General features: G+C 32.3%; 7 protein-coding genes across 10 annotated transcripts in view; 3 read left to right on the top strand and 4 right to left on the bottom strand.

The window, feature by feature from the left end:
- Positions 1–15,601, top strand: part of LOC139489894 (indoleamine 2,3-dioxygenase 2-like) — a 17,518-nt gene extending 1,917 nt beyond the window's left edge. The window contains exons 2-15 of the mRNA XM_071276740.1: positions 1,873–1,968; positions 2,514–2,633; positions 3,440–3,578; positions 5,033–5,039; positions 5,701–5,715; positions 6,328–6,427; positions 7,578–7,695; positions 7,985–8,036; positions 9,168–9,237; positions 10,474–10,549; positions 11,366–11,464; positions 11,730–11,826; positions 12,200–12,279; positions 13,797–15,601. Coding sequence (XP_071132841.1) covers positions 1,873–1,968; positions 2,514–2,633; positions 3,440–3,578; positions 5,033–5,039; positions 5,701–5,715; positions 6,328–6,427; positions 7,578–7,695; positions 7,985–8,036; positions 9,168–9,237; positions 10,474–10,549; positions 11,366–11,464; positions 11,730–11,826; positions 12,200–12,279; positions 13,797–13,864 — 1,137 coding nt within the window. The 3' untranslated portion in view covers positions 13,865–15,601. The remainder of the gene's footprint in view (positions 1–1,872; positions 1,969–2,513; positions 2,634–3,439; positions 3,579–5,032; positions 5,040–5,700; positions 5,716–6,327; positions 6,428–7,577; positions 7,696–7,984; positions 8,037–9,167; positions 9,238–10,473; positions 10,550–11,365; positions 11,465–11,729; positions 11,827–12,199; positions 12,280–13,796) is intronic.
- A 3,794-nt stretch (positions 15,602–19,395) lies between these two features.
- On the bottom strand, positions 19,396–38,501 carry LOC139487977 (coilin-like). Its single transcript, XM_071273267.1, has 7 exons — positions 38,216–38,501; positions 27,356–28,523; positions 26,420–26,563; positions 24,492–24,539; positions 23,840–23,912; positions 22,883–22,956; positions 19,396–19,586 (listed from the first exon to the last, which is right to left on the bottom strand). The coding sequence occupies exons 1-7, from the start codon at positions 38,470–38,472 to the stop codon at positions 19,539–19,541; spliced, it is 1,812 nt and encodes a 603-aa protein (XP_071129368.1). The 5' UTR covers positions 38,473–38,501; the 3' UTR covers positions 19,396–19,538.
- On the top strand, positions 38,441–61,295 carry LOC139487978 (RNA polymerase I-specific transcription initiation factor RRN3-like). 4 transcript variants are annotated; one of them, XM_071273270.1, is made up of 18 exons: positions 38,484–38,549; positions 41,052–41,305; positions 42,088–42,221; positions 44,214–44,342; positions 45,713–45,769; positions 46,227–46,316; positions 46,943–47,078; positions 48,640–48,775; positions 50,561–50,729; positions 51,253–51,330; positions 51,747–51,897; positions 53,004–53,134; positions 53,862–53,992; positions 55,585–55,760; positions 56,546–56,654; positions 57,307–57,450; positions 57,893–57,965; positions 59,345–61,295. In XM_071273270.1, the coding sequence occupies exons 4-18, from the start codon at positions 44,277–44,279 to the stop codon at positions 59,492–59,494; spliced, it is 1,797 nt and encodes a 598-aa protein (XP_071129371.1). In that variant the 5' UTR covers positions 38,484–38,549; positions 41,052–41,305; positions 42,088–42,221; positions 44,214–44,276; the 3' UTR covers positions 59,495–61,295. The 4 variants fall into 4 exon arrangements, with proteins under 4 accessions (XP_071129369.1, XP_071129370.1, XP_071129371.1 ...); XM_071273269.1 differs by lacking the exon at positions 42,088–42,221 and having other exon boundaries at positions 38,483–38,549; XM_071273271.1 differs by lacking the exon at positions 42,088–42,221 and having other exon boundaries at positions 38,502–38,549; positions 41,062–41,305.
- A 7,053-nt stretch (positions 61,296–68,348) lies between these two features.
- On the bottom strand, positions 68,349–72,334 carry LOC139487974 (uncharacterized). Its single transcript, XM_071273264.1, has 3 exons — positions 72,244–72,334; positions 71,086–71,356; positions 68,349–70,363 (listed from the first exon to the last, which is right to left on the bottom strand). Exons 2-3 carry the CDS (start codon positions 71,354–71,356, stop codon positions 68,400–68,402), a joined length of 2,235 nt encoding a protein of 744 aa, XP_071129365.1. The 5' UTR covers positions 72,244–72,334; the 3' UTR covers positions 68,349–68,399.
- Positions 72,335–76,046: 3,712 nt separating this feature from the next.
- On the top strand, positions 76,047–78,940 carry LOC139487981 (cyclic GMP-AMP synthase-like). The gene is made up of 2 exons (XM_071273274.1): positions 76,047–76,306; positions 77,285–78,940. The coding sequence occupies exon 2, from the start codon at positions 77,290–77,292 to the stop codon at positions 78,205–78,207; it is 918 nt and encodes a 305-aa protein (XP_071129375.1). The 5' UTR covers positions 76,047–76,306; positions 77,285–77,289; the 3' UTR covers positions 78,208–78,940.
- Positions 78,941–84,570: 5,630 nt separating this feature from the next.
- Positions 84,571–91,951, bottom strand: LOC139487976 (uncharacterized). The gene is made up of 3 exons (XM_071273266.1): positions 91,674–91,951; positions 89,316–89,562; positions 84,571–88,161 (listed from the first exon to the last, which is right to left on the bottom strand). The coding sequence occupies exons 2-3, from the start codon at positions 89,560–89,562 to the stop codon at positions 86,207–86,209; spliced, it is 2,202 nt and encodes a 733-aa protein (XP_071129367.1). The 5' UTR covers positions 91,674–91,951; the 3' UTR covers positions 84,571–86,206.
- Positions 91,952–133,464: 41,513 nt separating this feature from the next.
- LOC139487975 (uncharacterized) lies at positions 133,465–140,683 on the bottom strand. Its single transcript, XM_071273265.1, has 3 exons — positions 140,458–140,683; positions 137,960–138,236; positions 133,465–135,625 (listed from the first exon to the last, which is right to left on the bottom strand). The coding sequence occupies exons 2-3, from the start codon at positions 138,234–138,236 to the stop codon at positions 133,677–133,679; spliced, it is 2,226 nt and encodes a 741-aa protein (XP_071129366.1). The 5' UTR covers positions 140,458–140,683; the 3' UTR covers positions 133,465–133,676.
- Between the last annotated feature and the right edge of the window lie 3,496 nt (positions 140,684–144,179).

Raw genomic sequence — 144,179 nt, forward strand, 5'->3', positions numbered from 1 at the left:
TTGAAATTTATACAATAAAAAAGTCAAACTGAACATCAGTTAAGATGCTTGAAACATTCTAAAAATTTGTTAAACATGACATAGGTTATATGGCTTATTACAACAGAGAGTTCAAATGTATGTTTAACATATATTCTAAAGAAATGATGAAGAACGTCTTCATAGAACGAAATCTTTATCTAAACTACATGTAGGAATACAATAACGTCGCTAAGTAGCGACGTCGAATATACAGTTACGTAATTACCGCGGTAAACGACGTTAAGACGTTTACCAATTAAACGAAAATGTCTATAATAAAAGAATGTAAAAGTATTTTACAACAGTATGCTTTAAATACAAATGATAATGTGCGATATGAAAACCAGCTGATAAAGGTAGCGCTGTTGTCATCATGGACAAATGTGACTACATTCAAGAGGCAGAACGCCCACTCTCTGATGAGAGATTTTATAAGTAATTAGACTCTGACCCCACCCCTCAGTTCAACAAAGAGATCACCACAAACCTGAAAACATGTGTGAACAGGGACATATTGATGAAGACACATGTATTTAACCTCCCTCTATACTAACGTCCCCCATGACAATGGTATTGAAGCCTGTAGGGAAGTCTGGAACTCTCGTAACACCTTACATCCACCAACTGAATGTCTCATCCAGCTTCTAACTTTAGTATTAAAATGCGATAACTTCACATTCAGTAGTGAACACTTCCTCCAAGTTAATGGAACAGCAATGGGAACAAAGATGGCCCCGTCTTACTCCAATATATTTACGGGGAAATTAGAACAGAGAATTCTCAATTCTTCTCTTCATCAATCCCTCTCTTGGTTCTGATTTATCGACGATATTGACATGAAGTGGGACAATATTGAACAAGAACTAAATTTGTTCATTCATCATGCCAACGATGCCCTGATCCCTCAATAAAATTCACATATGAAATGTCTGGCTCTAAGATCACATTTCTTGACACTACAATGCAATTGAGGGATGGAAACATCTTTACAGATCTGTATTGCAAGCCCACAGACATTTCAGATTTCAGAAAATAAAACAATTTTTTTTTTTCAAATATTTTTTTCTTTAGGGGATTAATATTCAACAGCAGAGTGTATTGCTCAAAAGCAAATACTTTTTTTAAGTTCATTAGACCACATTCATTCTGTGTCAGAAACCTATTCTATGTCAACTATTTAATCACAATCCAAATTCAAGCTTGAATGTTGTGTCCATACTTGCCCCAACTGTCCAGGGTTTGACCTTTGCTGTAGTATAAAGCTGCGCCCTGTGGATCAGCTGGTTCTAGGTTGCATTTCGTGTGCCATAAAAATATGATAGCTCGATGTCTGTGACGTAAGATGTCCAACAGTGACGTTATTTGATGTATGACATCATGCCAACATGACCATTACATTTGGGACACATTGATTAAAAACATAGCACTGTTTTATCTTTGGTCTTTTTTTTTTAAAAGATACAGCAATAAGGAAAAGTTTGTAAAAATTTAAGCATGGACATGCGTGTCCCTCAGGCACAATGGGTGTGGACACATTTGTCCCTCCGGCAGCAAGAGGGTTAAAAGAAGTTGTCCTGAATTTCTCAATTAATATTAACTTAATTTTAATTGAGAAATTCAGTACAACTACTTTTAATGTTAATCTTTAATCTTATAAGTATAAAGTTATTGAGCTTCAATTGAGTTAAAATATGACCATCTGACATATATCATATGAAATCTTAGTTTTTGTTCCAGGTTGCTGTGTTCCTTCAAACTGCCCTCTAATACATTTGGTTGCACTAAAGATTATATACACTTTAAATTTCCTTGGTTTGTAGTAAAAACAAAATCTTTTGTTTGTTCTTTCAGCGTACCTTACCAGACTATTTTGGACAATGGAATTATCTAGCAGAAAATCTGACAAGTTTGATACTTCAGAAACAGTTAAGGGAAGAAGTAGACAAGGTGTGGAACTATAAAACATGTACAATTTTAAAATGTTTCATTCATATGCAATTACTTGTTTTATTTTCAAAAAACACTGTTCTTTGAGTTTGTGTAGATCAGGGTTACACAGTGCCTTTAATACTTCATTAGATTTTTACTGAAATTTGAAAAAAAAAAAATTTGTTTGACTTTTCATATAAATGAAAGATCCTATGATATATATATATATATGAATATAATATAAGAATAATATATAATATAAAAAGAAAGTTTTTCATCAAATCTATTCAAAATGTGAAAACATTGTTAAATCAAGGGGAGATAACCCAGAAAATATTTTTTACAAAAGTATGTACAGCAAATTTACTTACTTTTGTTTAGCACAGAAACTTTGGTATTGCCTTTTTCTGTTTTTGGACACTTTTAATGTTTGATATGAAGTTGGTCAGTTAATTTAGGCAATCTAGTTATATACATATCTTTTATATTGTTGCAAAAGCCCCCAAAAAATGCAGTAAAATTTTGAAAAGATATCTAAACTCTTTACTTCAACTGTATTTTAGATGCCAGTTTTGGATCACAATAAGTTGAAAGGCTACAGACAGTTAAGATTGGCACACCTTCAGTTATCTATGATATCATCTGCTTATATATGGCAGGAGGGAGACAAAGGAGTTCCTAAGGTTTGTATTACATGTATATAATAGACAACTTTCGAGTTCGATGCATTTCCGTCAAAAACTCTGGTTTTAGTGAACGTCATTTGTGCGTTTAGGGGCGTTGTCACTTCCGTTTCAATGTTGAGCGAGTGGTTGGAAAACTATAATTCTATATTGTACGAATTATACAGCAAATTTAATTCTCAAAATTGACAATCAGCACTGCTGTCATTAGGGAATTGTCATTAAGTACCTACAGAACAACCATTATTTCTAGTTTATCCTGCACAACGACGATCACTAAGACGCTTGATGAACGTAAATAGTGCAGGGATACAGGCGATCCCCTCTATCTGGTAAATGACGTCATAAAGGCGTGCATAATTGATGAGTTTTTGCCGGTGACGGATGAACTCGAAAGTGGTCTATTAGATTATATTTGGCAGGATGGAGACAAAGGAGTTCCTAAGGTTTGTATTATACATCAGGTTATATATTTACAGGATGGAGACAAAGGAGTTCCTAAGGTTTGTATGATATAATTAGATTATATAAGGCAAGATTGAGACAATTTACTACGGATCTTATAGATACAAAAAAACATGTAGGAGGAAGATTTCTTAGTATGCAGAAGTGCTATATCAGGTTAAATGATGAGATTTTCTTGAAAATGTCCAACTTTCTTTTTTTTAAATATATTTCTCTTGGAGATATATCTGATTACATATAAAAAGCGAACAGTGAAATATAATTGATACCTTCGGTTAAAAAATATCATCTTGTGAATTGAAATTCATAAATGTCCTGAGAAAATATGCTAACTTTTGCAGGTATTACCAGAATGTGTTGCAGTGCCATGGTATAAAGTATCAGAAAATATTGATATCAAACCTGTTGTTTGTCATCCAGATATGGTACTGTGTAACTGGACACTTTTAGACCCACATAAGTATGTAACATTAGCTAGTTGTTAATAGTACATGTACTCCATGACATTGTTCATTTCATAGTATGAGGCTGCAAATATTTATTTAGTATTTGATTTAGTATCCAAAAACCTTTTTTAGGCAAAAGTTTTGGTCTACATTTAGTTACATGTACTTGAACTTTTGACGTATTAACATCAAAATCAAGGTTTTTTCCTTTAACATGTTTAAAAATATATGACCACATATTCAAGTAAGGTTATATTCCCATCTGCAGTATCTGATTTAGCAACTGGAAATCAACTTTTTATCAAATTCAGTCTATTATAGCTATATATATACAGTAACTTGGACTTTTCTTTACCATGATGATCCCTGAAACTTTAGGGATATCAATATTATATTGCAATTTCGATACAAAGTATTTGAGTTAGCATCAGGGAACTAAAATTGACTGAAGGATTGACTGATCAATGGACTGTTAACTACTATATGTACTGTGCTACTTGGTAGTCTGATGTAGAATTAAACTTAAGAAATAATCATGGGGGCTTGAATATATCGTGATTTTACCACGGGTTGGCCCTTTATGACAAATATTTAACCCTGAGTGATAGCGAGGGGTAAAATATCGGCATAAAGGGACAACCCATGGTAAAATACCGATATATTCAAGCCCCCATGAAATATTTCCATTCTTATAGGACAAATACGGCAATTGTTTATGATTGAAGCGCTCTAGGTGAAGGAATTATTTGCCGTTCCCATAAATAAACGCACTTTTAAATTGACTTAAAAGAACGGAGCAAACTGATAATGTGACATGCTTTAACTATTTACAATAATGTATTCAGATGATTGTAAATGATAACTTTACTTATTTGTCTTAAATGTATACAAACAATGGCTTATATAACACATTTTTACATCGTTTTTTTGCGTTTCCTTGTTGTGATGATTTTCGGTTTCACAAGAGTGTATTTTCCCGTAAAATGCTTATATTATACTGTGAAAGTACTTTTATTCGTGGGGTACCAATTTTTGTGGTTTTCGTGGATGACTTTATCCACGAATTTAAGTGTCCAACGAAATAAAACAAAAGTTGTCCAAATCAAGACATTGAAAGATCCCCATCGGTAGGTTTGACTACTGATATGATCTAGAGAATATATTGAATAATGCCAAATCTGAGAATACTTTAATAGCAGTTACAGAACTATAACCGCATGCAGGATCATACCCATTTAATCTTTAATAACCTTAACTGTACAACTTTTGATCTTTTAATTCTCATAAAAAATATTTTTGATGGATGAAAGTCAGATTTCCGGTAATGATATGCTAGTATGATAAAGTTTTCATTTTATATCCTCATAGTTCTCGTACTATAGAAAATAATCATTTCATGCTGGGCTTGATTTTGATAAGAATTATTTGACATTTCAAGATACGTTTATAGCATTATTTTGTTTATACATGTATTACTGTTTTCTTTAGGTGTCATGTTTATGGCCTAATTAACACCTTTGGTGGTCTTTAATCTGTTGATCACTTTATCATTGGTTAATTATTGTTTATATTACTACAATTTACACGGGTCAATGTTTACTTTGCAATTTCCTTCAATCCAGACAATTTGTAACCTTCTTTTCTAAAGGCTTTAATTTTTCAACTTTTTTTTTTAGAAAACATAAATCCACGAATTTAAAAATCCACGAACATGTAAATATTACTCAAACCACGAAAATTGATACCCACGAATTAAAGTACTTTCACAGTAACGTCATCATTCTGTGACGTCGAGTAGCTCATTCATAAAAAAGCATATGACATGGGAGTACGATGGGAACAGCCCAAGCAAATATTTTCATATTTTACCATGGGTGTGTACTCAAAGCATTTGAAGGACGTCATGTTAGAATTTTTTATATATCTTGACATAAAAAATTCCTCAAGAAAAATATCAAGGTAAAAGTTTGTGAATACTAGATATTACCAAACATATATTCAACTTCATCATACAGATACAGTTGAGTCTATCAAATTCTGTCAAAAATTTGATGAGTATTTATAAATATAAACAATTTCTGAATTTAAAAAAAAAATCCTCTTGCATTGAATGTAAAGAAAATAAAACAAATAAGAGTTTTTTGTTTTATTTTCAGACCAAGAACATTAGAGTAAGTAAACTATATACTCTGTATAACACAACACCACGTTTGATGATATATGTATATTTCTATGTGTCAATGTTCTTATATTTGCACTAACACTGTTTTGATATGTGAGGATACTTTGCATGATTTTTTTCACCACCAAATAAGATATGTTTGTATGCTTTTACCATAAGTGGTAAATTGAATCACATTCCAATAACAACTTCAAAGGTTTAGATCACAATTTCAATTCAAAATATTTGCAATTATTATTAGTCTCATTCACAAGTAGCTATCAGTGTATAATTTTTTAAACTTGGCTTTAATTATGTTTGTTCTTGATTGTCTAGAACTAAGCCAAGGTCAAATCAAGAAAGTTTATTCATATACAAAACCTATGTTAATTTATACTGATGTAGAGTCTAGCATATATAACCTTTTGATCACAGCAACAAGACTATCTGTTGAAATCCACATATCTTTTGGTTTGTCTTGTTTGGTTGCTGTCTCATTGACATTTATGTCTCGTATTGCTGTGATTACGTTTTAATTTATCTCACCACTTTTGTTTTCATTTTTATTATTTGGTTTATTGTTTATATTCCCAAACTTATTTTTATTTTATTCTAAAAATAGAAACCTACGATGCTTGTATACTTTTCCTGGAGGCATGGATTCTAATTGGTTTTTCATGGTAACAGCTCGTATGGAATTTGATTTTGCTCCTGCACCAAAGGTGATCTTTTTCTATGCTAATTCAATAGGCTCTGTTCAATAAGAATACCAGTTAGCCAAACAATGAATCTTGTTGCTGATCAACTGGTTAAAAAGTTTACACCATAGTTGGAAAGCAATTAAGTGTAGTGTTACAAATATTAAAAAATAAATAAATGATTCAAAAAATTTATAACAATGTGAATTTTATTAATAAACCAACCGGACACTTTCAGTGCAAAATTGTCTGATGTTACTATGGTGTATATGAAAATTGGCATATTTGTCCAAATATTTCCATTCTTCACACACAGCTTTCATATAAAATAGAAATGAGAATCAGCTTTACACAAAAAGATATTCTACGCATATCAAAATGTTTGTAAGATACATTTGTAGCAAAATATCTACTAGGTTTCAGTTGTTAATCCTATCTGAATATATATAACTAGACCTCAAAATGAAGCTCTTTTGGCAGATTTTGCAGGGTTACACTAGATTCAAGAAGTTTTAATGGAAATATGTTAGGCTAAATTCCAAACTATCAATACTGAAATCTGTCAAACTAATGTTATATAGTTATGGTAGATTTATAAAACTTTTAATTTTCCAAATTAAGGAGGATAATCTTAACTTCTCTTTCATAATATGAATATGAAAATGTCTGCATAATCACAAAAAGTAATTTGCCCTTTTCAGAATCTAGAGGACTATGGGTATTCTCATTGTTTGTACACCAAAATGAAAATAACATTACTTCATTGGTTGAATTTCTATTGTTTATCACGTTTTAAACCAATCACAACATTTTGGTGTACGCTTTTGGAAATATAACCCAGAATGCTTTAGATTCTAAAACGGCAAATTCACTCTAATCAAAATATAAGCTTCATATATTAATATGATTATTTAGTTGTAAGTTAAAAGTGAGTGTAAAGAAAATGCAAGAAGATGTGGTTAATAATAAAGAAAGCCAACAATACAAATAACTGAAAAGAATCGCGATTCCAATATGCAATTTAACAATCTTTTAACTTGAGGTATAATGATGCATGAACTTTTTCAGTCAATCTCACTTCATATTTTTTGTTTATTTATTTTTAACTCTCTCTGCCAACAATAAATAAAATATTTAGCTTACGATGAACATGCTTTGTGTATTTATTTTTCAGTATATAATTGATGCTATTAAAGCTTCAGATACAGAAGACACAGAAGCATTGATACAAAATTTGATATTAATCAAACAAGTTATTTTACATATGAAAGAAACACTCAAGAGCATGCACGGTATACAATTTTTTTCTAGAAATCAATTTACTAAGGACTCTGAAAGGTCTACAGATATAAATGAAGAAAAAAATACTTGAATTTGATATTCATAATTAAAGAATGTCAGGAAACTAGAAAATTACATCTATGAACAATTGTATAGTAAAGGGTAACCTTATGATCAAATTTAAATTATTGTGATAAATTAGAATACTGCAAATCTTTAAATACTTTGAAAGTTGATAGCATTTCTCATTTTACTAATGAAATAATTTTATATTTAAATATAGTTATTTTATTGATCCAGAATTGGTGTCTGCAGAAGTTTTCTATGACACACTACGTCCATTTCTTTCTGGGTAAGTTCAGTTTGATATTTGTAACCATTTGCTTTGTGACCAACTTAAGCACTTACTGTGATTTTTTATTTTATAAAAATGAAACATATAGTTCACAACTGCATTTTAATTTGAGATTGTGTGCGTAATTCATATGAACATGATGAACCAACAAAGTTTTAGCAACAGTTTATATTTGATAATTGACATCTGTTTTACCTGCATTGTCAAAGGCAAGTCTAGTAAATGCTTTCTGTCTGTCCATCTGTTTAAAAAAACCTGGGTAGGAAACTTTTGTCAAATTTTACAACTCTAATAATGTACAAGGTGCTCGTTAAAGTTAAGTTAAATTTAAAGTAGAGACTAACATATTGGTAAATTTCACCAAAAACAACTTTTCAGAGATTTATTACCTTAAATTTTAATATTTTAACTCTCAGCCTTCTCTCGAAATTTAATTTTACAGCAGCAGTCAGTCATCATTCCTACATTTAATGCTTTTAAACTTTTAATGATTGTGATTTGCAGAGGCAAATAAGCATTGAAAGAATATTATTATTATAAATAATTATATTTTTATTTGATGATGCTGCTTGTTGCTATTTAAAGTCATATGAAACCTAAAATTAACAAAAATTGATGCATATGTCTTTTATAACAAAATGGATAGTTGTCATTATTAATGAAACAATTTTTATAATTAATCATTTACTGCGAGTTTTGTGTTTCCAATCCAATGTCGGTACACTAAATAATTATGATTGACATACTTCGGTATGCCTGCTACAGATCATTCTAACAACAAAAATAGGCGTGTTATACAACATTGTGTAGAAAATTCAATTTACATTTACAACATAACAAGTTTTAGTGGGGTTGACAACTGAGAAATAGGCATATAACGGAATTTTGCAACCATCTGCCATTTTTCAAAAATATGAGTTAAGTACCTTGTGTTATATTAAGGTTTATATGGAAAAAATTCTGAGACTAGTGCCTGTGGTGTCAGAACAAAAGTTTGCATGAACAATAAAAAACCGAACTGATGCAATTACTTACAACTTGCTTTTTCAGCTTAATATAGATATTGATATTTTAGACTAAATAAAAATCATCTAGTTTAGGATTTAAATTCTGTCTATCTTTTTATAGATGGGGAGGAGAAGGATCCCCATTTCCTGAAGGCTTGATTTATGAAGGTATATCTGAAGAACCTATACAGGTAATCATGTTTCTAGTTGTTATTTCTGCATTTAACTTGCCATTCTGGTTAGTAATTGTTTCATAAGATTTTTTTTTTCATTGTCAACATTCTTAACTTAGTAGGTTTGTCTACTTTGTATATATAACTGCTTTCTCAACTTTGATGAACAGTTTTGATTACATATATTTTATTAAATTTATTATTGCTGGATATATTATTCGATGCTTTCAAACTAAAACTAAAAGAAAACATGTATTTACTAGTGAACTATTGCCACTGAGTATCCCAATTTTAAGAGACCAATAGAAATTCACTGATACAATAAGGCAGTACTTGCATAAATAAGACAAATGTCAATATATAAATTGTGTGGTGTGTGTCTTGTTGTTTTTTGGTGTCCACTGTAGCCATTTGAGGGGGGATGAATAATATTAGTTACGTAGTGTGCTAGTGACCTAATACGGTATATATGGGGTCAGTAAATTCCATATGGGGTGAAAGCGAAGCTCGAATCCCCATATGGAATTTACTGACCCCATATATACCGTATTAGGTCACCACCACATTATCTTACCGACTATCTTAACGTGTGAAATTTAGACCTATCAAAATGACCAAGTCCTCAATACTGTTAGCATTAAGAAACTACTTCCATTGATCCTATAAAAACAGATACCAACAATAACAACTCGTGAGGGTTAAATGTGTTATATGAATTTATTTCAATCTTAATCATCAATTTCTTCGTCTGTTGAAACCTTTACGATTTTTTTTCTCAGTACCGTTTTGTTTTTATAAAGGGACGTAACACCACTACTAACCGTGTATGAAATAAGCCCCGCCTCCCTACTACCTTATATGGAATATAAAGGGACGTAACTCCACTACTAACCGTGTATGAGATAAGCCCCGCCTCCCTACTAACCTAATATCAAATATACACGGTCTCCACGAGGGCGCTTTTAACCAATCACATTCCTAGAAATGTATAGGAGGTAAGATAAATGATTATACAAAAACAAATCTTATTTAAAATTTAATTCTATTCATAACTAAAGGCAGATATGGGTATACATCAATGAGATATAAACACAATTTCATAAAAATCAAAAGACATCTAGAGCGACAGTTGTGTCAATATTTGGCACAATTACAAAAAACATACCTTACTTCCTATATTGTTGGACATTCTACTGCAAGAAGATTATAGTATATGCCCTGGTTTAATCAGTACAATGTATATATATATTACAGATGTCTGGAGGCAGTGCTGCACAGAGTTCAACATTACAGTGTTTAGATGCAGCATTTGGTGTACAACATGAAACAAGTAATAAATGTGATAGTTTTCTCTCTTTGACTCATCTGATCTTTTCCACTAGTCAGTTTTCTCTTTAAAACTTGATAACTCATCTATGAAATATTACATGATCTATTTGATTTAATGAATGTAAAATTCACAAGAAGTGGATTTAGCAGGGTTAATACACATATGTGGTGCTTTTTAAATACGAACCAAAAACTCTTCATAAGGTTATTAGAATAAATGGAGAAGATGTCCATGGGACACAGATGATGCCTCCATATGCATATATAAAACGTTATAGAGTGAAAAAACTAGAGACCTGCAAAAGTGATTCCTCCCTAATTCTAACTTGATCTGTGTTTAATGATAATGATTAGTATGAAAATTTCATAACATTTGGATTAGGCAAACTAAAGTTGGAGAACTGAAAATAAAAAAAAAAATTTCCATATACAAAGTGATTTACTTGACCTATTTAAATAATAAGAAATGTAGCTTAATATGGAATGTTTTATGAATACTGATTATGATATATGAAAGATAAATATTTTTGATTGATGGCTCATCAAGAACTTAATTTATTCGATCTGATATTGGATTGGAATTAAGAAGGGTGCATTGGCATTGGTTATAGAAACTTTTGCTTAATATAGAGAACCTTTTATTTTGTTTGATTGGAACAGACTTACAAAGATCTAAATAAGTTTGTGTTTTTGGATTTCCATTTGATAGTTGTAAGCTAAGAGTGTAAGACACTCAGTATACAGACAATTTTTCAGGGAAATGGTGATTTATGTCAATCAGTTGTTTATTAAATTCAATATTTTTTTGTTATCATAGGTATACAGAAATTTCTTTTGAAGATGAGGGACCACATGCCAAGTGCTCACAAAAAGTTTATAGAAACCATATCTGAAAAATCTAGTATCAGAAGTTATGGTATGTGTTTACCATTTATACGTTCTCAATCTGAAAAAAAAAATTGCTCAAGAATTAGATAATCATTCACAAAAAAGAAACAAGACAAAAATATTTAGGTTTATTAGCATGTGTAATTAAATGAAGACATTGAAGTATTTAATGAAGTTAAAATATATCTGCAATGAATGAATCTGTTTGAGTTGTTTATACAGCAATGAATGCAAAATATCACTTTACAATCATTTCAAAATGAAAATAAAAAAAATGTTTTCTTTTTTTTCAGTTCAGAAATCAGATGATAAAGGGCTCAAACAATGTTTTAATCAAGTACTGGAGGCAATGATTGATTTCAGAAGCTATCATCTACAAGTGGTTACAAAGTATGTAGTTCTTGTCCTAAGTTATTATGATTAATTCCTATTATTATAGAAAAAAAAAGTTATGCATTTTATTAGCTTTGAATATTGTATTTCTAATCTAAGTCAAATAGAAAAGAAGGGAGACAATTAGTGCATAGAAAAGGCTGATGACAAGTTACTTTTCTCCCTCACTTTTTCAACCAATCATTTTTAAAAGTCAAAACTTATAAGACAACGAAATTCATCATTACTGTTGTTTGATGTCATATTTTACTTTTTTTCTCCCTTCCTTCCCCAAAAAGCATAATTTAAAAAACTGAATGAATGACTATCACATTTGCATAATTCTATGTGAAACACTTTTTGTATGCTAATTGTGTAATTGTTATTTTAGGTATGTTGTTATTATGTCAAACAGACAAACAAGGAACCAGGATTATGAGTCTTTATCTAAAAAGGGAACAGGAGGTACTAGTAAGTATTTCATATGGTTAATTTTGCAGCTTCACATAAAACTGACAATAATTTGCTCAGGATGATTTTCTTTCAAGTACTTTTATTCTGGAAGACTCCTGTGATGTCATTATAAACACGTTAAACTAGCACTGCCAGCAAATGCTCTCAAAAAGTGCACATTTATTCAGAGAAATTATTAGCTGATTCCTTATTAGATTTATTTCCCTTTTTAAATGATTTTTACCATTTTTTGTGCCGTTTTGCCTTATTTCTTAAAAGTAATAATAGATAGATAGAAACTTAAATTTGCAAAATTGTTGGAGTTATTGCCCTTTAATGACATTTTTTTACCACTTTCTCGTATTTGTCTGACATGATGAAATGAAAACAGATAAAAAGACAATTTTAATAAAAAAAATTGTCAGGGAGGTAATTTCTACTAATAAGTCAAATTTTGCCTTCTTTTGGCAAGAGTTTTCAATAAAGGAAAAGGTACGATAAGGCCTCCCTATTTTCTCATTTTCTAAATTTTGCTTTGGCAAGCTACTTATTACGTTAAAGTATTTCCTTAGGTTTGAAATTTGTTTGAATGAACTTCAAAACCATTAATTTCAGAAAATGGGAGAGGTAAGGGGGTAAAAGGGCATCAAAAACACAAAAAAGAAGTAAAAATACCGATTTTGACCATTGTTTCTTAAAATTTAATAGCGTGCGCCTACCTGACCCAGACAGCAAAAACAGTTCTCATGACATTGGAATAAAAAAAATCCTGGGTCACTTTGGTGCAGGCACTAAAAAAATAACAATTTGTTGTAAAATCACCTGCAAAATCAATAATAATTATAATATTTGAATAACAGAAAGTAAACCCCCCTCACCTCACCCAGTTGCAAAAAATCAGTGGTTTTAAAGTTCATCACTATCAAACTTCAAACATCAGGGAATGTTTTAACATAATAAGTAGCTTTCCAATACAGAATTTGAAAAAAGAGAAAATAGGGAGGCCAATAACAGGCCTTATTGTACCTTGTCCTTTGTGATATTCACACAGAAATTGGCATTATAAGTGTATGTAATCTTTATAACAAAGGACATTTACGGGGGAAAAAAAATGATGGAAATGTCAATGAGACAGCAATCAAACAACAAAATCAGTCTCCTTAGTCAACAAGAGATGACCAAAATCTACCAAAGTCTTCAGACAGACACACAAACTAAATTGTGAATACTACAACCTATTCCATCTTATTGCAAATGAAATCAACTTTTCCTTGGAAAACTACCTGTTCATTTTGGGTATTGACATTGCTGTTAACAGAATGTAGAATTGCTGTCTTGCTTTTTCAAAATACAATGTAAATGTTGTAGGCTTGACAAAAATACAGCCTTTAATCTTTTTAAAAATGATCCTGCATGTTTAAAATGTTATTTTGTATGCTAGTCATATTTTCATATCTATAAATTCTGGTGTTTGATATCTGTCATTTCTGGAAGACAATCATCTATATCCTTATCATATGATATATTTTTTTTAGGTTTACTTCCATTCTTAAAGAGTATAAGACAGTCAACAACAGAAAAGCTGGTTGAACAAGGAAATTAAGGGCATGCGATACAGTTTTAATCCCGCATTTAAATTTGGATGAAAATTTGCATGTAGGCTATTTTTTACATGATTAAATCAAATATGTAATTGAAAATATATCTTCATATGCTACTTTTTGAGTAAATTGAGGTTCAAATTTCAGATATTTCCTAAAAATATGGATTGGTGGACATATTTCTTCTTTCGATCGAAATACATAACTATTTTGTTTTAAAAGATAAACAGGATCTGTTTTTTGTTAAATTATTTGTAATGCATGTGTTAAATGAATATTGCATAAATTTGTACGTTTTATTTTACAAATAACTCAAATTTATCAAATGATCATGAATGTAGGAAAAAACATCATTTTTTGCTGTATATTAATCAAATTTAAAAAAATTGCACTATTTACGTTTTCATGAAAATTGGTACACATAATCTTCTTACATAATTAAACCAAATGTCATTTTAAAAAAGAGGGATCCATGAAGTTGTTTTCAAGTTAAATCAGTTTGAATGATTAAAATCAGCCAAAAACTACATCTTTTCCTGATAAGTCACTGTTTGACGAAAATAACAATTTACGTTGCAACTGCATTACCTAATTTGTAATTGTATTGTATGCCCTTAAATGTTAATTCTTATAATTGTATGATCGCAGTTTAAGTGACACATGGTTAAAACATTTGAGCGGCATTAATTAGACCAAGGACAAATGTTCAAACTTTTATATTTTGATTCAACAGAACATTATCAGTATTTTGGAAATGATTAAAGGGACCAACATGAGAATAAATTAATTTATTAAATTGATACAGTCAAACCAGCTTCAAAGATCATCTTTTTTAAGTGAAAACATGTCATGTCAGGCTCTAAATATCCTGCTTTTGCAATACCAATACATTTTGAACCTCATTTAAAGTTCAATTTGTCTTGTAATGTCAGTATTCTCTGGTCATAACAGTGACTTTTATATAGATTCCACTGTAGTGATTGTTTATGTAAGGGGCAATAGTTTAAAAAGAATGTTTTACTATTTCTTTACATTTGATAATTAAATGTTTTTTCTTTTATGAAATGTATTTTTAAATGAACAAAGAAATGTAGTGTACTTATTCATGTTCTTTTATACAAAGGATAAAAGATGCATGCTTTCATTATCATTGGAAGAGAACTAACATTTTGATATTTCTGCCAAATAAAATTAATTTTACCTTGTATGTATATTTTTATTAAATATAACATGCTTTTATTTACATTGCTGAGGGATTCTGGGAAGATGTTTGATCTTTTAATTGATCGATTGTTTTTTGTTGTCCAGTGGAAAATATTTTATGTATGTTCATGACACATGGCTATATATATATACATCACCATCAAGTCAAATGTGAGAGCAATTTTGGTCTAATTTATAAATGCTGCAAAGCCAAATAGACATCTATTCAGGCTTTAGAAAAGGTTTTACTTCTGTATGTGAGAAGTCCTTGGATGACTATCAAATACAATGATTAGTGCAGCTGCTGATGTTAAAGAACTTTAATTTAATCATGAACTGCAAACAATCATTTTACAATGTATTATTTTTTATATGTACATGACTTTTTTTTAATCTATTCTAATGATATATTGAACTATATTTTTGATGATTAACTATTTGTAAATGTCTGTTTTTGTCTGTCTTGTATAAGAGTACCTCAGGGAAGATTGTTTTTACTATCTGTTTAATCTCTTGAAATAAAGAATTTATCATCATCTTTAGTTATTCATCTAATGTTGACCTTATTTATGGTTCAAGTTAAGTTTTAATGGTAAGTATGAAAATAAGAAGATGTGGTATGATTGCTAATGAGACAACTCTCCATAAGTGACAGCAACGACATGTAGAAGAAACTGCAAGCTACTGCTCACTAATGATACTCCACCCACATATATCGGTAAACAGGTGTAGGTGACTTGTGTAAACCCTGGAACCAAATTTCAGAAATCCTTGTATTACAGGTTCTGAGAAAAATGTGACAAAAAATATTCAACTTGGCTATCATGTGTAAAATGATATCAGTGTTGGGTAAACAAGAGTTGTTGAGTGATGAATCTGAAAACGCATCACACTTTATAGGTGTCTTATATAAACCCTGAAACCAAATTTCAGAAATCCTTGTATTACAGGTTCTGAGAAAAATATGACAAAAAATATTCAACTTGGCTATCATGTGTAAAATGATATCAATGTTGGGTAAACAAGAGTTGTTGAGTGATGAATCTGAAAACGCATCACACTTTATAGGTGTCTTATATAAACCCTGAAACCAAATTTCAGAAATCCTTGTATTACAGGTTCTGAGAAAAATATGACAAAAAATATTCAACTTGGCTATCATGTGTAAAATGATATCAGTGTTGGGTAAACAAGAGTTGTTGAGTGATGAATCTGAAAAAGCATCACACTTTATAGGTGTCTTATATAAACCCTGAAACCAAATTTCAGAAATCCTTGTATTACAGGTTCTGAGAAAAATATGACAAAAAATATTCAACTTGGCTATCATGTGTAAAATGATATCAGTGTTGGGTAAACAAGAGTTGTTGAGTGATGAATCTGAAAACGCATCACACTTTATAGGTGTCTTATATATACCCTGAAACCAAATTTCAGAAATCCTTGTATTACAGGTTCTGAGAAAAATATGACAAAAAATATTCAACTTGGCTATCATGTGTAAAATGATATCAGTGTTGGGTAAACAAGAGTTGTTGAGTGATGAATCTGAAAACGCATCACACTTTATAGGTGTCTTATATAAACCCTGCAAGGCCGTAACTAGGCATCTTATTTTAGTGAGGCAAAATAATGATTGAGCCGAGCGAAGCGAGGCGAAAAAATATTTTTGGAGGGTATGAAATGAATGGTGCAAAATCCTGCATTCTAGGCATTTTTAGAGAGTTTTTTTTTTATATAAATTTTTCATATTCTAAGACTTTTACTAACACCAAATTTTTAAAAACTTTATTTAAATTTATATGTAAGAGAATCATCCAAATATCACTGATTTGAGTCTGCTGCTAGAACATAGAACAAACATCGATTCAGTAGAGTTTGCCAAATTTTTCTATGGCCGGTTCAGTCAACTCGTTTCAGAATCATAACTTGGTCTGCTGATATCCTTATCGCGATGAACATGGCAAGCCCGCACAATCTCTCGCCACTCATACATGCTCTTTCCCAAGTTTTCAGTCGTTTCAGGGCAGTCTGTGTTTCTAAAGGTAGCACATTATCATCAACACAATGATCAATGTCTTCTTCCAATTCCTTCCATCAGCAATTCGGTAGCAGCATCGGTAGAAACAATTTTGTTCGCAAAAGGGAATTAAGCTTTCATGTAAGCACCATCATACAGTTGCAGTTACAAAAAATTAAACTCGCTTTTATGCTGACAAAGAGTAGACAAACTAGGGATAGAATGAGATAAGATAAATGTATATGATTCTATCTATGGAGTGTATATGATATGGGTACAGGGGAATTGGAATGGAGTTTTTGACGTTTACATGTAGGTCCATAATTTCAAATTATTTCTGGAAATAGTTGGTGGTATTTAAGTTCCATAATCAATGAATTTAGGGGTATGGGGTGTCCGATTCCGAAACCCAGAATATAAAGAAACGAAATTCCGTAGTCCTGAATAAGTAAAGACAAAATCCTGTGTTAAAGGTTCTACCATTCATCAATAATATCAAATTGGAATATGGGATATTCTTTCAATTTTTAAGGTTAAAGAAACATGGATAGAAACTAATCCATGCATGTTTCATATTATTTATATTTTATTTATCTGTAAAGAGAAAGATTAAAGTTCGTGAAATGAATACACAGGCAGGACTGCCCCCTTGCGATGACTTGATATGTCAAAAGTTGGTTAAACGGAGAAATGAATACGCAGACAGGACTGTCCCCTTCCGAAGACCAGTACTTGATTTATCAGTCTACTTATCGTTTTTGGATTGTTCTAATGAAGTTATATGCAATACTCAGACTCTGTTCACAAAAAAAATAGTTTACTAGAATTATTCCTTCTTTACCTTCGGTGTCGCTTTTCCTTTTCTGCAAGAGCCCGTGTTTAACTAGAGATCCATGATGACTATCGTCACTAGGTTAATGTTATCGAGAAATATCACCCGTTGAGATGCTGAGTTATATCCAGGAAGAATAGTTTAAAAGGAATGATGACAAGTTATATAGAAATTAAGGTTGAGACAGAACAACAAATGACTATTATATTGATACAGGTATAACAAAAACAATCAGTGTGGAAATTTTAGTGAGGCAATTGCCTCACTTGCCTCAAGGGTAGTTACGGCCTTGCACTGAAACCAAATTTCAGAAATCCTTGTATTACAGGTTCTGAGAAAAATATGACAAAAAATATTCAACTTGGTTATCATTTGTAAAATGATATCAGTGTTGGGTAAACAAGAGTTGTTGAGTGATGAATAAGAAAACACATCACACGTTAATGGGGATTTATATAAACCCTGAAACCAAATTTTAGAAATCCTTGTATTGTAGTTCCAGAGAAAGATGCAACGACGAAAAATATTCATGATGGATGGATGGATAGACTCACAGATGGAAGGCAAAACAGTATACCCACACTTCCCACTTTTATAAAGCAGGAGTATAATTAACTATAGGTCCCTGCACCATTTTTAACAATGAGCAAATCACATATCACACAGCAAGCTATAAAAGGTCATGAAATGACAAATGAAAAATAATTCAAGAGAAAATTACCTCCTTATCGAAATTTCAAGCAGATGTCAACTATATTTGTTGTATGGAAATATTGTATGGTGTACATGTCTGTCTGGCAGGATTTCCCTGACCTTATTTCCTTTTTATGGTTTATTCCTTTAAGACAGGATTTTGTAGTAAGGTCTGTTTCTCAGATAATATAAGCAATAGGTTAATTTTATTTGGTGTATTGAATGATTGCATGTTGTAAATGTCCAAGTGGCTAGGGTCCTCCATCTACCTCATTTACATGGATGATTGAAAATAAAAGCTTATTTGATACTTATAGCTAAACTTTTATTTTAAAGACTAACATAAATTTAACAATGATCAAAAAGCAGATGAGATATATCAGTGTATGCACTCTTGATTGACATAACTTGCAATTGGTGGGAATTAACTCTTTAAAACAATTCAATATAATTTAATTTTGAATGTAACACGTCTTCTGATTGGCTGACGTTATTTTGTTATGAGCCCATAGACATAATTTAGTCATGTGACCGTGACGTCATCAACATTTTTTCATGGTTTTCTACTGTTTAAAATGGAATTTAGAATTAAATTATAAGCTATGTGCGTTATTCAGTGTGCACCAAATTTTTAATGTTATTTCTTCATAGACAGAAAAAATATTACAGTCATTCCTTAAATAATCTAAGGGTCATTTTTATTAAGAAATGACATGAAAGGCACCATGTGATGCAAAGCCTATGTTATATGTTCCTCCATTTTCTAAAATGTATAATATTCACTATCATTGCACATCATTATTTTATTGACTTTTTAAAAAAAAGATTTCATCACATTTTCTGTATGAAAGATGAACACATAACTTTAAAAGTAGATGCATTGTTTCAATGATTATGAATTCTTCCTGTTTTTCAACAATCTTCATCATTAGGATAACAGTTTTGGTTCTATCAATGATTCTAGTGGTAGGAAAACCTGAAAAAGAAAAAAAGTCTTGGTACAAAATATAAACTCTGAGAATAATTTCTAAAATGAATTTTAGCATTTTTGACATTTTCAGATACACAAATGTACCAAGTAAAGTGTCCATGACTAATATGACTAATAAGCCCTACAATAATTGACACAAAAAATACTTAAATTCTTTATTATTTTTGTCATCAAATGTGCATAAAATCTACATCAGTATGTTCAGCAATTACAAAGATAAAAAAATAAAAATAACAAATGATAAAATTAACATATATCTGCATAGTAGGTACACTGTCTTGTCAATTCTAGGATGCAGAGATCCAGTTTGCCCATAAAATGGTGAAAACAGGGTAAACATTAGATTTTTTGCTGGTGATAGACGAAATGATATGAATAAACTTATTATCTCCCTTTATCACTAAAAATCCCAGTGTCAAAATAATTTCATTGCCAAGAACTACAGAAATTAATATAAAATGAATTTTAATAGAAATTAAATTTGATTTCAATTATTAGACTGTAATGTAAAATGATGGTATGCTGACACATCACAACTCATCACTGTCAAGATGTTCATCAATATGAAGAAAAAGAATTATAAAAAAAATAAAGAATTGGCAAATAGGAAGTAGGTGACTGATAGATTGGAAAAGGCTCAATCTTTGGCAAATAGGAAGTAGGTGACTGATAGATTGGAACAGGCTCAATCTTTGGCAAATAGGAAGTAGGTGACTGATAGATTGGAAAAGGATCAATCTTTGGCAAATAGGAAGTAGGTGACTGATAGATTGGAACAGGCTCAATCTTTGGCAAATAGGAAGTAGGTGACTGATAGATTGGAACAGGCTCAATCTTTGGCAAATAGGAAGTAGGTGACTGATAGATTGGAACAGGCTCAATCTTTGGCAAATAGGAAGTAGGTGACTGATAGATTGGAAGATTGAGCCTTTGGCAAATAGGAAGTAGGTGACTGATAGATTGGAACAGGCTCAATCTTTGGCAAATAGGAAGTAGGTGACTGATAGATTGGAACAGGCTCAATCTTTGGCAAATAGGAAGTAGGTGACTGATAGATTGGAAAAGGATCAATCTTTGGCAAATAGGAAGTAGGTGACTGATAGATTGGAAGATTGAGCCTTTGGCAAATAGGAAGTAGGTGACTGATAGATTGGAACAGGCTCAATCTTTGGCAAATAGGAAGTAGGTGACTGATAGATTGAAACAGGCTCAATCTTTGGCAAATAGGAAGTAGGTGACTGATAGATTGGAACAGGATCAATCTTTGGCAAATAGGAAGTAGGTGACTGATAGATTGGAAAAGGATCAATCTTTGGCAAATAGGAAGTAGGTGACTGATAGATTGGAACAGGCTCAATCTTTGGCAAATAGGAAGTAGGTGACTGATAGATTGGAAGATTGAGCCTTTGGCAAATAGGAAGTAGGTGACTGATAGATTGGAGAAGGATCAATCTTTGGCAAATAGGAAGTAGGTGACTGATAGATTGGAAAAGGATCAATCTTTGGCAAATAGGAAGTAGGTGACTGATAGATTGGAACAGGCTCAATCTTTGGCAAATAGGAAGTAGGTGACTGATAGATTGGAACAGGATCAATCTTTGGCAAATAGGAAGTAGGTGACTGATAGATTGGAAAAGGATCAATCTTTGGCAAATAGGAAGTAGGTGACTGATAGATTGGAACAGGCTCAATCTTTGGCAAATAGGAAGTAGGTGACTGATAGATTGGAAGATTGAGCCTTTGGCAAATAGGAAGTAGGTGACTGATAGATTGGAGAAGGATCAATCTTTGGCAAATAGGAAGTAGGTGACTGATAGATTGGAAAAGGATCAATCTTTGGCAAATAGGAAGTAGGTGACTGATAGATTGGAACAGGCTCAATCTTTGGCAAATAGGAAGTAGGTGACTGATAGATTGGAACAGGCTCAATCTTTGGCAAATAGGAAGTAGGTGACTGATAGATTGGAACAGGCTCAATCTTTGGCAAATAGGAAGTAGGTGACTGATAGATTGGAAAAGGCTCAATCTTTGGCAAATAGGAAGTAGGTGACTGATAGATTGGAAAAGGCTCAATCTTTGGCAAATAGGAAGTAGGTGACTGATAGATTGGAAAAGGCTCAATCTTTGGCAAATAGGAAGTAGGTGACTGATAGATTGGAACAGGCTCAATCTTTGGCAAATAGGAAGTAGGTGACTGATAGATTGGAAGATTGAGCCTTTGGCAAATAGGAAGTAGGTGACTGATAGATTGGAGAAGGATCAATCTTTGGCAAATAGGAAGTAGGTGACTGATAGATTGGAACAGGCTCAATCTTTGGCAAATAGGAAGTAGGTGACTGATAGATTGGAAAAGGATCAATCTTTACAACACATTACTGTCACAATGATGCCAAAAATGAAGTAACTCTGACAAGTATTGAGAAAAGTTAAGGATATATTTCTTCTGATTATAATAATCAGCTTCATGAAATATTTAAAACTGAATATTTTTTTCCTGTCTGTGCAGAAGTTATATATCCAAATTTATATTCATGTTTAATATATTGTAAACATAAAGATAATTATTATAAGATGAAACTTATGAGAAGAAAAAAATGTTTTGAAAGGGGACATAACTCTGATGTGAAGTTGGTAACAAAATATTAGACATTTACATGTTGTAGGTTTCATGGTGTATGATTTATGTGAATATAATTTCACTTGACAATTTCAGAAAATAAGTGACGGTTAATATAAAATCATTCTGAAGGCAAGAAAATTAAGTTATTCTATTTTTTTAAAACAGCATTTTCATAGGAGAATTTGATAGGTTTACACCTGTTTTCAAAAAAAAACATAAATCATTTTAAAAAACTTTATCTATACTGTAAGTTCTTTTATTTTCATGAATACAAATTTTTATGGATTTAGGATAGATAGCATTTTCATGGGTATTTGATGTCATGGTTTTGCCAAAGTCTGCTTACAAGCTTATTGTGTTATTTCTGTGTCAAAGATACTGAAAGCAAGAATTTCTAGGACCTAATTTCATTGTTAGCAGTCATCATAATGACAAAAATAACTATTGTAAGTGAAGCATGAATATCATGAATTCACAGCATAAAAAATAACAATAACTCATTGTATCAGGGCTTGTCTAATTGTAGAAAACTGTACAGCATTGAGCAATTGAATGCACTTTTTCAAATTTCTCTTACACACTAACTACATTTTTAGTGTATATAACATAGTATATATATTTATTTGTATTGGCCATTTTTTTTTTTAAAGAACAGGTATACCTTTATATCTGTTTCTGTTTCAATTTTTTCTTCATCTTCAAAGACTACTTCAAATTTTCCATTCACATTCAGTTCTGCAATGAAAATGAACTACTTTGCTTTTTCCATATTTTCTTATAATATTGATTAACTTAAGTGTTAGATAAACTAGTCTCAGCTGTGAATTTGGTAGTTGAAAATTTCTTTTGAAGCAATTATTCTTGACACACAAATGCAAGCTGTTGCTTAAAAAAAAAATTCAAGGTTTGTGCCTCTTTTGAGGAATATGTATAATATCTAAATTAGAATGCATCTGTAATGTTCACTTAGACATACAGTAATTTTTCTTTTGCTCTGCAACAAATTGTCACATTAGGTTGGGACACTGTGATTACACCAGACAAACCAAAACCATGACTGCATATTGTATATTTTGTTACATGAATTTCATAAGATGTTCAGAGTCAGGAATATAGATGGTCTACAATATAAGTCAATATAATATTTAATTGTCTTTTGATAATTTTGTGTTGGTGTTAGATTTGTAGTAAACCCTATTGAATTTATTCTCAATCTTTCTATATTCTAGGTGTTACTGTTTTGTTGGGTTCCAATAGAAGATGGTAAATTATGAATTAAAGCTAAATATCTGATTTGTTTACTATGTTTTTTGAGTTGCCCATTGATGTGTTAACCACAATCTGTTTCTGCAAGTTTTTTATTTTCATATTACAGCATTTCTTTATATCTTTAAGTGCTCTTCAGAAATATTCTAAATTAATTATTAATTTTTTCTTTAAAATAAAATCAATAATCTAAACTTATTACCGGTACACAACAAACAAATATGAAATTATTACACAAGAAGATAAATTTTGCCCTCAGCTTCTGATGCCAAAAGGATAATTTGGCTTGCTCTCAAGGGTGCCAAAAGAATCATTTCAGTATGAAAGGGTTAAAACAATACACATAACATACTTGACTTTCCTTCTTGTTGATTTTCTAACTCTACAGTTTTTGTTGCTGGGATGTAACTGACAACTATGGCCTCCTGAAAAAAGGTTGCTCTTTTATTAATATTATATTAATCATCTAACATATTTCTATCATGTTCCTAAAACTGATATTCTTTTAAATTTTATAAGCAAACATGTAAAATAACCATTAGTTGTGCGTTGATACGCCTGTTCCTAGTTTTAATAGTGGTGAGTGGAGTGTTTTTGGAATATCTTGATATTTTTTGTCCTTCAGAGAAAAAAGTGTTTTTGAGACAGGTATTTAAAGTCTCTTCAAATCTTTTTTACAGTCCTGTATTTTTAGACCTTGAGTCTTGACATATTGTAAAGATTCTTGTTTCTTGTTCAAGGATGCGTATTGACAAAGATAGATATCTTTGTTTTTTTCTTCTTTTTACAAATGTTTTATTGATTAATATCTCTTAATCCAAATAATACTACAGTCATGACAAATAAAAGTTATATTTTGACCTTGCTTTGATGAGACAGATCTTCAGAGAAGAAGTCACATTTATATATTTGGATTTTCCAATTTAACATCTATTCATTATTCATGAAACTTGAAACTATATTTTACTGCATTAACAATTAATATTGAAAATATGAAAACATACCTTATAATCAGAAACTTCGGGTGTATATGTCTCCGACAATTCAATAACCTGTTGAAGATATAAGACAAATCATATAATAGAAGGAAAATCATATAACAAACAAAAATAGGTTTCTGTCTCATACACTAATACCAAAATCACCTTTTTTTTAATATAAACTCATAAACCATGTTCACAGAACTTATTTTGTGAATGTACAAATCAATTTTTTTATCTCATACTACAAATAATTTCTCAGCCAGGACTATGTTTCATGACTTACTGTAATCATGTTAATGATTGATTTATAACAGCTTAAGTAGCCTCACAAGGGACAAAACTTTTAAATATTTTAAATATATTTGTAAGGGCTATTGCAGAATAAAAATACATGGGGGAAGGGGGGTTGAAGGCACTTGAATTATTTTTGTATGGAGGCAGAATACGAAGTTCAAACTGTGTGGTTATGAATGCAAAGTAAAATGCAATTGTATGAGTGATGGCTGTAAAAAAGTGCAGAAAATACTTGATACTTTTAAGTACTGTGGATTCATTAATGTTCGTGGGTACCAATTTTCGTGGATTAAGGAAAACTTGCATATTCGTGGATATTTAATTTCGTGGTTTTGCTGAAGTCGGCATATAAACCTTTAGATCATTAGTCATTCGTTGAACATTGAATTTCGTGGTTTACCTGTACCCACGAAATCAACGAAAATTGGTATCCAACGAATAATAATTAATCCACAGTACCATGTTTAAGATATATCTCCCTTACAACCTAGAAATGAAGGTATATCATGAAGTGAGCAAAGACCCCGCCACATTCTGTATGTATGTGCATGTCCCAAGTCAGGAGCCTGTAATCCTAGTTGTCGTTTGTTTATGCATGTTATGTGTTACATATTTGTTTTTCATTCATATTTTGTACATTAATTAGGCTCTTAGTTTTCTCGTTTGAATTGTTTTACATTGTCATTTCGGAGCCTTTTATAGCTGACTATGAGGTATGGGCTTTGCTTATTGTTGAAGGCCATACGTTGACCTATAGTTGTTAATTTCTGTATCATTTGGTCTTTGTGGAGAGCTGTCTCATTAGCAATCATACCACATTTTCTTTTTTATATATAAAGTCAAGAAACAATTTTCATGAATAAAAGAAACCCATTCTGTTCCCCATCTGCTTTTCATTATAATTCCCTGGAAAAGTACTTTTACTAAATACAATAAATATCTTGACTTTATTACATTTTGGCACTGTACAAACTTACAAAGTCATGTTTTTCTTTGACATATTGACATCTTTACACTAAATCCATTTTATGTTGGGATTCCTGGATGTGTACATATTGTACTTTATTTCTTTTTTTTTGTTAGGGATGTACAAATACCATACCACATTCCGTCCATGTTTTTGTTAATGTTTTTTCTGCTTTGTATCGATCTGACGAGTTCAGCTCTTTTAAACTGATTTTATAGTTTGTTCTTATGTTGTGCTATAACACCACTGTCCTAGGTCCAAAAGGGGGTTGAGTGCTGTTTAAACATGTTTAAACCCACCACATTCCTTGTGTGCCAGTCCAATTTCCAGAGCCTCAAAGACAGTGGTTGTCCTTGGTTCATGTGACTGTCATATTTCTTTTTGTTTATTATTTTGTTATAAATAAGCCTGTTAGTATTCTTAATTGAATTGTTTAATATTTTTTATGTCTGAGTCTTTTGTAGCTGATATGACTAAATGATATGGGTTTTTCTCATTGTTGAAGGTCATATGGTTGCCTATAATTGCATACATCTACTTTATTTGAACTTTGTCGGATAGTTATCTTAAGGTCAATCATACCACATCTCCGTATTTTTATATTTACTTAATAATTTAAATATCTTGACAATAGAAAATGCCATGCTTTCATTCAAAAACACTAGCCCATGCTTGTTTTTAAACTAACTTTATATGCCAGTCTATCTCCAGGTCTTGGTGGACCAATCAAATCTGGAAACTTGCTGTAATCTACTGGCACTGCTTCATAAATTGCTGATGTCTCTTTTTCAGGATACTCATTACTTTGCTCATTTTTATCAAATGATGTATTCTGCAGAAAAAAAATGTTTAAGATAGGCAATCTTAAAATGTAAATTGTTATACTCACTGTACTGACTTGAACTTAACATTTTTGTGTCGTATACAAGTTATGTAAGTATTGGCAAAATTTATCAAATTAAATTAGTTCAAGAAAGTTAGTGCCTGACATCACCAATTTTTTTCTCTCTCAGTTTTGCTTTGTAAATTACCAACAAGCTTTGCTGAGCCAGAATTTTTATGTGTTAATTCACAAGGTAGCAGTCACTAGAAAGACATGTCACTCTATTGAGATACATTATTCTAACTCTGAGATACATTATTCTAACTCTGAGATGATCAGTCATTGCTCTTACTCATAAATAGTGTATGATTAGCATTGAAGCAAGAAATAAAAATTTAAGTCTTTGGTTTGACCCTGTCTGGGTTCTAACTAACGACCTCCGATACTTGCAGCAAACATGCTACCACAAGACTACTGAGGTGGTATATCATCATGAGAATCTAATAAATGTATTTCAATGCAAAACTTAACAAAATCGGTATAAACACACTGACAGATGGGCAGTTTCGTTTTCAAAATATTTAAGTAAAGTTAATAAACAAGATAAGTTTAATCAAACAGTTATTTACTTCTTAAGAAAATATGTATTTAATAGTGTATATTAAGCCAACAGTTGAACATTACAACCATGACAACTGATGATTTCAGTCCGATTTATAGAAGACATCCACTTTAATTTTAAAGCTATCTTTCTATCAATAATAAATTTATCTACAATTGTGTTCATAAGTTGTTTATTACCTGTAAAATAACTGACACATTTGTCAGTTTTGTATTCAATTGATCTTCTTTAGTCAGCTCTGTATACTGGTTTGAATTTTGCTGTTGTTTTCGCCGATTTCTTGAATACACAGCAACTCCGTTTGATAAATAACTTGTTGATAATACTGATGGTTGGTCTGCAATCTTTTCGCTAACTTTTTTGGGACTTTCTGTCTCTACTGCATGACCACTTCTATTTACTGATTTATTCCAGTCTGTTGTTCTATCACAGATAATCTGGTGGTCTGTTTTGGACTGTCTTGAATATGAATTGTTATGTGTAGTATCAGTTTCAGTCTGATGCATTTTTTCCGTAGTATTACCATAATCATATGAATAATTTATTGAGGAATTATGTTTCCCACTCGTATTAGTGTTAGCGTCTTTATCACTATCATTACTGTCAGACGTAAATTTTTTGTGTTTTCCATTTGCTTTTGAATTTATTGGTTCACTATTAAAGGTTTTTCCTGTGTTCCAATTCCAAGCATTTTTAACAACATTATTGTCAGAGCGCAGTGTTTGAGGAGGAGTCTCTGCTACACTTTTTCTTTTCCTTTTTCTTACCCTTTTTCTTTTCTCTTTCTTTTCACTTCCCTTTCCATGTTCCCCTAATAAAATTGTATTTTCCATTTTGTTTTCATCTGCAACACTGGTACTACTCAGCTTAGTTTGAGCAGGATCTGAATCTGGAAATCTTTCAACATGTTCAATGCCAATGTTTTCTTGTGACAAACTGGGTTTCAATGACAGGTCAAGCTCACATGAATTACCTGCTTTTTTCTTACCAACAGGCTCATCAAAGCTGACATCTACTATTTTTTCTTCACTACAAAATTTCCTTTTTCTTTTCTTTTCTATTTGTTGTTCAGTTTGTATGTCATCAACAGTTTCATGTTTATCTTTATGCTTCTTTTTCTTGTGTTTTTGTTTTGGTGGTGATGTTTCCATGGGAACAATACTACTAGAAGTAGTTGCAATTTGCATATCCTTCTCATTTGAATATGTGTCCTTGTTTTCTGCATAATCAGATGTGATTTTATCTTCACTTTTTTCTTTATCATGTTTATGTTTTTTCTTTTTATCAGATTTGACAATAATGTCCACATCTTGTTCATTCAATAGTAAAATAGTTTGGTTTTCAAAGCTGAAATATAAACCATGACAGATTGTGATAAAAAATTTAGTACATTTCTTCAATATTGTCCATGTTGTCCAAGGAATCTGATATTTAACTGTTTACATGACATGTATATATATACTAATGTAACCTTAAGGTGGTACCCAACACCTTCACTAAAACTAATTTGGCTCGTTTAATTTTCATAAAAAGTATTTACTTTGACCCTTTGACAAAAATATAAAAATTTCAAAAAATTTGAACCAACCATTTTATCAGAAAAATTACACTGGTTATATAGCAGTTTGACAAACACTAATTTTGATCATTGAGAAGTTTAATATTCCCTTAACAGCACAACGTAATTAAAACGTTTAGCTGATTTTACAGAGTTATCTCCCTGTAGTGTTAGGTACCACCTTAAATCCATTTTGCATTCATTTTACCATGTTTTGTCTCATATGATTTTATCGGATAGAGTCTGGGACTTGTGCACATGTACATTGTATTTTGAGAGGCTGGGTGTAATTATAGGCTTCTTATCACTGTACCTGTACACATGATCAAACTACAATTGCAAGAATAATTGCATTTTCATGTTTGTCAGTAATTTATTCTGATACAACTGTACAAGGTACTGGGTACAAGGAGATTAGAAATCTGAAAAGGATAAAATTACGGTAAATAAATCTCTGAAAAACTGGATTTTTACCTCCAGTATGGCCACATAAAATTGTCTTGATGGCTTACATGAAAAATGTATCTTTGGCAGTCTTTGTTAACAAATGGTTAAATTAATGTACAATTTGTGTATAGAATCAAGATGATTTAGTATAATGTAGTTAACATGGGCACTTTTTTGTTTACATTTATGTGTGCTGTTTCGACATTTATTCCGAACTGGCCAACCACTACTTTTATTCATCTACATGACTGCATATATCAAGTATATACGCATGTAAAAAGAGATGAAGAAAACCTTCCAGTATTTTTTCCTGGTGTATTGAAAGATATCTGTGCATATAGTTGAAAATTAAATGTAATGATCATGATGATGTTGTTATTAAATGTCAGACACATTTTAATTTTTCTGTTCCAGCAGTTTTAAATTGATCCTTCTCCTTACCATGCAGCGGCATGCAAAATGCAGTGAACTTAGGCCAAAATAATATATGGCAAAAACAGAAATATATTATTATGCTTATTTTCTGCCTAAAGCCTTAAAAGTAGGGTAGGTAGGCAGAAAGTTCATGGATTTTTTTAATTTACCGGAACCAGTTAAATATCAGAACAGAGGATACTCAAAACAAATATAAAAATTACCAGTCATTTTAAAAGTGAAGAATACGGAGAAAACTAGAAGCATTTCTTTATTGTGTAATTTTATGATTGAATGTTGGTTGCTAAATGTGGCGAAGCAAATTTGCCTGATTAACATCTATTTTCTTTTTGGAGGAGACAATATAACCAAAATAGATGAGAGATTTGGACAACTTTTCTACAAATAACAGGCTATTATTTGAACTTGGAATTATTTTTAATTATGGAATTTGCTTAATTTCTTGTGCTAATCTTTTTTTTAATAAATTCCATGTTTATTTGGTATTATAGTGTTTTGAGCGGTTCATAACACTTTTCATACATTGAATGTATTTTGTATAGATAGTGTTGTGTGCGGCACAGTACATTCTATTGCAAATGTACTATCTTCTTTGTAATAGAAAGTGTTGTGTGCAGCACAGAACATTACAGTACAGAATATACATGGAATTTATTAAAAATTTCCAGCACAAGAAATTATGCAAATTCCATAATTGACCAGGGCTTTATACGACTGCAGAGGTCGAACCCTGAACAGTTGGGGCAAGTATTGACACAACATTCAAGCTTGATACAGCTCTGAATTTGGATTGTGATTAAATAGTTGACACAGCAAAGGTTTCTGACACAGAATGAATGTGGTCTTATAAATTTAAATTTATTTATTTTTTGCTTTTGAGCAATACACTATGCTGTTGAATATAAACCCCCTCAAAAAAAAAATATTTGAAGAAAAATTATTTTTAATTTCTAAATCTGAAATGAGAAAAATTTTACCCCTCCCCATTTTTTTTCACCTCCCCCAATCCCTTATTCCAAAAATAATCTCAATTCAAATTTTTAATTAAGTTGGCAACAATAACTACTCTTTTTAATACATCTTAAAGTATTATAGCGAACCCTATGATAGTTTTCCATAGATTCATCTGCAAGTTACCTGTCGATTTAAACTTTTGGCAGTTCTATTGTCCCATCTAACAAATACAACAGGTATTGTTCTCTGTATAGTTTATTCACCAGGACCTTTAAATTTCTTCTAGGAGAAATATATCACTCATTGATTAATATACCTGAACAAAAAATTGAACTGTCAATGATGAAAAAATACTTATACCAATACTAAAAAGGACTCACAAAACTGCATGTGGTGTTGTATTTATTCAATACCAAAAACTCGTTTTTAATGTGATCAATATTAATAATGATTTAAAAATTAAAAGTTGATTTCTGATCAAATATTCAATAAATATTTTTGTGTGTTTGATAAATAAAAATTTGAATATTATTATTTTTAAATTAAGGTCTTCATAAACATAGTCTATAAATTAACAACAAAAAAAACATGCAAATTCATTGGAAAATTGGAAAATACTAAAAAATGTGTCTAAAATAAACTTTTTATTATTAAATCAGATTTTATATTGAACAGATTGAAAATATATTAATGATATATTGAATAAATACAATATTGCATTCAGTTTATGTGAGTTTATAGAAGTATTTCAATAAAAAAACAGATAATTTTTTGGTCAGGTAAATTAATCAATGAGTGATATATTTCTCCTAGAAGAAATTTAAAGGTCCTGGTGAATAAACTATACAGAGAACAATACCTGTTGTATTTGTTAGATGGGACAATAGAACTGCCAAAAGTTTAAATCGACAGGTAACTTGCAGGTTAATCTATGGAAAACTATCATAGGGTTCGCTATAAAATATAAAATAACTTACAGTCATGGTTAAAATTAATATTAATTAACAGTAACTTCTAAAAATAAATTTACAGCTACACATCTCAAGACAATTATCACTTCCTTTAACATAATTTCCAAGCAGTGTAAGGGAGGTAATCAAGTAATCAAACATATATATAAGAGTATTCTTTAAATTTAAATTTTAATTGAATTACCTCCCTTACACTGCTTTTAAATTGTCTAAATTGTCCTTTAACCAGAAAACCCTTAAGCTTGTCCCCCTTTTTTGCCTTAATTGCTTAATGATTTGATCCATTACCCCCTATAACCATCCCTTTGTAGTATGGAAACTTGTGGTATAATTTCAGAGAGATTTATACACTTAAACACAAGTTATTGACTGAAAACTAAAAATATGCTTATTTGGGCCCCTTTTTTGTCCCCTCACTTGTTGAAACTCCCATTGGAGCAGCAAGAACCCCAAAACTCAATTCCAGCCTTTCCTTTGTAGTACATGTAGTAAGAAACCTTGTAGTATAATTTCAGAGAGATCCATACACTTAAACACAAGTTATTGTCTGTAAACTAGATAATTGCTTCTTTTTGGCCCTTTTTCCCCCCGTTTATTCCTAGACTGTTTGCCCCATAACCCTTAAAATAAATTATATATCATAGTATGAACATTGTGGTACAATTTCAGAGTAATTGAAATACTTATACACAACTTATTGTCCTGAAACTAGATAAATGTATGTTTTGGGCCCCTTTGGGACCCTAATTCCTAAACCGATGGGACCATAACCCTCAAAATCAATCCTAACTTTCCTTTTGTGGTTATAAACATTGTTTTAAAATTTTATTGATTTCTATATACCTATTCTAAAGTTATTACCCGGAAACCATACGTTTTCGGATGACGCGGATTTGATACCAATATATGACCGCAAATGTTTTTGCGGTTGTATAAAAATAATAGCCTGTTAAATGCACAATACAAATTAAGATAAGAAACTCTGAAAGTCACAGATACATTATTTTAATTTTGATCATTGAGAAGCATTAATTTTTCTTTTCAAGTAATAATTAATTTGTTATCATGATTATCAAAACATTCATTTTCATTCATATTTCGTACATAAATTATGCCGTTAGTTTTTTCGTTTGAATTGTTTTACATTGTCATCTCAGGGCCTTTAATAGCTGACTATGCGGTATGGGCGTTGCTCATTGTTGAAGACCATACAGTGACCTATAGCTGTTAATATCTTTGTCATTTGGTCTCTTGTGGAGAGTTGTCTCATTGGCAATCATACCACATCTTCTTTTTTATATCCAGGTGATTTTTAAATCTATCTCACTTGACAACTGTTTTTATATTATGAACAAGAATGTGTCCATAGTACACGGATGCCCCACTCGCATAATCATTTTCTATGTTCAGTGGACCGTGAAATTGGGGTCAAAAGTCTAATTTGGCAATTAAATTAGAAAGATCATATCATAAGGAACATGTGTACTAAGTTTGAAGTTGATTGGACTTCAACTTCATCAAAAACTACCTTGACTGAAAACTTTAACCTGAAACTTGCACTATCCTTTTCTATGTTCAATGGACAGTGAAATTGGGGTCAAAAGTCCAATTTGGCAATTAAATTAGAAAGATCATATCATAGGGAACATGTGTACTAAGTTTGAAGTTGATTGGACTTCAACTTCATCAAAAACTACCTTGACCAAAAACTTTAACCTGAAACTTGCACTATCATTTTCTATGTTCAGTGGACCGTGAAATTGGGGTCAAAAGTCTAATTTGGCAATTAAATTAGAAAGATCATATCATAGGGAACATGTGTACTAAGTTTGAAGTTGATTGGACTTCAACTTAATCAAAAACTACCTTGACCAAAAACTTTAACCTGAAAAAAACGAACGAACAAACGAACGAACGGACGGACGGACAGACGGACGCACAGACAAGAAAACATAGTGCCCCCCTACTATCGTAGCTGGGGCATAAAAATCCCAGTTTTGTGAAGGTTAAATAATGTGGTATTCATACCTGCCAACTTTTTAAAATGCCCATGGGGGTTTTGCATGCAAGATGGCTGTCATAGTTCTAAAAAACCTTCAAGGGGGTCTTCAAATACATTTTAATGTTGTTTTTTTGGCATCTTCATACTTATATAAGCCAAAAATCATTGTAAAATTAATTGTTTTGTTTAAAATTGTAAATAAAAATGCTCTTTCAAAATTTCAATTTGGAAATACCCCACAAATAGTGACAGTTGGCAGGTATGGGTATTATCTTTGTGTTAAGGTAAAGTCGTTACCTGCAAAATAGGCAGTTTCGATTTCGCATTACGAAATTTCGGCCAACATGTGGCATTTGAATAACATCTTTTTTTCTAGCTTGCTATTAATCCTACAGTTGTTTAGTGACTGCTATTTTAATGTTTTATATTGATAAAACTGTGTCGAAACATATGAAATTGTGCTTGCTTTCTTTATAATTCAATAATAACGTATATATATTGACAGTGATTTATATGATTAACCTAGACCAATAGCAACCAATTTTCTTACACGCAAGGATAAGGCATGCTAAGAACTATAAAAAGGGGATTTTGGACTGGCAAAACAAATTTGAACTCATCTTTACAGAAACTTAATAGGTTATGTATATTGTACATTGTATCCATTTATAGCAGGGATCTCCATGGATGAAAATTGAACGATGGAGGAACTTTCACCATCATAAACCGTATCTAAGCCGTACAGTGTAGCGCGATCGAAAGTATTTCATCCCTCCACATAAGGATAGGTGAACATGCTAATTCATTACTTATTTAAATTATGTTTATTTGAATTTTCATTATAAATACTATATAGAAGAATATATATTTTCAATAATTGCCGTTTGTAACCCTTCAAAGGCCAAGCCCTCGTGCCCCTCCCTTTCCCTTAGTCGAGAATGACCAATAGCTATCACAAAGGTCCCCATGTAGTTTCCTTGCTATTTTTGGTAATTGTTATGGGGGTTAAAAATCATGTGGAGCTTATTTTTCACGGACACTGTCAAATTCAGAAGTCATGAACCAATTACCGGTATGGCTGGTTTGCAGCAACGACAAAACAAGTCGTACGGGTTATTTAAAAAATTAAAAAGATTTGTTAAGCAAACGTTGTCAAATGAAAAGGTTTTTAATGACTTTATCTAGCAAATGATTTAATCGATGCTATGCAACATGCATCTTTCAAGTCTAAATAGAAACCGGAAAAGCGGATGTATCAATTTGATTGTAATACACCTATCCATTCTCCTGCCAATCATCAGTTAATTGACCAATCACATGTGGTCAATTTACCACATGTGTAAACATTTGATAGCAGCACGTGTTGTCGGACATAACCTCGGTCAAGCTTTCTTATCTGAACAGTTAATTTGATAGAATTTTTTTGAAATTTTCGCAATTAAATCATTAATAATATTGTTTTAGGGAAAGGAATCAAAGTAGGAGGGTAGAGGAAGGTCAAGTTGTCAATTTCCAACAAAATAAAAGTTTATTTTAATGAATGAAACTGATTAATAAATCAATAAAAAAGGAATAGGATGGCAGTGCTTACTGATTTTAAAATATTGTTTACATGCTAATAGTATTTTTTTTTAAATGATGAAAAATATATATTTTGAAACACAAGATTTCAATTGGTTTACAAATTGAATTAGAATTCAATTTTGAGATTTTTTTCATTCATTTAATAATTAATTATACTATAAAACATCCAAGTTAGAATGTGCTATTTCTTGAAATTACATTACAAATATCATATTTATGTTTGTACTGTCATTCTTAGAATTTTGTTAAGAGGTAGGGGAAACTTGAATAATAAGAATAAAAATATATATTTCAATAGATGCTTATCATAAGTAAAATAAAGTGTAGTTTTGATACGACTTGGTCTTCTGTGGGAATATTTACTGATTTAACAGGATTATTATCATATATTTTATCAAAAGAAAAAAAAAAGAAGTGAGAAGTTTTCGATATATTTTATTTTATTAATTTGCAATCAAAAAGGTACAATGTGCAAATATTTCAATCTTAAAAGGATAAGAGTACTAGTCTATATGAATTTGAAGCCAAGACGAACTTCAATGACCAACCATACATGTAAGCAATGCAAGTAACTATCTATCTAGCAAAAAATAAATAAATTTTCTTTTGTTCTTTATTTTTTACTTAGTGATAGGAATTTTAATTATCAGTATAAGTTATCTATGGACATAAAAAAAAAATGGTTAAATATTATTCAATAAACAATTATTAGGTACTGGATCAATGATGCTTGTTTTACAAGTTGACCCAATGCTGTGTTTGTCTACATAGTAAACAAACTTATCAACATTCATTAGCCATGCTTAATTAAACCTGGAATTTATCATAATAATTTATCTAATCAATCATATCATATTTTTATCTTGTTGTTACATTTTTGTGAATGAAAGTAATCTAGTATATAAGCTTCAAATTTCAATATTGTATTTGTTTCTTTTAATTTAGTTGAAATGGTCAGAATTTCATAAATCTATCTCCCAACTCTTGAGGAGTAACTATTTTATCATATTTTAACACAAAAGCATAAATATATTGCTCTTCTTTATATTTTTTATAACATTTTCTTTACTTTGTTATTATCCAATGTTCATAATAACCGCCATTTTGTTGATAAGCTTGACCCAAGATGCTGGGTTGCCATGTGTTGCTAAGGGAGGCGGGCTTATCAGTAGATAGTGGAAAGGTGTATTTAAACTACCAAATGAATTCGGAATTACGATACGATATTTCTTTACAGGAAATATTTAAATTTTTAACTTTTTAACTTTTAAAGTAATTCTATATTATTGTTACAATACAGCAGTACTCGAGTTATTTGCGATGAAATAATAATTACTGCTTTACGTCTTATTTTGTACTTCTTAAAAAGGGGGATGCAGATTGCGTAGGTCAAAATAAAAGCATGTGTTCTACTTATTAAACTTTGTAACTGGATTATTAATTTATTTATTTAATCTGAATTATCATAAGCATTTGCAGAAACTTAGTTAAATTATTCGACAGATGAATGGTCTATCTTCAGATAATATTCTCCTGTCTGGTTTGTTGATCTACCTGTACAAGCTCAGGTACAACTGATTAGCGATCTTAATCCGGATATCCCTCAGGCGTTAGAACTGTATTGGATTATACTATAAAAAAAAGCCTGAGGGTTATGCAATTTCATGCATTTGATTATAATTGCTAAAAAAATGGCGTCAGGCTATAAAAACGATCACAGTTTTGAACGATGGCGGAAGACAATTGAACGATGGCGCGAGTCATTTGACGATGGCGCAAGACATTTGAACGATGGCGGGGCGCCATCGTTAAACAGGCCATGGAGATCCATGTATAGTAATACATTTAAACAATGTAATCACATGCCTTTACAATGGTTTAGTTGTAATTTTGTTTGAATATCTGGCAAAGGTAATTTAACTATTGCATAGAATAAATGTCCAGAGACTATAGACTAATTGTATGAAAGATTGAGAACAATCTTTACACCTGTTAAACAAAAAGATTGATAACAAACCTTTGAGACCTCTGATGAATATAAACAATAGCAATATTTAAACAAACTGGATCATGATTAAATGTTAACCAATTTCGACACTTAAGGTAGCCGAAAATTACTATTTGATGTCCGACGGTACACATAGTACAGGGCATTTCTACTAGCTGTCCTATATGAGGGCAGAATGAACTTGAACTGGAACAACTTTGGATGAATCTACTTGGCCCGAATTTACATGAAAGCAGTGTCATAAAAGCTACTGTTGTGTGCAGCAACACTCCAACAAGTCTTCCTGCCTCATATGAATTCTTCCCTTAGAAGGTGTGCTAGATACTTAGTAAGCTGTAAGCGATTGAGATAAGGAAGTACTTTTTTAGCCCAGTCAGTTAACACGCTGCCTGGTAACACAGAGGTCTTGGGTTTCTAGTCCTGGTAGAGACAAGATTTTTTAGTACATGTTTGTATGTAGAATCATGCTCTAATTGGCGCCAAACTAGAAAAAAACATGGTGGTAAGAGGGGAATTCTAGCTTGGGTACATTTATTTTGTGTGAGAGTCATTATGGTATGATGACTCTTGAGGTGGGGGAAGTGTTTCAGGATTATGTGGTAGATACTTAGTTAGCCGTAAGCGGTTGAGCTAAGGAAGTACCAATTAATTTATCTCAGTACTGCACTGCAAAATCCAGTTAAGTTATGAATTTTCTAAATCATACAATGCATTTGAAGTCTATTCATCTAGGGCATGCTTTGCCTTAAAACGTTTCCAGATGCACAGGTTTGTCTGTACTCAGAGTAAATTTTGAGGTGAAAATGCAGCCATTTTAGCCACAGGGTCCACATGGTCCACATGAACCATAACATGCTGCCTGGGAAGAAGGAGGTCTCGTGTTTGAGTCCCGGTGGAGAATAGATGATTTTGTATGTAGAATCAGGATCTCCGGATACATTAGATTAATTGTTGCTTGCTTAACGTCCAGTGGCAAATATTTCATGACAAAGTATTATAAATTAATGATTGCAATCTTCTCTCAGAATTGCCTGCTATCAATTAAAATAATAGTCACTTCCTTTTCTACCTAAAATTTACCTATCTTGATGGATACACTTTGCATTAACACAATCATTGTCTCTTAAAATAACTGACTTCTCCCAATCTGGAAGTAAACATCCTTGTAAAGATAAATACAGAGGGACAGCTTTTCCAAGAAATTTCAAGGATATATGTCGCTGTACATCTTTCATTGTCCGGAGATCACCTGTATCGATTAATAACCATGAAGCATCAAACTCGTTGTTTTCAAAATACACTTTAATTCGAACGTGTGTGGCCATGGGCGCAGCCATCTTGATTTCTAGGGTATAACTCGCCTCCAATGCAGAAGATCATTACATCAACAGCACGATTTTAAAAAGTGTGACAGGTAATTTCAAATAAGTCACGTAAATTCAAACACTCGTCGTTTCAGAAGATATAGTGTTATGCTTTCTTAACGAAATACATTCTAAATCACAAAAATTATGAATTATTATAACAGAAAAAAAACATAATTTGGCATAATTTAAATTTGTTGACATACATACGTACTGATTATTTAAATTATTGTCAGTAATGATGGACTTGCTAAATCCCTTTTAGGATTATAGACAACATATTCTACCAAGATAATGTACAAGGAAAGACGAAAAAGAAAGAATCGTAGACTTATTCTTCAATCTTCAATCTTTGTCGTGATCACAGAGTAATCTCTCTTGTGAATTATCCTCTCTTGTAAAATAATTATCACTAATGTAGTTTCTCCTTTGTACTTAGATATTGTAGGTGGCGCTTTAAAAATAATATGAGGCAGGCATTACCTGTAAATGGGGACGAAGTCTGTATGAATTATTTTTTTGTAACTTAAATATTTGTTAAAAAAAAGAAACGGAAATACCGGAACGTTTCCGATTTTGGTTCTGTTGTTAGGGATTTTAGTTGTGACGTTATTTAAATTATGACGTCATATGCAATGTAAACAAAGAAACGCTATCATCAGGTAACGTTTTTTCATATCAAGGAATTATTAAAAATGAAATTGGTATTGCGCGTTCCTTCCTATTTTATACTAGACTGATAAATATATATTTTACTCAAAGTTTCATACAAACGAGACCGGAAAAAGGAAGTACATTGTACATTTCTGCGCAGGTCCGGGATTTCAAAACACGACAAAAAAAAAATTGAACGATTTTGAGTTCATTAGTATACAATGAAAAATTCGGGAAATTTTCCCGAATTTTTTTTTTTATTGAATTTTCTACTGTTATTGAAAAAAAATGGTTAATTAGATTATCAAAATGGCATGAAAAATTAAAAAATATTAAAAATTAAAAGAAATTTGTATTAAATTATCCACTAAAACGGTTTGTTTCCTTTATATACGCCGCTAATAGTTGATTAATACTTTGTGTATTTGGCAAATTGATTGTTAATAAATTGACTTATTCGATACCAGACAAAATTGACTTTAACCAATGCAAAGCATGATAAATTGAAAGTGATGTATCGGCGGTTTAACTAATTTTTCACGAAAAATAATTTCTGAAGTCAATGGTATTTAGTTAAACAACAAATTAATGTTATTAAAAGATTTAAAAACCTTATAAATTACTCACATTACGCACAGATAGATTTGCTCTTTCTGCTAGCTCTCCATTGTAAATAAAAATTAATGTCCCTCATTAGGGATCTCTAATTACAGGGTCAATTACGGAAATTGGCAAATAGCCTATTGAAATAAGAAATTATGACACTTTCGCAGTCAAGTCAACACATGGTCAAACAAGCAATCACTTTTCCTTTGTAACGCGTCAGACATTATCTCTTCTTCTTATGGTATCCAGTTAGGCTGATTAAAATTAATTGATCGATTTTAATCCCCGCTTGCCCCTCTGAAATCGTCCTTCCCCAATTTTTTATTTTGAAAAATTTACGATTTCCGTTTTTTTTTCATTTCCGTTACCGGTAACTGTCAATAACTTCGTTTCATTCAAAACTTCCTGTTTCAAATATCCGTTTTCATATTTCTTGTTTCGAGTACTTTAAAACGATTAAGTTGACATGTACATATTCTGCTGCTCAACAACTGCTCAATAATGACAAATTATTAGGGATGTCAAAAGATTTGAAATTTAATACTCGGATACTCGGTCATGATACTTGAGTACTCGCAATTACTCGGATGAATCTTAAACGCCTATTGAAAAGTTTAGATTTGAGGTGGAATGCAGTATTTTGTTATTACCTTTTATAAACATAAGACAAATGTACTACAAACATAGCTTGCTTCTCCTTTTTTTTGTGTTTATTAAACAATGAATTACCGACCGCCGTTTCTACAAATAACCTATCATAATTGTTGTTTGTGTAAGTGTTTATGAATCCAGAGACATGTCTCTGATGAACCAAATTCCAATAAAATAAAAAATATTTACATATAAAGTCCTACAAAGAAGACTACATTTGTATCATCTGTTCCTGCGGAGTTTTTTTTTAATACGATATGTCCATTAATTTTTCAACAACAATATTGGACTTTAAATTACTTTTGCTTTTTCGTGTCGCTCAGTCTTACTTTTTCTGTGTTTTTTTTTTTTGCTCTAGATCGTTGGTCTTATTTTCATTTTTTTTGTTTTTAATCATGTATAAACACCGTTAAAAATGTCTCTATTCAGTTGCGTAGGGTTCACCGCAGGTCACTTTGTTCTTGTTAAGAAATATGATCTGGTCAACAGTTTCAGACGAAAGACTGTTTGACTTTCTATTTTTTGTTTCAAGTAGTGCACATGAAAACATTCCCCCGGAAGGAAAGGATGTTGCTGGTACTACTATAACAAATAGTAACCTAAGGATAAACATATTTATGTTGTTAATTGATTTTATTTAGTATTTCGAAGGGGATACTTCAACGGAACTAAAGTGAGTGGAAATGTGAAGAGAAATATCTCAAGATGTATAACAGCAAACGAGTATCCGAGTACTAAAACAGTACACGAGTACTCAGCCTTCCGAGCGAGTACTCGAGTACTCGTTGCCATCCCTACAAATTATATCATATACCGAGAATAGAGATAATTTACAAGAAGGGCATGAAATATTCAGGTTGCGAGTTATATGCTGTGTCGAAGAACGCAAATCGAGGTATGGTACAAATAGGAAATTTCTGTCATTAGAAAACTGTGTTTTTTTTTTTATAATTCATTGACTTGTGTCAGCAAATTTGGGCTGTAAATGATTTCCAAAGCGAAAGAATCGTGAAACACATAGGTATTAACACATAACTGGATTAAAGAAATTGACACAAGCACAAACCTGTTAGATCTATGACCGTAATTTGAGTTCAAAAAGTCGGCAAACATACACATTGTGTTATAGAAAGCCCTTAGATTTACCCATGGCTATTGTTTCTGTTGAAAAACACAAAACATCCTCTGTCGCAATACCCTTAAAAGAATCATTAAACAACTTCATGTTTTGCATAAGAATCTTAAAAGCACCAACCCTATTATTGAGTTTTTATTTCATTCATAATACTTGTGTTGCATACCAATGCATTTGCATCATTTTATGGGGACTACAAACTATTGTTTAGACAGCAAAGTAAATTTGGAGTTGGTAGTCCAACTGAAGAGAGAATTTCTCCATGATATTACTGTTTATTGAAAATAGGTTTCTAAAGTAGCAATTACATGTAGAACAGAGGTTGCCAATCAGTGATATTTATTTAAGAATTTGAAAAATTATTCTTTATACATGTATACACATGTACATGGTATAAGCCAATTATAACACTTGCGTATATATGAAGTTCACGTCACAAGATGGTTTCATATTGAATAAAATTAAAAAAATTAATCCTCCCACATGCCCACCTGCCCCATTTTTTTCAAAACTTTGAATGAAAATCTACTAATTAATTTTAGTTGGCCTAATCCATAAGAATTTTGATGATTACTAACTGCTGCAACAGTCATGACAGTGTCTTGATGTCGAAATTTTTTACGGGAAGTGCTGTGATATCCAGTAATGATCAGAAATGGTGACTAATAGCAATAAGGTGATTTTTTGCTGTGATGCCTACATATTGAAGTCAATCAGCTGAAACTGTATTTTTTTGTCTGGACTTAGAGAGAGTTGAGATGATTTTCTGCATAATTTAAAGTTTAAATAAAATTGAGAATGGAAATGGGGAATGTGTCAAAGAGACAACAACCCGACCAAATAAAAAACAACAGCAGAGGGTCACCAACAGGTCTTCAATGTAGCGAGAAATTCCCATACCCGGAGGCGTCCTTCAGCTGGCCCCTAAAAGCTTTCATGTCAATCAGCAATGATCAGGGGGCAATGATCAGGCCCCAAGTCAATTTGTCCTGAGTCAATCAGGCCCCATATTTAAAGTCAATCCTGCTTCAATATAATATATATTTATAACAAATTCCATTTATACTGATTCTAATATGTCATAAAATCCTCTGAAGTAAATATAAATAATAATTATTATTTTATAATAAGGCCGGATCAACTTGGGGCCGGATCATCTTGGGGCCAGATCAACGTGGGACTGGTGTAAAATATTTCTAGAAATCAGTTCAAAAATCAACTATAACCTGATGCTCTTTTTGACCTGTATTGTAATTAAAGTTTTATAAAACTATCATGACTCTTCTCCTTGACCAATGCATCTTTGATTGAAGTTCTGATCTTAATCTATCCCAGTGTGCATCATTAGTAAAATTAGAAAACTTCTGAAACGTAACAACACTTGAGGATATCTAATACTGTTATTAAGCATGCTGACATTAATTAGCGACAAACTCATTTGATTAACAACTTGGATCACGGAATATTTGATTCAGTTTAACTTTAAAAAAGCACATTTACCATTAAAACTTCTTGCTCTTTTTTTGCTGTATGAATAATATATTTTCCTTTTTTCCATTTTGTTTGAATAATTTGATTTGAAAAACAAAGAATTATACATCAATTGGTCTATACCATTGTATGTCAATTGGTGGATTATACGTCAATTGACAAATGATTGAGGTATAATCCACCAATTGGTGGTTCTTCCTGACCTGATAAACATGATACAAGAACAAGTTAGTCTGTTAGTGTTACTGAGTTATTGTTGACCTCCATATTACTTCACCTTTTACAATTTTATTAAAAAAAATACTTGTATAACAATGTATAATATCATAATTTCACTGACTGTTTGACAATGTTTGAGTTTGTGTAAAAATAAATATAAAAAAAACCCATGAACTGTTTATTATTATAACAACCATTGACAACAGACATATATGCCGATATGTACATATAAGTTCGCGTAATTTTAATGTTTGTAATTGAGAAAATACAATAAACTTGATATACCGGCTGGGTATTCTTCTGTTTCAAGTACATTATTAAAAATTTGAAGGGCCAGTAGGTTTTTTTTTTAGCTAGCCCTGAAAGATTTAGACCAATAAACTTAAAACATGTACTTAGACCGGCAAATTTACAGTAAAGCTACAGACATTATTTGGAGATGTGGTATTATTTCCAATGAGACAACAATCTACCAAAGTTCAAATGACTTTGGACAGGCACAAAGAATGTGGTGGGGTTAAACATGTTTGTGAGCGCTCAACCCTCCCCTAATTTGAGAGGGTTACAGCTTATCTTTAACCTTTGAGTTAAAGACGTGTGGGTATATCATGTTTATAATGTGAATGAGACAGCAACACAAAAACATGAAAAATATCTATATCACATGGTCATCAACAACAGACATATGTCTAGGTGTCTTCATCAACAACAGACATATGTCTATGTGTTCAAATAAATTATCCAAAGTCTAGAAAAGTAGTCAAGTTTTGTTGCTTTTTTCCAATCCTAAATTGCCAACGGTTTACTTATCAAAGTTCACTGTGGTAACCTAAAGCTGTGTCCTTTTGTCTCTTGTGGAGAGTTGACTCATTGACAATCATACCACATATTTTTTTCTATAATTATCATTTAACCAAGTACTCAGTCACTTACTATATGACTATTCCTTTCTTTGTAGGTTTGTTCACACAACTGTTATATAAATTATATATGTGAAATAATTCAGCGGTAATTGTAAAATATGGCTATGGCAACAAGTACATCTTCAAAACTTGACTTTGAATCTATCCTTGAGAAACAGAAACAGGTAAGTTCAAATTAACATGATTAACAGAGAGGTGAATTTTATTTGTATAATGAACAACAATCACATGACAATAAATAAAAGATATCTAAGGAATGGTCTTTAATGAACTCAATAAAAGCTACAGCTTTCTTGATGGTATGCATACATGGTATAACTATAGAAAGCTTAACATTTTCCCACTTTTAAACAGTTTTCACAATTTGTGTATTCTGTGTAAAGAGTTATTAAAAAGAAAAATAAATTAAGATCAATGATAATGCATCTCACATATATAACAAAATCACTATGAAAGTAACACTGTGGAATATTCAAAATCAGCTTTTTGCTTATTTTTATCATTGTTATCTTTGAGTATTTGAGTATTTGACCCATAGTAACAATTTGTTCTGTCTGACATGTTATGTTATGCACACAGATTTCTTAAATGATTTTAAAGAAAAACAGTAAATATAAAAACATGAAATATAAATGGCCAATGAGACAACTATCCACCAAAGTTCAAATGATGTGATGTATGATCAAAGCATGTATTCCATGTCAATTATGTCAATGGTAAGCACATTACAAGTAAAGTTCAACAATGTACTGTTAATATGACATTTTAAGACATGTCAAAGCCATTTTCATCCTTTTTTCCCACTGGTGTAAAAATAAGTGGTGAAAGTTTATTTTTTATTTTATTTGAAACCAATTATGTAATTTATTATATGTGAATACAAGTACATGTATACATTTAATGATTTTGTGTTATCCTTCTGTCATGTCTGTATAGATGATTTAATTTTTAAATAAAAAAATATTAATTTGTATACATTTCTGTTTGTCCTTTACTTTCGGCGACCGAAACATTTTACAGCATTCCTGACACGATTGGAAGCAGTACCTCTGGCCAAGGGAAGCCAGTCGAAATGGTACGAAATTGCTGATAAAATGTCGTCTATTTTGGGGAAGAAAGTTAACACAACATTCAGACCACACAACCTATACAGTATATACACAGCCTGACAACTTATTGTATTATTCTTTCCACGGTGCAAGAGGACAAACACATGTTGGCAGAATAATTTTAACAAACATTTTCAGAACAAAAACATTTTATATTAATTTCTTTTTATAGTTTATTTACATACTTACAATGAACTTTCACTTTCACTTTCAGTACGTTGCTATTAATAACGTTACTTACCATTGTAACATTGTGATGTTTAAATTTTAACAACCCGATTTTGTACTTCAACATGATTTTATGTATTGTTTTTATCCTGATGACGGTGCCCTAGGCACCGTAACATATCGATCAATAAATTTTCTGCAGCAGTCCCTAAAGTGTTGTTGTTATAAGACTCTCTAAATTTCTGTTTATTGTGTAGGGTTATTATAAAGATTATGATTGGCTGTCAAGCAGGCTGAGTGATCCTGAAATAGAGGTAAGCTTACAACTAATACGAAGTACAATGAAATTGAGAATGGAAAACAAGGATTGTGTCAAAGCGACAACAACCAGACCAAAGAGCAGAAAACAACCCAAGGCCTTAATGGGTCTTTAACACAGCAAGAAAATCTATATTTATATAGATGGATGGACAATTTGTGAAATGTTGTATTATCATTATATGAGTAATGTTTAGATGTTTTAACTTTGATCATCATTATTGTATAAAGTTTTATACTGTTAGTGTCTTATAAGTCAGGCTGGATATTGATTGTTTTATGTGTAAATATTATAATTGTTGTATATGTTTTATGGCAATCAATATGTGACACTTTAATAAACAAATTTATTATTATTATAATGTCTAGTTGTTCACTGTTGTTGTGTACTTCAAGTATTATATTGAGTTATATTTTGTTATTCAATCACCTTTTTATAACATTTTTTTTCAGACATCAGAGCTTCAGACTTACATTAGGAGCATTAGAAAATGTGTGACTCATCTTGACAGAGATTATGAAGTCTTAGTAGGAATTATGTTGGTAAGGTCATGCATATGTCATAATATATATGATTTCTTTTCCAGAGAATACTCATTTATATCATGAGGAGCAAAGTGTTTATAATAATAAAAACACTTTATTTGAAGAGCCATTCAATCATACATACATGTGATAGACTGTAAAACTTTAATTGTTTTAGAGATATATGAAAGAAAAATGCTATATATTTGCTACATTATAAATGGAGAAAAAAATTACAATCAATAATAATAGTTTATATAAGATATATTAGCTGAGGAATATATACATTTCACTGTTATTGGATAACTTATCCTGTTAAGAACTTAAGCACTGGTCTTGAAACACTTGACCATTTAAAAAGTTTGGGACAACCAGCCAAACAGGGGAATAGTTCCCAAAATGAGTAACTATCCCTCAAATAAAGGATTTTTTTCTAGTGTTATACACATTTTAGACTAGAAATGGTTCAATCTTTAGTTGTTAACCTCCTCATCATTTTGTCTTCGGTGAAAAGTTGTCTCATTGACAATTATACCATACCTCCTAATTTTATATTTTGAAATGAATTATGATTTTGTTGCAGAATGTTGAATAAATAAAATACATCACACGATATACATAAATCAGAATTATTTTTATTTCAGAAACTGAATTGGGCAACTAGAGAATCATGCCTCATAAAAGAATACCAAGCTTTTTTACTGAATTTAGTATCAGCTCACACATACTACCTTAGAGCTGGAGTTAGAATGCTTGTCAAACATTTTATGTCACATCTTAGTAAGTATATGTACACGGTCATGATTTAATTACTGATGTACCTTTACTGAACCATTGTAGTCCAAGATTAACAATCAGCTATGGAAAGCTTAAGGCTTTAATAAAAAATAGGCACTTGCAGAACTTTACCATTAAACACTGCTGACAAGCGGATGATGGTAACTGAAGTTACCACCATCCCTATATGGCGTAGGGGAGTCACCGTAAGATCTTTCAGTTACCATTGTCTGCTTGTCAACAGTGATTAAATGAAAAGAATTAATGTTTGATTAAATCTTCGTACCTACAAATGTATATATACATATTATTGTTAAAACTTAACACAGCTGTCATGGTTGATGAACACTTCATGAGGATGTACACTTAAGACATTAAGGAATATAATTCTGGTACCTGTACAACTGATTTAAGGGGAGATAACTTTTAAAACCTTGATTTAAAATTAATCCTTTAGCAGCAGGGGATAGAATTTTGAGATTTTATTTACAGTTCTAGATGGTTTATTTTTTTGTGTTCGTAAATTTTGTTGTTATTATTTTATTTACAGCTTTTACATTAATGCTAGCAAGACAAATCTTTGTTTGGCTTGCTTGCTTTGTTTGCATCAATGTTTGCTCAAGCATGGCAATTAAGATAGGCGGGGTTTCAGCTTGTATACATCATACTTAAATTTTATTGGACGCTATGTTTGAGGTTAAGGACACTAAATTTTCAAACATCACATGACAAATATTCTCACATGTTGCCTTACCTGTAAATATACAATACAGGCAGGATTCTACTTCGTCAAAAATTATCTCCCCATTAAGCCAGTTCATTTTCACAATCGTAGAAATGGAAGCCAATTTTTTTTTTTTTTTTTAAGATATGCTTTTTCATCATCCAACTTAAAGAGTGTCGTCAAGTACTTTTAGTAAAACAGCTATTCGAACACACCTACTCTGATTTTGTGATTCATTGAATAGGTATTTCATCTTTTAGTACTGTGATTTTTTTTTATGTTATAAAGTCAACCTGTAGCTTTGCTATATAAAACTGATAGAATTTGAAGCGAGATGATGTATCAAATACTCTTGCTTTGTACGTTTTCAAGACAAAATATTCATCTCAAACACACCCTAACATATTTTTTCTTGAGTCACATAATGGAAGGGCAGACACGGTTTTAAACTGAACTAATAGATTGATATGTTATAAAAAAAAAACAATATTAGGTCAATGTCACAAAAATATTTAAAAAAAATTGTACTCGGCGCAAAACTGTGGAAGGCCAGTTTCAAGAAAAAAGTTTATATTTTTCTTTCATTGACCAATTATTGTATTTTTACAGGTGAGGAAACATGTGAGAATATTTGTCATGTGATGTTTTAAAATTAAGTGTCCTTAACCTCAAACATAACGTCCAATACAATTTACGTATGATGTATACAAGCTGATTAAGCCCCGCCTATCTTAATTACCATGCTTGAGCAAACATTGATACAAAACAAAGCAAGCCAGCCAAACAAAGAATTGTCTTGCTAGCATTAATGTAAAAGCTGTAATGTACTAATTTTTTCAGCCATAGTTACTAAGACAGGAGATGGTGGTGATAAAAATGTTGAGATAACTGTTGATGATTCTCTGAGACAGAAACATGATTTAATGTTTGTAAATGTTCACCTGGTTCTCAAAGCCATTACACAAATAGTACCTATGTGAGTATTGGTACTTTTGAATATGCTCACTTTTTTCTGCAACTACTCAAATTCTGTGTAATTTACTTGATTGGTAATGATTTACAGGGCAGTGTGTTCTTGAGTATTTTCAAACTGTGTCATGGCATTGAAAAAAGTGCTGTTTACCTAAACCATACACTACATTTATAATACATTCTATTATAAAATGCATTCATATAGCACAATGACAAGGCCAAAAATAAGGTCCTAGCAATGTATTATAAAGGATGTCTTTCTAGATAACAAAACTAGATAGATAAGGCACTAAATAGCATGTACACCATTTTGAAAACATTAGAAATGTAAAATTGATATGTAATTTGTATCACAACTTCTGTTTCAATCTGACTTTCAGAAATATTTGCCCCTCTTTTTGGCTAGATATTCAGGGCTTTCCATTGAAATTGAAGTAGAAGGCTCAATTAAAATTATAGGCGGCTGTAACATGCGTTCGGCGAAGCCGGACGCCCACCAAGCTGTAAGCTTGGTGCCTTACGGCAGGGGGTCTGGGGGCCGCTCAAGGCCCCCAGAAGCTCTGGCATAGATAGAGCAAAATCCTGCATTCTCGCAATCTCCTGGCACCTAATTTCATCTTTCAAATGACCATTATTTATGTATGAAATTAAAGAAAGAAAAAAAAAAAAATTAAAGAAATTTCATTTTTTTTTATGTTAGTTTTTTATTTTCATTACCTTATGCTTAAAATTCATTTACTTTTAAAGGAGTTTTATTTAAATAATCATCCGGTTTGTTAGAAATCTTGATCGATTTATTTTGCATAACTACGTGCATTTGTAAACAAATGACCCCCCTTTTCTCTCTAAAGACAGTTACGCGTATTTAAATCATAATTATTTCTCAAACATTGACAGAAAATTGATATATCCTCTAATTTTCCTTTTTTTTGTAAACTGTTCAATAAGTAGGATACATAAATCATTAGGAAATGTTATTCATTTGAGGTCGGGTCGACGATATTCTACTTTCGTTTTTGACCTTGATTCTCTGAACACCACGTGGGCTTTGAAAAATGAACTTCAAAAGATACTGTTTTCCAGATTCTGAACAATATGATCTACTGCACTTTCTTTAATTTGACTAATAATATTCCATAACATAAGATTGTCATTCTATCTGATTGTCTTCACATTTAAAAAGCCAAAAAAAAAACCCAACGAGTTAATGACTATCGGAACGTCTCTATTGTTATCCTTCAATGACCACCGGAACGTCTCTCTTGTTATCTTTGAAAAGAAACGATGCATTCTTACTTTAAATAGACAACCAATCAGTGACCTGAATTCATGTGAACTATATTTAGCCCAAGGTAAACACTGACTTTTCATCCTTGTTTATCGTGACCGCGACTTTGCGACAATACGTCTCTCGGCTGCCTGTAAACATTTGAAAAAGATATTTTTTTCTTTTTGAATTTATATTTTTGCCAGTGAAGTAGCCGGCACTTGAAGCCACCGTAAGCGGCGGATTTCCGCCGGCTACCGGCTTCAATGGAAAGCCCTGGATATTTAGAAGGATTACACACTAATTGTTTTAATGGGTCATTATAAGAATTAATACTTAGTAAGATATTTTTTCTACTTGCAACCTGTGGTTAAATCAAACTTGCAAACAACAATAGAAGTAAAAGTTTGTGACTCAGCCTATACATTCTAGAAATCATTTCATTTTCTTTTGTGAATTTTCTGCAGAATTCTCTTGTCACACCTCTTGTAACATTGTGTAAATGTTTCTTTTATTTTTCAGGACTCCTAAAGTATTAATACCATTACTGGGTGAACTGTTTCCGTTCTTCAATAAAGATGTATATATACAGGAATGTTATGTCAAAAATCTTTTACAGATTACACATTATTTACCAAAAATGAGGCAAAAAATTATGGAAATTGTTATTGAAAGATTACTCAAGTTTGATGTAAGTTCTGCCATCAGTTTATTTCAAATGACCATTGTCTGAAATGCATTATTTTTTTGTGACACCTATCCTTTCGAAAAAGACTTTTATCAGTTATTTGCAGAAAAATATAAGTGAGAGGACATATAACACATTTGCTAGAAGACATAGTACAAAACAGGAAGGTACTCTTACTATAGATCATCCGATTTCAAGATAATCAAAGGTTGACTGAGTCGAACTGAGTTTTTCCCATGCAATTATTATTATAGGCTAGACTTTACACTTCATTATGTTCATGGGGATTGACATAATATTTCACTATTGCAAAAAAAAAAAACATGATTTATTTTGAAAAAAACCCCACCAAAACAATATAAAACTAATGAAACTTTTCAACAGTAAGAAATCTAAAAGTAGGTTATTAAATGCAAAGAAAATTATACAAACATCTGCTTTTGAAGTTGTTACCTGCTTTAAAAAGAAACAATTAACAGGTAGTGGTAATAATTTGTTATATGTTGAATATAAAACTTGTGTACAGGTGAGATCCCCAAGAGAAGAAATAGAAGAATTACAGAGAGAGGAGGACGAAGACATGGAAGACATCATATTTGAAATGGTAAAAAATTAATTTATGTCAGAATGCATGTAGGGCATGACTGTTTATCAGTGTTTTTCACTTGTTGAATTTTTTTTTGAAAAATGTATTTGAAATCTTGGGTACATAAAACTTAAAATGTGAATAAAGTTAAAACTGAAAATAATTTTATCTTTTGCTATGCTATCCTTTTTTGTTTAATGTAACTTTGTTGAAACCTATTGATGCATGATGTCAAAGTAGTAAAAACCCATAATTTATATTAATTAGGAGATACTATCCATTTTTCATACCTCAAAATTATGAGTACACTATAATATAATAATAATATAAATACTTATTTAAAGAGAGTAACATACGTGAGTACAATACTTATCTGCCTTGAGGTTCCCTTTTTGCTCAATGTGTTTCAATAAAAATTATGTTTTTTTATATAGGATGATGTCTCAGTACAGAAAGAAATAGTATCATCAGTAGACATGCTGTCAATAGTAGAAACAGTACCAATGTCCCATAAAGAAGGACATAAACTAGACGTTCTAATGGAGATCACATTCAGATATATACACAATTTATGTTACTCTGAAGGTATACATGTGTTTATGTATTATGTTTTGCTTTACACACAAAATGTCACATTGGCTGTAACAACCAAAAAAATAATCAATAATATTGAATTTAGTAACAGAAGTTCACTCATATTTATGTTATTTTTGTGCATTTTTTGTCCAACTTCCATTTAGAAAAAAAACTACAATTGACTCACACATGCTAACAAATGAAACAAAACACATTCTTTGCCAATAAAGATATTTACACAGGAAGTGTTAAAAGTTAAATGTACTCTCTTACAAAAATAATATTGAGTAAATCTTGTTTTCTATATTCTTTTCGAAAAATTACTCCAAGATATAATATTTACTTATTAGAAATGGAAAAACATATCTCTATACTACTTACTTGTTAGTTTGGAATCTTTGCTGTTGGCTAAAATTTGAATACAATGAAGACTGATGATTGGACTCTTCTTTAATATTTATAAAGCTAATTTAAATAAATATTATATGAAGCAAGAGGGACCTCTGTGGTCCAGTGGTTTAAGTTGTTGAACTACTGTATCACTAGCCTGTCAACACTAAGGTTTTGTGTTCAAAACTCACACTGGCCAAGTGCACTGGACTCTATTCTTAATTGACTGGGATTGTCAGTATTCCTACCGAGGGTCATGGTTCTCTCTGGCTTCCTCCATCATTAATAACTGACCACCACAAAATAGCACACTTGTGTTGAAAGTGGGGTTACACACCAATCAATCAATCAATCTATTCAGAAATAAATAAATACTTCAAGCACTGACATAAAACAGAAGATTTGTTACTTTAATTGTTTATTATAATGAAAAGTTCTGCCTTATTGAACCAGGTTTTTCAATCATTGCACACATTTACAGCAAGTGTTAGCGTATCAGTAAGTAGATATAAGAAGATATGGTATGAGTGCCAATGAGATAACACTCTATCCAGGTCATGATTTTGTCTATTACAACCTTTATGTTTTTTTTTTAACTTATTTTCCAACCTTTTTGTTTCTGAGTTTTCAGTTTTGTCACTCATTTTCATGTTACTTCGGAATCTGTTATACTAAACATGTAAACAAAAACTTTTAAAGTAACGTATTTGTTTCATTTTTTGTAGGAGAGTTAGACTGGGAAGCTACCAAGTTATTGTACAGAGAATTGTTACTGATTTTTGAGACATTAATTTTACCAACCCATGCCTCATGTCATGTCCAGTTTATTATGTTTTATATTTGTAGTTTAAAACAGGTAAACATTTGACTTCTGTATTTTCATCTGATTAAAAGTAAAGTATAATGAAATTTAGAAAAGAAACAGGGAATGTGTCTAGTAAACAACAACACAACCAAAGAGCAGAAAACAGCCTAAGGCCACTGTTGGAAATCACGCACAGAAGAGAACGTTAACGTAACGTGGCATTATTGTATATCCAACGTCGTTTACTTATGACGTTATCTTGTACTTTAGTCATCAATACAAGTTCATACAGTTTAGACGTCTTTCTTATTACATATTCAGTTTTATTAAAACCACTTTACGATAACCACCAATGAGTTCAACACAGCGAGAAAATCAAACACCTGAAGGCAGGCTTCAGCTGACCCCTAACAAAAATGTGTAGTAATATATAGAAAATGGACTCCACGCCAAACTAAGAAACATATAATTGAACCGAAATTTTAAAAAAACATACAAGACTCACAACTGCTAGAGCTTCCTGGCTTGGAGCAGGTGCAAACATTTGCCAGGTTAACATGTTTTGTGACATCTCAAACCTTCATTCATTCATTCATTTATGTGCATACCTGCAAGATTTGATTTTGCATCTGAATTCATCAAATATGCAAAAAATATCATTGAAACCGTTATCTTATGTTCCTTTTCAATTATTTTCTTGAAGAAATAGCTGGTGTAAAACCTATGTTGGTTTGTATGTTACAGAACTCTATGATTTAGGTTATCATTTTTATTTCAGCCTATTTGTGAAGGATTTTTAGATTATTTATGGAAGAAAGTACAGGATCCTATTGCCCAACCTGTATATAGACAGATATCTGTATGTTATATGGGAAGTCTTCTTTCCAGGGGAATATTTGTCCCACTAAGGTATTTGTATACTGGGGAATTTATGTTTTATTGAAGCTCAGAATGTACATGTGTATTACATTGATTGTGTTCTGTTTTAAAGATATACATTCATGTTTATAAATTTTCAATTTGTCATTTTAATAGTCGTCTTCCATTATTATGGTTATAAAAGAGTGAAAAAAACAGCAGTATTTACACCACAAAATTTACTCTAAGTACGGACAAATCAGTGACTGGTTATTTTAAATTTAATTTCAAATGCAATTTATGTTTATAATTAAGAAAATTTAGAATTACCTGAATTTTGAAATTCCTTTTTTTTCAATTCCACAGGTGTGCCAAAATAAACAAACACCTGAATTTCATTTGATACAGTTCACTCATTGACACAGTTAAAAATTCCTCTTGTTGTTTGAGTATCAATTGTACATGTGAATTTAAATAGCTCATTAGAATAGTATTACATAAGGAAACATCTCAAACAATTTCCCCAACTTCGTTTATTTTTTGCAACTCTGGAAACGGAAAAAAAAATATCTCAAAATCTATTAAAGTTTTTTATGTTCTGAAATATATAGTGTATTTAAAAATTTAGTTACTTTTAAATTCCTGCCATGGCTTGAAATTTTACCAGAGTCCCTGATTTGTCTATACATTAAAGGTATGGTGTAAATACAGTCATACTTGCCAAAAGGTTATGATGAACTTTTAAAACTCTACAATTATAATCTGATATGAGTTGTTCCCCCTTCATTGAAAGTACACATGTAGTATTTGGGTTGTTGTAGTGCAGTGTAATTATGTAAAGTTGATATAATATTCTTTATTTTATTTGTAAACTGGTATCTTTTGATTTACAATTAAGTTTATGACAATAACATTGGCAGTTAAAAGTCAGGGAAAAGAGAGTTAAAAATAGATGGTATTTAAAAAAGAGGTTGAAGTTAAAATGATAACCAACAGGATATTAAAACTGATAAGTGGAAGACAAACTGACAACAACATGAGAAAAATTAAAAAAAAAACAACAACAAACTATTCCTATTACCACCAACAACTTGTCTTTATAAAAGATTTCAGTAAAAAGAATTGACATATGCATCAATTGATTTAAAAGATTATTCCGTATTGGCATTATTTAAGTAGGGTTTTCTATTTATAGAATAGGCACCTTGGTGGCCGAGTGGTCTAAGTAGTTACTACTGTACTCACTAGCCAGTCAACACTTAGAGGTTGTGAGTTTGAACCCCGCTCGTATTGGTAAACTAGAATCTTAATTGACTAGTATTGTCAGTTTCCTATCAAAGGTCGGTGGTTTTCTCAGTGCACTCCAGCTTCCTCCACCAATAAAAACTGGCTGCCAGGAAATAGCCCAAAAAGCGGTGCTTAAAAGTGGCGATAAAACTCATAAAATCAAAATCAAAATCTATATATAGAAAAGAAGATGGGGTATGATTACCATTGAGACAACTTTCCACAAGAGACCAAATGACCCAGAAATCAACAGCTATAGGCCACTGTACGGCATTAAACAATGAGCAAAGCTGATACCTCATGTTTACTTTTTATTATGTACAGGTATTTATTTTAGTTTGTCTTTATATTTTCAGTACTGTAAAAACATGTTTAGAAATGATGTGTAATTGGATACACAAGTATTTAGACCAAACAGGAGATGTGACGCTGTTTGCAGATGTCACACATCATGGGCCATTTTATGCTGTTGTTCAGGCCATACTTTATGTTTTTGTGTTTAGGAATAAAGATATATTTGAATCTTGCAAAGGTAGGAAGAATTTTTATCATTCCTTTTCAAAGTTTTGAAGAAAATTGTGTACTTTTTATGACATTATCAGGCATGGTCACCTTTTTTCATGACATCACAATATGAAAATTCAGGAGAAATCAAGAAAATTTGACATCACAATTTAATTTCAACCAATTCATTGCCAATAACAAATATTTCACTAATGAGGAGAAATATTTTTCTCAACGATCAAGAAATGTGAAAATATCACAAAAACTAGAGAAGACACATTCTGATATCTGATACTTATAGATTATTGTTGATCATCTCAAGGAGATTGATTTTCTCACTTGAGCCGGTACAGTGAAAGTGAGATAAGCAATCGAGTTTGGATGACCAATGATAATCTGTTTATCGCTAGTTTACCTATGACGAAATGTCAATTTCATTAGCAACAACCCGTGCCCCCTTAGTTTCTAGGGTTAATTTTTATATCACTCGACTCCGTTCAGAAAAGAAATTATCAGTCAGCAAGATCAAAGGAAAATATATACATATATCTAATTGCAGATTTTTATGATCGCAAAAATTATTACAATTTTTTCCCATTTTCCAAAATCACAATAGAAAATGCAGGCAATTATTCCTGATTTTAGAGTATGTAATCTACAGTTTTGTGTGTTGATTTTAGAGTATGTAATCTACAGTTTTGTGTGTTGATTTTAGAGTATGTAATCTACAGTTTTGCATGTTTTTTTGTACATTTTCATGTTGTAACATATGTATATTTGGAATATTAATGCAAGTTTTGTCTTTTTATCTAGGTTTAAAATGGGCAGAAAAATTGAACTTTCAGAGAATAGTTACCTGTCGACTTAACCCATTAAAGTTTTGCCTACCTGTGGTTGTACAGACCTTTGCTTCAGTTGCAAGGTGAACGTTAATTTTTCTGTACATGTATCATCTACACTCTTTATACATTATTCCTGCCAAATTATTTAACATATATTTCGAGGACTCTTTTAGTGGAACAAGTGATTATATTGTTTCTGTATTTTAAAGTCAGATTATTCGGGATTTTTTTTACTTCCTTGTCTTACAATCTGTAATTTGAATATATTATCCTGCATTTGCATGGGCGCAGTGTTATTATCATTTAGTAAAGAATTCTACTGGAACATGTGCTAAAGGCAATCTCGCTGAGGTGTTACTGTTTCACGTCATGAAGACTTTAATTTGAAGAACACCTTTAAAGGGATTATCCCTTTTGCTCTTGGTTTTGTCAAGTGCATGAAGGAATTTTTTTTTTATCTTCAAATGATACACCATATAACTTCTTTTCCATAAAATAGAGAATCTTTCAAGTTAACGCAAAGGGTAATCTTAATCTTGGTGTAATGTATTAAATCTTTAGTTTGTCTCATTTTAAAAGAGATTGTTGATAGTCAATTCACTATTCATCTTCCACTGAATTGAAGTAAATCCATTGCTTAAATTTACTTGTCTAGGTAAAAAACTGCAAATGCTCTTGGAAGGTGTGTTAAAATAAGCAGAAAACCTTAAATTTGGAATTGTCTGATTTCAGGAGTCACCAGCTAGCTTTCTGTGATACTATAATAGAAAGAAATAACAGACAAGTACTACCTGTTGCCTGTACAAATGGTAACTCAGATTTTGGAGGGAAAATCCTGGATTCTTTCTTCCCTTTTGATCCTTATATATTAAGCAGGTAACTGTTATGTTATACTAAAGGATCTGTGTACAATGTGACTGTGTATTTTATCAATTTCCATTTTTTCTTTTAAATGAAATTTCCTGATGGTTTTAGAGAAGTAGTTGTTTGAAATTAGGAAACAACTACTCGAAAAAAAAAATGAAATACAAAATTCACTTATTTTTCTGTCAGATGCCAAGCAAAGGGATGCCCACTCAATGTTATGTCAAGACCAAATAAAAATATGTGTGGAAAGGATATCATAGACTAGTACTGCTCTCACTATCAAATTTCCATGTTCATTTGACTGCATATTTGGATAAAACCCTTGTAGTAAAATTGAAATATCTAAGCTGTAGTAGTAGTAGTTTTTCGAAGAACATTTTAATCAAACATGGTAAAAACTGAAATTTGTTTTAACATTAAAATAATAATATGAATTTTGTGATCCTTATAGGTCAAGGAAATATATATTACCATTATACAGAGAGTTTCAAGGTTCTATAGAGGAAGGAGAGGACGAAGAAGAGGTATGTATACAGTTGTTAACTAAATTTTTATAATAGAGGCTGTTCTGCTCTTTGGAGGGGTTGTGGCTCTTTGACATATTCCTCATTTCCATTCTCAAATTTTATTCATTTCCGTTGTCTGTTATGTCATTTGTTCCTTCAATTATGGTATGCAATTAGGACATCATTTTGTCTTCATATGGTTTTTAGGATTAGGTAATTTTCTCAGTGTCATGTCAATTTTGGGGATGTAGATTTGTGGTTTTAAGGTACATATCTCTTTCTAATGTTCTGTCTTGACTTTATTTTTCTGTGGTAGTATTACTATTTATTTTCAGAATTAGGTAACTTTTTCTGTGATGAGTATGGCAGGTCATCAATATTTGTTTTAAAATATTTGTTGTTACAGTACTTGTTCTCAAAGACATACAAGTGATTGCTTAAAACAACTGCATTTATTTAAAAAATGACTAATGCATAAGATAAATAAAACCAATTTTATATTTTACCAATTCACAAAAAATAACAACAAATATTCAGAATACAGTTAATGTTTGGTTCCAAATAAACTGGAGAAGAAAATAGTACTGGTTTTAGTATTGGATGAGTTCTGAAGGGCTTCACAAATCTGGTCCTTGATTGGTGTCATGCACACATTACTGTAAAGTCAGAAATTACTGTGAGGTTTTTATTATTGCGAAAAATGCGACAGAGATGTAAAGGCAATAATTTAAACTTGCATTTTGAAATATTTTTTTTGAATTAAAAAGGATCTTTCTCAAAATCGTAAAAATTTAAATCCCATTTCTGGAATTGAAGTTCAAATTTTGGCATGGTAGCCCACAGCTGTAATTTTGAAGCCCACATATATAGTCCTATACAAGAAAAGCAGAAATTTAAATAGCCCATAACATGTTTTAGGGGCCATTGGCGAGTGGGCCCCTGCTAATTTCAAACCCTGTGATGATTAAAGTCTAAAATGACAAAATCACAATAATGAATGCACCCAATAATTTCTGAATTTACAGTATTCATGTTGGGCCTGTTTTGTAAAATTCCAAGGGACAAAGCTTGGCTTGATCATAGCCTGCTCATTTGCCAAACCATGCCAATACAGAAATACAAATTATCCTGACAAAACTTGGCTTAAATAGTATAGATATAGAGCAACATTATATATACTATTTAAGCCAAGTTTTATCAGGAAAATGTGTATAGAACAACATTATATATTGTGTTAGAATATGTACAGAAAGGGCATTATTTAGTCCCTAAAACTGAAATATTTTGAACAAAAATCAATTTGGTCACAAATCTGCTTGATAATTTAGCCAATAAATTAATACTTACTGTAACTCCTGATCTTTTTAGAAATATTTTTGCTAATTTGTCTTTTGCAGAATGAAGAAGATGATTTCATTACAGAAGATATTATATCACCTTCAAATGGAAAGTTCACAATAGGAAGTTTGAGTAAAACTCCATCAGATCTTATGGAATATGGAGTTTCACCAGGTTTTAAACATGTTCAAGACATGTTCAAGACATGACTTGATATGGGATTGGGATGTGAGTTTCATCTCTCTCATAAAGATTGAATATCTGGTTATAATGTTAGCATTAGCATTAGCAGATAGAGATATAGATTGGTCTGTGATTAGAATTTGTGAGAAATATCTTAACAGACATCAGCATTGCGTATCGCATTTATTGAGAACTTCATTGAAAGCTGAATTTCCTGAAATACCAAGACAAACTGAAATAGACATTTTTAAGATAGTATTTGTTTTATTTGTTGAATAAGATTTAATTATTGTTAATATAGTGTGATATGTATTATACATGTTATTCTTATGGCCACAATTCTTTGACTTTGCCTTCTTTCGATTTTTTATCCTCAATTTCACAATAAGATTTTATTCCTTTTAAAATTTTCCTGTTTAGAGATAAGAGGCTTGAACTTTCAGTAGCTTGCTTGCAAACTTTGTAAGGATATTTGCTTAGGCATTGTAAATTAAGATTGACATCTGAAGACAATAGATTGGCCAGAGTTTTAGTATGTTTACCTGTTTACAGTATAACAATATTGCATACAATATTCTGACCCAATTGCAATTTGTTTCATCAAATCAAACTGCTTAACTGGTCAGAAACTTTAACCAACTGCTGTAAAGGAACCACAGTCAAGACATTAAAGTCAAAAGTGATAAAAAGAATTATATACTGAATGGTTTGATTTGGTAACACTAATTACAATTGTACTGCAATAGGTGGAGAGTAAAGTTTATTATCAATTCACAGTAAATAACATTTTTGAAACAACATTCAGCTACAATTTAGATCACCCAGACTGTGTAACCTTTTTCAGTCACTTTGCATCAAACATCTGTTTTACTTGCTTGCTGAGGGGCAAGAGTAGTCTTGTTATTGCTTGAAAAGGTTCATCTGTCATTCTGTCTGTCTGTAACACACATAGAGGGTACCTAGTTTGTCTAATGTCTAACTTGAAGTTTTCCATTCGTTTGAATATTAAACTTCAGTTTTTGATTTCACCATTTGCTTGGGGACTTTCTATTTAGAATTGTCCTCTGATTTTGGTATTTTTGCTTATTTATTTTTTAGTATTATTCAATTTTCAATCTGTGATATGTACTAAAAGTAAAGATGTGTTCCTCTGTAAGTTTTAATTAAAAGAAAAATCAGGATTTGTCATATAAACATTAAGATGTTACATCAATGGCAATCCTTTATCATTATTGAAATGTTACCAATTATTGCACACATATTAGAGATATTCATCTTTTATTTTTGACATATTTGAATTATATTCTTTTTCTAGTTTTCCAACATTTTGTAGTTTTTAAAGTAATTTTTGTCATTGATATTATAGAAGGTAGGTTAGTTGTCATGGTTCTCCAAAAGTTTTCTAAAAACATTACTCTTACTTTGCATTTTTAACCATATGGAGAAGTTTCAAAATTAACAGAACAACATTTTGTATACTTTTGTTTTCTAAGCATACAATTGTAGGTAGAAGTAATTCTTAATTCTGATTCAATTTAGAAATTTCTGAAAAATCAATATTAAACTCATGAAAATAAGGGGAGTAAATATGATTCAGGGTTGTAGAGAGGCCATTGTTTATAATGGTCATCAGTTGACCAATGCAGGCTATCAAGAGCCTCAACATATTATTTTAAAGACTCCACAATATTTCTTTTTCTGTCTTTCAAGATTCAACTTCAATTTTATAGCCTCATTTATGAATGTTTAAGCAAGAGTTGTTTTTATAAATTTATAATATATATTGATGTTATTGAAAAGGTTTATTTAATAAAGCCATTGTTGTTATTTCTGAGTATCTTTAATGGAAGCAAACAAGAATACAATATAATTCTCAACCCTTCTCATCATCAAGTGCATACCTTTTCATTAACCAATCAAAATAAAAGGAAGGGGGTGATACTATTCCTGACCAAGTCTGTCAAACAGTTACAAACTCTACATCATTTACATGTAATATAAGTCCAAAAGTAAAAACTTAAATTTGAATGCTATTATGTCATGTTTTACAGTGATAATTCAGTAGGCTTCGAGGTATCAAACTAGCAATGGCTCTAACAGTTTAACAAATCACACTTTGAATTCTTCTCCAACAAACTGATCAACTGGTATAATATACTCAGGCATAAAATACCTTAGCTGGATTTGGCAAAACTTTTAGGAATTTTCGTCCTCAATGCTCTTCAACTTCGTACTTTATTTGGCCTTTTTAACTTTTTTGGATTCGAGCGTCACTGATGAGTCTTTTGTAGACGAAACGCACGTCTGGTGTATGTACAAAATTTAGTCCTGGTATCTATGATGAGTTTAATTATATATAAGCTTATTGCTTCAGTGAAAGGTTGTTAGTATGAAGTGAGTGCAGGGAAATGAATAGTTAAATTTACCATCAAACTCCAGTAAGTAGTTGCCTAAGGCATGATATTCAAACAAAATAATGACTTACTATAATCATGATAATATGAGTCACTGGTTTAAAAAGGTATAACTTTGACATGAAAAGATCTAGCCTGAATAAATTTTATAAATACTTAGTTCAATTCGTTGTTTTGTAGGTCAATCATTCATAGCTTTGAAAGTTTCTCTCATCAATAACTTGTATCAGTTGTATAATCAAAATCATCTGAATGTTGGACAATCTGTATGACAAACCTTGATTCAGAATCTACCAGCTATAATCTAAAATGTCAAATTTTTCAGTTTCCTGTATTCTGAGATGTCTGGATAAAAATCTTAGATTTTAATTTCTGGTATTGAAATAGTGTCAGATAAAAATCATGTTTGTCATCTTTCAATTAGAGATACACATCACAATTTCCCCAATTTTCTATTTTCTAGGATTTTATGATACAATCTTTGTTTTAACCTCAAAGTGCTACTACATTTGTAGTATGTAAAATCATGAAATTTTGACATCTTCCTTATACAAACCGGGTCGTAATTATTGAAAGTTAAATTGGGATCAAAATGTTGCTACTTTGATAATATAAATGATGAAACTGCACAGTTTTCATTGAATTAATATTAAAAAACGATGTTAACCCCAAATCATAATTTTCCACCTTAAAAAATGTAAAATGGCCTCATAAACACTCATGCAGTTTTTATTGCTCGTAGATTGAATCTTCTATAAGACGCTAGCCATAGTATTAAAATAAAGATTTCTCAAGGGATAAATCATCTTCGCTAGCCAAGGGTTACGATCCACTCCCGTTCTCTTCGTGGAGTGGATCGTAACCCTTGGCTAGCGAAGATGGGGATAAATAGAAAGGAAACAATATTTTTACAAAAGCAATTACATGTTATCAGATTCTGGATATTTTATCACTAGTAAACAACTATTGAACTGGAACGGCCATTTCAATCTGAACAACCAATAATTAAGTCAAGTTTACCCTTTCAGACATTTTAGACTTTAAAACGTTATTTACCAAAAAGTACCAACAAGATCTGTAAATAAGTCACATGACCGAAATCATCAGACGACAATGTTTTTATCAATTGTTGGCGTTTTTGACTAATATGAAAACTAAACCAAAAAGATATAAAACGAAATTAGTAGAAATGAAAAGCAAGAAAATATCTTCAAATAAAATTAAATATTTGGGATAATGACTTTTACCTCTTCCTTTTTTTTTGCGTTTTTGCCTAATATTTAAACACAAGATCTATATATAAGTCAAAAATCAACAGCCCATTCATTGTAGCATTACTCATCTTTGAATGGCGATGTGTACCAATTTTGTATGTTTTTGCCTACTATCTTGAAAACTATAGATACAAAACACTTTTAATAGCAAAAATGACAAGTAAAACAAGATCTTCAAATGCAAATAATTTTTCCACAATCGTAGATTTAATCTTCATAGGAGTGATTGCCTGAAATTACCGATTTGGGGTTTGGGGAAAAAATTAAAGAGATGAGGGAGAACTTTTAAACAAAAAAATATCAGCAATACAAGATCAACCAAAAAAGGAGATTTTTGTGTTAATTCTATTCTAGTCCACAATATTGGAGAAAGTAGCTACCTCTGAACCTTTTTGATACCTGTGTTTTCCTCTTAATGTGCGGATACATTATAATGCATTCTTGAATTTTTACTAGATAACATTTTTGTTCGCTTTGGGGATTCCGTATATCATCAGATTATCGGAATTCCAATGGGGACTAACTGTGCACCACTTATTGCGGACCTGTTTTTGTATTGCTATAAGTTACAATTTATGACAAAAATAAGCAAAGACCCATCGAAACAACATCTGATAAACAAATTTAATAATACTTTTAGATATTTGGATGATATTTGGCTCTCAATAATGACGACTTCAGTATGTATATTAAAGAAATTTATCCTGTTGAACTTACTTTAAATAAAGCTAATACTAACAATGACCACTGCCCTTTCCTCGATCTTGATATCTATATCACTAACGGAAAGCTGAATACTGAAATTTATGATAAAAAAAGGGACGAAAGATACCAAAGGGACAGTCAAACTCATAAATCTAAAACAAACTGACAACGCCATGGCTAAAAATGAAGAAGACAAACAGAAAAACAATAGTACACATGACACAACATAGAAAACTAAAGAATAAACAACACGAACCCCAGAGATGATTTTTCATTTCCTATCGTTAACTATTCATTTTTAGATGGTAACGTTCCCTTGTCACCATCTTACGGTGTTTATTTATCTCAACTTGTACGATTCGCTCGTGTATGTAACAATGTTTTAGATTTTAACGAGAGAAATTTATGTATTACTGAGGTTATGTTCTTCTCATAATATGTTATGATGGTATGATACTAAACCCCTAACGGGAAGGATTGTGCCTGATGTTCATATGATGAAATCATAACCTTTCAGTCAGTTTAATTGAAGTCTGGAGCTGGCATGTCAGTTAACTGCTAGTAGTCTGTTGTTATTTATGTATTATTGTCATTTTGTTTATTTTCTTTGGTTACATCTTCTGACATCAGACTCGGACTTCTCTTGAACTGAATTTTAATGTGCGTATTGTTACATTTACTTTTCTACATTGGCTAGAGGTATAGGGGGAGGGTTGAGATCTCACAAACATGTTTAACCCCGCCGCATTTTTGCGCCTGTCCCAAGTCAGGAGCCTCTGGCCTTTGTTAGTCTTGTATTATTTTAATTTTAGTTTCTTGTGTACAATTTGGAAATTAGTATGGCGTTCATTTTTACTGAACTAGTATATATTTGTTTAGGGACCAGCTGAAGGACGCCTCCGGGTGCGGGAATTTTTCACTACATTGAAGACCTGCTGCAACCATCGGTTAAATGATTTAACCCTGGGTTATATTTAACAGAGGGTTAAATTTAACCAAATGATGAACAACTGGCTCCTGCTGTTGTTTTTTTCTATGGTCGGGTTGTTGTCTCTTTGGCACATTCCCCATTTCCATTTCCAATTTTATTGTGTTTGAAGTGTATGCTGTCTCTTATGTGCAATACAGTAATAAGTATTAAAGGTAGGAAATGTCCAGATATAAAGATATACTCATTGCAACTGAAAGGTGATAGCGTTCGAACTGTCAAGATAAGTAACAGCAAAACAATCATGATGTAATGATATACCATTATTACTCTGTGTTGTCTGAAGCTCCATATCCATTTTCTTCATGCACACCCTGGTGAGTGTTGTCTTCATTTTTCTTTGTGTTATCTAAAACTGCTTTAGAGAATACTATCTTTCTAAACCATAATAAACTCACATTTGGCACAAATTGCATGACAAGAAGTTACTGATCATAAAATTGAGAATGGAAATGGGGAATATATCAAAGAGACAACAACCCGACCCAAGAGCAGACAACAGCCGAAGTCACTAATGGGTCTTCAACGCACCGTTTAATCAATTTCGTACCGACTATACGAAATGGGTTTTTCACTTTGTTGAAGACCTGGCGATTGCTTATAGTTTCTTGGATGCAATTCATTTGAACATTGGTTGATAGTTCTTTCGTTTTCAATCAATGTAATAGCTATACAACCAGTTTTAACTTACTGTTGTCTTCGAGAAATGCATTTACAAAGTCAGGAATATAACAGTAGTGTTCGAGTCGTTCGGTTTTCTTGATAAAGTTGAAGGTTGATTTTGTAAATCGCCTTGGAGTTTTGTATTTTTGAATAAGTTTATTTTCATTCTTTAAAGATTATTTAAAGCTATGCAAATTTATCAATTTAACCTTCAAATGAACTTACAGGACTAGCGCAAATGTCAAATTTATAATAAAAACTAAATCAAAATTTTATAGAATGTTTCATATTTAGGATTTAATATACGGCCTCACGTAATCAATTTATCAATACAGATCTATATAGAATTGTATATAACAATGTTTGAAATGCAAAGGAACCTTGAACGTTATGACCTAATTGAAACTGTCAGAAAACGACACAAATAATCTGTATATTACAGTAATGAGTTTTAAATTTCAATTAAATAACGTTTCAAGGAAGAAGAAACCTGCTTTCGGTTTCGAAATTGTCATATGACTTTTCTTCCTCAGTAGTACTTTTAAGTTGTGTCCATTGTGGTTCAACTTCCGCGTAATAATTCAATACAACGCAGATATTAAGATACCTTTAAACTTTTCCCACCTTTTTTATTTGACCACTATTTATTAAGTTGAAATAAATCAAATCACTATTAAAAAGGCAAGACAGAAAAATTGTACGGAATGGATTGTATGCAGCTACGAAGTAGGTTGAATTCTTAGTATAAGGAAATACAAACCTTATGTGTGCTAATTATTGCTTGTAATTGAAATGGATATGATTTAAAAAAAACAAAGCAGAGATAATTTTTAACATGGATTCAAAACATAATTTTGTTTTGCGATTGACTGGAATATAACGAAAAAGGCAATTTACGAGTCTTTAAAACATTTTCCTTTAATGATTTCTTTGAAATAAGTTTAATTACTATTAATCGCACATATCCATCTTTATTTGAAATAGAGTACCACAACTCTAAAAAGGTTGGCTTCGCATCTTCGCATTCACCTTGAAATTAAAAGCGACGATTAAATGAGAACAGAACTCTACAGTTGAAAAATAAGATGTTCGACATTTTCCTGTAAAGAACTTCCAATAATGGACTTTCCATTTCAGGTAGCAACCTTCTAACAGTACCAACATATAGATGACACGATATTTAGAGTGTGTATTCGAGGTTTTTTTTATAAAGGATGCACTGATATAATAATACCCAATAGCAAAGATGAACTCGAAAGATGTTTGAATTTTTCGCAATCAACATTCGTTGACAGTTGAATATATGTGTACTTTTGTTTTAATTCTGAGCTATCAAAGTTTTTGTAGTCGTATTCAGTGATTGTCATCTATTGTATTTAAAATGTTCCTCATTTCCGAAATTGATCTGTATCATCATTTTCCAAAGAATCCGCAACCGGCGGATGTCATGTGTTTATCAGTAACGGGTTATCTTTGAGACTCACTTGATTTCTTATCCAGCTTAAAACAGGTTCAGGCTAAGCAGTCGTTTTTGAATATGGGTTTTGTTGGTATAAATATTGATTTTTTGATCAATAAATTAATATAAGTACTTTCACAGTACCACAATCTGTCGATCTCTATATCTTGGCATCGGACAATGCCATGAATTTCTTGGACTGTCAATAACGCTTTTTCTAAATCCATTTGATGTTGAATGTGAACTGATTGATATCTTAGTCTTAGATACATGTACTTTTTGATTAGTTGTTACTGTCTTTGAATTAGCTGTCAGTATCTGAGAGTACTCTCAGTTCTGTGTATTTTTGTCGTTAGGAATGAGGGATGGATAAACATCCTGACACGTCCTGTTTAATTTATTTATTTAACGAATTTTGATGAGACTGTCGTAAAAGTGAGAGGTTTAGCGCAGTTCAGTATTTTTGTGATTTTACTTTTTATATGTTTGTTGTTGTTTTGCAATTTGCATTTTGTGTCGACTATTATATCATAGTTGCGTGTACATGTGCTGTGTTTATTTCACGTTATTTTGTCATTCGAGCGACACATATTTTAAATTGTAACAATGTCATAAAGCGGAAGGTAGGCTTGCGATTAAAATTAATTCAACACATCATTTTTTTTCTTTTAACCAAGTCTGGAATATGGCTGTTGTTATAAAATAGTTCATTTCTATGCATTTGTTTTTGTTACTTCTATGTTCCTGTTGTTCCTTGTTACCCACTTATAGTTGATGTGTTTCCCTCGGTTTTAGTTTGTAACCCGGATTTGTTTTCTCTCAATCGATTTATGTCTTTGAACACCGGCATACCACTTTTGCCTTTATTTAACCCCGCCACATTTCTTATATGCCCGTCCAAAGTCAGGAGCCTGCAGTTAAGTGGTTGTCCTCGTTTCAAGATCAATTATCAGGTGAAAGTTACATATTGTGTATAGATATATGGATGAATAATAAGAGTAGTTTAAGTCAAATTCAAATTTTTTTCATGATTGTTTGTCTCTGTATTACGTGCTTCTGATCAAATTAGTTGTACGAAACGAAGGAAAAAAAATGAAATGTATCAAATCATGACACAATTTTTGTACGCATTTTTAACAGAAGCCAAATTAGAAAAAAATGATTTCTCTAAAAATTATCAAATACTTTTTTTAATTTTTGATGAATGAAAATCCCCTTCGACTGCTCTCCACATTACTGATTTACACGACATACAAATAAAAGTGTCATTTATACAGAGAACTGTCTAATATCGTCTAAGGTTATGATCTTGTAACTTCGACAATTATCTACTGACATCATCGACAACCACGTGTTAAATCAATGTGTCCACAAGAGTTAAAAGGATAAGAGATACAATATATAATTCATATATAAACAGCAAGTATATCAAAAGAATTTCTTCCCAAATCTGTAGGCATGGGATAACCAGTATTCAGCAGCCAGTTCATCGTTTATCAATTTGTAAGCTATCGTCAGCAGTATAAACGTAGTAAGCCGTTCTCTAAAGAAACCTGGAATACGGCTTTCTCGGTTTGAAATTATAATATTCCGTATAGCTCGATCTCTTTTTGTTTTATTCCCAGTTCTATTGAATATGACAAAATGTAAAAAATGTGTGAATATAACAGGATGGACCCTCCAACATTTGAATCCAGTATCTATTAAGAATTCTTCTAACAACCATGTAGAAGTTGGTGTCTGATATATCAAATCCATGCATAAGTTCTTCGTACTTTGTAAAAACGATTGACGTTTGGACCATTTTGTACCAGCTTTAACAGCAAAATATCTCATCATCTCCATATTGTCGACGAAGGTTAACAACAGTTTATTTTCTTTCGAACACTTCTGTAAGATTTTTTCTATGAGGTGTAGTGCAATACTATATTGTTTAATTTTGCAAAAATACATGGCTATCAGTGACCAGCCAGCTATTGCGTCTGAATTTGTACCAATCATTAAACGTGACACGATGTTTTTGTGAGATATATACCTTTCTTTGTTATTTTGTGAGTCTAAACTTAATCTTTCGGCATATATTTGATTAGCATAGCAAACTGCTAATAGATAAATCCCTTTAGGAAAGTATGATTGTTTCTGTTTTAGCAGTCGAAGCAGAGACTTTGATAGGATTGCACGAATTTGCTTTCGAGTAGATGATTTTAAGGTTAACCGAAAGAGCTTCAGTAGAGATAAAATTGCAATCTTCTTTTCCACAAATGTTGTGTCTGATAAAGAGTAACGTTGAAGCTGGTGAAAATGAAAAGTTCTAAATGCGTCACCATAATGAGTACTTCGTAAAACAAGAGTTAAAAGGTTTTTTATTGCGTTTTCTAAAATCATTCTGGATGCATCATTAAGTATCCCGTCGAACAGATTATTCTCTGGTATAAAATAATGTGGACAGAAACCGTACCTTAACCAGTACATGAGACGTTTTTGTAGTTCATGAAAACATGCAAGAATATTGTTAGGATTCCACTCTTTTTGTGATTGCTCTTCGCTGAGCCAAAACAATGTTGTTTTAATGAAATATGAGCAAATAAGTTTTCCAAATGGCAAGAACGCCATTAAATCTTTCTTGATGTACTTGAAAAATACATAACATAATACTTGTGTATGATTCCACGAATGAATCAGTTCTCTCTCTGCCAATGAAAACGAAAGACGCCATTCAGTAGGACAGTCTTCTTCCGCACCGAACTTACTTCCTATTGGTACAAGTAAAATACCCTGGTTTAGAATTTTCTCTACGACGTCGATAGTTGGCCATTCACGACCCGCAACCCTATGTAACCATGAACTTGATATTGTCGGCCATGTTTGACTTCGAAAACAGAAAAGGTGATCAACTGACTCATCTTCTGGTGATATGCACGGCCCATGAATACGAATATTTTTATCCCGATAATTGCTCATGAAATACTCTTTAAACCGTCTGTTTGATACAACGGGACCATTAACGGATTCGACTCCCCAAACACGAACCAACTCCTCCGAAAAACGACTTTCAGGTGGAATTATTAAATGTGCAAATCCGGGATACGAGTTTTGTGTATTACAAACTAATGAAGGTTTTGAGTCATCGACTTTATAACCAACGGCATACACGACGATTTGTTCCAGGATAGTCATGATGTCATAATCACAGTCTGGTATATGCACTCCCTCTGCCCGGCTACCACTACTGACATTTGTGTACTGACTATTTACTTTCGTACAGTCATCTAGTACTGCATAAAGTAGGCGCGTTCCATCAACAGCATCGGCAGACCCACAAACATGACATAAAAGCTGGTATAACAAAAATGACGAACGTTTTGTTCCTTGTGTTTTACCAGATGCAAAATCTGTAAAAAGTACAAAGTTGTGAGACTCAAGTTAATAAGAATTTCTTGAGACGAATTTAGGGGGTAGGGGAGCAGGGCGCAAGTGAACCCCTTTATGCCTAAAATATGATAAATGCATACACTTTGTACAAGTATCACTACCAATGATAGTTTGGCACGTGACCTTAATTTCAAAATCCAGATTCCGCACTGGGGAACTGCATAATAATGTAATAGTTTCTTCGTTCCTTTTTAAATGGTGTCTTTTTGAAATTTCTAACTATATTAAGTGCTTTCATATATATTCCTAAAACCGTGGTTTTGAAATCTTATAGAAACTAACTAATGAATTAGTTTTAAACGGGTAAAATTGATAGAGCAAGATCACCTTCGAATTCAGTTCTTTAGTTTTACATTTACATTTATATCGTCGCAGCAAGGTAATTTTAAATAGTGCTTTTGCTTTTTCATAAAAAAAAAATCCATTTGTTAGGAGTTAAAATAAACGGGATTGTGATGCTGGTTCCTCGTCAGAGAAAGCCCAAGTCGATGTTTTATTTGTGGATGTATTCCAATTTCGAATTTTAAAGATTTCTTAATTGTTTTGGTACTATTTCAAAAAATCAGTTTTTGGTTATACCTTAAAGCAGCTTTTAACAAAAGCGTATGTATTTTACTCGCCAGTTTTGTGCAAACGAAACACTTCAAACGACGTTGGTTTTCGCACCCGGTTTTAGACGTACCTGTGAGAAATTTCAGCATTTGACTTGATTGTAGGCGTAGCTGTTGTGAACAAACATGCCTTTCTTCTGATAGTTTATGTTCTAAGACAGATAACAAAGTAACATTCCCTCTTTCGTCCGTCTCTTCGAATTCACCAAGGTATTCAAACATTTTTTGTCGAGTACGTTCATCCGCACAAATGTTAAAATTTGAAGAGGAATGTGGAATGGTAAACAGATCAAAACGAAAAAGCACATCGCTGGCTTCGTTGATATATGCATTGAGTGACATCTGAATAAAATAAATAAACAAGTCCTTAGAAATAGACATGTGTCTATACAATATGTCTTACTCTCAATCGTCTTAAAAAGTTGTGAATGCATTTGAATTAAAACAAAGAAAGATCCGCCTTAATATACAATGATTCAACTAACAAAACTAACATGTGACTTAAGACAATTACTGATAATGTACCTGAATTTGTGAGTGTATGTTTTGTACCAAACTGACGAGTTGAGTTCTCGCAAACATGTTTAACCACACCATATTTATTTTGTGCCTTTCTCAAGCATGGAACGTTTTATACAGTTGATATCTTACGTTAATTGGTAAAATATGAACTAAGCCGGTTTTTTATGTGATAACATTACAGTGAAAAGTTGAATGCACGATATCATTTTCAGTCGAATGCTTTTAAGCGGAATCATAACTTTGTGTTTTTCTCAATCACTTTATGAATTTCGAACAGCGGTATACTACTGTTGCCTTTATTTATACAATATATCTTTATATTTGTTTACTTAGTTTTTAAAAGCACAAAAATACACAGTTGAATATGTTTTACATTAACGATTTGAAGATAGGATGATTTGAAAGAAAGAAATCAGGTATAGCTAGTATATATACACCCTGAATAGTTTTATTAAATTCTAGAAAAATTAAAATTAGACCCTTTAATTTTCTTTTAGAAAGTTATTTCTGTAATGCGCGTATCTCTCCTAAGAATCTATCTATAAACATGATATACTAGTAGTAACAACATACATTTAAACAGTACTAATTTTTCTGTACAAGATGAGCATTTCGACAATCAATATCTCTCCAGTGATGCTCGAGGCCGAAATATTTGAAAATCCAAAGCTTATTAAAAATATGAAGATCTGTTTAATTTTACTTACTTTTCAATAATGAACTGTTTTTTGCGTCCAAAATATTATAAATGGAAAAGTATTAAAAATAACAGGCATTCGTGTGACAAAAAAATATAACGATGTCTTTTTTGTATTCATATTTAAATCAAGTTTCATAGATTTACTTTCATGTTATTGTGTTTTCGTACTCAACCATTCATTTACTTGTCAACTACAAGGAAGCAAGACAATCGTTATAAAGTCTGCCAAGGGGCAACATACGGGATTGGAGTTTGAATTTGGTTGAAACGCAAGGATATAACAGAGAGTTAAGAAAACTGTCTATACACCATATACAAGGGAACAGAAGTCAACATCAGGGATGGGGTAATTAAAAATGTAATGGTAATTAAGTGTAATGCATTACAATTTTCCATGTAATTGAATGTAATGTGTAATTGAGCATTTTTTTAATTACATGTAATGGTAATTTAATTAATTACATTGAAAAAAGCATGTAATGCTCAATTACTTTTGAATTACATTTGAATTACATGTACTTTTATGGTGTTACAGTTAAGGATTTGCGTTTAATAATATAAATTGTAAAATTATATATATATTTTTCAAGTATTAATATCTATGCTTTTTTAATATATGAAGTCTGTAATTTATTCTGAAGTTTTTATATCATTTATTTGACCTACAGATTTTTTTTGAATAGTCTTATAATTTAAAAAAATGTGATTATCTTATATAAGGGTTGTTCAGTTTTTAAGAAAGATCTTTAACTAAATAGATTGATAAGTAATAAACACCTTGTTAAACTAAAACAATTAAATGTGTTACTGTGAAACATCTTTCTGAGACAGTTCATTTAGAGTATAAAATCACTGCATACAATCATTTTGTCAAATTAGTATACACAAAAGGATTATAGAAATAAAAATTAACAGCTGTAAAAACAAACAGCAATTAATCAGATTAAAATGTCCAGGGGCAATGCCACTATTACAGATATTTTATCTAATTAGCAAAATATTGCTAATATTTAGACATTATATACATCATGTACATTGTTTGTACTAAAAATTATTTCCAATATTGTGACAAGCACACTTTTTAATATTTTTATTTAAAGTAAAATAAAAAAATATTTTAAATTAATTTATAATTTCTTTATTCATTTTATGTTTTATTCAAATGAGTTCATTTCTGAGATGTCAAAATACACCTTGATGTATTGGCAAGCTAATAGGAACAAATTCCCTCTCCTATCAATATAATGATCTTCTAATCATTAAAGTTCCATGTCCTGATCAAGCAATATCTTGCACAACATTAGCTCCTGTAAAAGACTATTCACAATAGCTGTTTTCAGACCAGAAGATTTAGATTAATTGACAAAACATTAAAATAATTACATTATATGATTATCAAATGCAATGCTTAAACTATGCTAACATGAATATTTTACACATGCATTATATAAACATGTAAAATATTGTTAAAAAATATCATGATGAAATGTAATGTGTAATTTAATTAATTACTTTAGTAAAGTAATTGTAATTTAATTAATTACATTTCAAAAACTGTGTAATGTGTAATTAGTGTAATTGACCATTTTTGCAATGTAATGTGTAATTTAATTAATTACATTCCAATGTAATTGACCCCAAGTCTGGTCAACATGTCGTGGAAATTTCCGAAAAGCACTGACATGTTAACTATAAACATGTCCAATAGGGGCATGTATCCTTTATATGGAGGTCGTTGATTTTATTCAATGCATGGCATACGTAGCGATCATTTAAAAGTCAATGAATTGAATTTACATCAACAATTGTTAAGACTTGCATCAAGTCATGCAAGTTCGACGTTTCTCTCATTGGTATTTTTCAACGTTTAAAAATTAGGACTTGCTTCACTTTTGTTACTTTTGCTCCGCTTCAATTGAAAATGTATTCTCTGTTGTAAGGAAAACATTTCCAAGTTCAATGAAATACTTTAATATCTGTTAACAAAATACTTTTTCGTCTTATGTATTCATATGTGGTTTATGGGTCTTGCTTTGTTTTTTCGATGGCCATAAAAGCAAAACGAAATATGGCCACCAACATATAATAAAACCATAGGAGAGATGACAAATTTTGTCATATTCAAATAATATGAGGCAGGCATTACCTGAAAATGGGGACGAAGTCTGTATGAATTATTTTTTTGTAACTTAAATATTTGTTTAAAAAAAAAGAAACGGAAATACCGTAACGTTTCCGATTTTGGTTCTGTTGTTAGGGATTTAGTTGTGACGTTATTTAAATTATGACGTCATATGCAATGTAAACAAACAAACGCTATCATCAGGTAACGTTTTTTCAAGGAATTATTAAAAATGAAATTGGTATTGCGCGTTCCTTCCTATTTTATACTAGACTGATAAATATACATTTTACTCAAAGTTTCATACAAACGAGACCGGAAAAATTAAGTACATTGTACATTTCTGCGCAGGTCCGGTTTTTCAAAACACGACAAAAAAATTGAACGATTTTGAGTTCATTAGTACAATGAAAAATTCGGGAAATTTTCCCGTATTTTTTTTTTATTGAAATTTCTACTGTTATTGGGGACTCTGTCCCCATAATACAGCTCTTTATGGTGACCAGATGCAGTCATTTCACCTTTTCGAGTTTTCTCCTTTCACTTTGCAAACGTGAATTTGCGAAATCGAGAAATCGGGAAATCAAGAAATTGAGAAATTGAGAAATCGAGAAATCGGGAAATCTGGAAATCAAGAAATAGGGAAAGCGAAAACTCGAAATTTAGAAATCTTTTGTCCGTTTTCGTTTATTTGTCTTCGCGTTTTCGCGTTTTTGCTTTCTTGATTTCTCGATTTCTCGTTTTCCCGATTTTCCGATTTCTCGCTTTCTCGATTTCTCTATTTCTCTATTTCTCGATTTCTCAGTTTCTCTCTTTCTCGATTTCCTGATTTCGAGTGAAAGTGAAAGGAGACTTGAAACGCGAAAACGTGAAAAGGCGAAACTGGTACATCCGACCACCATAGATCCTTGTGTTTCCATAGGTTTTATGTGTCAATAAGGTTTCAGGACCTCTAACACTTGCATGTCAAAGATTTACCGATGACAGTGCGTCATTACGGGACAATTTCTACAGAAGTATAAATAGTTTTTTTTTTCTGAAAATAGGATTGACAATATTTTATTCATGTTCCAGACTATCATATTACAACAATGAATTATATTTCCGGATTGAAGAATAGGAAATTTGGACTGCCAGTAGCAACACAATTGTTTGATAGGGATCGAAATTTTGTCTTCAAACATGCTACCTACGGACCGCTTAGTTAGCTGTTGCAAGGTGTTTCGTTATGAACAGAATGAGTAAAAATCACCCATCATGGAAAATCGGAATTAATGACACTCTTATTATCACACAGCACAGCCAAAACACATCCCTTCAACATGGGTCCTACTGAGGGATAGGATATTTTAAAATTATTCATTGTTAACATGTTCGTGGCTTCTTATTTTTAAAATTCAACGACAGTCTAACGAAAATTAAACCAAATTTAGAGTTTTAGAAGATTTCGCAGATGAAACGCATGAATGAAATTATGATCATTAAGAGAACTTTTTTCTATTCGACATGAATTTGACTTTTATTACTTAAAATGTCTTTTTCTTCGTTTTTTCCCGTTGGTATTCCCGTTTGAATGGTTTTACACTAGTAATTTTTGGGGTCCTTTATAGATTGCTTTCGGTGTGAGCCAAGGCTCCGTGTTGAAGACCGTACTTTTACCTATAATGGTTTACTTTTATAAATTGTGACTTAGATGGAGAGTTGTCTCGTTGGCACTCATACAACATCTTCTTATATCGATGAAAAATTAATTCGAATTTTTATTTTAAAATACATTTTGTCGCGACACAATATATGATGAAAAAAAACCCATCAATTTTGGATTATATAACTGAAGTTAATTCAATACAAAATGCTATCAAGTGTGCATTTAAATTATGTGTTGTACCCGGAAGTCATTTAACATGCCATAAATATCGATAGCGTATTCATCTAACATCTCCTTCCTGTAAGTTGATTTTTCAATTTCTCTCATATTCTAAGTTAATTGGCACTATTTTTTTTAACAGAATAACAGACTATTTAATGAAAAACACAATGTTTAATCTACAATTTCACTATTTTGTAGTTCTAGTGTTAACTTTTTATAATAACCTCCGTTTTTTTGGGTTATTATATAGTATAATATCTATTTCTATTAAAAAAAAATATATCATATGAAGCAAATGATTAGTAGAGCCCTCTTCCAGTCCTAACGAGGAAAAGACGGGGTAGGGGGAGATTGATAAAAAGTATGAACTTAAAACCATTCATAATTTCTCAAAAAGTATAATACAATACGTGATTAGACACGTTTACGCCTTTTGTTTGAGACCTTTCAACATTGGGCTGTTTTTTCCTTCAAAGGTAAGATATGTGACCTTTAAAAATAGTGAATACATATCCATATATCATTATTACATCATTTAACTTTAAAAGAAGCATTATATGTATATGCATATACGACAAAGTAGGACATGGTATATATGAATGAACTACACTAACAGTTTTTTTTTTTAAATTATTGATTGTCGATCATTACATATCCTTGCAATTTTCCATATACATGTATGTTCAATTCTTCAAGTAGACACTTGAATAGTTTGCGATTTATTGATATAGTTATCAATATATGGTATAAATGTATTTTAAGACCTTTCTAGGTATTTTATAAAAAGAGTGATATACATTAACTGAAGTAGTGTCAGCTTGATTTGTAGTCTGTATCAGTCAATGATAAACGTTCAATGATTAATGTATGTAGAATTTTCAATAGAGAATAATAAATGTATTTAACATCTCAAAGAGTACTTTGGTTGGCTAATTGTATCGGTCAACTAAGGAATGTACTAAATCTATAACATGCATAAACATACACATACCCATGCATAGAAAAATATGATTTTTCATAAAGATTCCTTCATAGATATGTCTTTTAAATTTTCAGACGAAATGGAAAAAGCTTTTCTTAAGTATATCTACAGAAGGCATTGTAAATTTGACGAACATTCAGAAGTTGTAAATGAGATAGAAATAACTGTTCAAAGTATAGTGGATAAAGTTTTGGCTCGAGTTGCAAAGAAGACACCTGTTCTTGAGATTTCCAAAACCGTAAGTGGTGGAAGTTTCTATGAGCAAACAAAAGTTGGAGCCCCTGATGAATTTGATTACATGGTTATCGTCCCACTTTTATCTTTACCAGGAACAGTCAAATTGGAGGAAGGATGTACACCATGGTACAAGAAAATACACATCACAAGCGATGCAGATAAGTACAAAGACTATTTGGAGTCAGAGGATAAATTAAGCAATGAACTATTGACCAGAAAATTTTGGGGAAGTTTATTGGTTCAATGTCAAAATGAAGTCATTTCCGAAACGTTTAAGTATGGGACAATAAGAACAAAAGGATGCAAATCTCGTAAACTACTGTTAAAATACATAAAGCATGAAAGAGTGGAAACACTGGAAGTGAACTACGATGAAAATCAAGTTTCCGATAGCAAAGAACTAGTTCATTTACCTTACATGGAAATAGGAGTAGATCTAATGATTGCGATAGATTATCCAAACATCGCAGATGTCTTTTCGCAAGAAGGTTTTCCTTCAGAATGGAGTGATCTTGTTAGAGAAAAAGGATGTCAATTGGTTGCCAAAAGTTGCCAGTCATTAAATCCATGCTCCACCTGTTGGCATGTGTCCCTAGCTACCTCTGAATCAAGTCTAATGAGGGAAATGGATGCAAAACATAAAAAATGCTATCAAGTTTTAAAGTACCTTATGATAAGGGAGGTTTCGTTTTCCAGGAAAATGCGCAAATTTATCATCATACATGTTAAAAAATGCTTTTATGTTTCATGTTTATGGTAAAACAAATTGTTCAAAAGACGAACAATCATGTATTTATGCAGTGCTAGATTATATAGCATACAATTTCAGGCAAGGCAAAATGCCTTGCTTTTTGTCTAGAAACATTGATACATGGGGTCCAGTTTTAAAGTTTCCAGCATTAGCAACTAGATCCGGTAGGTACCCAAATACCTTTCTGGATGAAGGGACACTAGGCATTGAATGGTATGCTGTCTGTTGGCTTGAGTTATGGTGCAGGGTTGTTCTTAAAGTACAGAGTCTACTTCGAGAGGTAAAGACCCATGACGATCAGGCTATCCAAGAACAGTTTTATATGATGAAAGAATCAATGATGCTCCTAATTGAATGCTATTGTAAGCATACTAACTTTATTCAAATGCCGACAGATTCAAAAGACTGCAAAATGCCAACAAGCATATCAGAAACTGAAATGAATACACATTTTATTCGTTATTTCAAACGTTTACAGGAATTATTTGATGTCAAACTTGGTAATTTGGTTTCGGAAGAAATATATACTATTACGTCAAGCAACTAAAGAATTCTATTTATTTTTAGAATTTCAATTAATAAGAATACAAAGGGGAAAACAAGTTAAGAGTTGTCTCATTGCCACCCATACCACATCTTCTTATTTCTAAGTTATTAAATGTCATGATTGCTAGTCTTTCTTACAACAGTTATATATCACATGAAAAATAAACAGTATAATGAAAATTATACACCTAGTTAATATGATTTAAATGCATTGATTTAAGTGCTGGCTACTAGTTCGAAATATTTGATCACAACGTCTTCATGGTAATAGTCTGAATAAAGTCTTTTGCAATACAACTCTAATCTGAGAAAAATACACATGAACAAACTCCTCCGAATTATTTTCAGTAATATGAAAAATAGATTTACTCAATAGACGGGGTGTTTAATTCTTTAAAATAGTTAAAATCTATGAACTTGAAATACGAACACACATTTCCATAGTTAATATTTTGCATAATAATGGAACTAAGTTATGCAATAATGTTTGTAATATGATGTTCCTTTCGTCAGTTAGAACATCATCGAATAGATTGTATCCTTCTATAACGTAATTGGGACATTACTCATATCTTACCCAATATGATAGTCGTCTATGAATTTCATAAAGGCACAGTACGATATTGTCCGGAACTATTGTTATCTTACTCTTCACGTTACCAAAATAAGGTAGTCTTTAACAAATACGAACATAATATGCTTTTTTTTTTTTTTTAAAAAACGTCTGTTTTGAAGTACTTTAACACTATGAGGAACACTAGTTGTACAGAGTTTAATGAATGAATCAGATCTTTTTCTTGTAATGAGAATGATACTCGCCATACGTCTTCTATAACGTAATTGGGACATTACTCATATCTTACCCAATATGATAGTCGTCTATGAATTTCATGAAGGCACAGTACGATATTGTCCGGAACTACTGTTATCTTACTCTTCACGTTACCAAAATAAGGTAGTCTTTAACAAATACGAACATAATATGCTTTTTTTTTTAAAAAAAACGTCTGTTTTGAAGTACTTTAACACTACGAGGAACACTAGTTGTACAGAGTTTAATGAATGAATCAGATCTTTTTCTTGTAATGAGAATGATACTCGCCATACGTCTTCTATAACGTAATTGGGACATTACTCATATCTTACCCAATATGATAGTCGTCTATGAATTTCATGAAGGCACAGTACGATATTGTCCGGAACTACTGTTATCTTACTCTTCACGTTACCAAAATAAGGTAGTCTTTAACAAATACGAACATAATATGCTTTTTAAAAAAAAAAAAAAAAAACGTCTGTTTTGAAGTACTTTAACACTATGAGGAACACTAGTTGTACAGAGTTTAATGAATGAATCAGATCTTTTTCTTGTAATGAGAATGATACTCGCCATACGTCTTCTATAACGTAATTGGGACATTACTCGTATCTTACCCAATATGATAGTCGTCTATGAATTTCATGAAGGCACAGTACGATATTGTCCGGAACTACTGTTATCCTACTCTTCACGTTACCAAAATAAGGTAGTCTTTAACAACTACGAACAACACCTGGATAATCTATCGCAATCATTAGATCTACTCCTATTTCCATGTAAGGTAAATGAACTAGTTCTTTGCTATCGGAAACTTGATTTTCATCGTAGTTCACCTTGACACTACTTCAGTTAATGTATATCACTCTTTTTATAAAATACCTAGAAAGGTCTTAAAATACATTTATACCATATATTGATAACTATATCATGTGCGGGAATTTCTCGCTACATTGAAGACATGTTGGTGACCCTCTGCTGTTGTTTTTTATTTGGTCGGGTTGTTGTCTCTTTGACACATTCCCCATTTCCATTCTCAATTTTATAATATGCTTTTTTAAAAAAAACCCGTCTGTTTTGAAGTACTTTAACACTATGAGGAACACTAGTTGTACAGAGTTTAATGAATGAATCAGATCTTTTTCTTGTAATGAGAATGATACTCGCCATACGAAAGAACAATCTTCAAATGAGCCGAATTTTCTGCCAATCGGTACTAGCAGAATTCCTTGGCTGACAGAAGTCAATATAACATTAGTTGGTAGCCATATTGATGATCTATTTCTCATCAACCTCAAGTCTGCAACATCTGCCCATAACTTAGCTCGGAGGCAAATAAGATGGTCAACCTTTCCACGTGAGTCAGAAAAAACATGGACCATGAAGCAAACAGTCACTATCACGATATCGTGACAGAAAATAATTCTTAAATCTGTTGGTTGAAATAAGAGGTCCCTAACATGTATTTTCTTCCCAAGAAGTAAATAGTTCCTTCGAAAATCGGTTTTGTCTTATTCTTAGATGTGCAAAACCTGGGTATGATTGCCGACTTTCAAAAACTATGATTGGACGGTCTTCCTCAATAACAGAACTATCGTTTTTTTTTAACTTTTATTTGTTGCAGAATTGTCATCAAGTCATAGTCTCCATTGGGATATTTGAACCTTCACCTTGACCACTACTGCTAATATTGATATACACATATGATATTTTCGTACAATCATCTTAGACTTTATAAAGCTTTCTTGTGGCTTTTACACGATTCTCCGATCCAAGTATCGTGTAAAGTAATCGATAAATTTCCATTGAATAACGATAGAATTGAGTGCGGTCAATATTTTGTGACTTTAAAAACATACAAAAACATGTATAACATATCATAGAAATGTTATTTTACAATAAATGTATCCGTCATTCGAACTGATTTAGCACGAGCTCCAATGATGATTACTACGAGGTATAAATGCGGTGTTGACATGATACTATGAAAGAGGAACAGAAGATACCAGAGGGACAGTCCAACTCATATAAATCGAAAATAAACTGACAACTCCATGGCTAAAAATTAAAAAAAAAAAAACAACCAGACAGACCAACAATAGTACACATGACACAACATAGAAAACTAAAGAATAAGCAACACGAACTCCGCCAAAAACTAGGGGTGATCTCAGGTGCTCCGGAAGGGAAAACAGATCCTGCTCCACATGTGGCACCCGTCGTGTTGATTAAGTGATAACAAATCCCGTTAATAGTCTAATTCGGTAGGTCACACTCATGAAAGGGAAGAGATTGTAGTTACGACGTAAGGAACATATCCGATATCATTTGTTAAACGGTTATTCAATAACGGTCAACCAAATTTACAAAAGGATGATTTCAACTTCACCATTTGGAACTCTTGTTTTAATAGCTTCCCTGTGAGCAGCAACCCTCTATCAAGAAAGTCATGATATGAAATGCAAGCATGTCCTCAAAATTCCTTATCACTCAAACGTGTCTGATTTCACTTCTCCAAATTTGTTCAATAAAGGTTCTTCGCCAAAATGTATCCAACGTCTCAAAACTTTTCGCGCTAATATGTCCACAGCGACGTAAATAATATTTCACTATTGTCTACTCGTTGGATGTGTTTGATCTTTTGATTTTGTCATTTGATTAGGGACTTTCCGTTTTGAATTTTCCGCCGCGGAGTCTAGTCCGCACGGTTGCTTCTAACTGATTACTACCACTTCATTGAACATTGATGAATAATGTTTCATTGACAATCGTACCTTTGATAACTATTTAAACCACTGGGTCGATGCCACTGCTGGTTAACGTTTCGTCCCTGAGGATATAACCAGCCCAGTAGTTAACATTTCGGTGTTGACATGAATATCAATAATGTGGTTATTTTTATAAATTTCATGTTTACAAAACTTTGATTTTTCGAAAAAATAAGGATTTTCTTATTCCAGGCATATATTACCTTAGCGCGTCTGGCGTACTAGTATATAAAATTTAGTCCTGGTTTGTTTATATAGCCGTATTTGGCATTACTTTTTGGAATTTTGAATCCTCAATGCTCTTCAACTTTTTACTTGTTTGGCTTTATAAATATTTCGATATGAGAGTCACTGATGAGTCTTATGTAGACGAAACGTGCGTCTGGCGTACTAAATTATAATCCTGGTACCTTTGATAACTATCCAACTCTCCATATTTTGGTATTAACAGAAAATAATGGATTAAATGAATTTTACTTGCTAACAATTGTGTGGCAATTTTTTACATGCTTCTTTATGACAAAAGATTGATTGGTTGTTGAATGCTAAACGTCCAGTGGCAAATATTTCATGCATGTTTCGGGCAACATATGCAACAAAATAATTATTTTGGTGTTTTTAAGATATGAACCACACTGAGCTTAAACAAAAAGGAGTGAAATGAACCTCGGAGAAACGGACACAATAAGGTGTTCATAGAAATGACACGTGTTGGCGCCCTTTTGCAACTGGACATCTTTTTGCTGTTCAGTAAAATCGTATGGACACGTTTTTTTGGGGGGGGGGGGGGGGGGAATGCACACGTTTCTGAGTGTTGCATATATTTTGTATAGTAATAAAAACAACACGTAATAAATCTCATGCGTTGCGGCGCCTTGCTTGATAAACTTTCATCAGAAACGCTCAAAGCCAAATATTTAAAAGCCAAGGAGGTATAATAACCGAGACAGTTGAAGAGCTCTATCACCTAAATGAACTTAAAAAAAAAAGCCAAATCCATCTAAGATAAACTTTGCCTGAGGGAGTTTCCTTTTTTTTTCAACGGGCAATTTTAGACATTTTCATCAAATATCATGTCAGTACCAAAGTACTGACTACTCAGCTGAAGATACCATCGGGAATTAGTCCAACACCAATTAATAAGCTTTGAAATAGCTTTCATATATTAAGAACATACCCCGCAATCATTACGATATTCCATAGCTGGTATTTGCTTGATTCCCTTGTTACAATTAAACTATTACAGCTTGGTTAACCGTTATAGAATATCTGTATCACAGGTGACGACGAATATGACGAATATTGTCCACAAAAGTAACCTCCTGAATAAGACTTTATACCGGATTTGTACTTGTACAAATAACACGACGGATGCCACATGTTGACAAAGATCTGCATACTGTTTTGCAGAGTTCTGTCTTTAGTTTTCTATGTTGTGTTTAGTAGACTTCTATTCGAATTATGTCTTAGGGTCGTTTTTTTTTTTGCCATAGCCTTGTCATTTCATTTTCAACTTATGATTATCAATATGATATCTGCCGTCTCTTTTTTCTAGTAACTGCGCATACTCTTAGGTTAGTAGTGTATGTAGACGTTTGTAAAGTGTAAGTAAATTACTGATGTGCAAATACCGTAAAACGAATAAGAATAAAAAAAAAGGATAAAAATAAGAGATGTGTTTATGTGATGCTGTTTTATCACTGTCCAAGTTCAATGAAAATGAATGTTCACCGACATATTTAACTTTGTGTTCTGTATGTGCATGTCCCAATAAATGACTCTCCGATTCGGTAATGATGCCGTTGGTCATATTTATTCTCTTTCTGTGTGTTGTCATAAATTAGGCTGCCTTTTTCGTAAGAATTGTTTCAAATTTCGCATGTTGGGGTATTTGAAACTGACTGTATTGAATAGGTTGGTTAATTGTTGAAGGCTGTGCTGTTACTTTTTCTGCTTTTATCCACGTCAACTCTTGTTCTTGATGTTGTGGATAGTTGTCTCATCTGCATTCATACCGCTTCTTCTCATTTTTATATTAATTAGATATAAGAAGATGTGGTATGACTGACAATGAAACAACACTCTATCCATGTCACAATTTGTAAAAGTAAACCATTATAGGTCAAAGTATGCTCACACCGAACAGAAAACTATAAAGGGCACCAAAAAAGACTGGTGTAAAACCATTCGAACATGAAAACCAACAGTCTAATCTATATAAAAAACGAAAAGCCAGAAACACCTGATTTATAACTTTATTCATGATTTCGCGAATTCGATAAATTTTTATAAATATGACAAAAGAAGGGCTGGAAAATTAAATTTTGCATTAAGTTTTCCCCCTTTTTTTGTGTATACTGAAGACAGGGTGTCTATTTCTCCTTTTTACATCTGATAATGCTAAATCAAAATAATTTACAATTCTCCCGTCGTTGGAAAGAACGCAATATCTGAATAAGTAAACAAAACAAAATGAATCCGGATCGATATATGTTTGCGTACAATAATTGCTAATTGCATTTACAGATATGTAGATGAAAGTGAATGCTAACATTTTTCAAATGGTTGAACGTAAAAATAAAAAAGAGTATAAAGAGTTATTTCTATTTGGAATTAACTTTAAAAATGTGTACATACACGTCATTTGGAATCGTGAAGAAAACCAACTTCATTAGCAATCCCACAACATTTCCTTTCTCTTATACAGCTCTTAAAGAATAGAGGAAAAAGATAAAAGACACATATTTAAAAATGTCGCAACGAATATAACTAATAACTAATAAATATTGTGTTAAAATGACAATATGAATTCAGTGAAAGTTTTATGAAGTATGCTGTTCCATAATTTTGCCTATGATCATCGACAGTCCTTCACACATTGGTACAAACAGTAAACATTCCGACATAAACATCATGTAAATCCAAAACCGAAAGTCAATTACGCAAAAATATTTTACTCATCAAAATCAAAGGGCATTACTGCCACACCATTATATTTTAAGATTATCAATATGTTGATCAGATCTACAATTTGACAAAAAAAATGTAATTTTTGAGGCGGAGATATGAGGTATGCAGAAATGTAAGACAAAAATTCAAGAGATAAATCAGTTGATAGGCCGGTCAATATGCTAACATGCTACCACGAGAACAACGAGGTTGATGGTGAATTAAGAAAAGTCTCTAAATTATGAGTTGTCCTTTAAATACCAAGAATTTGTAATTGTATGAATTAGACGCAGTTATGAAGAAAACACACTTGTGCTGAATGTATTCGTTTTGTAATAAAATTGGTAATAACTAATATTAAAAAAAAAAACGTACATGGACAGGACACGTACATACATAAACGAATTACCACACCTTTTTGTTTTAAATAAGATGAAGTTGGAACCCAGAAAAACTAAAAGGTGAATTCGCGATTGCTCACAAAAAAATCTGTGTATTTAGAATCAAGTGAATGTGTGTACATTTATTTAACGAAGAAACATGCGCTGCCATAGAATGTTCTTCCTACCGCTTTTAGTTCGAAATGGATTGTCCACAGATGATAGGGATCTTGAGAAAAAATGACTTTGAGATACATATTATTTTTTCCCTTATGTAGATTATATATAGAGTCTTAGTATATTTGTGAAAACAAAGTAAAAATAAACACACAGGTTGGAATTATACTTTTCATTTAATTATATTATTTGTAACTTATCTTTTTTAGGACGACCAATTTGACTTATATTTTCTATCTTTATATTAAGAAATATAAAGACAGACACGAAATTCCGTCTCAAACGTCAAGTAAGAATTTTAAAACAATTACCTTTTTATCCGCGGAAGGAACATAAGTTAAAATTGGCGAGTGTTTCCTAGGGCTAGCTTTCTAGAATTTAGGGTGTTTCCTATAGAATCTGAGGAAATGCGATTTCCAATAATCCGCAGATCGATCTTTGTTTATTGATTTATAAAGATTTGCTAGCATTGCATATACAGTAGCTCTCCCCTTCCAATCTCCAAGAAAACAATTATTGCAGCACGTTTTAATTATGTCACTTATTTCTCTTTCTCGTAGAGAGATGTTGCCATCAGCATTATAACACACAAAGCGTAGAAGATGTGCATATATAACTGGCGGAATAGTGCAAACTATAAAATAAAAATCTGGTAATATTTCTTCAAGATTCAGTATTGACCATGGTATTATATAAAGCATGTCAACACAGTGAATTTTCATGCAGGTCATGAATGACAACTTTTGATCCCACTTTTTGGCAGCCACTTGTTCTAAATATTTCAGCATAACGCCTTCGTGAAAACCATCAGCAATTAACATTTTATCTTCTCTAGGTTCCGCAAGAATAATTTCTGTAATCTTGAGGGTGTATAAAGGCTTGTCCATTTTATAAAAGTATGAAGCTAGCAATAACCAGCCATTCATGGCGTCAACTTTGGTTCCAATAAGAAAATGAGCCATACATTGCTTGTAACTGGAGTACATCCTTTTGTTTTCTTTATGAAAAGAAATGCGTTGATTTTGTGGTAAAACTTGGTTTGCATAGCAAAAGAATAGTCTATATAAATCTTTAGTAAAATATGAAGGTTTATTATGTAAAAGTCTGAATAAAGCTTTGTGCACTATACTTCTACTCTGCTTCAAAGTACACCAAGACAAACTTGCTCGGACCACTTTAAGTAATATGAAAATAGATTTACTTCTTTCAATAAACGGTGTGTTTATTTCTTTAAAATCATTTAGAGCTGTGAAGCGTAACTTAGGTTTTTGGTAGAAAATGCTTTGCAATACCAATGGAAAAAGGTTACTAGTATGCAATGCAACTTCTACGAGTTTTCTTTCTACAGGAAGCAGTCCCTCGAATAGATTGTTTTCAACTATAAAGTAATGAGGACAATATCCGTACACAAACCAATACGTTAGACGACGCTGTATTTCATGAATGCACTGTACGAAATTTTCCGGTATCCAGAAATTGTTACCCAACTCTTCACTTAACCAAAATATAGCCGTCTTGATAAAGTAAGAGCACAATCGTGACTCACTTATAAAATCTTTTTTCAAGTGTTTACATATTTTGTAGCATAATACCTGTACATAGTTAAATGAATGAATCAGATCTCTTTCTTGTAATGAGAATGATATTCGCCATTCGAAAGAACAATCCTCAGTTGAGCCGAATTTGCTGCCAATCGGTACTAGCAAGATTCCTTGGCTGACAGAGTTCAATATAACATCAGCTGGTGGCCACATTGATGATCTATTTCTTATCAACCAAGACTCTGCAACATCTGGCCATAACATAGCACGGAAGCAAAATAAATGATCAACCGCACCCCGTGAGTCGGAAATACATGGACCATGAAGCATACAGTCATTATCTCGATATCGCAATACAAAATAATTCTTAAATCTATTGTTTGAAATAAGAGGTCCATAAAATGTATTTTCTCCCCATGAAGCAAATAGTTCCTTCGAAAATCGGTTTTGCCCTATTTTTAGGTGTGCAAAACCTGGATATGAATTCTGATTATTAAATAATAGGATGGGACTGTCTTCCTCAATGGTAGAACTATCGTGTTTTACTTTTATTTGCTCCAGAATTGTCATTAAGTCATAATCACCACCAGGAACATTTAAACCCTCACCTTGACTACCACTGCTTATATTTGTATACACCGGCGATATTTTAGTAGAATCATCTAAGACTTTATAAAATGTTCTGGTTGCTTTAACACGATACTCCGATCCAAATTCAATGATAAAGAATTCATAAATGTTTCTTGAATGGCGATACAATTGATTGAAGTCAAAAGTCTGTGACTCTAAAAACACAAAAAAAATCACTACGTATAATATATCATAACAATATATTTTTCATGTAAATAGTTTGATAAGTATAGATTATAACATGGCCTTTTCATATTGGCCCTGGTATCATCCTGAGACTCCCATATCGGCCTCGAGGCTTTAGCCGAGGTCCGATATGGGTCGGGGGATGATACCAGGGCCAATATGGAAAAGGCCATGTTATAATCTATTTATCACATATCTAAGTTCTGCAGAATAGAGACACAAAGTTCAACTATTACAATTTAATAAAACATAACAGGTAAAATTTTAAATTTTGTATCACAAAAGTGTCGTTTTAAAGGACGCAATGACGTGACGTCATTTGGAATCAGGGCACAATATCAATATCGTCTTTTTTGCACCGGGCAATTTTGAGGTTATTGCATATGCAAAACCCAACGTATTCGTAACAAATATGTGATAATAACAATTTGATGAATGATAAAAGGTCAATCTTAAACAGTTTATCACAAACGTGTCGTTAAGGAAGCAATGACGTCACGTCGTTTAGAATCAGGGCACAATATCAATATACTCTTTTTTACCCCGGTAAATTTTGAGGTTATTGCATATGCAAAACCCGACGTATTCGTAACAAATATGTGATAAATGTCAATATATATATAGTCTACAAAACATCACTTGTGCAGATGTATATATTGATAAAATAAATAGTAAAATAAGTAAACAGTTCAATCGATTTCATTCTTCCATTGGGACTTATCATGATAACTGAATTAATGTTGTTATGGGACGTTTTATTGTATAAATTTCAAAATTGTCATAGTTAAATTAGAATAGATTGATATGATTCATTTTACATCATAATCATACAGATGAAGGATATCTGTTATCCATAATATTTGACATTTGTTCATTTTATTATTTTTTGGTGATGTTGTACCCTTTTAGACTTTAAATATATTATATTTTGTAGTGTACTGTATCATAATTAAATGATCTATCGTTCCATAAGATTTATCATTGGCTATTATTCAATCATTATATATTTTGATAAATAAAAGTCCTAGCTACAGAAAATATAGCTCAAATATGATATTAAATTATTTAAGCTGAATTTTATCAATACAAATAATGTATGCTTTACGTTATACAAAACTCATACCTTTAATATCACGTTTAACATTTCCCAAGTCGTGACAAAGATCTTCAAATTGTTTCGGCAGGTTATTCAGAAATACATGAAAATAAGAAGTAGACTTTGATTTGAACGTTTTGTTCCTCACTTTCCCAGAAAAATTCTGTATTCTAGAAAAATAATTTTCTGCAGGCCAGTCTTCCTCTACATAGTACCGATTGAAAGGTCGATAACAGACATCACTTGCTCCCTTGATGAATTCTTCAAATGACATCTGAAATATATTATGTTGATAGATATTGCACACTATAATCTTAATAATTGATTAAACAAAGTACTAGTATCCTGTAATAAGCAAGCTCACATGCCCTGCGACAAAGTATAAGTGAAAAACCTAAAGTTACCAACCCAGCAGCAACAATTACTGTATTGAGCCAGTGTTAGTAAACTCCATTCGAATCATGAAAAAACCACCCGAAAGAACAGATAATATAATCAAAGGCTAATTTTGCCTGAGGAAATTGGAACCTTCTTTTTGTAACGATTACTTAGTTTGTCAACTGAAGACAACATAAAGACCGGACGAAAAAGTCGAAGAAATAAACAATATAACATCAGATAATACACAGAAAACTGAATATTCAATATTCAATTTACACGTCATACCAATAGCTGACCCAATGAAGGTTGAAGAGAAGGTAAACAGTACTAATTCAGTTGCAATGGGGATAAAATTCCACATTTCATAATTTCATTCTCAAGTCATTATCCTGTAGAATAGAATTGATGCTTTATAATGAGGTAAATTATGGAAATAGTAGTTAACCTATGTTCAAATTTTATAAAGCAAGTACCAAATCAAGAATATAGCAATTGTTTCCCTTGGTTTTGTTGATTGATAAAGTCTAACAATTGATGTTGCCGGTTTGTATAAACTTCCCCTTTTGAATTTGACCGAATTTGTTATAAAAAAATAATGAAATCAGGACAAGATTAAAACGGAGTTACAGAGAACCGAAACTTTCTTCTTATTTATCAGCATTTGAGAATAATAGACGATACTAAATTCATTAAAGTGCATAAAAATTTTATAAATGATATCTTAACATCATTGGATTTTTTTTTATTAACATCTACAAAAGCCTAATTATTATGAATGAGACATTTCAATTAATAAGACATTTTTTTTCTGGTTGTAGTAAATTGTTTGCGTGATATTCTTTTTTAAAATAGCTTTATTTCAAATGCAAGCTTATTTTGAATTGATCGATTACAGTTACACAAGAACAAAATGACATCAACACAAACAAATCCTGGAAATATTGATTACACGGAGTCTATGAAGTCAAATGTATAAGTATTAATTTGAGAAGTATAGTAAGTTAGGGTTAACTACATAAGAAAATGCCTGTACTAAGTCAGGAACTTGATAGTTGTTATCCATTCATTTGATGTGATTTTGCCATTTCATATGGACTTTTCGTTTTGAATTTTCCTACGAGTTAAGTATTTTTGTGATTTTACTTTTTAATGCAAACATTAAAGTAAAATTTATTTATTATTTTGTTTTCATATAAACACACTTTATTCTGAAAAACCGCTGTAAAAACAAATGGTACACAGAGGAACATAGATATTATACAATATAACAAAGGTACTTATGTTGGGGAAAAACAATACAATAGAAATACATGAATATGTTTACATGTTAAAAAGGTACAGGGTATATTAAATGGAAGACATCAACAATATCACCATCTTGACATAAAAAGCAGGTCCGATTTTCTCTTGGGATATTAAACCACCTCCCACATTCTTTTGGCTGTTTATGATTGACCATTCTGAATTTACAGAATGTAAACAAATCTTTGTCGCTTAGGACATTAAAATAAATCTCAATTGTTAACGATGGTTTTAAAGCGCTAAACCTCTCACTTTGATGACAGTCTCATCTAATTCCGTTATATTTACAATGATACGTGAACTAAACAGACATAATGAATAAAATAGTCAAAATATGGGTACAGCAGTAATCATCGTGTAACAATTTTAAAAGGAAGCTTGTTTTGAATTGATCGATTTAAGTTACATAAGAACAGAATGACTTCAACATAAACAAATCCTGGCAATATTGAAGATGTATATTTTTTTTATGGCATTTGCATGCATTGAGGGGGGTCGTAAAACTTCATTTAAATGTCGACAAAAATAGCTTAACATGCTTGTAGCTTTACATCGTTAAGGGATACAGTCAATCACGATTTGGAATCAGAATTTAGAATTTCATGTTACCACAAGGTTGGACGATGTCCTTTTAAAAAGAAGTATTAAAATTTAGGCTTTCTACTCAGAGAGAAAAGAAATATTGAATATAAACTTTACTACCTTAATATTGAATGGAATAATTCCAGTGTACTACTATGACTAGCAGGTGTAACATATAAATTTCTTTCAGGTCGGCCCTCCTCATGGAAAAGCTTTTCGTTTACAACCTTTGAGCCACAATCACGAGCAACGAACACTGTCATTATATTTATATTACAAGGGGCGTCAATTTCGTAAGTTGTATATACAAAGTTAGCTAATTTGTATGGGTAAGAGCGTGTTTAAACCATATTAGGTCATTGATGGACTGTGAAGTATTTCTATCCTTCAGACTATCTGATACTTAGAAAGTACATGATTATCTATATTTAGATATGAATATTTAATAGATGCCTGGAAATATGAACAACTCGTGTACATATTCACGTTCAGCACTTGACATCGCTAAAATAATTTTATTCTCTAAAGGCTAATGTAAAATATATATTAGACATTTCTATATCTATTCAATTTCAATATTTCTTATAAAATGATTATTGGAGGTCGTTGTAGGTCTTTTAAAAGTGAATAAAACAAATAGACCTATAGTTCGTTTACATCTACGTCATTTAGTCTCTGGTGGAGAGTTGTCTTATTGGCAATAGATACCACATGTTTTTTTTATACTAATAAATTCGTAGCCTCTTATACATCTATGAAATGTTAATATGTAAACAAATATATATAAATTGTTACGCTTTGCATCATATGAGGTGTAGCGGCATCAATAATAAATTTAAGTTAATAGAAATATTATAAAAAAGGATAATCAAAAACTTTCTTTGCCAAATTATAAACTAACTTCATTACAATAATTCAAAATACATTTTCTGAAAGAGAGCATAATATTTTACTTATAAACCGTAATCCTGAAAATTTGCGAAAGTGTCACACAACTATGCATAAAAGACAAAATGAAAAAAAATTCAGCATTATTTCTCACAATAATCCAATTGAATCTTTGGCAAAAAACTGGTTATCTTGTCTTGCAGTTGTCCAAAACAAAAAGTCAAAAAATGTGAATATAATCTATTGTTGGTAACACTTATTTGGACTTAAGAAGATAGTTATCTCACGCAACAAACACACCTCTTCTCCTTTTTATTCACATTTACATTAAGAATGAGAAGAGGGTGTTCTTAAAGATATTATATATGCCATACATTGGTTTAGAATATGCCAATTATTATCTGCGTAATAACCAAACTTAAACGGTTTCTATAACTCGACGTGACCAGTTTCAAAATTGTCTTTCATTTTAAAGCTCAAGATCAATATTGACATAGCTATACGATTATTCAGAAAGTGCACGTGTTTGTAGAAGAGACAACGCATTCCCATTTTAGATGATCCCCCTTAAATGAAACACTTAACTAATCTCTTCATCTTAAATAACATTTCATTGTCATGGGAGATTTTAATAAATCAACTTCTCAGTATATCTTTTGGGAAAATTAAAGTTCCTTATTTAAATTCATTTTACAAAAGTTGCGGCTTCCTGTTTTCGGAAATGACTTGATAAAATCTTAGATAGCAATGTCTGGTCTTGAAAGTTTGGCAGTTTCCTTTTACTATTTTATCTGTTATCATCAAGTTAGAGATACATATCACTAATTTTTGGTTTTCTATTTCGAATATTTTATGATACAATGTTAGTTTTTGCCTCGAGTTCTCAGTACAGTCATTAACCTTTGCCAGTTTCCTTATACAATCCGGTTTGTGATATTCCAAGAAAGTAATATTCAGATAAATGATTTAACTACATTAATAACATAAATTATATAAATTTTCATCCAAATCCCCCTCTTCATTTTGCTGCACTATTAGATAAAGGAAGATGCGGTATAAGTGACAATGAGACAACTCTGCATCCAAGTCACAATTTTATAAAATTGAATCATCATAAGTCAAGGTACGGTCTTCAACATAGAGCCATGGCTCACACCGAACCGAAAACTTAAAAGGGTATAAAGCTATTGAAAATATTCAAAATTCTGTAACCTACGATGATATATACATGTTTAGTGTTTACATTGTGCCACGTTTCAAGATTAATGCTAATATCATCCTGGATATAATGTCTAGAATGTCCAGAATAGTACAATAACAACGAAGGTATAGTGAAATACAACAAAAGCTACATCTAAACCTTGTGATATTCAAGTTTTCCTCTGAATGGGTATATGCAGTAGAATATGACCTTGTGTTTGATATAAAAAAAGTAAAATCACAAAAATATCAAACGCAGAGGAAAAGTCCCTAATCAAATGGCAAAATTTAAAGGTCAAACACAGCACATCAAACCACTGGATTAGAACTGGCGTATTCCTGATTTGGTACAGGTATTTTATTTATGTAGCAAATGGTGGATCAAACCTTGTTGTTGAAGTGTATGCTGTCACTGATGTGTAATAAAATGTGGCAATACAATCATTGCAGCTCAGTGATGATAACTGGCGTACAATATGACCAGCATCAATACAATCATTGAAGCTCAGTGGTGATAACTGGCGTACAATATGACAAACAGCAATACAATCATTGCAGCTCAGTGGTGATAACTGGCGTACAATATGACAAACAGCAATTCAATCATTGCAGCTCAGTGGTGATAACTGGAGTACAATATGACAAACAGCAATTCAATCATTGCAGCTCAGTGGTGATAACTGGAGTACAATATGACAAACAGCAATACAATCATTGCAGCTCAGTGGTGATAACTGGAGTACAATATGACAAACAGCAATACAATCATTGCAGCTCAGTGGTGATAACTGGCGTACAAAATGACAAACAGCAATACAATCATTGCAGCTCAGTGGTGATAACTGGATTACAATATGACAAACAGCAATACAATCATTGCAGCTCAGTGGTGATAACTGGAGTACAATATGACAAACAGCAATACAATCATTGCAGCCCAGTGGTGATAACTGGCGTACAATATGACAAACAGCAATACAATCATTGCAGCTCAGTGGTGATAACTGGCGTACAATATGACAAACAGCAATACAATCATTGCAGCTCAGTGGTGACAACTGGAGTACAATACGACAAACAGCAATACAATCATTGCAACTCAGTGGTGATAACTGGCGTACAATATGACAAACAGCAATACAATCATTGCAGCTCAGTGGTGATAACTGGCGTACAATACGACAAACAGCAATACAATCATTGCAGCTCAGTGCTGATAACTGGCGTACAATATGACAAACAGCAATACAATCATTGCAACTCAGTGGTGATAACTGGCGTACAATATAACAAACAGAAATATAATCATTACAGCTCAGTGGTGATAACTGGCGTACAATATGACAAACAGCAATACAATCATTGCAGCCCAGTGGTGATAACTGGCGTACAATATGACAAACAGCAATACAATCATTGTAGCTCAGTGGTGATAACTGGCGTACAATATGACAAACAGCAATACAATCATTGCAGCTCAGTGATGATAACTGGCGAATAATATGACAAACATCAATACAATCATTGCAGCTCAGTGGTGATAACTGGCGTACAAAATAACAAACAGCAATACAATCATTGTAGCTCAGTGGTGATAACTAGAGTACAATATGACAAACAGCAATACAATCATTGCAGCTCAGTGGTGATACCTGGAGTACAATATGACAAACAGCAATACAATCATTGCAGCTCAGTGGTGATAACTGGCGTACAATATGACAAACAGCAATACAATCATTGTAGCTCAGTGGTGATAACTGGCGTACAATATGACAAACAGCAATACAATCATTGCAGCTCAGTGATGATAACTGGCGAATAATATGACAAACATCAATACAATCATTGCAGCTCAGTGGTGATAACTGGCGTACAATATGACAAACAGCAATACAATCATTGCAGCTCAGTGGTGATAACTGGAGTACAATATGACAAACAGAAATACAATCATTGCAGCTCAGTGGTGATAACTGGAGTACAATATGACAAACAGCAATACAATCATTGCCGCTCAGTGATGATAACTGGCGAATAATATGACAAACAGCAATTCAATCATTGCAGCTCAGTGGTGATAACTGTCGTACAATATGACAAACAGCAAAACAATCATTGCAGCTCAGTGGTGATAACTGGAGTACAATATGACAAACAGCAATACAATCATTGCAGCTCAGTGGTGATAACTGGAGTACAATATGACAAACAGCAATACAATCATTGCAGCTCAGTGGTGATAACTGGCGTACAATATAACAAACAGCAATACAATCATTGCAGCTCAGTGGTGATAACTGGCGTACAATATGACAAACAGCAATACAATCATTGCAGCTCAGTGGTGATAACTGGCGTACAAAATGACAAACAGCAATACAATCATTGCAGCTCAGTGGTGATAACTGGCGTACAATATGACAAACAGCAATACAATCATTGTAGCTCAGTGGTGATAACTGGCGTACAATACGACAAACAGCAATACAATCATTGCAGCTCAGTGATGATAACTGGCGAATAATATGACAAACATCAATACAATCATTGCAGCTCAGTGGTGATAACTGGCGTACAATATGACAAACAGCAATACAATCATTGCAGCTCAGTGGTGATAACTGGAGTACAATATGACAAACAGAAATACAATCATTGCAGCTCAGTGGTGATAACTGGAGTACAATATGACAAACAGCAATACAATCATTGCCGCTCAGTGATGATAACTGGCGAATAATATGACAAACAGCAATTCAATCATTGCAGCTCAGTGGTGATAACTGTCGTACAATATGACAAACAGCAATACAATCATTGCAGCTCAGTGGTGATAACTGGAGTACAATATGACAAACAGCAATACAATCATTGCAGCTCAGTGGTGATAACTGGAGTACAATATGACAAACAGCAATACAATCATTGCAGCTCAGTGGTGATAACTGGCGTACAATATGACAAACAGCAATACAATCATTGCAGCTCAGTGGTGATAACTGGCGTACAATATGACAAACAGCAATACAATCATTGCAGCTCAGTGGTGATAACTGGCGTACAATATGACAAACAGCAATACAATCATTGCAGCTCAGTGCTGATAACTGGCGTACAATATGACAAACAGCAATACAATCATTGCAACTCAGTGGTGATAACTGGCGTACAATATAACAAACAGAAATATAATCATTACAGCTCAGTGGTGATAACTGGCGTACAATATGACAAACAGCAATACAATCATTGCAGCTCAGTGGTGATAACTGGCGTACAAAATGACAAACAGCAATACAATCATTGTAGCTCAGTGGTGATAACTGGCGTACAATATGACAAACAGCAATACAATCATTGCAGCTCAGTGGTGATAACTGGCGTACAATACGACAAACAGCAATACAATCATTGCAGCTCAGTGGTGATAACTGGCGTACAAAATGACAAACAGCAATACAATCATTGTAGCTCAGTGGTGATAACTGGCGTACAATATGACAAACAGCAATACAATCATTGCAGCTCAGTGGTGATAACTGGCGTACAATACGACAAACAGCAATTCAATCATTGCAGCTCAGTGGTGATAACTGGCGTACAAAATGACAAACAGCAATTCAATCATTGCAGCTCAGTGGTGATAACTGGCGTACAATATGACAAACAGCAATACAATCATTGTAGCTCAGTGGTGATAACTGGCGTACAATATGACAAACAGCAATACAATCATTGCAGCTCAGTGATGATAACTGGCGAATAATATGACAAACATCAATACAATCATTGCAGCTCAGTGGTGATAACTGGCGTACAATATGACAAACAGCAATACAATCATTGCAGCTCAGTGGTGATAACTGGAGTACAATATGACAAACAGAAATACAATCATTGCAGCTCAGTGGTGATAACTGGAGTACAATATGACAAACAGCAATACAATCATTGCCGCTCAGTGATGATAACTGGCGAATAATATGACAAACAGCAATTCAATCATTGCAGCTCAGTGGTGATAACTGTCGTACAATATGTCAAACAGCAATACAATCATTGCAGCTCAGTGGTGATAACTGGAGTACAATATGACAAACAGCAATACAATCATTTCAGCTCAGTGGTGATAACTGGAGTACAATATGACAAACAGCAATACAATCATTGCAGCTCAGTGGTGATAACTGGCGTACAATATAACAAACAGCAATACAATCATTGCAGCTCAGTGGTGATAACTGGCGTACAATATGACAAACAGCAATACAATCATTGCAGCTCAGTGGTGATAACTGGCGTACAAAATGACAAACAGCAATACAATCATTGCAGCTCAGTGGTGATAACTGGCGTACAATATGACAAACAGCAATACAATCATTGTAGCTCAGTGGTGATAACTGGCGTACAATACGACAAACAGCAATACAATCATTGCAGCTCAGTGATGATAACTGGCGAATAATATGACAAACATCAATACAATCATTGCAGCTCAGTGGTGATAACTGGCGTACAATATGACAAACAGCAATACAATCATTGCAGCTCAGTGGTGATAACTGGAGTACAATATGACAAACAGAAATACAATCATTGCAGCTCAGTGGTGATAACTGGAGTACAATATGACAAACAGCAATACAATCATTGCCGCTCAGTGATGATAACTGGCGAATAATATGACAAACAGCAATTCAATCATTGCAGCTCAGTGGTGATAACTGTCGTACAATATGACAAACAGCAATACAATCATTGCAGCTCAGTGGTGATAACTGGAGTACAATATGACAAACAGCAATACAATCATTGCAGCTCAGTGGTGATAACTGGAGTACAATATGACAAACAGCAATACAATCATTGCAGCTCAGTGGTGATATCTGGCGTACAATATGACAAACCGCAATACAATCATTGCAGCTCAGTGGTGATAACTGTCGTACAATATGACAAACAGTAATTCAATCATTGCAGCTCAGTGGTGATAACTGGCGTACAATATAACAAACAGCAATATAATCATTGCATTCAGTGGTGATAACTGGCGTACAATATGACAAACAGCAATACAATCATTGCAGCTCAGTGGTGATAACTGGCGTACAATATGACAAACAGCAATTCAATCATTGCAGCTCAGTGGTGATAACTAGAGTACAATATGACAAACAGCAATACAATCATTGCCGCTCAGTTATGATAACTGGCGAATAATATGACAAACAGCAATTCAATCATTGCAGCTCAGTGATGATAACTGTCGTACAATATGACAAACAGCAATACAATCATTGCAGCCCAGTGGTGATAACTGGCGTACAATATGACAAACATCAATTCAATCATTGCAGCTCAGTGGTGATAACTGGCGTACAATTAACAAACAGCAATACAATCATTGCAGCTCAGTGGTGATAACTGGCGTACAATATGACAAACAGCAATACAATCATTGCAGCTCAGTGGTGATAACTGGAGTACAATTAACAAACAGCAATACAATCATTGCAGCTCAGTGGTGATAACTGGCGTACAATATGACAAACAGCAATACAATCATTGCAGCTCAGTGGTGATAACTGGCGTACAATATGACAAACAGCAATACAATCATTGCAGCTCAGTGTTGATAACTGAAGTACAATATGACAAACAGCAATACAATCATTGCAGCTCAGTGGTGATAACTGGAGTACAATATAACAAACAGCAATACAATCATTGCAGCCAAGTGGTGATAACTGGCGTACAATATGACAAACAGCAATTCAATCATTGTAGCTCAGTGGTGATAACTGGAGTACAAAATGACAAACAGCAATACAATCATTGCAGCTCAGTGGTGATACCTGGAGTACAATATGACAAACAGCAATACAATCATTGCAGCTCAGTGGTGATAACTGGAGTACAATTAACAAACAGCAATACAATCATTGCAGCTCAGTGGTGATAACTGGCGTACAATATGACAAACAGCAATACAATCATTGCAGCTCAGTGGTGATAACTGGCGTACAATATGACAAACAGCAATTCAATCATTGCAGCTCAGTGGTGATAACTGTCGTACAATATGACAAAAGCAATACAATCATTGCAGCTCAGTGGTGATAACTGGAGTACAATATGACAAACAGCAATACAATCATTGCAACTCAGTGGTGATAACTGGCGTACAATATAACAAACAGCAATATAATCATTGCAGCTCAGTGGTGATAACTGGCGTACAATATGACAAACAGCAATACAATCATTGCAGCTCAGTGGTGATAACTGGAGTACAATATGACAAACAGCAATACAATCATTGCAGCTGAGTGGTGATAACTGGCGTACAAAATGACAAACAGCAATACAATCATAGCAGCTGAGTGGTGATAACTGGCGTACAATATGACAAACAGCAATACAATCATTGCAGCTCAGTGCTGATAACTGGCGTACAATATGATAAACAGCAATACAATCATTGCAGCTCAGTGATGATAACTGGCGAATAATATGACAAACATCAATACAATCATTGCAGCTCTGTGGTGATAACTGGCGTACAATATGACAAACATCAATACAATCATTGCAGCTCAGTGGTGATAACTGGAGTACAATATGACAAACAGCAATACAATCATTGCAGCTCAGTGGTGATAACTGGAGTACAATATGACAAACAGCAATACAATCATTGCCGCTCAGTGATGATAACTGGCGAATAATATGACAAACAGCAATTCAATCATTGCAGCTCAGTGGTGATAACTGTCGTACAATATGACAAAAGCAATACAATCATTGCAGCTCAGTGGTGATAACTGGAGTACAATATGACAAACAGCAATACAATCATTGCAGCTCAGTTATGATAACTGGAGTACAATATGACAAACAGCAATACAATCATTGCAGCTCAGTGGTGATAACTGGCGTACAATATGACAAACAGCAATACAATCATTGCAGCTCAGTGTTGATAACTGGCGTACAATATGACAAACAGCAATACAATCATTGCAGCTCAGTGGTGATAACTGACGTACAATATGACAAACAGCAATACAATCATTGCAGCTCAGTGGTGATAACTGGCGTACAATTAACAAACAGCAATACAATCATTGCAGCTCAGTGGTGATAACTGGCGTACAATATGACAAACAGCAATACAATCATTGCAGCTCAGTGGTGATAACTGGCGTACAATATAACAAACAGCAATATAATCATTGCATTCAGTGGTGATAACTGGCGTACAATATGACAAACAGCAATACAATCATTGCAGCTCAGTGGTGATAACTGGCGTACAATATGACAAACAGCAATTCAGTCGTGTTTCAATGATATACGGTTATTTCCAAGTGTTGTCTTATTCTTCAGTTGTATTTTCTTCTCTAACATTCCGTTGTGTGATATCAACGTATACCTTTGTGTTATCTGAAATTTCTTCAGAGAATAATATCTTTCATATATCCAATACGAGTTCACAATCGTCATATTCTTGTATGATAATGAACTCATCATCGATACCAGGATTAAAATTTTATATTTACGTCAGACGCGCGTTTCGTCTACAAAAGACTCAGCAGTGACTTCCGAATCAAAACATGTTAATAAGGCCAAATAGAGTACGAAGTTGAAGAGCATTGAATACCAAAATTCCTAAAAGTTTTGCCACATACAGCTAAGGTAATCTATTCCTGAGGTAGAAAAGCCTTAGTTTTCTCAAAAATTCAAAGTTTTGTTAACAGTTAATTTACAATTATAAACATATCAATGTTAAAACTTAACTGATCAATTAACATAACAGAAAAACAAAGGATATAAGGTATCCATCCATGGTACAAAATAGGTACATGCATTTAAGAAAATGCAAAAAAAAAAACCAGCGCTACTATTCCTGTTTAGTAATGCTTACGAATGGATGCCCTAACCAACTAAACAGTGTATCGTAAAAAGAATAGAACAACATTCTTGTCCTTTGAAAACCTAAAAGGTTCGAATTAATCTTGACCGAATGCAATTCGATATTCGTAGCCGGATTTCCTACTTACCCCCCCTTTTTTTTTTACATTGAATTGTATCTGCTAAATGTATTTATGGCAAACGGAAATTAGTAATCTGCTGATGCTTTAATAACAAAAATTACACAAAGATATACAATTTGTTATACAAATTGGAGGTTCAGCTAGATTGAAAACCAGTTTTAACCTACCTTTTTTCCTAAAAATATGTATGTACTAAGTCAGGAATATAACAGTTTTTTCCCGGTCCTACCGTTGGATGATATAGACGAGCGTTTGGTTTTGTCATTTTTATTTATAGAATTCCCCATTTTGAATTTATTGTTGAGTCATTTTTGTTACACATTTTTACACTTCTTGGAGACTGACGTTGTTTTAGTTCATGTGGAATTATAAACATTAAATGAAATTATGGGACCTGTGTACATTTATAAAAACACTAAATCAAAATGATGTTGAGGGTGATTTTTAACGATTATGACTACCAATGAGGGTCTTTTCGGACGGACAATTAAAATGTACATTCATCAAGGACTTGGATTTTCGATCAAATATAATTATTCATTAGAGATTATAATAGTCTATACGATGTTTGAAATGCAAAATATGAAACTGTTACAGCATAATACCAATTAACTGTATATAACTTTAACAGTTAAATTTAGTTATAAATTTCAATTAAATAGCGTTAAAAGGAAGAAAAAACTTGCTTTCGGTTTCGAAATTGACAGATGTCTTTTCTACCCTTTATTTGATATGTACTTTTAATTTGTGTTCATTTGGGAATAACACTTCCGCTGTAGATGAAACACAAGTCAACGCAGACAACAACATGTTTGATCATGTTTGTTTATTAAATTAAAGCTTTTATCTGTTTCGACTTTCTTCGTCAGAACGAGGCTTAAAGTGTACTATATAACTAGCGAGTAGCCATAAAATTAACAAATTTTAAAGACTTGTAAGAGTATATTTATCCATGAGCCCTCTTCATTTTTGAGGTTGCACATTTTAAATACAGCTGTTTCACAAACAACGTCTCTCTCTACTGTTCATAGATATTTATTTTGATTACCTACTGAACTTAATTACCTACTGAACCTAATAGTTCTCAGCTATGATTTTTATGTTTCATCTCAGAGAGACATAACTTGGGAATGTTACCAGTATAGATTTACATGCGCAGCGGTCAAATTGAAGTATGTGGAAGACCCAAAGTGAAGTGAGGGAGTGTACAGAATTTTAGTACAAGTATCAAGTAGTAAGATGTGTACTTCCTTATACTAAGTATTTAATACACTCCATCAACTTCAACATTATTGATATGAATCTTTATACTATATAGACTAAAATGAGTGTGATGGGTCTTATGATAGACAATTTAAACACTTTCAAGGTTGCAATTCTGTAAATATGGACAAGAAAGTTTACATAGTGCTAAAAGTGTGCAACGTTTACTATGAATTTTCGTAAAAAAATACATCCTAGATTAGAAACCTCATATGCACTACTATTTTTTTAAAGGTAAAAATGTAGGGCTTTGTGGCATATTTTCAACACTTATATGTCCCGAACATCTAAATGTTTATACTTTTAGCAGCATTCTAACAACACCAATATATGCATTACACATCACATTTGAAACAATACCTCAGAGTGTGTTTCCGGATTTCCTAAGATTTTTACACATACTGATATAATAGTACCCAACGGAAAAGATGGACTTTATTTTTTTCTGTGAGCTATCAAGGTCTGTTTAATTGTAGTCGTATTGTCGTCAACAGTTTTAGTTGTGCCTCATTTCCGAAATAGACCTGTATCAGGAAATTCAAAGTATTAAGCAACCGGTATGTCACGTGATGATCAGTAACAGATTATTCTTGCGACTCATTTAATGTCTTATCCTGTTTAAAATAGGTTCAGGTTCACAGACTGTATACCGTGTATAATGTTTGTTTCCATATACCGGTATATGTATATACTTGTCATATTCTTCTCCTTACATATATACTGCTCCTTTTGTCCGCATAGTCATTTTATCATTGTTTTGAGAATAACCAATCTCGAATATATAGCAACTACGATAAATTTTAATATTATGTTTGGTTTTAATCCTCATAGAAGGACTGAAAAAGTAGAGAAATTATCACAAAAATATTGGTAATAAAAGTTATTGTTCATTTACAAAAACAATCAAGATTTTGTGTATTTCGTCTCTCTTCTTAAAAACGAAATAAAAATGATTAAAATTTCAAAATAAATAATAGGAAAGCAAATGCACGGAACTAAGGGCCAAAGAACAGTAAATGAGCAATGTCATTTATTTTGCTTAAAACTTTGCATACAACCTTAGACAAAAAGACAAAGGAATGCATTTATCTCTTAATTCATATGAAATTTTATTGTAAGAATTCTTTAAAATAGATGAACATTTGTATAGAAAGCGCATACCATCGGCGTAAAACTGTCTACTCTTACATTTGTCTTAAAATAATTAAATCTTAACTTCTAATACAGATTTATCTTTAACAAATCTATGATGACGATGATACATAGACTTCCGTTTTAATAAAATTTTGAATGGAAATGGGGAACGTGTTAAAAAGACAACAACCCGACCAAAGAGCAGACAACCGCCGAATGCCACCAATGGGTCTTCAATGCAGCGATAAATGCCTGCACCCTGAGGCGTGCTTCAGTTGGTCCCTAAACAAAAAATATATACTAGTTCAGTGATAATGGACGTCATACTAAACTCCAAAATATATAAAAGAACTAAAAAAAACTAACAAAGGCCAGAGGCTCCTGACTTGGGACAGGCGGAAAAATGCAGCGGGTAAAACATATTTTTTGAGATCACAACTCTCCCGCTATACCTCTAGCCAATGTAGAAAAAACAAACACTCAACAATACGCACAGTAAAACTCAGTTTTAAAAAGTCCGAGTCCGATGTCAGAATATGTAACAAAAGAATGATACATAAATAAACAAACGACTACTAGCAGATACTGATATGCGAGCTCCAGACGACCTCAATTGAACTGATTGAAAAATTATGACTTCATCATTGATGAATTAATACGATCATATGGCAATCGACTTCGTGTTATCTTTGGGTATAATAATCAATCATTTACCTAGTTGAAAGTGAAAAACGTGGAACAGGATCTGCTTATCCTTCCGAAGCATCTGATTTCACCCCCAGTTTTTTGGTGGGGTTCGTGTTGCTAAGTCTTTAGTAAAAACTATGTACTATTTTTTGTCCGTCTGTCTTTATCTTTTTTAGCCATGGCGTTGTCAATTTATTTCTGATCTATGAACTTGACTGTCCCTCTGGTATCGTTCATCCCTCTTTTACGACATGCAACGAGATGACGTTACGATTATTTTGATGTTTAATGGTATTGTTTTAGTTAAAAACACCACTTGGGATGAAGTATACCGTTAATATGATCACTCGGTTGAAAATGAAAATGTAATCTCTTGGTAGCAATCTTCTATATAAACCTGTTGGTTATGTGTTATCTGTTGCAAATATTTCATTCATGTCCCGGATTACCATCAGACAACAATGATTATATTTCCGGTTGAAGAAAATTTGATCTGCAATTAGAAAAAGAGTGCTGGGAAGGGACCGAAGTTTTGTTTCCATACAAGTCACTTACGGATCCCTCAAGTAGTTGTGGCGAATCTTTTTAGTAATGTTCAGTCGTGTTGCAATCTATCCGTCAGGAAACATCGGTTTTAATGTTCCCATTTCAACCCTAAAGCAAAAAAAAAAGCCCCTTCATCAATGACCCTACTGGGTTGTTATGTATAATACACAGTTAACCCGTTCGCATCTTCTTGATTTAAATTCCATCAGAAAAGATCCACGGACGACTTGATTCGACACATGTTTTTACAATTTTGATCTTCCGTATGAAGTTCGTTAATTAAAAAAAAATTGTAATAGCATGCATAATCAAAACTTACAGTATGTTTTATAGATTCCATAAGAGGGATAGCAAAATATTCGTTGAGATCTTATATATTTTTTTTCCATATATATTATACAAATATTTGACCATAGAAATTTTTTGTTTATGGTATCTTGATTTCCAACGAAAATAATAACGACAACAATTAATAGCTTTTTATATAACCAAGATTCGGGTAATAAACCAATATAGTTCTTTACAAATTGTACGCCTTTATATAATTGTCCAGGAAATTTAAATATTAACATTGAGAGTGTCATTAATCAATATTTGTATATGATGTTAATGATTTGAAAAGCTACAACTTTCTTTTTATGCATTGTTAAAATACTAATCAATGTACCACGCTTATCTTTTTGTACGCTTTTCGCGGGATGGTCTACAAAAAGACTCATCAGTGACACTTAAATAAAAAAAATTTAGTAAGAAGGCTTGAGGGCTAAGAGAACACGAAATCTGAAAAGTCTTTGCCAAATACAGGTTAAAATAAACTTATATTCAACTCAGTGACAATGCTTGTTTTCGGATAGGCACAAGCGCTCAAAGTAAGTCTAGAAACACTTAATGGATTTTCACACGTGTTATAGTTTTTGAAAAGCTGTATTTCGATATTGTTTGTATGTCTTTATCCTGTTCCACTGTGGTAGTTATTATAATATCTCAAATTAGGATACCATACAATGCAGCAAATACTAGAGTAGAATCTTCCCGTAATATAGTGTTATAATATGTGAGGCAATATCTGAGAAGAAAGCTTGTATATCTTTTCTCCTAGTTCCATTGAAAACTCTTTCTATTGGTTTTTTTTTTTTTGGGGGGGGGGACATCTTGAATTAAGAATTGCAACGAAAACGTGGTATAAGGCTTTCTATGGATCATTTCTACAAAATAAAAATGCAAATAAATTTATCAGATGATCTTTGTTATTCCAGGTAATTAGAATACATTTTGATGAATGTTACAATTATCAGATTCAGATCCACACCAAAAATTAAAATTGGCGAAGTACTTTCAAATATGAAAATTTTTGTTTGTAGTCGGCAAAAAATATAAAAGTGAAAAGTTTTTGGACAGTTTTTGATATGTAATGGCCATTTCGGAAGAAGATTTTCCTTCAGAATGAAGTGATCTTGTAGGGGAAAAGTATGTCAATTTAAATCATGCTCCTCATATTGTCATGTAGCCCTAGTTAAATTTGAATCTGGTCTAATAGTGTATATACGTGATAGGTTACAGTGCATAAGCTACCAAGTTTTAAAATTTTTCAACTGTTCCCAAGAATCTTGAATTTTCTTTGCAGTTCTATACTCTTGTGATTTTACTTTTTACACAGTTTGACATCAAAGTGATTCTTAGGAACGATTGAAAATTTTCAAAATGTGTAAAAAGTAAAGTCACAAGAATTATAGAACTGCAAAGAAAATTCGAAACGGAAAGTCCCGTATCAAATGGCAAAATCAAAATGCTCAAACACAGCAAATGAAAGGAAAACAACTGCCATATCTCTGACTAAGTACATGCATTTCCTTTTGTCGTAGTTGTGGATTAAACCTAGTGTTATAGCTAAGATAAATCTCACTCTTATTTATGACAGTCTATTAAAATTCCTTTATAATGATAACAATGTGTGACAACCAAACAGATATAGGAAGATGTGGTGTGAGTGTCAATGAGACAACTCTCCATCCAAATAACAATTTAAAAAAAAGTAAACCATTATAGGTCAATGTACGGCCTTCAACACGGAGCCTTGGCTCACACCGAACAACAAGCTATAAAGGGCCCCAAAATTACTAGTATAAAACCATTCAAACGGGAAAACCAACGGTCTAATCTATATGAAATAAAAAAACGAGAAACGAGAAACACGTATAAATTACATAAACAAACGACAACTACTGTACATCAGATTCCTGACTTAGGACAGGTGCAAACATTTGCAGCTATGATAGGTCAAAATGTCAAATTGAGGAGAGCAAAGCAGTCCGCATTTGGATAAATTAGCGTCGGTCGGAAAAAATGTGGAAATACTGTAATCATCAATCAATCATAGACTTCAATTAATTTGTAGATCTTTATTTCTTTATGAAGCGAGTCAATGATAAATGTAAATAAAAATAACAATATGAATAAATAAAATCTCATAAATGTGATGATAGCCAATCTTTTTGTACAATAATATATCAGTTTTAGAGTAAACAAGATAAATAAAGCGATCTTATAGTTCACATGATTATACAGTATCACACGACACATAAATAAGAAGTAGTTCCAGTGCTTCTTTGGCGTTTCCACTGTCTCTAAAATTGAACGTCTTTTAATTTAAGAACATAACCATTTTGTGATAATTATGGAGTAAAACATTTCGAAAGTCAAATGTATAGAATAATTTGAGACATCAAAACCAAACAGACTTAACAAAACATTAAAAACTAAAAGGATTACGAGATTTATATGACCAAGATATATGGAACTACAAATTTTAGACAAAATATTGGGAGTTGAAACACTTCATGTCAAATAAAAACCCTACGAGGGGTTTCAGAAATTTGAAATAGATTAAATAAGTGGTTCTTTAAAAGCATTGGTCTCCAAAAAAGTTTGAATTATTTATAAATAAAGGCAACAGTAGTATACCGCTGTTCGAAATTCATAAATCGATTGAGAGAAAACAAATCCTGGTTACAAACTAAAACTGAGGGAAACACATCAAATATAAGAGAAGAACTTCGACACAACAGAAACACAACACTAGAATGTAACACACACAGAAACGAACTATAATATAACAATGGCCATTTTCCTGACTTGGTACAGGACATTTTAAGAAAAAAATAGTTGGTTGAACCTGGTTTTGTGGCTGCCAAAACCATCCCGCTTTTATGGCAATGTTAAATATAACATTGAAATGACAATATTACATGCCAGGACTACAATACAAATAAATGGGAGAACATATAGGTCAGAGAAACACACGCATGATAGCTATCAAAAGGTACTAGGTTTATAAATTAATACGCCAGACGAGCATTTCGTCCACACAAGACTAACCAGTAACCCTCAGATAAAAAAAGTTCGAAAGCCAAAACAAGTACAAAGTTAAAGAGCATTGAGGACCAAAAATGTCTAATAGGTGTGCATAATACGGCTAATGTTTTTCTGCCCGGGATAAGAACATCATTATTATTTAGAATTATTCAAACTTTTGCAAACAGTAGATTTATAAATCTGACTATATAATAGATATACATGATAACAACATCGAAGTGTACGGTCAGGATTCAACTTTGTCAAAAGTATCTCCCCATTACACCATCATTTTTTTCAATAGTAGGGAAGACGGGCTCCCAATTTAGCCCCTGAAAAACAATACATTTGTACACATAGCATTATTACGATCATGTCAGTTGTGTTTTAAAAGACAAATGTGTACACTAGCTATTGGCCGTCATTTAGTGTAATTTGATACCTTTAGTCAACTTAAACCTATTGACTGATCAGTTTTCAGGGAGAACTCGTAAAAAAAACCCAACCCAAACACACACACTCACACACATTAAGTTTTTTGGTGAATTATAAAATAAGAAAATGTGAAATGAAACAGACTAGATCTTTTTGATCTTCTCTAATAACGAGTCCCATTTCTTTTATTTTATTTCAACAAGGTATCCGCCCGTATAAAAGTAACAAAACGATTCTTGACGAACGTTTTTTTTTATCATACATTTCATAAATAATAAATAACAGTCTTACAGATTAAAAAATTCTTCCACTGAATAAATAAAGTTTAAATGACATTCAAAACAAAGTTAATGTACTCACAATCTGTCAAGTTTTATTAACTATTGTAATTCAAATGTTGTAAAAACAGCGTAATGGGTCCACCATTATTTTTTCTCCAATATCTGCATAAATGCGAATTCCAATATAAAGCAGACTTATCATCATGCATAGCTTGATAAATCTTTGTTAATATTGCATATGTAATAGCTCTTCCCTTCCAATCTCCAAGAAAACAATTTTCGCGACACTGCTTTATTATGTCGCAAATCGCTTTTTCCCTGAGAGAGATCTTGTCCTTTGTATTATAACACATGAACCGCAGAATATACGCGTATATGACTGGTGGAATTGTATAAAAGTTAAATTTAAATTTTGGCAATAGTTCTTCGGGATTCAGGGGAGAACCAGGTATAACATAAATCATATCAACACAATGCATTTTCATGTAATTCAGAACTGACAATTTATAATTCCAATTGGTGCTAGCCACTTGTTCTAAATAAGTCATCATAACGTCTTCATGGTATCCGTCAGCAATTAACATTTTATCATCTATCGATTTCGCAAGAATCACGTCAATGATTTTAAGAACGCATAGAGGTTTGCCTTTTTCATAGAAATATGAAGCTAATAATAACCAGCCAGCGATGGCGTCGACATTTGTTCCAATAAGTGAATGCGCCATGCACTGCCTCTTAATCAAGTACATTTTTTTGTTTTCTTTGCAAACTTCAGTTTGAAGACGTTGTGTAAAAACCTGATTTGCATAGCAAAATAGCAAAAAGTACTCACCTTTAGTAAAATAAGAAAACTTATTGTGTAATAGTCTGAATAAAGTCTTGTACAATATACCGCTACTCTGAGTTAAAGTGCACATGGACAAACTTCTCCGTATTATTTTTAGTAATATGAAAATAGATTTACTTTTCTCAATAAACGGGGTGTTTAACTCTTTAAAATGGTCAAAGTGTGTAAACTTGAAATTAGAACACATGTTTCCGTAGTGAATACTTTGAAAAAATAATGGAGCTATGTTGTGTAGTAATGTTTCTAAAATGATCTTCATTTCGTCAGTAAGTACACCTTGGAATAGATTGTTTTCTGCTTTAAAGTAATGAGAACAATACCTGTATCTAACCCAATATAATAGACGTCTCTGAAGTTCGTGAATGCACTGTACGAAATTTTCTGGAATCCACAAATTCTGATCTGACTCTTCACATAACCAAAATAACGTAGTCTTTATAAAGTAAGAACATAAAAATGTTTCTTTAAAACATCTATAGGGTTGTAAAGGCGTTGACCGTGCGCACATTTTTAGAATGAAGCGCTTCCGCGCTTCATACAAAATATACTTCGGTCAACGCTTTTACACCCCAATGAATTTACAAAAAGAAGCATGCAATTTTTAAATAAAGTGTTCGTGTTGCTTTTACACGTTTAATTGATTCAAATATCGTATAAAGAAATCGATAAATGTCCATCGAATGGCGATAAAATTGATTAAGGTCAATATTCTGTGACGCTAAAAAAATAAAAAAACATGTATGACATATCCGAGAAATGTTATTTTACAATAAACTGATCAGTCCTTCTAACTTATTTGGTCCGAGCGCCACTGATGAGTTTTACGAGAAAAAGACGCTGTTTTGATAATCTAAGCTATACAAATATAAATCAATGTCTTTAATTCTAGTTCTTCAAATGATTAACTCACGAAAACAAAACTGGATACAAATAATCTAATATATACTTATTTATCTTTGAAGTTCATAGAAAAAAATAAACATTTAACGTGTTCTACCTTGATTGGTCCCAATAATACGTCCCAAAACATCGTGTAGATCTTTAAACCTTGTAGGCATTTTATTAAGAATTACTTCAAGAGCTGGAACAGAGCTTGTTGCGAATGTTTGATCTTCTATTTCTCCTAAATATTGCAACATTCTTGGATATTCTATTTTGGAAAGTATGTTTTCAGCTGCGCGTTCAGAGTAGCGGAAATTTTGAGGTCGATAATATACATCACTCGCCCCCTTTGTGAATTCTTGAAATTCTTGAAATTCTCGTGTTTTTATGGTATCGATATAACGACTTAACTTAAAGTAATTACATCTTGCATTTGGACATATAATATCAATTAATACATCTATTACCTGTATTACACTGTAAGCTTTTGTTGGTAGTTTGTGTCAATACTAAAAATCTTGTACAGCTATATAATTATTTAAGGTACGTTAAGAACATCTTGCTGATGTGGTGTTGAAGAGGGCACCTGTTTAAAAAGCAGGTGCAGTTATCGAAAAGATATTGTATCTTATTTGATATGGAAAATAGTGTCCCATCATCTACTTTCAAATATTGGAACATTCACACGAAAGTTGATACACTCATGTTACATTGTCGTATAGAATTTCTTTCACAACTGTATCTCACTGCAAGTCTATGATTGTTCTGATCAACACCCAAAAAGGTTAAAAAAAGGCCTTTGTTATTGAGCGTTGAACGGATTCGAAATGGTGTCACTTCAGGTCTTACTCCAAACGACAGAAAACTCAGAGTGGGGTGTCCGCCTGGCTGGACGGGAATTACAAGTACCTAGCCACGTCCAGTCAGAGAAGGGACGTTTAAGAGAGTGACTCAGTGTTATACTATGTGCACGTTAGGAATCCTCGTAACAAATCTTTGAGGGTCCGTAGGTAGCCTGATGCAATGTTAAATTTCGGTCCACATTCAATACACCCTTATTTTCAAGTGACTGTTTAAATTTTCCCGACCTTCATCACGAACGGTCTCAATAACAGGACCTACCATTTTGTATGTATTATTAATTTGTTTTCGTCCTGAACACACATGGAATATTTGCCACTGGACATTCATCAACCCAGCCAACAATCAATCAATCATTATGACCTGCAAACAAAAGTATATTTTTTTCTCGAATATTGAATGATTTATGTCGCAAAAGCGAAATTATAAAATAAAATTCACTTGAAAGAATCTGTATGAGGTTTTTGAGATGATGAACACAGTTGTTATTTATGTAGAATTGTTATAAGTAGTTCAAGTAAGATGTAATATATATGTTGTATGCTCGCCTGACGTCTTCTTCATAACAATAAGCTATGAAATTGTAGGCAAATCGTATGTTGAAATTAGGGTAAAAGTTTGCTCACTTACCCTGATAAAGTAACTCAAATAATGTGTTTAAAGATTTCAATTGTCGTTCAAATCATCTAAAGAGTTATGATACGTTTCGATGGTATAGTATGAATTGTTACTTGCATGCATAGTTTGAAGAGATTGATTGATTATTTCAATTCCCACATAGATAAAGATTTACATATAATAACAAAGAAAACTTTCAGGTATTGCATTAACATAATAACAAATAAAAAAAACCCTCTTATAATTTTTTTTAGAAAGGAAAATATATTAGACGGAAAATTAAAAAAAACCGGTGGTTCTCCATTGCATTAGTTTATTTCATGTGCCACTGATGATACTGATGATAAAACTAACTGCGAAAAAAGGCATCAAATATACAAGGCTTAAAATTTGGTAATAACAAATTGTATATAAATCCCTAGAGTTTTGCCGGAGCTGCAAAAATAGCACTAATGAGGCTATGTTTCCGGAGCCTTTTAAAGCCGACTATACGGTATGTATTTTTTTCATTGTTGATGGCCGTACTTTGGTGGACAGATGGGCCGTGACCACAGTTATCGTCCTTTGATTTTCGTTGTCCATGAATGTAGTTCCTAGTGTGGAAAGTGTGTTACTTGTCAATCTTTTTTTATACCCCTTCCAAATTTATTTCTTCATGTTGTACGCATCAAATTGCAATAAGGGGGATAAAATTACACTCTAAAAATATTTTGGTCATGAATTTGAAAATAAAGTAGTGATTTGGTCCATCTGTAAAAGGTTCTGAAGCTGTCAAAAGATTTCAAGACCCCCTTAACATAAAATTGTCAAAATTTTGAGTAAGAGCCGATGAAGTTTTCTATAATTTTGATATAATTTGTCCCTAAAGTAGTACACACACTGCTAAAATATTATTGAAGAAGCGCAGGTTGGAATTTTTTTAATATTCATTTATTGTTTAAAAGAAATTTACTACGAAATAACGGATGTCTTATCGTAGCACATTTTCTTATCTTTATACAAGAAGATTGAGACTACCCGTTCGTAGTTTTCCTATACCTCAAGTCATAAAATGAGTTATTGCAAGTGGATTTATTAAAAGAAGACCCAATCCATTAAATAAGTAAGACGTCTACTATTAAAGGCCCGGATATGACAAATTTAAACCAAAACTTACAGTTTTGTGTACAAAATAATGTATGAAATACAAATATGATAAACAGAAACAAACGACAACCATTGAATTACAGGGTCTTGACTTAGGACAGGCACATACAGACTGAGGTGGGGGTTAAACACAAATCCATGTCATATAATTGAAAAATAATTTGTATAATTATCACTTGTACAAACGCTTGAAAGTTTCCATGTAAAGATATGAGGCAGCTTGTCTTATAAATAAAAAAAAATATATATACCAAAGGGATATTCAAACTCGTAAGTAGAAAATAAACTAATACTGCCTTGACAACAATAAAAAAAACACCATCAAAAGACAAACAACATTTTACAATACCAAGCATAGAAAACTAAAGACTGAACAACACGAAATCCACAAAAAACTGTTCGAAGGTTAACTTGTGTTTTAACTACTTCTAAATAAGAAAAAACACATTTGACATACAAATTAACTTACCACTTTTCTGAGCAAAAAATTGCTGGCATAACTCAATGTTGTGAAGGAGATGACGAAATTACAAAGGTGACAAACACAAACATTGGAAAGAAATAAAACGAATTTATTCTAGTATTAATGAAAAAGTATACAATTTGGTATACAATAAATTTTCCCCTAAAAGAATGCTCTTTACTGTGAAAGACAACTTATAGATAGATATGCAGTTCTATATTTTTATCAACTACATAACAGCATGCCAACTTAGCAGCGATATATTTATTTTTTTAAAGTTACGTAGTAAAATATGTCAAGTGGAAGTTTCCGCATGTTTTGTGAAATTGTCACTTCTAGAACAACGCCGAGGATTTTTTTTAAACTGTCAGAGATATTAATATATTCTGAATCATCTATTAAGTGTAGATTACATGCGTTATGTTGATCTGCATATGTAGGTTTGCCACATTTTAAAGCTGGCGTTTTGCTAAAATATGGTTCTTAACATTAATAAAATTCAATCTTAAATATTTTTCTCATAGTGCTACCTTTTTTGTTTGATTTGAAAACGTTGTATTGGTAGTTTTCTAAGTAGCCCCGTAGATTTAATCGACGCAAGGATTGTTTTATGTACAACAAATGTCTTCTGTGTCATGTTGTCGAAACTTTCACGGAGATAAATTTGCAATGGTTTTGAAAAAAAAAAATGATTCTGCATCTGGTTATTTAAGTACACCCACAACGCTTGATTTCCGATACCCACAACGCTTGATTTCAGTTGTTTTTGTAGACATAGAAGCATGAGACACGAGACGATGATTGAAGGTGCTTCAATTGTGTTGTATGAAGTCTTCTCTCTCAAATCACCTGGACAATTAAGGCAATTTTACTTGACCACAATATAATGCATGTCAATATGAAAGTGTTTAAACAGATCTTAAACGGTACCACACATGCCACATTGTGAACGATTGAACACAAGAATGCATTTCTTTTGTCTGAAACTGATTAAAACAAATAAATATACCAGTCTTCGAATAAGTTGTTATACTTTCCTTTCAGTAGATATAAAAAAGAAGATGTGGTATGATTTCCAATGAGACAACTCTCCTCAACAGACCAAATGACACAAAAATTAACAATATTATTATAGGTCACCGAAATTTTTCAACAAGGAGCAAAACCCATACCACATAGTCAGCTGTAAAAGGCTCCAAAATGACAAATGTAAAACAATTCAATCGAGAAACTAACGGCCTAATTTGTGTACAAAAAATGAACGAAACAAAAATATGTAACACATCAATATACTACAACCACTGAATGACTGGTTCCTGACTCGGGACAGGCACATACATACAGAATGTGGTGGGGTTAAATATGTTAGCGGGATCCTAACCTTCTCCCTAACGTGGGACTGTGGGGTAACAGTACAACATAAGACCAAACTATAAAAAAACTGTTGAAAAAGGCTTAACCCATCATATCGATACAAACAGATATACAAAAACACACAGAGTGGGCGTGACCAGGTACTTGCATATTCCTAAAACAAGAAGACATTAAGTACAAATCTAAGAGTACTCGCAGTAACTGAAAGCTAGATCAAAGCCACTAACAACTTATAAAAAAAAATTATGCATATAAGACTAAATTAACGATCAGTACACATCCAACATCCAACGGATGTAATGTAAAGACTTCATAAACAGTCAGAGAAAAACATGGCCTTGTGCATAAGTGTTTCATATCTGAAAATTCATTTAATCTTGCAATAAATGCTTGTTAAAAAGGACACGACTTCTTTCAGATTGAAAATTTTTCCAATCATCGGATCGCATGCAGGTTATAAAATGCATCTGTCCTAATTCAGGAATCTGATGTTCAGTGGTTGTCGTTTGTTTATGGATTCATAAAAGAGGGACGAAAGATACCGAAGGGACAGTCAAACTCTATAAATCGAAAATAAACTGACAACGCCATGGCTAAAAATGAAAAGGACAAACAGACAAACAATAGTACAAACATAATTTTTTTCTCGTTTCACGTTTTTTATATAGATTAGACCGTTGGTTTTTCTCGTTTGAATGGTTTTACACTTGTAAGTTTGGGGTCTGTTATAGCTTGCTGCTCGGTGTGAGCCTATGTTCCGTGTTGAAGACCGTACCTTGATCTATAATGGTTTACTTTTATCAATTGTAACTTTGATGGAGAGTTGTCTCATCGGCACTCATACCACATCTTTAAACTGGTCCGCCATTCCATCTATAGCCTTGTACCGTCAGTGTAGCGATAACTGAACACAACAGGAGTCCAGTTTAACCACATCTTCATATATCTATATAAAATGTATTTTGATTTTTTTTTATTAACACACTACGACAAAGTTGAGGTAGTAGTATAAGTTGACACATCGCTCGGTAACTGGTCAAATATGCTCTTGGTATGCCTGTGCATCTCATAACTTTTTTTTATTAGTCTTCACTTCAAGGTTAATCGAACAGATTTATTTAATAATTGTTTTTTACATTTTTTTCACTTGAGCTCATGAGGGTCTTATATCTGATCTTATTGCTGTGTCCACAATTGTTATTCTACGTATTTCACCTGTATCGGTGTGGACAATTCTATGTTTATATCACATGACAATTCCGCGAGAAATTCTTCTATTGAGACCGTACGAATGGATGTAAATTTGGATTAATGCATATGAATTGTGAAATATATTGTTCTCTGTGTATATCTTTTTGATAAATTGATGATCACATTTTCTACAACATAGTTAAATGTCTGGTTTGTACACATTTAGTCCCCATTTAGTCTCTACTGTAGTCTATTATTCAAAACTGAAGCCAGTGAACTGGTAAAGGGAAACATGTGCTGCATAAACCCATCACATTTCAGGACATTTCAACCAACAAAAAACTATTGAATATTTATCAGCTGACATATCTATTTTTATTTCATGACATCTAATGTCAGTCATACCAACTGATAGTCCAAATAATTATAACATCTTGAAAGGCTTACTTCGACAGGAAGAAATGACATCTAATGTCAGTCATACCAACTGATAGTCCAAATAATTATAACATCTTGAAAGGCTTACTTCGACAGGAAGAAATAGCCTTCCAAGACGTCATAATTATTTGGACTAACCAACTGACAAAATCAGCGGAAACCGTGTATTCGTGAATTCTATGTCTTTCACCTGCTATGGACGATTCTCTATAACATTGTATTTTAGGGGTTGTTTACATTTTGAGTCGTATGATAAATGTATGTTGGACGATTCCATATAACATTGTATTTTAGAGGTTGTTTACATTTTGAGTTGTATGATAAACGTATGTTTGTATGTGTTTCTTAATGAACACGGCTCAATTTTATGATACTTTATATTACATTTGACTCATTGCATTTACGTGGGAATTCCGCAAACACCATACTGCCATATCGAATTTACCAATAACAAAACAAATATATACATGTACATGTATAGTCACAAAAGTTTGAAATTCTAGCAATGACGGTGTATGACAAACTCAACTATCACAGTAGAATCAAGAAATAGGGAGGTACACCCGACGGTACACCCCACCCCATCCTTATTTTTATCTAATGACGGGGAGGGGGGTAAGGTCGTTCTACGTTGATGAATATTCACATTGATGAATTACATGCGAATATACGTCAATGAGGACCCAACGTCAATGACAAAGAAAATAAAACGACATATAGGACATATAGAGGGCAACAATCAGTCTTCAACAATGAACAAATAAAGATGTAAAGCTAACTGTTTTGAGAGTATTATAATTTGGACTTCGTTAGATATTTTTCAACAAATTTATAGTTTTATTTTGTTGTGAACATATTGACCTAGAACTGTCTTTACATCTCTCTCAGACAATCGAAGTTTCAGTTGGTATAACATGTATACATCTTTTCAGTCCCAATTTGCAGTGTTGTTCATTTGTTTTGGAAATTCCATATAATGCAGCATGTCAGGCAAAATATCTCGGCGTTTGGATCTTTGCATATGGCCATAAACCTGACGTCAATTCAAGAAGCTAAAAATTGGACGTCTATTAGAGAGGCCAAAAAATGGATGTCGATTGACCATAAACAAAAATGTATAGATGTACCGATTCAATTCAGTATAGTTTGTTCTCAGATACCTGAGATACACTTCAATATTTATTATTAAATACAATAGGTCTTTCCACAAAAAAAGTGGAAAGACCTAATAATAATAATAATCAGAAGAAAAACAATTGGTCTTTCCACAGAAAAGTGGAAAGACCTAATAATAATCAGAAGAAAACCAATAGGTCTTTCCACAGAAAAGTGGAAAGACCTAATAATTGTGGTCTTAATTGAATGCCACTCTGCCCTATTTTGCTTTAAATCCAGTCTAAACAAAAGTATCCACCAAATAGAGGGTTTGTTCTCAACCTGTTCAATAGAACTGTATAATTTATTTGACCTACCGAATTAAATGTATACTGTTTACCGGATTTGTCATCTCATAAGCAACACGACGGGTGCCACATGAAGAGCAGGATCTGCTTACCCTCCCGGGGCACCTGAGATCACCCCTAGTTTTTGGTGGGGTTCATGTTGTTTATTCTTTAGTTTTTTATGTTGTGTCATGTGTACTATTGTTTGTCTGTTTGTCCTTTTCATTTTTTGCCATGGCGTTGTCAGTTTATTTTCGATTTATGAGTTTGACTGTCCCTCTGGTATCTTTCGTCCCTCTTTTATTGAAGGTAGTGACTTGAAATATTATAATATGGTCCAAAAAATGCAAATATGGATGCATGTTATGAAACAGTTACTCTACAGCGGTCTTAATGCATAGTGATTACCTTTCACCTCACTTCAAGTTGAAGACGACACTAGAAAATCTTGACTACTAGATTAAAAAACGATTTTCCTTTGCATTAACGAACAAAGACAATATAAAATAACAAAAGCAGTGCAAATTAAAGAAGGAATATAAGAATCTTTACGGAGTTCCAAAGATCAATTTCGTTGCAATTTCTTTTTCTCTTTTTTAATATTATTCATTAGTTGTACGATGATATAGATAGAGAATATTATTTGACTTGATAGTATCGGAGTCGTATCACAACCAATATATAATCCTTACAGTTCTGCCCGCGGAATTATATTGGTTGAGGGTTAATACGGTGTGGGGTTATGTTAAAATTCATATGATATTCACAATTTATGATATCGTAAATGTAATACAGATAACGAGTTTGATAAAGCATTTTACCATCGTATTGATATTGATAATCTGATGTCAAACAGAATAGGGGTTTGTTCTAGCCTTTGAGCCTGTGACTGTTATCGATATCGTCACGGTTGGCTGATACAGCACTGTTGTCATTGTTTATATTACACATAAATTAATATAAGAAGATGTGGTATGAGTGCCAATGAGACAAATCTCCATCCAATAGAACATTTAAAGGTCAAAGTGCGGCCTTGAACAGCAAGCTATAAAAGGCCACCAAAATGACAAATAAAAACCATTCAATTAGGAAAACCAACGGTCAAATCTTTATAAAAAAACCGACAACCACTGAATATAAGATTCCTGTTTTACGATAGTTGTAAAAAATACAGCGGGTTAAAACGTTTAGAAATGCCAAAATAACACTAAACAATAGTGTAACATCACAACATAGCAAGACATTTTATCAAATATCAATTGAAAAAGCATAACTCAATGAAAAGACATCTTAACAAAAACAAGTGAGCATACACTGTACGAGTAAATTTGATCTATGACACAATGCAAATACAAAATTAATAAAAAAAGGCTATGAGATGTAAAACAATATCAGAAAAACGACCATACACTTGTAAAAAAATGACGCCATATAAAATAACGTACTCATGTAAATAACACAATGTATACATGGAATACGATAATACATTTTACTAAATACATAGTTTTGTTGTTCTTAGGTCAAGAACAGAATTGAAAATTTATCGTCATACCAATCACTTATTTAAGGTGTTATATATTGGAAAAAAAGTGAGACAATATAACACTGAATAAGTAAACATTATATTACAAAAATGCATTGAAATTCAATCAACAGATCATAAAGTTCACTTGGATTTACTATTTAGTATTAAATCAAGTATATAACTCGTCGCAAAAAACAATGACATTAAGATGTATAGAAAATTGTAAAACAAACCCACAGCATCCAAATCAAAAGAATTTCCTACCAAATCTGTAGGCATGGGACAACCAGTATTCAGAGGCCACTTCGTCATTCATTAATTTGTAAGCTATCGCCAGTAGTATGAACGTAGTGAGCCGTTCTCTATAGAAACCTTTTTTTTGTATATTTCCAATTCTAGTAAAAATGACAAAGTGTAGAAAATGTGCGAATATCACTGGATGGACTCTCCAACATTGGAATCCAGTATCTGTTAATAATTCTTCTAACAACCATGAAGAGGTTGGCGCTGGATATGTTAAATCCATGCATAGGCTCTTCATTCTCTGTAAAAAAGATTGACGTCGGTACCATCTTGTATCGGCCTTGAAAGTAAAATATCATTTCCTGATTGTCGACAAAGATTGACAAGAGTTTCTTATTTTACTCACCCTTATGAAGGATCACTTCTATCAGCATGAGAGCAATACTGTATTGTTTAATTTTACAAAAATACATTGCTACTAGTGACCATCCTGCTATTGCGTCGGAATATGTGCCAATCATTAATCGTGACAAGATGTTTTTGTGAGATGCATACCTGTTTTTGTTATATTGAGAGTCTAAACTTAACATTTCGGCATATATTTGACTTGCATAACAAATTGCTAATAAGTAAATTCCTTTAGGGAAGTAAGAAAGTTTTTGTTTTATCAGTCGATGCATAGACTTTGATACGATGGCACAAATTTGCTATAGAATACACGATTTGAGAGTTTAGCGAAATAACTTAAGAAGTGAAAAAATGGCAATTTTCTTTTCCACAAATGCTGTGTCTGATGATGAATGCATTTGAAGCTCGTGAAAATGAAAAGTTCTAAATGAGTTACCATAATGGGTGCTGCGTAATACAAGAGTTAAAAGATTTTCTATTACGCTTTCTAAAATCATTTTAAATAGATCATTTAGTATCCCATCAAAAAGATTATTTTCTGGTATAAAATAATGCGGACAAAAACCATACCTTAACCAGTAAATGAGACGTTTTTGTAGTGCATGAAAACACGCAAGAATATTGTGCGAATTCCATTCTTTTTGTGATTGCTCTTCGCTTAGCCAAAACAATGCCGTTTTAAGGAAGTAGGAACAAAATGTTTTACCAAATGGCAAGAACGTCATTAAATCTTTTTTGAAGTATTTGAAAAATATATAACACAACTGTTGTGTATGATTCCACGAATGAATCAGTTCTCTCTCTGCCAAAGAGAACGAAAGACGCCATTCAATGGGACAGTCTTCATCCGCACCGAATTTACTTCCTATCGGTACAATTAAAATTCCCTGGTCTAAGATTTCCGCTACGACATCAGTTGTTGGTCATTCACATCCCGCAACCCTATATAACCATTGACTAGATATTGTCGGCCATGTTTGACTTCGAAAACACAAAAGATGATCAACGGACTCATCTTCTGGTGATATGCACGGTCCATGAATACGGATTTTGTCATCCCGATAATTTTTCATGAAATACTCTTTAAATCGCCTGTTTGATACAACTGGACCATTCACAGAATCGACACTCCATATACGATTCAAATCCTCCGAAAAACAATTTCCAGGTTGTATAATTAATTGGGCGAAATCTGGATAAGAGTTTTCTATCTTATAAATTAAGGAAGGTTTTGAGTCATCGACAAAAGAACTATCAGCACTTACGACGATATGTTCAATGATTGTCATGATGTCATAATCACAGTCCGGTAAATTCAATCCCTCTGCGCGGCTACCACTACTGACATTTGTGTATTGACAACTTACTTTCGTACAATCATCTAATAGTTTATAAAGGAGACGCGTTCCTTCAATATCATCGGCTGATTCACAAACATGACACAAAAGTTGGTATAAAAACAAAGACGAACATTGTGTCCCTTGTGTTTCACCCGCTGCAAAATCTGTCAAAAATACAAAAATTAGAGACTAAAACAGTGGTCACATAGGATCGGTATATAGAATCAATAATTTTTACATTGTATATCTTATTCAAATTTTCAATTATATGAGTTGTATTTTACAAGCAGCCTAGTAGTCAGCCCTTCTCTGTTTACCTGACATATCATTGTTTGGTAAGCTTTTTGTTCGCAAAACTTTGAATGATCGATATACTAAGGATTTCGTCTACAGGAAAAGAATATCTTAGGAGTATTTGACAAAACTTTTAAGAACTTTGAGTTCTCAATGTCTTTAACTTTGTACTTCATTTGGTCTTTTTTTGTTTTTATTTACTCTAGCGTCACTGAGGAGTTTTTTTCAGATGTAAAAAATGGAACACAACACGTTTAATTATTTATTGCGCTTATTTGCCCCTGGATTTCAATTCAAAATTTAAGGGATTTTTATGTAAAATCAACAGCAATATGATTTTTCTATACTTTACATTACCAACGACGTGATAAATAGTTATCTTAGGACTTGATTCAAAGTGCATCTGATCTAAATATGTTTTCCGTTTAAATGTTTTACGAACGCAACAGTAGACTTCAGCCGTTTAAAATTCGATTCAAAGAAAACAAATCCAGGTTACAAACTAAACCAAGGGAAAAACATCAACTATAAGAGGAAATCGTAATCAATATATAGTTTATATTCTATTGAAAGCTATGTATAGTAAGATATATATAAGAATGAAATGCATCAGAAAAGTTATAAATGGGTATGTCAGACGCCTCAACTTACGATTTAATTTTATGTATATTATGTTGCTGATGTATTTTCGTAAAAAAGTATACAGACTGCATAGATAATGCTCTTATCGGGGGGTACTTCGGTCTCAAGTGTGTCCAAGAATGTTTGTTGTCGGATAACTGTTAAAAGTGTTTGAGAACTTAAACTTTGTTTGTGACTTAAATAATATTATTTAACAGCTAATATGTGCTTTTAGCAACAGTTGAGTATATGATAGCAATATGATCACCAGCAAAATGCGTACAGCTCACTATAAAATAGTTTTAGTCACCAATTTTGGGTGAACGAATGAAACGCATGTGACGTTTGTTTCCTACTTTGATTTAGACGTACCTGTCATTAATTTCAACATTTGATATGCTTCTACGCGAAGCTGGTGTGAACAAACATGCCTTTCTTCTGATAATTTGCGTTCTAAGACAGATAACAAATTACAGTTTTCGTTTTCTTCTATCTCTTCGAATTCACCACGGTATTGAAACATTTTTTGTCGTGTATGATTATCCGATAAATCGTTGAAGGACAAATGGGAATGTGGAACAGAAAACAGGTTAAAACGGAAGAGTACATCGCTGGCTTTGTTGATAAATTTACTGACTGACATCTATAAAAAAAAATAAACAGATTTAATTTATTTGTGTATTGAAACAGAATATCATTAAGATCGAGAAATATTTTTTGGACATTATTCCCCGCTACTACATTTTAAATTTGTGTTTTTAACTACAGTTGTGCAATTTATCAATTCAATTTTCGTACATGTTTATTTATTATTTACAGTGATTTAAAGGAGATAATTAACAAACATTATGACATATAGTTATCAAAGGTACAAGACTGATAATTTGATACGCAAGTCGCGCGTTTCGTCTACATTAGAATCATCAGTGTAGCTCATATAAAGTTGAAGAATATTGAGGTCCCAAATTCCAAGTAGATATATAAACAACCACATACGATGAATTAGACATGAGATATACGAATAAAATATGTTGTAGTGTTCTTCATTCTATTTCCAGTTTTTAACTACAAAAAAGGCGATTTTTTCGTTTCATTTTGTCAATTTGTTTTTCATACTTTTGTAAACATACGTATCCTTTTGCTTACCCGATATGTGGTTCCAACAGGCTACATACAGACTTCTCAAGTAGTCGTTGTGAGATGTTTTTAATGTATAGAAAGTGTTGCAATCTCCAAACATAAAACATCGGATTTACCATCCTAATTTGATCGAATGGACTGCGGATGTATACAAACACATGCATTTTTTTTATATATTATTTATTATAAATTTTAAATTTTGACAATAAATCTTTGAAATACTAGAGTCGAAAAAAAGATGAAACCCTTTAGGTTTTTTTCTTTCTTTCTATATATCAATCTAACTATACAAATTTGTAATTTTACTTACTTTCAAATGAATTTATACATGTGTCCAACTATAACAAAATGCAAAAGACTTAAAAACAAATTGTGACAAAATATATAGCTAAAGATTCTTTTATTCATATTTGACTCATGCTTCATATATTTTCTTCCATGTTACTGTTTTGCTTATGAACCATCCAAGTGTTCATGAACTACACGGAAGCAAAGAAACCTAAGAAAGATTATTTAACTCATGTTTCATATATTTTCTTCCATGTTATTGTTTTGCTAATGAACCATCCAATTATTCATCAACTACACGGAAGCAAAAAATCACTCTAAGAAATAATTGCCAAGAGGCTTTATACGGGGTGGGAGTTTCAGCCTATACTGAATGAATGAAACAAACGGCTCAGAAAACTGTGTATACGTCATATATAAGGAAACCGAAATCAAAATTTTGTAAACACAGATTTGGATATTTATACACGTGTCCAATATGTCTTTTTTCTGATTCTTTTCTTTTTATTATATTATTGTAAATGTACTATCTAAAAGTATTGATTTCTTCGTAATTACATTTTAGAATAAAAACGTAGATAGATGAATATAAAGGTTCCCAATCATAAAAGGAGACATTGTCGGGAGGAAATGCTCCTGAAAGTCGATGTTAAATAGTATATGTTGTGTTTGTGGCTTGCTTTATGATCCAGTCTACTGCCCGGAGCAGTAGCTTAGGTGAAAGGATAAAGTGTTGTCCTACCCAAGTTGGTATATCAAAGACCTCTGTTAGTTGACCTTCATGTATAACCTTGATCTGCATTCCTGTAGAGGTATTTCTGATGATGGTGATAATTTTTTCTGGAATGCCATAGTGTCTCTGCCACAACACATCTCTATCTAAGCTGTCAAAGGCTTTGGCAAAGTCGATGAAATAGACTAGAATAGAGTAATGAATTGAACTCTAGAGATTGTTCGAGGATGATACGTAAGGTTGCTATTTGGTCTGCACGTGATCTGTTTTGTCTAAATCCAGCTTAGTTGTCACGAAGCTTTTCATTTATTGCATTTATGAATCGGTTAAACATAACTATACTTGAAACTTTCCCTGGAACTGATAGTAGCATTATTCCTCTATAGGTGTCACAAATGCTTTATTTGACATTCGTTGGAAGCTTTACAATGTGTCCTTCTTTCCATTCTAGAGGGATCTCTTCTTCTTCCCGGATCTTTTCAAACTGCTCATTTAGCATTTTAGTCGATGTTTCAAAGTCTGCTCTCAGTGCGTCTGCAGGTGTGTTGTCAGGTCCAGGAGATTTGTTGTTCTTTATGGCTTTTTTAATTTCTCCTATAATTGATGGTCTTTTACAGTCCACTGCCAAAAGCTCTTCCGAGAGTGGAATGTCACCTTTATTTACAGGAATGCCGAACCCATCGTTTTATTTGCTCTTCGTGTGATATGGTGTAAGGACATAAAACACGCTTGCATGTCTATAGGTTTCGGCGATGACAGTCGTCATCTCAAGACAATTACGACTGTGGTATATATCTGTTTAATTGTTGTTTCTAAACGTTCAGTGAATAAAACAAAAGACGAGCGCAAAATAGCAATCAATTCAATTTCCAGGTTGAAGTAAAAGATATTTGGATATGTGATTGGTAAAGAGAGTAGTTGGAAGAGACCGAAAGTTTGCCTCCCAACAGACTACCTTTAGACTCCTCAATGAACTGTGTGAGATTTTTGAATATACAGAAGGTCTTGCTATATCCAAACATAAAAGACCAAATAGGACTGCATATCTATACGCATAAATAAATTTTCACATTACTTTGTAAAACCCATTTTTTCCATTTCATAAAAACTTAAAGGAATAGTTATAAGTTGATCCATCGTTTTATAGATTTTGCAGACTTGTAATAATTTACGTTCAGATCATTTGAAGCCATTTAGGGAGCACTTCTTTTTTCAACTTTAACGTTTACAAAAACACCATTTAAAAACAAAATGTTCACATTTTGGATTGTATGTTTCCTATTTGACTAATCTCAAGTTTCTGAACGGAAAAGGGAATGCCCAAATCAAAATGCAAAAGTAGCTTGAAGCGAAACATTAAAAAGAAGGAATAGAAGAAATTTGTGTACACTGTAAAAAATGGAGCAAAGGGACATGAATCGGTCTTTTATGAGTTGTTGTGAGGTTTTGTTAAGTGAAAGTGTAGAAATCTCCCAACATAAAACATCGCATTTTATTTCCTTATTTTGACTGAAATGTGACTGCGGATCTGTACGCACATGTAGATTCTTACATTGGTACCAGTTTGAGTATTATAATTATATAGTCGAATTAGTTATATTATCGAGTAAGTAGTGAAGAGAGAAAGGAAAAGGTATATATATTTATATAAGTATTGTCGTGGGTTTGTTTTTCTACATCGGCTAGAGGTATAGGGGAGGGTTGAGATTTCAAAAAACATGTTTAACCCCGCCGGAATTTGCTCCGGTCCCAAGTCAGGAGTCTCTGGGCTCTGTTGGTATCGTATGATTTTTAATTTTAGTTTCCTGTGTATAATTCGGAGTTTAGTATGACTACCATTATCACTGAACTAGTATGCATATTTGTTTAGGGGCCAACTGAAGGACGACTCCGGGTGCGGGAGTTTCTCGCTACATTGAAGACTCATTGGTGGACTTCGGCTTTTGTCTGCTCTATAGTTGGGCTGTTGTCGCTTTGACACTTTCCCCACTTCCATTCTCAATTTTATTATATAAGAACTAGACAGATAGTCTATGAAATACTAAAAACTAAATAATGATGAACCCTTTACCCTTTTTATTTCTTTCTATATTTTAATCTTTCTATATAACTTTGTAATTTTACTTACTTTCAAATGAACTTATTTATCAGTCCAATTATAACAAAATTCAAAAGCCTTAAAAAAATTGTGACAAAATATATAGCCACAGCTTCTTTTATTCATATTTAACTCATGTTCATATATTTTTGTCCATGTAATTGTTTTTGCTTATGAACCATCCAATTATTCATCAACTACAAGGAAGCAAAGAAATCTAAGAACTATTGTTTAACTCATGTTTCATATGTTTTCTTCCATGTAATTGTTTTTGCTAATGAACCATTCAATCATTTATCAACTACAAGGAAGCAAAGAAATCCAATACAGATTTGCCAAGGGGCATTATACGGGGTGGGAGTGTATGCTTATTATGTATGATTGAAACAAAGAGCACAGGAAACTGTGATGTATATACGTCACATATAAGGAAATCGAAGTCAAAATTTTTAAAAATGTCTGTAAAACACAGATTTGAATATTTATACACATGTCCAATATGTCTTTTATGTGTTTGCTTCATGTTATATATATGGTATTGTACTACTAGTATATTGAGGTATTGTACTATATTGAGGTATTGTACTATATTGAGGTATAGTACTATATTGAGGTCTTGTACTATATTGAGATATAGTACTATATTGAGGTATTGATTTCTTCGTGATCATATGTTAGATAGATACGTAGGTAGATAAATATATAGAGCTTTTGTTTGTATGATCTGCTATGTTCCTGAAAGTTGATGTTGATAGCTATCAAATATTCGAATGTTTAAGTTACAGTTTTATAGTTTAATGTTTTGATACAGATGAAACACATTCTAAACGCTCTCATCTTAAAGTTTTGTCGATGTCAGCGCGTTATCTCGAGACAATTTCGATCGTAGTATAAATCAGTTTGATTGTTGTTATTTTAAAAGGTTCAGAGAAAAATAAATGACGAGCATAAAATTACAATCATTGCAATCTCCAAGAAATACGACAGGATAATTAGACTGTCATATTAAACAGAGAGTGTTTGTTATGAACTGAGAGTAAGCCTTCAAACAGGCGACATAACAACCCCTCAATGAGTCGTTGTGAGGTTTGTTTGAAAGTGTTGCAATCTCCAAACATAAAAACATCGAATTTAGCATTAATATCACGACCAAATGGTACATATCAATTATTTGTATATACCTTTATAAAATCCTATATTTTTTTTCTCTTAATACAAAGTTTAAAAAAATTCTTGGTAGTTGATCCATCGCTTTGAAGTTTTGAAAACTTCAAAACATTTGCGTACAAAACATTTCCAGTAACTCTACTATTTTCAACTTTAAAGATTAAAATACAACATAAAAGAAGGTTCACGCTTTGTAGGATTGCAAATTTTCTATAAGAATAATCTCCATTTTCTGTACTGAAAAAAAGTGGATGACAGTTCAAATTGATAAAGAAGCATATTGAAAAATTTGAAGATAGATAATAAAAAAGTTTTGATTTTCTAATAGGGTTGAAGGACTTTAAACATGCTTGCATGTAAAAGTTTTACCTCAGACGGCGTTTCATCTCAGGAAAAAATAAAATCACAAAAATACTAACCTTCCGAGGAAAATCCTAAACGGAAAGTCCCTAATCAAATGGCAGAATCAAAAGCTCAAACATATCAAACGAATGGAAAACAAATTTCATATTCCTGATAATGCACAGGCATTTTCCTATATAGAAAATTATGGATCAAACCTGGCTTTACAGCTAGATAAACCTCTCACTTGTACGACCGTCGCATCAAATTCCATTATATTGACAATGATGTGTGAACAAAATAAACAGACATAATGAGCAAACATGTCAAAAATAGGGTTACAGCTTTCAACATTGTGTTATAATCCCAATCAACATAAAAACAAACAACTATGTCACAAAGAAGCACGAAAAGTAAGCGTCTCCTGATATGCAAATCCAGATTCGAAATCTCGAGTTCAGTCGTTCTCCCTCATAACTCTGTATAGTTTTTGTGTCAGGAGCATGAACTTTCTTAATGAAGACTTTTAGTGTTAAAATGCACGAGCGTTACGTATCAATTTATACTAACTATGTTCTGTAGATTAATAACGTTTTAGTAAGTGTTGTATCTCATATAAATACCAAAAATAAAAGTTCTGCTCTCTATCTTGATGTTTCTTCGATATTGACACAGTTGACGACTTTAAACTTGACAATAGTCATGCTTAATTTGAACACAAAGAAAAGAAGGTCACACAGGAAATTGTCTTTGAAATGTTTCTCAATATATACCTTAATATATCACTAGATACTTAATTTGTATGTTTGAGAAATATCATCTGGTTGTGAACTTTTGTTATATTCCGATCTTTCGTGTGTCTATCCAAGCATAAAACTTAATATGCCGTAAATCTACAATGATTTATCTACACTTTGGTGTATTGCCTCGAGTATATTGCACACCTATATGTTGCTAAAATCATTCGTAACAGGCCTCCCAAAAATTTCAATCGTAACTATTTACTCTTTTCACAGTTCTTTGGAAATTTGTATCTCGCAGTTACATGTTTATTACAATTGTTCCTTGTTTGTCTCTTTGCTTCTTTCTCTTTCGCGGTTTCCGATTTTTCAAATCTTATTGCTAAATGCTTTTAGAAGTTATCTTAATTTTATATGTAAAATCCAGAGAGATTGAATGACAAAGACGAAATTGGAAAATTGAGTCTAAGAATAGAAACTCGTAACTTATTATAGAAATCACAAATAACACTTGTTAGATTTTTTTCACGAAAATTCACTATCCAGCGAAAAAGTAACAGGCTTTTTGAAACACTTTTTATAAATACTCATTCGATGCGGTATAAATATTTCAAATGGGCTGTTAGAAAACGAAATAATAACAGTTGACATACTTGGAAGGCTTATGATGTTTGATTACGATAAATCTAAATAGGCGTGTTATTCACTTTTGTGTAGATGATTCAATGTAGATAACAAGTTTAAGTGGGATATACCACCCAAAAATATAACGAAAGTATGCGACCGGATTACATTTTTTTAAAATGCAAGGTAATTCAAAATATATGTTTGAAGCATTTTATGATAGTATCCTCGATGTCGTTTTTGTTTTTGGAATTAGAATGGTTGCTTTACAAAGGAAATATATTTCGTGACATGAGGTGATAAATGTGTATCTTCAATTTACATTATTATAGAACAATAATAACAATAATCAGAAATAATGGCAACCACTAAACCACAGAAGCAGTTGTTTTTGATGAAACACTCTTTTAAACCAGACCACAGACGTTGTTACGTAGATTCATTTTAAATTATTATTGTATTTATTGTAACAAATGTAGACAGAGATCAGTTAAAGTTTGAAAGTATTTTGCCCTGTAGTTTCAGAGGAGAAGATTCTTGAAATAGTTTTCGACGACGACGACAGACGACGGATGACGGCGAACGCCAAGTGATGGAACAAGCTGAGATGGATCCAATGAGCTATTAAATAGAATGTTGATAGTAAATATAGAACATGCAATGATAAATTCTTTTATACAAAAGATGGATTCGATCGAGGTTTCGTGTATTTATATTATTTGCATGCACTCCTCACTCTTGGAAATTTGGGACCAAAATTGTTCACCACAATAAAAATTTTAAGCTAATCTGGCCCAAAGGGGCCAAGTGAGATTTTTTCATCAATTAGTCGTCGTCCGTCGTCGTTGTCGTTCGTCTATTTTTACAAAAACCTTCTTTCCTGAAACAACTGGGGCAAAAACTTTGCCTGAATCATCATTAAGATATATAATTTTAAAAATGTAAACGATGACCGCGCCCACTAACCAAGATGGTCGCCATGGCTCTAAATAGAACATGGGATAAAATGTAGCTTTTGGCTTATATCTCTGAAACTTAACCATTTAGAGCAAATCTCACATTGAGTAAATAAGATCCATCTGCTCTGAAATTTTCAGACGCATCAGACAACTTAATTTCTAATAATTAGAATTTTTTAACGAGCAATTGTAGAAATGTTGTTAAAAATCTTATTAGGGCCGAAATACTGAATAGTTAGCTCATGACACCAGGTGGTTCCAGTTAAAAAGCTTCAATAACTTCCATAGATATAGGAAGATGTGGTATGCGTACCAATGAGACCACTCTCCATCCAAGTCACAATTTATAAAAGTTAACCATTATAGGTCAAGGTACGGTATTCAACTAAGAGCCTAGGCTCACACCGAACAGAAAGCTATAAAGGGCCCCAAAAATCAGTAGTGTAAAACCATTCAAACGGGAAAACCAACAGTCTAAGCTATATAAAAAACGAGAAACGAGAAACACTTATAAACCACATAAACAAACGACAACCACTAAAACATGAGATTCCTGACTTAGGGTAGGTGCAAACAATTGCAGCGGGATTAAACGTTTTTAATGGTACCAAACTGTCTCCCTTTTGTGAAACATTAGTATAACATCACACCATAGTAAGACACACTATACAACAGTGGCGGATCCAGAAATTTTCATAAGTGGGGGCCCACTGACTGACCTAAGAGGGGGCCCGCTCCAGTCACGCTTCAGTGATTCCCTATATAAGCAACCAATATTTTTCCCAAAAAGGGGGGGGGGGGGGGGGCCCGGGTCCCCTGGGCCCCCATAAATCCACCTCTGTACAATATCAATTCAAATGACTTAACTCTATATACGTATTTAGTATATATTAAGAATATATCGCAAAATCATTATGATATTCAATAGCTTGTATTTCCTATTTTTTAAGTGGGCTTCAGTCTTTAGTTTTCTATGTTGTGTTTAGAAGAATTCTACTCGAATGCGAATTATGTCGTTTTTTTTGCCATGGAATTTTCAGTTCATTTTCAACTAATCCATATGATCTCTTTTTCAGTAACTTCGCATACTCTTATGTTCTTAATTTATTAGGATTTTGTAAGGTGTCAGTAGTATACTGATGTGCAAATATCTTAAAACGAATAAGAGGAGAAAACTGAAGGGGAAAATAAGGAATTTGTTTATCTAATGCTGTTTCATCACTTCTGCCAAGGTCAGGAAAAATTAATGTTCACAGACATAATTAGCTTTGTATTCCCTATGTGCGTGTCCCAATCTGCGATTCAGTAATGATGTTGGTAATTTATTCTCTTTCTTTGTCTTGTCATAAACTAGGCTGCCTTTCTCGATAGAATTGCTTCAAATTTCGGGTGTTGGGGTATTTGAAGCTGACTATATTGTATAGGCTTGTTAATTTTTGTTGTGCTGTTACTTATTTCTGTTTTTATCCACGTAAACTCTTGTTCTTGCTTTTGTGAATAGTTGTCTCATCTGCAATCACACTGCATTTCCTCATTATATGTAAGGACATGTGTGTCTTTTTATTTGAAAATAACTATTAAACATAATTTTGTATTTTTTAACAAGAAATAAAATCAAAATTCTCGATTTTTAGCTTTATTCACGATTTCACGAATTCGATATTTGTTTTCATAAATGTGGCAGTTATAGAAAGATGTGTATAAGTTGCCAATGAGACAACTCTAAATCTGAGTCACAATTTATAACAGTAAACCATTATAGGTCAAGGTATGGTTTTCAACGCGGAGCCTAGGCTCACACCGAACAAGCTATAAATGGCTCCCAAACAATTACCAGTATAAAACCATTCAAACGTGAAAAACAACTGTCTAATCTATATAAAAACACTTATGAACCACATCAACATACGACACGTACATGGACAGGACACGTACATACATAAAAGAATTACCACACCTTTTTGTTTTAAATAAAGTGAAGATTGAATCCAGAAAAAAAACTAGCAGGTGAATTCGCTATTGCTGACAAAAAATCTGTGTATTTAGAATAAAGTGAATGCGTGTACATTTATTTCACCAAGAAACATGCGCTGCCATAGAATGTCCTTCCTTCTGCTTTTAGTTCTAAATGGATTGTCCACAGATGATAGGAACAGAAGATTATTATCTAACTTGAAATATTTTTTTGACTTTGAGATACATATTATTTTTTCCCTTTTGTAGAATATATATATAGTCTTAGTATATCTGTGAAAACATAGTAAAAATAAACACACAGGTTCGTATTATACTTTTCATTTAATTATATTTTTTGTAACTTATCTATTTTCGGACGACCAATTTGACTTATATTTTCTATCTTTATATAGAAATATAAAGACAGACCCGAAATTTCGTCACAAACGTCAAGTAAGAAACTTAAAACTATTTTCTTTTTATCCGCAAAAGGAACATAAGGTAAAATTGGAGAGTGTTTCCTATGGGTAGCTTTCTACCTTTTAGGGTGTTCCCTATAGAATCTGAAGAAATGCGATTTCCAATAATCCGCAGATTGATCATTGTTTATTGATTTATAAATATTTGCTAGCATTGCATATGCAGTAGCTCTCCCCTTCCAATCTCCAAGAAAACAATTATTGCGGCACGTTTTGATTATCTCACTTATTTCTCTTTCCCGTAGAGAGATGTTGCCATCAGCATTATAACACACAAAGCGTAGAAGATGTGCATATATAACTGGCGGAATAGTGGAAACTGTAAAATAAGCATCTGGTAATAGTTCTTCAAGATTCAGTATTGACCATGGTATTATATAAAGCATGTCAACACAGTGAATTTGCATGCAGGTCATGAATGACAACTTTTGATCCCACTTGGTGGCAGCCACTTGTTCTAAATATGTCAGCATAACGCCTTCGTGATAACCATCAGCAATTAACATTTTATCTTCTCTAGGTTTCGCAAGAATAATTTCTGTAATCTTGAGGGTGTATAAAGGCTTGTCCATTCTATAAAAATATGAAGCTAGCAATAACCAGCCATTCATGACGTCGACTTTGGTTCCAATAAGAAAATGAGTCAAACATTGCTTGTAACTCGAGTACATCCTTTTGTTTTCTTTATGACATGAAATGCGTTGATTTTGTGGAAAAATTTGGTTTGCATAGCAAAAGAATAGCATATATAAATCTTTAGTGAAATATGAAGGTTTATTATGTAAAAGTCTGAATAAAGCTTTGTGCACTATACTTCTACTCTGATTCAAAGTACACCAAGACAAACTTGCTCGGACCACTTTTAGTAATATGAAAATAGATTTACTTCCCTCAATAAACGGTGTGTTTATTTCTTTAAAATCATTAGGATCTGTGAAGTGTAACTTAGGTTTTTCGTAGAAAAAGCTTTGCAATAGCAATGGAAATAGGTTATGCAATGCATCTTCTATGAGTTTTCTTTCTAAAGGAAGCAGTCCCTCGAATAGATTGTTTTCAACTATAAAGTAATGAGGACAATACCCGTATCTAACCCAATATAATAGACGTCTCTGAATTTCGTGAATGCACTGTACGAAATTTTCTGGAGTCCACATATTCTGATCTAACTCTTCACTTAACCAAAATATAGCCGTCTTGATAAAGTAAGAGCACAATCGTGACTCACCCATCAAATCTTTTTTCAAGTATTTAGATATTGTGTAGCATAATACCTGTACATAGTTAAATGAATGAATCAGATCTCTTTCTTGTAATGAGAATGATATTCGCCATTCGAAAGAACAATCCTCAGTTGAGCCGAATTTGCTGCCAATCGGTACTAGCAAGATTCCTTGGCTGACAGAGTTCAACATAACATCAGTTGGTGGCCACGTTGATGATCTTTTCCTAATCAACCAAGACTCTGCAACATCTGGCCATATCAAAGATCGGAAGCAAAATAAATGATCAACCGCACCCCGTGAGTCGGAAATACATGGACCATGAAGCATACAGTCATTATCTCGATATCGCGATACAAAATAGTTCTTAAATCTATTGTTTGAAATAAGAGGTCCATAAAATGTATTTTCTCCCCATGAAGCCAAAAGTTCCTTCGAAAATCGGTTTTGTCCTATTTTTAGGTGTGCAAAACCTGGATATGAATGCTGATTATCAAATAATAGGATGGGACTGTCTTCCTCAATAGTAGAACTATCGTGTTTTACTTTTATCTGCTCCAAAATTGTCATTAAGTCATAGTCCCCGTCAGGAACATTCAAACCCTCACCTTGACTACCACTGCTTATATTTGTATACACCGGCGATATTTTAGTAGAATCATCTAAGACTTTATAAAATGTTCTTGTTGCTTTAACACGATACTCCGATCCAAATTCCATGAAAAGGAAATCATAAATGTTTCTTGAATGGCGATACAATTGATTGACGTCAATAGTTTGTGACTCTAAAAAACACAAAAAACAACTACGTATAATATATCATAACAATGTATTTTTCATGTAAATAGTTTGATAAATTCAATATATTTATATCGTCTATATATATGTATAGCCTTACAAAAAATCACTTGTGCAGATGTATATATTGATAAAATAAATAGTAAAATAAGTAAACAGTTCAATCGATTTCATCTTTCGATTGGGACTCTTCGGGATAACTGAATTAGTGTCGTTATGTGACGTTTTATTGTATATTTCAAGATTGTTATAGTTAAATCAGAATATATTGATATAATTCTTTTTACATCATAATCATACAGATGAAGGATATCTGTTATCAGAAATATTTGAAATTTGTTCATTTTATTAGTTTTTGGTGATGTTGTACCCTTTTAAACTTGTTATATATTATATTTTGTAGTGTACTGTATCATAATTATATGAATTATCGCCCCGTTAGATTTATCGTTGGCTATTATTCAATCATTATATATATATATATAGATCCATTTTGTTACATCTTGTGATCAATTTTATTTGGCAATCGCCAATGGCAGTCAGCAGGGTTTAAGAACATCAGTTGTTCGACATGTTAGTCAAATGCGTTTTGTTTAAATATACTTTTCCACTTTTTTGGTCTTTTGGAAAATGTTGTTTGTGCTGTTTTTAGACCCTTCTACAACGAAATTTGTTTGACATGCACACGTATAAAAATTGCGGTTTTTATCCAACGAAATCATAGGTTTGAACGTAGTTTTCAATTTAGACTTGTTTATATTTTTTCGTTTGGGCTTGTATCATATTTTCCCTCCGATTGATATGATCCGTTCATCCTATATTGACTCTTAAAATTTAAGAGTTTATCTGAAATTGAGGGTAAATTATATGGACTTCCAATTACCGTTTCGATCCCTAACATCACTGAAGAGACATATATTGTCGAAATCTAGATCTGGTGTACAAAAAAAATATTGACACCTTGTGTTTGTGGCTTAACATTTTGGCCACAAGTTTATTCGGTTTTCTGTTTAGTATTTAATTTATATTCAAGATCCATTTTGTTACATCTTGTGATCAATTTTATTTGGCAATCGCCAATGGCAGTCATCAGGGTTTAAGAGCATCAGTTGTTCGACCTGTTAGTCAAATGCGTTTTGTTTAAATATACTTTTCCACTTTTTTGGTCTTTTGGAAAATGTTGTTTGTGCTGTTGTTAGACCCTTCTACAACGAAATTTGTTTTACATGCACACGTATAAAGATTGCGGTTTTTATCCAACGCAATCATATGTTTGAACGTAGTTTTCAATTTAGACTTGTATATATATATATATATATATATACAACTCGTCTAAACATCAACCCAACAATGTTAGATCTGTAAATTTGCTTTCGCAAATTTTTGGTTCTTCCCTCGCCGGGATTCGAACCCATGCTACTGTGATATCGTGACACCAAATCGCCTGCACTGCAGCCGTCCCGCTAGACCACACGACCACCTTGGCTCTCAAAAAAAGAGCTTTCGCTGGCCATGTGTTACCTTTCCACGTCAGTTTTAATCTAGCGGCGTACTACAGTACATGATATATAAGGCATGAAGATGTTATTGTTACAGATCAGCTAAATTATCTATAGTAAAGGGTCCTACAAATTAATGTAAGATACAGTCACAGAAAATAATTATATTCATAAGTACGTCTGAGTCAGTGACAACCCTACAACAGATGTATCCATCGGATCGCCATCAATGATGGTGATACATGGCTGTGTACATAATGTATATACAACTCGTCTAAACATCAACCCAACAATGTTAGATCTGTAAATTTGTTCGCAAATTTTTGGTTCTTCCCTCGCCGGGATTCGAACCCATGCTACTGTGATATCGTGACACCAAATCGCCTGCACTGCAGCCGTCCCGCTAGACCACACGACCACCTGGGCTCTCAAAAAAAGAGCTTTCGCTGGCCATGTGTTACCTTTCCACGTCAGTTTTAATCTAGCGGCGTACTACAGTACATGATATATAAGGCATGAAGATGTTATTGTTACAGATTAGCTAAATTATCTATAGTAAAGGATCCTACAAATTAATGTAAGATATATATATATATATATATATATATATCCCGGCCAGGGAGGAACAATAAATTTGCGAAAGCAAATTTACACATCTTACATTGTTGGGTTGATGTTTAGACGAGTTGTATATATATATTTTGATAAATAAAAAGTCCTTGGTACAGAAATATAGCTCACATATGCTATTAAATTATTTGAGTTGAATTTTATCAATACAAATAATGTATGCTATGCGTTATACTTATTTGAAACTCATACCTTGTATGACACGTTTAACATTTCTCAAATCGTGACAAATATCTTCATATTGTTTCGGCAGGTTATTCAGAAATATATCAAAATAAGAAGTAGACTTTGATTTGAATGTTTTGTTCCTCACTTCCCCATAAAAATTCTGTATTCTAGAATATTTTTTTTCTGCAGGCCCGTTTTCCTCTACATCATCCTCTGCATAAGCATTACGCGATACGATGAACTTATTGAAAGGTCGATAACAGACATCACTTGCTCCCTTGATGAATTCTTCAAATGACATCTGAAATATACCATATTGTAAGATATTAAGCACTATAATCTTAAACCTTGATCCAACTAGATACTAGTATCCTGTAATGAGCAAGCTCACATACCCTACGCCAAAATATAAGTGAAAAAACTTAAAGTTACCATTATTTGCCCTGTTAAGGTTTGATTGAAGTCAGGTATGGTTAAAAAAGACTACTTTTTAATGCAAACATTAAAGTAACATTTATTTATTATTTGTTTTTTGTTTTATTTTTGTTTTTATATATACATGTATATACTTTATCCTGATAAACCGCTGTAAAAACAAAGGTACACAGAAGAACATAGATATTATACAATATAACAAAGGTTCATATGTTGAGGAAATAATTAATACAATCGAAATACATGAATATGTTTACATGTTAAAAATGTGCAGTGTATATTAAATGGAAAACCTTAAAATATGACAGGAGGGAGAAAATTATTTGAAAGAATACACTTTATCGTTTATAACTCTAATAAAATTGCACAAACTAAGCTTTGAGTGTTTTGATATATATTCATAAGTTCCCTAAACAGAAGCATTTTACAATGGTTTGTGAACTTTCATCTAAATATTTATTCATTTCTGATGTAAAAAGTTGCATTTGAGAAGATAATGGTATTCGTCAACAATATCACCATTTTCACATAAAAAGTAGGTCCGATTTTCTCTTGGGATATTAGACCACCTCCCACATTCTATTGGTAGTTTATGGTTGACCATTCTGAATTTACAGAATATTAACATATCTTTGTCGCTTAGGACATTAAAATAGTTCTCACTATTTAACCATATTTTAAATAGCCTGTAGTTAAGAATTTGTAGTATAATAGTTTAAAACATTTCTTCTTATTCTTCAGGCAAAATTTATGTAGTTGGACGATATGCCATTATTTGATGACATTTGCATGCATTGAGGGGTCGTAAAACTACATTGGAATGTCGGCAAAAATAGCTTTACATTTTGTTGCAGTTTATGTATGTTGTTTCGTAGTGTTCCTTGTATAGTTGCTGTGGATCCATCGGTTTTAGTTTGTTACCCTGTAAATTGATTTATGACTTCAAACAGCGGTATACTTCTTTTATTTTTATTTTTGAAAAAGGTCTTCAAATGTGTGTATGAGAAAGGCTAAATAGATATGATTTTCAACATGAAAAAGAGGCGAAACTTAGCAGAGGCACATTTGAACTAATAAATCGGAAAATAAACTGACAACGCCATGGGGAAAAACAGATAATGATAGTACACAAAACACAACATAGAAAACTAAAGACTGTCCCTCTCACTAAAACTGGGTGTTATTTCAGGTGCTCAGGATGGATAAACAGGTCCGACTCTACATGTGACATCTGTCATTGTTGAACAATGTGTTAAAAAAAAAATAGTCAAAAATAATGTTTACTTTGCCTGAAAATGTATCCTCTAAAAAGACTCTAAAAAACGTACAACTAAGGATTGAAATATTGAACTCGGTATTACTAGTAAACTAACATTATTTGTGGAAAATTAAAATTACCAAGACAAATGTCTTTATTTTTCTTTTGAATATCTGACAAAGATTGATCGAAATAAAGCATTGCCCTTATCCTTTTGCAAAAAAAAAAAGAAGAAGAGTACACATGCTGAAATTCCTCGCCAGTATTATATAATATAGCACTGCTAATGGTACATAATCTTATGATCTGCAGGCCAGACATGTACTAATTACATTTGGACGTAATAAATAAACTAAGTGTTATCGACCCTCTCAATCTTTTTCCATAATTTTAGGTATTCCTATCTTATTATAAAAAGAAGATGTGGTATGATTACCAATGAGACAACTCTCCACAAAAGACCAAAATAACACATAAATTAACAACTATAGGTCACTATACAGCCTTCAACAATGCGCAAAGCCCATACCGCATAGTCAGCTATAAAAGGCCCCGAAATGACAATGTAAAACAATTCAAACGAAAAAACTAACGGCCTAATTTATGTAAAAATTTAACAAAAAAAAAAATATACATATAAATACTAGCATGCAACAGTCGTAACCGAGAAAATTCAATTACATAATAGGAAATGAAAAAATATAAACAACATAATTTAGAATGTCATGTTACCACAAGGTTGGACAATGTCGTTTTCAGGAAAAGTATCAAAATTAATGCTTCCTACTCCGAGATATAAGAATTATAAATTGAATATAAACTTTACTACCTTAATATTGAATTAATTCCACTGTACTACTATGATTAGCATGTGTAACATATACATTTCTTCCAGGTCGCCCCTCCTCATGGAAAAGCTTTTCATTTACAACCTTTGAGCCACGAACACGAGCCACGAACACTGTCATTATATTTATATTACAAGGGGCGTCAATTTTGTAAGTGGTATATACACAGTTAGTTAATTTGTATGGGTAAGAGCGTGTGTTAACCATATTAGGTCATTGATGGACTGTGAAGTATTTCTATCCTTCCGACTATTTGATGCTTAGAAAGTACATGATTATCTATAACTGGCTAGGAATATTTAACAGATTCCTGAAAATATTCTTGAAAACAACTCTTGTACACATTCACGTTCAGCACGTGACATCGCGAAAATAATTATACTCTCTCTCTAAAGTCTATAAGAATGTTAAATATATATTAGACAAGCCCTTTTATATCTATAAAATTTCAGTATTACTTATCCAATAATTGTTGGAGGTCGGTTTAGGTGAATTAAACAAAGAACTTTTGTCCGTTAACTTCTACGTCATTTGGTCTTTGGTGGAAAGTTGTCTGATTGGAAATCATACCGCATTTTCTTATTTTTATAAAGTCGTAGCCTCTTATGCATGTATGAAATTTTACTGTGTAAACAAATATTTATAAATGGTTACGCTTTGCATCATATGAGGGGTAGCGGCATCAATCATAAATTTAAGTTAAAAGAAATATTATAAAAAAGGACAATCAAACACTTTCTTTGACAAGTTATATACTAAATTCATTACAAGAATTAAAAATACATTTTCTGAAAGAAAGCATAATATTTTACTTATAAACTGTAAGCCTGAAACTTTGCGAAAGTGTCACACAGCTATGCATAAACGACAAAATGAAAAGAAAAATGTCAGCCTTATTTCTCACAATAATAACATTGAATCTTTTTTTATTAAAAAAATAGTTATATTGTCTTGCAGTTGTCCAAAAAATAGAAGTCAAAAAGTAATGACAATGTACAGATCTCAATGTTGAGTAGCCAATATAAACATAAATAACAATCATGGACTCATGTTGAACGCATGTGAATATAATGTATTGTTGGTAACACTTATTCGTACCAATCACACCACTTTTCATGCACATTCACATTAAGAATGAGGGGAGGGTTTTCTTACAGGTATGATAAATGCCACACATTGGTTCAGAATATGTCAATTATTATTTGCGTGATAACCAAACGTAAACGGTTTCTGTAATTCGAAATGACCAGTTTCCAAACGTTCTGTCATTTTCAAGCTCGAGATCAATTCAAACATAGCTATAAGATTTTCAGAAAGTTTTACTTTTCCAACTTTGGATGATCTCTCCCCCCTCCCCCTCCCCGAAAGAAAAATGAAGCTCTTAACTAATCTCTTCATCTTAAATAACATTTCATTGTTATGAGAGATTTTAATATATCAACGTTGTCAGTGTATATTATTGAAAAAAATGAAATGTTGACTTTAAATTACACTTTACTAATGTTCCGGTTTCCTGTTTTCGGAAGTGTCTTGATAAAAATCTTAGGTAGCAATATCTGGTCTTGAAAGTTTGGCAGTTTCCTTTTACTAATTTATCTGTTATCATCAAGTTAGAGATACATATCACTAATTTATCTGTTATCATCAAGTTAGAGATACATATCACTAATTTTTGGTTTTCTATTTCGAATATTTTATGATACAATGTTAGTTTTTGCCTCGAGTTCTCAGTACGGTCATTAACCTTTGCCAGTTTCCTTATACAATCCGGTTTGTGATATTCCAAGAAAGTAATATTCAGATAAATGATTTAACTACATTAATAACATAAGTTATATAAATTTTCATCCAAATCCCCCTCTTCATTTTGCTGCACTATTAGATATAGGAAGATGCGGTATAAGTGAAAATGAGACAACTCTGCACCCAAGTCACAATTTTATAAAATTGAATCATCATAGGTCAAGGTACGGTTTTCAACATGGAGCCGTGGATCACACCGAACCGAAAACTAAAAAGGGTATAAAGCTATTGAGCTGATTAACTAGCAAAACTTTTAATAAAAAAAAGAAGTTAAAACATTTATGGATACAAAGACAACTCATTTAGATTCTGTTGCGCATAGATTGACTACGATAAGCCGCTAACCACAAATTTAAAATAATAGTTTTTCCAGGGATAAATAGGAAGGCAGTTTTTTTTTACAAAACGAATACTCGTTATTAGATTCTGGTTTTTTATGTACCATCACTGGACAATCATGAATTATTCAGACATGTTTGTGCTTAATTTATTTTTCAAACTAATAAACTACATTCGATTACGATTTATTCAAAATGTTTTCCAGCTGTCCAGAAGTCGAAACACTATCATACTAAATTAAAAAGTTAATGATCCGTATTGGATTTACGGAGAGTAAAATGTCAGAACGGTACTGAATTTACAAAAAACACAAAATGTCTAAAATATTTACTTCAACTCTAAATACGATTTAACGTTTTAAGTTAAGATTTTCAGATAATTTAAGATCAAAATGAGCGATAAAGACTTCAATTTATTTGTTTGTGTATATATAATGGGGGGAGGGGGTATCAACGGTTGGATCTATAAATAAGGTCTTCTTGATTTCTTAGAATCAAATGTTTATGCCTGTTTTAATTTGCTTGACAACGAAAAATTTGAGCATTGGTTATGTTGACTTTATATCATTCTGTATCGGTAGTACAATTTTCTTGAATATCTCGGATTTAGTTTTATACATATACGGAAACTTGGTGTGTTTTTGTGTAAACATTTTTCACTAATTTCATAAAGACTCAAATAGCCTGTTTTACTCTTTTTGTTATGGATATGATGACATTTTTATGTTAAAATTCAGTTTTCATGAGCACCGCGCTTCATTGATTGGCGGAAATAATCAACAAACGTTTTGCTGTTCGATGCTTGTCGTTATGGCCAATAAATCTGTAACCTACGATGAGATATACATGTTTAGTGTTTACATTGTGCCACGTTTCAAGATTAATGCTAATATGATCCTGGATATAATGTCTAGAATGTCAATAATAGTACACTAACAACGAAGGTATAGTAAAATAAACAAAAGCTACATCTAAACCTTGTGATATTCAAGTTTTCCTCTGAAAGGGTATATGCAGTAATATATGACCTTGTGTTTGATATAAAAAAGTAAAATCACAAAAATATCAAACGCAGAGGAAAAGTCCCTAATCAAATGGCAAAATTGAAAGGTCAAACACAGCACATAAAACGACTGGATTAGAACTGGCGTATTCCTGATTTGGTACAGGCATTTTACTTATGTAGAAAATGGTGGATAAAACATTGTTTTTGAAGTGTATGCTGTCATTGATGTGTAATAAAATGTGGCAATATAATCATTGCAGCTCAGTGGTGATCAGTTTTGTACAATATAACTAGCAGCAATACAATCGTGATTCAGTTATATACGGTTATTCCCAAGTGCTGTCCTATTCTTCAGTTGTATTTTCTTCTGCTACATTCCGTTGTGTGAGATAAACATATACCTTTGTGTTATCTGAAATTTCTTCAGAGAATGATATCTTTCACATATTCAATACGAGCTCACAATCGTCATATACTTGTATGATAATGAACTCATCATCGATACCAGGATTAAAATTTTATATCTACGTCAGACGCGCGTTTCGTCTACAAAAGA

Source organism: Mytilus edulis, chromosome 9 (assembly GCF_963676685.1).
Source record: "Mytilus edulis chromosome 9, xbMytEdul2.2, whole genome shotgun sequence".
Lineage (NCBI taxonomy): Eukaryota > Metazoa > Mollusca > Bivalvia > Mytilida > Mytilidae > Mytilus > Mytilus edulis.

What these genes read in the sequence shown, in the direction of transcription:
- LOC139487977 (XM_071273267.1), bottom strand. Translation starts at nt 38,472, where the DNA reads ATGGCTGCGCCCATGGCCACACACGTTCGAATTAAAGTGTATTTTGAA. An exon ending in ATGTGTCAGTTATTTTACAG is followed by an intron (nt 26,564 to 27,355) that starts GTAATAAACAAC and finishes TTTTTTCTGCAG; the next exon opens with AATACATCATTTGATAAAAA. An exon ending in GAGATAGACTGGCATATAAA is followed by an intron (nt 24,540 to 26,419) that starts GTTAGTTTAAAA and finishes TATCTTCAACAG; the next exon opens with GTTATTGAATTGTCGGAGAC.
- LOC139487978 (XM_071273268.1), top strand. Translation starts at nt 44,277, where the DNA reads ATGGCTATGGCAACAAGTACATCTTCAAAACTTGACTTTGAATCTATC. An exon ending in GATCCTTATATATTAAGCAG is followed by an intron (nt 57,451 to 57,892) that starts GTAACTGTTATG and finishes TGATCCTTATAG; the next exon opens with GTCAAGGAAATATATATTAC. An exon ending in AAGGAGAGGACGAAGAAGAG is followed by an intron (nt 57,966 to 59,344) that starts GTATGTATACAG and finishes TGTCTTTTGCAG; the next exon opens with AATGAAGAAGATGATTTCAT.
- LOC139487974 (XM_071273264.1), bottom strand. Translation starts at nt 71,356, where the DNA reads ATGTCACTCAATGCATATATCAACGAAGCCAGCGATGTGCTTTTTCGT. An exon ending in AATGCTGAAATTTCTCACAG is followed by an intron (nt 70,364 to 71,085) that starts GTACGTCTAAAA and finishes TACTTTTTACAG; the next exon opens with ATTTTGCATCTGGTAAAACA.
- LOC139487981 (XM_071273274.1), top strand. Translation starts at nt 77,290, where the DNA reads ATGGAAAAAGCTTTTCTTAAGTATATCTACAGAAGGCATTGTAAATTT.
- LOC139487976 (XM_071273266.1), bottom strand. Translation starts at nt 89,562, where the DNA reads ATGTCATTTGAAGAATTCATCAAGGGAGCAAGTGATGTCTGTTATCGA. An exon ending in TGTTAAACGTGATATTAAAG is followed by an intron (nt 88,162 to 89,315) that starts GTATGAGTTTTG and finishes TTGTGTTTTTAG; the next exon opens with AGTCACAGACTTTTGACTTC.
- LOC139487975 (XM_071273265.1), bottom strand. Translation starts at nt 138,236, where the DNA reads ATGTCATTTGAAGAATTCATCAAGGGAGCAAGTGATGTCTGTTATCGA. An exon ending in TGTTAAACGTGTCATACAAG is followed by an intron (nt 135,626 to 137,959) that starts GTATGAGTTTCA and finishes TGTGTTTTTTAG; the next exon opens with AGTCACAAACTATTGACGTC.